The 121,896-nt window shown below is 39.7% G+C and overlaps 1 protein-coding gene across 1 annotated transcript; it reads left to right on the top strand.

Annotated features, from left to right (window-relative positions):
- The first annotated feature begins 18,626 nt into the window (after nt 1-18,626).
- LOC126297975 (uncharacterized) lies at nt 18,627-81,628 on the top strand. The gene is made up of 3 exons (XM_049989288.1): nt 18,627-18,931; nt 45,285-46,821; nt 77,098-81,628. Exons 2-3 carry the CDS (start codon nt 45,294-45,296, stop codon nt 77,142-77,144), a joined length of 1,575 nt encoding a protein of 524 aa, XP_049845245.1. The 5' UTR covers nt 18,627-18,931; nt 45,285-45,293; the 3' UTR covers nt 77,145-81,628.
- Nucleotides 81,629-121,896: the final 40,268 nt, after the last annotated feature.

Genomic DNA, 121,896 nt, shown 5'->3' with positions numbered 1-121,896 from the left:
ACACACACACACACACACACACACACACACACACACACTGCTCCGAGCCAACAACCATAACCTGACTGTGTGGCCCACGGTAGCCAGCACTATACCATTGTATGCATGGGACAGCCCGCTGATGTATCTACCAGTATCTCCTGGTCTGAGACATGAACAGATTGGTATTCAACTCTGTGATGTGGCCTACCACAGCATCAGAAGAGTCCACTGGTCATGTTGTGTCTGTAGTAAAGTCACGTCCAATGCTCAAACGTCACTGCCGATCAATCAGCACATTCCTGTTTAAACAGCTCACCTCCATATTGTGTTCAAAGTGCTACTGGCCACCTGCCTCATTATCCACACTGAGTGGAGATGTTATGAGGCAGTGACAAACTGTGCAGGAGATGAGGACACACCTAAATGATTTTTGGGCTTAATGCATTAATAACAAACTGTTTTTGTTCACTGATTGTTTGCCTGCAGTTTCCACAATGTCACTCCTGCCTCCCAAGCTATCAAGAGAACTCACCAACCAGAAGTGATAATTGCAAACACGACCTGCTACATTTTGGCACACAATATGGGGCATACACGCACACACAACTATCCATATTGCTGCACTACTACATTTGGTGACAGCAGTTGGCCAGGAAAAAGTGCTATGATCATTGGAACCACAACTAAGTAGAAGCATGTGTTTATTGTAATCACTCATGAGGTTCTTGTTTCCATTTTTTTAGTTTTGTATCCATTCCTTTTTGTTCCTTTCTGTGTATAATATGTTGTGAATTAAGGTAAGGGAATGTTGATGAAGTGTAAGTAAGTGTAAGTAAGTAAGTAAGTAAGTGTAAGTAGGAGAGTACCATGTAAATAGTTGGCGAACGGAGATGTTATTTATTGTTGTCCTGTATCAGGGCGTCATGAAAAGTAATGCCTCTAAATTTCTTATGTGAAGACTTTTAAAAGCTTCTTAAATAAAACAAATGTTATTAACATCCTATGTCTTTATTATTTACGTCTACATATTTGCAGACCTCTACTGCTAGAAGGCTCCAAATTGTACTGTGTAACATGGCGGTGTGTAACGTAACTATTTCAGTGCATGAGAAACAGCGTGCTGTAACGGAGTTTCGAACTCGAAGAGTTCATCTGTACATGGAACACCCTCATTTTCAGCATGACATTTCCAAAGCACACACAAGCGCTGCAACACCTGCAACAATCTGACAGATTGGGTTCACTGTAATTGATCATCCTACATACAGTCCCAACTTGGCTCCATCCGATTTTCATCTGTTCCCAAAACTTAATGAACACCTAGTAGGACATTACTTTGATAATGACAAAGCAGTGCAAGCAGAGGTGTCATCGTGGCTTTGTCAACAGTAAAATACTCTACAATGACAGTATCAACAAACTGGACTCTCATTGGGAGAAATGTGTTGGTCGCCAGGGTGACTATATTGAGAAATAAATTTGTTGAGATGAAGAATAAAGATGCATAATGTTAATAACATTTGTTCTATTTGAAAAGCTTTAAGAATTTTCACATAAGAAATTTGGAGGCATTACTTTTCAGCATGTCCTTGTAGGTTACACGGTAAAGGTTTGTCCAGTGGTCTACACCAGTAGATATGTGGTTCACATCGACAGAGTGCCTGAGTCACTTGCAGAATTCATTTTCCTTTTTCTTCCCGTGCCACACTCATATTGATTATTTCATTTTCTAGTTAGATAGTTGAAAACTATACAACAGCACCGACAAGCTGAAACATAGATCAGTTCACAACAATATCTTATGTTTTGGGTTTTTTGTCTTTGCATTATGTGGCACTGACTCAAAGCAGCAATATACAGAAGGTAACACATGAACGCGAGACAAGACAATGGCTCTTAGTTCATAAATAAAACCACTCTATGTTTGGCAAGAAACTGTGCATGCGATAGCAGAAAATCCGCGTAGGATAGCTGTTAGAATTAGAGTGAGAGAGATTGTATTAACTACTAAGAAGTTTCTGGACTATCGTGGGTGTATTAAGAGGAGCTCATGCATCACAATATGCTGGACTAGTCTCTCACATAAATGTGAGTTGAGACATTGAGGTTTATTGTGAAGTATTCAGGACTGACAGTGAAGGTGATTCTTTGGGAGTTATGACGAAGAAGGATTATCGAGTATTGTTGAGTAGTATTAAGGGACACAGGTTATAGCTTGGAAAGTGCCTGTAGTGAAATGTGTCACAGAGATCGCAAGGCTCATTGGACATGATACACTGGACGGGTATCCCAGGATGAGAGATACAATTTAAGGTTTAAGTGATAGTTTTCCAGTTCCAATAAACATTATAATGCAGTAGTAGTGACTCTAGCATGAATTACTTACTTCTTGTGAATAGTCTGGGTTCACCTCTTCTTTTGAACATATAATTCTGTGTTTGTGTGCGCGCACACGCGCGCGCGCGCGCGCGCGAGTGTGCGTGTATGTGTGTGTGTTTTAGCATGTTCAATTTAGTTTGATAGGGAAGCATTGATGTTGTGTATTGTAACATATTGATCATGTTAGGAGTGGTGTTGGTAGATCAGGATAAGTGGTAAATTTTTAAGGTTAAGTATAAAAGCCAAAGAGGACAGCACATGAAGAAGAGTGGGTACATAGTTCCTTAAAGCATTATGATGTCTCCCACATCCCAATACTCTTATCTGTATGAGATAGTTTAAGACTGCTGTAGAATTGACAAGTGAATGTCATGGGTCATCCGTGTTTTATGAACTAGCTTCATGTAAAGACTCAGTGGTACACCATAGAAAAGTTTGCAGTAACTAGTCAGTGGCCTCTGAAAAGGGAACTGCAGCATGAATGGTGTGGACAAGAGGAACAAGTAAAGTCAAGTGTAGTAACACATGACAGATATAGCAGTGTCATAGCCTCAGACATTTGTCTATAGTTTACAGAAGCAGCCATTGACACGAAATATAGAGAGACTTGTTACCATTAATAACTGTATTTCAGCCCAAGAAGTTGGAACCGTGCAAACAGTATAAATGTAAGTAGGCAAACAAAGAAAAAATGCATACAGGAAGCTGACAGAACTTGTACTCCAAACTATAGTGTATTAAAATATGAACTGTAGGAGCAGCTCCTTTGTTGCAGCCAAATTTTAGCAATTCAAGAATTCAGTGGGCCAAAAATACCCTTGGAGGGGAGGAATGTAGTAGCAGGGCCACAAGCTTGTCCCAGTGGCGAAATCTGAACTCTTGCTGACACTGCAAGCTTCGCACTTACACCATGTCTGCAGCTCCGTCCATTGCTGAGGCCATACTGGTATTTTACGACATTGTGATGGGACTTGGCAGGCCACATACATAATCACTGCAACGAGGTATGCTAAAGTGTGTATAAAGCTATCTGTCAGGTCTGTTGCTTGACTGTCTGGGCAATTCTGTTGCACCCACCCGGCGTCGGTTGCTGCCTTGGATAACTACGAGGCAGCCATCATCACCAAACCCTAGTTTCACCCAACGGCCACTGCCCAACTGCCCAGGCCTGTGACAGCCAACACTATACTGCTATCTCCACAAGACTGTTCAGCGATATATCTGCCGCCACTCCTTGGTCTGATGCACGAAATGACGGGCTTTCACCTCCATGCCACAACATTAGATGATGTCACTGTCACCTCATGTCCTCACGAAAGTCACACCCTGTTGCCAGGTGCCACTATTGAGTCAGCACATTCCCTTCCCATGGAACCAGATTGTCTCTCAGCTGCTTGCAAAGGACCACTGGCTGCCTGTCTCATTCACTTCAATGTGAAACAACATCAGATATGATGGAATACTCTAATGACTGTTAGCGTTGAGCTGATTAATAAAAGACTGTTTATATTCACTGCAGCTTCCCACAATGTCTCTTCTCTCTCCCAACGAATCAACACAACCCACCAACTAGTAGGAGTCATGGCATCCCCAACCAACTACACTATCCTCACAAATGACCCACTTATCGACATGAGATGACAGGCAGTTTTCAGACAGAGTATGCATCTCATGAGATTGTCTCAACATATGATAGAAAACCCAAAGATATTCCGGTCGTATGTAAAGTACACCAGTGGCAAAAAACAGTCAATACTGTCACTGAGCGATAGCGATGGAAATGTTTCCGATGATGGTGCCACTAAAGCGGAGTTACTAAATACAGCTTTCTGTAATTTCTTCACGAAGGAAGACGAAGTAAATATTCCAGAATTCGAAACCAGAACAGCGGTTAGCATGAGTGACATAAAGGAAGATATGTTAGGTGTTACAAAACAACTCATATCACTTAAGAAAGACAAGTCTTCCGGTCCAGATGGTATACCATTCAGGTTCCTTTCAGAGTATGCAGACACAATAGTGTCTTTCTTAGCAATCATATAAACCGCTCACTTGACGAAAGGTCTGTTCTTAAAGACTGGAAAGTAGCACAGATCACACCAATATTCAAGAAAGGAAATAGGAGTAACCCATTGAATTACAAACCAATGTCACTGACCTCAATTTTCAGCAGGATTTTGGAGCATATACTGTACTCGAACATTATGAATCACCTTGAAGAAACTGACTTATTGATACGTAACCTATACGGATTCAAAAAATATTGTTCTTGTGGAACGCAGATAGCTCTTTATTCCCATGAAGTAATGAATGATGTCGACAAGGGATTTCACATCGATTCCATATTCCTAGATTTCCAGAAGGCTTTTGATACAATTCCTCACAAGCGAGTATTAATCAAACTGCGTGCATATCGAGTATCGTCTCAGTAGTATGACTGGATTCGTGATTTCCTTTCACAGAGGTCACAGTTCGTAGAGATAGACGGTAAATCATCAAGTAGAACAGAAGTGATATCTGGCGTTCCTCAAGGTAGAGGCATAGGCCTTCTGCTGTTCCTGATTTATATAAATGATCTAGGTGATAATCGGAGCAGCCCCCTTAGATTGTTTTCAGATGACGCTGTAATTTACTGTCTAGTAAAATCATCAGACCATCAATTCCAATTACAAAGTGATCTAGAGAGAATTTCTGTATGGTGCGAAAACTGGCAACTGGCACTAAACAAGGATAAGTGCGAAGTCATCCACATGGGTACTGCAAGAAATCAGATAAATTTTGGATGTACTATAAATCGCAGAAATCTAAGGTCTGTCAATTCGACTAAATATCTAGGAATTACAAATACGAGCAACTAAAATTGGACATACCACATAGATAATATTGTGGGGAAGGCGAAACAAAGACTGCACTTTGTTGGCAGAACTCTTAGAAGATGCGACAAACCCACTAAAGAGACAGCTTACATTACATTAGTCCATCCTCTGCTGGAATATTGATGCGTGGTGTGGGATCCTTACAAGGTAGGATTGACAGAGGACATCGAAAAAGTGCAAAGAAGGCCAGCTCGTTTCATGTTATCGCGCAATAGGGTTGAGAGTGTCATTGATATGATATACGTGAGTTGGGGAGGCAGTCACTGAAACAAAGGTGGTTTTCTTTGTAGCAAGATCTATTTACGAAATTGCCCGCATCTCGTGGTCGTGCGGTAGCGTTCTCGCTTCCCGCGCCCGGGTTCCCGGGTTCGATTCCCGGCGGGGTCAGGGATTTTCTCTGCCTCGTGATGACTGGGTGTTGTGTGTTGTCCTTAGGTTAGTTAGGTTTAAGTAGTTCTAAGTTCTAGGGGACTGATGACCATAGATGTTAAGTCCCATAGTGCTCAGAGCCATTTGAACAATTTTTATTTACGAAATTTCAATCACCAACTTCCTCTTCCAAATGCGAAAATATTTTGTTGACACCCACCTACGTAGGGAGAAAGGATCATCATAATAAAATAAATCGGAACTTGAACTGAAAGATTTAGATGTTCCTTTTTCCCACATGCCATTCGAGAGTGGAATGGTAATGAAGTAGTATGAAAATGGTTCAATGAACCCTCTGCCAGGCACTTAAGTGTGAATTGCAGAGTAATTATGTACATGTAGAATATTCAACTTAGTGAACCATGTGTGAAAGAGGAGTTGGAGCACTGCCAACACCACTGCTCAAGTAACTGTTAATGGTGAGAGCAATTGAGCCCACATGCCACACACCTGTCACCCACCTTTGGGTGGCACCTCTCACTGTATGGTGTGCATACATTTTCGATCTAAGGCCTACCTCAATCTGCAATCCATTCACTTTTCATTACACCAATAACACTGTTGTTTGCTGGAAATATGTCATAAGGATCATCAACTATATATCCAGACATAACAAATGTATTGGAATGGCGCCTTATTATTTTTTATGAATTCCAAACTTTCACACAGTAGATGAAGCTGTTGGTATCCATCTAAAGTAATTTTTGGCCTGCAAAATATAATTTTGCAAACTCATAACGAAACTGGTACATGTGGAGCTTGGACAGGTCAAATATATACATATTGACATAAACTGATTTTGTGATCTCTACTAGAAACTTGGCTATCTCCTGAGCGAGGAATTCTTTGGTGAAGACTGCGAGCTATTTAAAATTTGCCATGCAACCCACCCAGTTAAGTGAATTTCACAGTGGTTTCTAACATTCTCCATTGCTGTCCCGAAAACTGCATTATTCATAAGTTTGTAAAAATCTTTCTCAAAATCACATGTCATGGAAGCCTTCTCAATGAACTTCATATATTTCCTCAACCATACTGACTGATCGAATTTAATTGTATGGATGTCTCTAATCTGTTTTGTTCCCAAACTGCAACATTGCTGGAGGTTTTTATAAAGCAGTATCTATCCTTTTTATCTCCCAGTGTCCTCATCAGCTGTGTGCATGCAGACTATTAGGATATGCATGTCCGCCTCCATTACATATCCTACATCAGAATCCACTGCCACATCACTGAAAACACTTAACCTGACGATTTCCTTGTTGGAAAGTCACTGGAATCCTCCAATTGGTAGGATTTTTGTATGACATGCCACTAAAATTGTGTGCATCCAAAAATAGTATGTAACTCAAATTGCTGGATGCACTGAACTGTTTGTTTATTTTTCTTAGCGTACCTACTGAAACATTGCCAAAGTTCCTGTACTCAAAAATCAGCAGCATATCGATGTCTGTTAAAAGTTCAGTTTGGCACCTGTGCTCTTCAAGATTGTGTCCCACGAAAGCCCTGGTATGGTGTAGTAGAGCACAGGATTCACCGTATATGTTTTCATGCGTACATTCCGGAAATTCTCCAAAATGTCCCAAGTAAGCATGCAGCCATTTTCATAACAGTTCTTGCATAGCCCCGTAAAATCAGAGCTGTTAAGCTTCTGCCAAACATTCACCACATGCCCATATTCCGCCTCCATTACGACATTGCCTGTAAGATTACTGTGAAGTGCAGTTATGTTGGGCAAAGTGGTTTTGTTGAGTGTCTCCACCAGATCGAATATATGTGTGGGAATACCGCTTTCTTTGTTATGAGCTGCAACCTCGCTGCTCACTGGCATTGCCTGCAGATGATAAAAGAAGCACACTAAGTATTACAGGCTGGTTTAATCTGCGCAATCACTGCTTGCCCCACTGCCAATTGTGATTCTCACTAGGTGCTGATATCAAGCTAATTCTTGTTTCATGCCACAACCATCACCACACATCCTGAAACTTCAGTCATAATTGGCTGCTTCAAGGTCAGTCCAGCCGTGCCATGTTGACTCTGCTAACATCCCACTGGCTATGCTGCAGAGTAATTACTCCTGGCCAGCGGTGAGGCTGCTGCATATATGTAAAAAGGCTCACAACTTGAACTGGAAAGAACACACAGGAAATGTTATGGGGAAGATGAACCAAAGTCTGTATTTCATTGTCAGGACACTGAGAAGATGCAACAGATGTACTAAAGAGACTTCTTACACTGCCCCTGTCTCTCCTCTTTTGGAGTTCCGCTGAACAGTGTGGGATTCTTACCAGATAAAGTTAACGGAGTACATAGAAAAAGTTCAACGAAGCGCTGCATATTCTGTATTGTCAAGAAATAGGGGGGTGAGTGTAACGGACAAGGTTCAGGATTTGGGTTAGACATCATTAAAATGAAGGTGTTTCTCGTTGCGATGGAATCTTCTTATGACATTTCAATCACCAGCTTTCTCTTCCAAATGCGAAAATACTTTGTTGATTATGACCTACATAGAGAGAAACAGTCATCATAATAAATTAATGGAAACCAGATCCTGCGTAGAATGGTACAGTTGTTCGTTTTTCCTGTGCGTTGTTCGAAAGTGGAATAATAGCGAATTATTGTGATGGTGGTTCAATGAACCCTCTCCAGATACTTAGGTGTGATTTTCAGAGTATCCTTGTATATGCAGATGTAGATACGTATGAGCAGCGATGTGGCAGTAGCGTGGCTGCAGCATAACTGTACCCTTAAGCTGCATTCACATTGCACACCACCATGGGGCGTACTGAACTGGTGCATGTGTAGCCAGCTGAAGTTGCTGTCCAGGTTGTTGATACTGTAGTTCAGGATGGGGTAGAGTGGAAACATCCATTTCTCTAATTTTCACACTGTAAAATCACTTGAGGACATATTAGGTTACGCATATCATTTTTATGAACTTACATTTTCCTTAAAATCCATACCTTCCTTGTGAAAAAACGAAGCACCTACTTACCAGTTGTCATGAGTTTTTGGTTCCATTAAGTTTCTCACTCGATTTTGAAGAAAGTATGTCTTTAAAAACTCTGATTTTGTACACATGGTACTGTAACATCTTAACTTCTTAATAAACCATGTACCTTTTCATAGTTCATAATATTGTAGACATTGTGAAATGATGTGCTTCTCAAGCATTTGCAATTAATTTACAGATCTTGTATTGAAAAGTGTGGTAGCATGTGGCTTACTATTCAATACATCTTTAGACTATATATGTATTACTGCAAGGCTACCTAGGTTATAGCACACAGGGCCAACCAGCTGATGCACTCATGGACAGAGAACAGGAGGCACCATAGCACCATATTATCCAGCTACAGGCAGCCAAGTGTGCACAACTTGCAATGCATCATCAGCCATTCTCATATTCCATCAATGTCAGAGCAGCCATCAATTCTGCTGGTACCATGCCCGCTTTAGCAATGATATGGCTAATTGCCGGCTACACTGTGCACACTCAAATGCCATCTGCGACTGCATCTAGATGCACCCAGCTGCAGTGCTGTACCATAGTGTCTCTTCATGGCAGAACAGGCTGGCAGAGCCAGTTAACTTGTTGATACACTTTCTGACCTCTCAGTATTGCCGTACACCACACTGAGGGACCACAGGACCACTGAGGCACTGTCTCTTTCAGCTGCAAACAACCCCACCATAATAACCTATGGCACACATCACTGAAATCTGGACCTCGGACTACACTGCACATACTTGTAGACATTCACGGTCGCTGACATCAATGAACCAATCCTGGGTGTGGATTTTCTCAGCTACTACAAGCTGCTAGCCGATATCACAAACATTCAGCTGATCAATTCAGTAACAACTTAGAAAATAGGGAGACATCAATGGCAAGCCACTTTCTACAGTATAACTCCTAGAGTGCCCTGCACTGTTGTGGGCAAACTTCTAGAACTCACTTGCCAACCTGGTGCATCAAGGTCCACCACATCATGACTACAACTGGCCCACCCATCTGATGCGCTCCTCGTCTACTTGCACCTGAGTGATTCTCAGTAGCAAAGACTGAGTTTGAGGCCATGCTGTGACATGCCATTATTCAATTATCAAGCAGCCCATGTTCCTCTGTCTTGCACTTATTCCCCAAGAAAGACAGTTTGTGCCACACACATGGGATCTATTGTACCTTAAATGCACAAACAGTACTGGACCAATATGAGTTGCTGATACTGCACCTGCAGCCACACTTTGGCAGACTCAGTCATATTTAACAAAATACATTGCACAAGGGTGTTCACTAAGATTCATGTGGCGTTTGATGACATACATAAAATGGCCATCATCATACCCTTTTGGGCTTTTTGGGAGCATGTACGTGACGTTCGGCATTTGGAATGCTGCCCAGACCTGGCAGCATTTCCTGTATGGCATCATGTGTAGCCTACCTTGGTGTTCTGCATACCTCAACCACATCCTGGTACAATATTACGATATTTCAACGCCTGTGTTGCTCAGAAATACGATACAAAGTTTCCATGGACATGCACGCACGTCTGAAGGCATAGACACTGTGGCGACGACATCCATTGTGAAATAAATGAAATGTATTTGCATTTGTGAATATGGACAAGCATCAGCTGTGAAATCGAATGACGACAGTGAAAACGTGTACTGGACTGATACTCGAACCCAGATTTCCTGCTTATTGTGAGCAGTCATCTTACCACTAGACTATCTGAGCATGCATCATGGCCAGATCCAAACTTTCGTATGTTGTCAACCATGTGTTTACAACTTTCACTCGTGCAATCATGTGTGCTTTCATGTATGTCCGAAACAACTTTGCATTGTACTTCTGAACAACACTGGCTCTGTAATATCATATTTATCTGTCAACACCAGGCAAGTGACTTTGGATTACATCTCCCCTGTACAAGAATATATGTAATGACTGTACAAGTGCAGAATGAAGACACATGGTTGACAAAATATGGAAGGTTGGGTCTCGCTGTGAGTTGTGCTCAGATAGCCTAGTGGTAAGGTGATCGTTTGCAATAAGTAGGAAATCCGGGTTCAACTCCTGTTCCAGCACAAATTTTCATTGCCATCTTTCCATTACACAGCTGATGGTTGTCGACATTCGCAAATCATAAAACTTTTCATGTACATCCTGGTGTGTTCAAAGTCATCCAAGCTCCATCACCACAACCTAACAACCATCTTCCACTACCTGAAAAGAGCAGGTATCATCATTAATCCCCTTGAAGAGCATGTTTTAGGTGACTGAAATTGAATTTCTTGGGCATTTAATCGCCCAAACCGGATCTGAGCCACTACTGGACAAGGTACAGGCTTACAGTGTCCACAGACACACAAAAAATTATACCTCAGCATGATAAACTTTTATCAGCGCCATCTGCCTAATGCCACTGCTATACTAGCATCTTTGATCGCAACTCTACACAGCTCCACCTCCAATGGAAGGAATCCAGTGATCTGAACAGATGCACCGGAGAAAAGACAGAGACTTGCAGAAGCAACACTGCCCACTTACCTGGTGCATGACACCAAATTAGTCAGGATTGTGGATGTCAGCCAGACCGTCATAGGTGCAGTGCTTTAACAATGCATAAGCAGTAGCTGGCTGGCATTTTGTTTCTTCCTGCAGGAGCTGTCAGAGTTGCAACGTGCTTGAAGTATTTATGGTTGTGTCTTGTGGTATTTCAATAGGTGAAATACTTCCGCCCATCTGTGGAAGCCTGTCTCTTCATTATATTCACTGATCACAAGCCTATCACCTATACGTTTTGGAACAACCACACAAAATTTTCACTACTCCAATTCTGGCAAGTCGAGTATGTGTCACAGTTTTCCATGGGCATCCACCAAATTTCGGGAAAAGACAACATCGTCATTAACTGCTTACCCCATGCTTGTGCCATTATCTCTTCTTCCGTGAACTTTCAGGACATCGACCAAGGCCAAGGGTGTGATCAATAACTGGAAACACTCCACCACAACATCTCCAGCAGTCTACAACTCGAGCTACGGCCAATTCCCAGCCCTGCCCATAAGATCTGGTAAGACAGTTCAATGGGTACACACTGTCCATTCCTTCTAAAGAATTTCTGGTCCACTGTTTCCAACCTCATCCATTGACTGACATATTCTGGGGTCAACAACACTGTGTCGCTCATGGCCACGCTTTTCTCTGGGCAGGGCTACAAAAGGGCTGCCATCAGTGAGCATGTAGTTGCACTCCCTGTCAGCAAGTCAAAGTTGGAAGATACACTCATACACCCATCAGCTCCTTTTCAGATGTGACGCACCACTTTGCACATGTCTGTGTTGAACATTGTGGACCCACTCCCCCTTTCCCATGGCAAGGGTTACATGCTCACGATTGTGAACTACTTCACTCACTGGGTGGAGGTGATTCCTATAGTGGAAATTATAGCTTTGACTGTCGCTACCACCTTCGTTGACATCCGAGTGGCGCGCATTGGCTGCCCCAGTCATGTAAAAACACTCTTTAGCTGCCATTTATATTGCGTGCTCTTTGCAGATATTGCCCAACTTTGTAGTATGCAGTTGCACAGGATTGCCAACTACCACCTGGCATCTAATGGCATGGTTGAGCAGCTCAGTCAGACAGTGAATGTCTCCCTAACTTGCCATGAAACCACCTGGGTGAAAGCACTCCTGGTGGTACTCCTTGCCCAACAACTAACACAAACAAAAGAGATCAGCACACCTACCAATCTCTCATCATCTCTGGCGATTTTGTGGAGGAAGTGCCACTGCCTCCTGATGCCTCAGCCCCACTACTGGCAGAACATCTGGCTTCTGACTGCACATGACGACATGGCATGACACTGACAAAGTGATTGCGTATGCCAGTCTACAGCAATGTACACGTCATGTCACACACAAGTAGTACAGCCACCACTTTAGCTGCTCTACTTAGTGCCACACAATGTTATCACCCATGATGAGATAATGCTCGGCATTGAGTGCAACATCATGCCAGTCTATGTCTCAATCAACCAAGTCAAGGCGTCGAATGTCCTGACTGCTCAGCAACCATTCATTAGTTCGACATGTCGAGCTGGTCAGGCAGAGCCCACACCCGTAGCTGCCGATGACATACAAGCATCATCAGCTACCATCTCACTGCCATATACACATCAGCCCCACCCCGCCTCTCCCTGACAGCCAGCACAGCAGGTGCCCAGGCCACCCCCACCACAGCTACCAGTTTAGTCATGTGCCCTGGCTGTTACATATGCTCAAATGCTCGAGCTGTATCATAACATCGTCCTGTCATGTGACACAGCCCACTCGCGACCCTCCCTAGCAAAGGACAGGAATTAGGTGCCCCAGCCACTGCCTGCTGTAGAGACACTGTCTCCAGTGAGACGCGTCATTGGGAAATCGTTTCCAGTCAAGCTCTGGACACCATCAACCACGTCACATTAACCGGTAACTGGTCTGTCACAGCTCCTGGACTTACATTCATGTCTGTGTGGGACGTTGACGCTGGACTAACTTTTGTGCTAGTTTTCATGCCTGCTTTCCTGTTGAGCTCTGGAATCGCCCTCCATGTTGCCAAGCTTGCCCACATGCCTGAACTTTCTTGCAGCTTCGAGCTCGGCTACCCAAGAGAGGATCTGTGTGGCACCTGTGCTACAAAAATGTGTGTACAGCAGAACTAGGTACAGGCAGCACAAAGCGAGCCACACCTGGAATCCAGCAGTGTGCAGATTTACCATTAGGAGAAATTCTAGCAACAGTGTTACGTGCATGGGAGCAAAGCACACAAAGCAGTGTGAGCAAGGCAATGCTGCCGTGCAGACAAGAAATTACAGTTGGTGGAATTAGACTTAACATAAACATTGGACAATCTGAAAGGAATATTCACAATTACTCAGTAATTAATAACTAACTCATTGTTTTGAAATCACATACTGGGTAATTTGAGGCAGTACTTACATTGATCATCCTGTTTGCTTGTGTCCTTTCCAAAATTGATGAAAGCTGTATCATATACATAAAGCACAGATTTGCAAGACATATTCCTGAGCAAGTCCTTTAAAAATATTATAAACAGTAGTTTACTTTCCTCCTTCAGTTTGCATGTGTTCTTTCCACAACTGATGAAAGTTGTATCATCTGTATAAACACAGATTTGCAAGACATGTTGCTGAGCATGCTATTTATAAATATTATAAACAGTAATGGTCCAAGAACGGACCCTTTGGGAACATTCAGAAGCTGTGGCTTTTGATCATTGTAGCTTATGATTTGCTGCCTACTATTGAGATAGGATTTAGTGAGGAAGAGTTCCAGGTTCTTAATGTTATATCACCATAGTTTCACCAATAATATTGTGCAAAACATTGATAGGAAGAATGAATGTAACTCCAGGTGTAGGTCCAGGGTGTCTAGCACGTAGACAGGTTGATTGCAGACCTTCAACTAGCCTCCTTCTGACCAACATATAGCCATCACTGGCACTGAGGCAGAACTAGTTTTCATCAGAAAACACAACAGACCTCCACCCTGCCCTCCAATGAACTCTCGCTTGTCATCAGTAAAGTCGCAAATGGCGGTGATTTCTGGTCAGTGGAATGTACGCTACAGGTTGTCTATCTCGGAGCTGTCCTTGAAGCAACCGATTTGTAACAGTTCGTTGCGTCACTTTTGAGATAACTGCTGCTCAAATTGCTGCTGTAGGCGCAGTACGATGCTCTCGAGCTACATAACGAGCACAATGGTCTTCCTTCTCAGTAGTGCCGTCTGGAGCCCTGCATTCTATCTATCGTACATTCTCGTGATCACTGCTACCAGCAGTCATGTTAGGTGGCTACATTCCTGCTAAGTCTTTCTGCAGCTTCGCACAAGGAGCATCTTGCTTCACAGAGTCTTCGTTCAAACTCAGTGACGCATTGATAATGGCGTCTTTGTCGCCTTAAAGGGATTCTTCACTAACGTTAACTCAACAACATCAATCTAAAAGGTAATTAACGCTCATGTGACTGTGTATTTAAACCAAACCTGATTTGTATCCTCATAGTGTCACTACTAGCGCCACTCTTATGCGAGTGTTGCGAAGTTTAAATAGACATCGTTTTTCAGATGTAGATGTTGGGATTTTTTTCCTTCTGTGTATATGCTGTTTTATCAACTCTTTCACTTTTTGCTTATCATGGCTGATCAAAGCCATCAATCCTAGCTTCTGTAAGTGTGGTGTGAACCACCTATGTAGAATGGTCTGGCCATGTTTTCTTGCTTAGTTTCTTTTCGTTTGGTAACAATTTATCAGGAGGTATCTCAGTTAGAGGAGTAATAAAGCTGCCAAAAGCTTCCTCACCGTTGCTGAAAGTATATATTATATTATTCCAGTTTAGTACCTCCTGCTTCTCCCTAATGTTATTTATACTTTTATCACTGGCCTGTACCATTTGGTTAACGATCAAACATTTTTTCATTATTTTCTAATTTTACCCATAAACATTTGTGACGTGTTAAATAGTCAAAATTAGAATAATTCTGAAACGTAACTAAGTTTTAGCTTTGACACTCATGGTATGTTTATAGTGACGAATTAAAAATATTTAGTGGAGTATAAATTTAGCTAATCATAGAACTTGTTCTTCGCTAACTGTTGTTTTTGGAGGATCTTTGTCGCTAAGATGAAGCTGTTTGCGTAAGGTCAATTCACATTGGTCGTCGCGTCACGTCACGTCATCACACGCCAAATCACGTCACGCCAAGCATTCCAAAATGCATTTCAAATGGTAGCATTTACAGAAGCCGTCAATTACCGTCACGTCACGGCACGTCAAGATTTCTAGGGAAGAAGGTTGCAAAGTTAATCCATTTTCGCCGCGTCCACGTCAGTTATACTTGTGGATTTTATGCTTTTTTGTATTCTTAATTTTTATTTTATTATTATACTTTGTTTTCGTGGCAGAATTTCGATGACGATTTGGATATTGCTTCCATTGACTGTTCTTGCACAAACGAGGTCAGATATCTGACAAAAAATATTTAGGTTTTAGTTCACATCTGCATGATGTATGGCCAGTTTGTTTGACACTGAAATACTCGTACCAATGGTACTGTGTAATACGATTGTCAGATATCTGACAAAAAATATTTAGGTTTTAGTTCACATCTGCATGATGTATGGCCAGTTTGTTTGACACTGAAATACTCGTACCAATGGTACTGTGTAATACGTAGAATCTGTTCTATATTTTATGCAAAAGAGAAATGTTTCACTCTTGTCTGAAGGGATGTTTTTCACAATAAAAAAGAAAAATGGCACAATTCTGTGTGTATATCCTTTACACTACAGAGAACTGAAAGTAAATCAGAAATATGTGCTAATTGCTATGCGAAATGAAGTGTATAAAGATACAAAATACACTCCTGGAAATGGAAAAAAGAACACATTGACACCGGTGTGTCAGACCCACCATACTTGCTCCGGACACTGCGAGAGGGCTGTACAAGCAATGATCACACGCACGGCACAGCGGACACACCAGGAACCGCGGTGTTGGCCGTCGAATGGCGCTAGCTGCGCAGCATTTGTGCACCGCCGCCGTCAGTGTAAGCCAATTTGCCGTGGCATACGGAGCTCCATCGCATTCTTTAACACTGGTAGCATGCCGCGACAGCGTGGACGTGAACCGTATATGCAGTTGACGGACTTTGAGCGAGGGCGTATAGTGGGCATTCGGGAGGCCGCGTGGCCGTACCGCCGAATTGCTCAACACGTGGGGCGTGAGGTCTCCACAGTACATCGATGTTGTCGCCAGTGGTCGGCGGAAGGTGCACGTGCCCGTCGACCTGGGACCGGACCGCGGCGACGCACGGATGCACGCCAAGATCGTAGGATCCTACGCAGTGCCGTAGGGGACCGCACCGCCACTTCCCAGCAAATTAGGGACACTGTTGCTCCTGGGGTATCGGCGAGGACCATTCGCAACCGTCTCCATGAAGCTGGGCTACGGTCCCGCACACCGTTAGGCCGTCTTCCGCTCACGCCCCAACATCGTGCAGCCCGCCTCCGGTGGTGTCGCGACAGGCATGAATGGAGGGACGAATGGAGACGTGTCGTCTTCAGCGATGAGAGTCGCTTTTGCCTTGGTGCCAATGATGGTCGTATGCGTGTTTGGCGCCGTGCAGGTGAGCGCCACAATCAGGACTGCATAAGACCGAGGCACACAGGGACAACACCCGGCATCATGGTGTGGGGAGCGATCTCCTACACTGGCCGTACACCTCTGGCGATCGTCGAGGGGACACTGAATAGTGCACGGTACATCCAAACCGTCATCGAACCCATCGTTCTACCATTCCTAGACCGGCAAGGGAACTTGCTGTTCCAACAGGACAATGCACGTCCGCATGTATCCCGTGCCACCCAACGTGCTCTAGAAGGTGTAAGTCAACTACCCTGGCCAGCAAGATCTCCGGATCTGTCCCCCATTGAGCATGTTTGGGACTGGATGAAGCGTCGTCTCACGCGGTCTGCACTTCCAGCACGAACGCTCGTCCAACTGAGGCGCCAGGTGGAAATGGCATGGCAAGCCGTTCCACAGGACTACATCCAGCATCTCTACGATCGTCTCCATGGGAGAATAGCAGCCTGCATTGCTGCGGAAGGTGGATATAGACTGTACTAGTGCCGACATTGTGCATGCTCTGTTGCCTGTGTCTATGTGCCTGTGGTTCTGTCAGTGTGATCATGTGATGTATCTGACCCCAGGAATGTGTCAATAAAGTTTCCCCTTCCTGGGACAATGAATTCACGGTGTTCTTATTTCAATTTCCAGGAGTGTATGAACTGCAGTGTTGAGTGAAATTAGAGCATGTATCTTAAATACATTTTCTGTGCGATAATGGTACAGATTACTGCATTTGTTTATTTGTGTTACAACACTAACAGCCACAGACCTAGGTTGTATATTCTGTTTTGCAGATAAGTCAGTAGGAAGTCAACAGATTAAATATGTTTCATAACAGTGGGGAACAGAAAGGAGCAAACAACACACAAACACATAGTGCACACCTTTTAGTGCTGATTTAGCTGCTTTGTTGGGTTTTGCCTTCTGTTTACTGTGGCTACCATTATTGATTAACAAACATAAAATACGAATACAATAGATGGCAGCTAACTTCTTCATGTATCATGTCATACTGCTCACTCAACATAAATTTTATAAGGGACAACTGTATTGCAAATTCATGTAAAATATTTTCTCTTTATCTCTCTAACCGCGTATGTGTGTCCTGGCTAGTCAAACATGTCATACATATTTTTAATATTCGTAGCATACTGATGTGGCTGCTTGATTTTTCTTCATTTGTTACTTATTCTACCGAGTAGTCGGACCCTGTAGACAGAGTGCGCTAAATATATACATCAGAGTGCTACCAATAGGCAAAATTATGACTTAGTCGACGAAAAAATACACAAAAAATCGAGAAAAGGTAATGAAGAAGTAGGATGTATCATCGCCACGCATTGTGGCCAAATTCGTGTTTTCGAGGCAGTTTCAAATGCAGTGTCACAAAAAATATATTCGAACAGACCAAAACTAGCTGTGGCTGACCCCGAGAAAAAAAAGAAAGGAATTAGGGACATCTGAGTTGTGATACGTCCATAAAACTGAAATGTCCGCTCATTTTGCTTTTTAAACCTAAGAGCCTAGTTTTTTCCAGGTATCAAATGCAAATTGTTTTCGTTTCTACAAGAGCCTATAGCAAAACCACAGCATCTATGAAGGGAATCTGTCTGTGCTATCGATATTATGACATTCAAAATTTATAGGACGCATTGTGGACAAATCTACGTCGTCCCGGGATCACGTGACCACGTTGGCATCGAATGTTGACAACACAAAATCAATATCTACCCGCTCCAGAGACATTGGTAGTCAATGTTGCTAACGGAAATTTCCTGAAACCAGAGGGTGTGTTTTCAGTTACAAAGTTGGTTCGGCGCCATTGGAAGCTGGGGCTGGGCTATAAGCGGTTTGGTGCTTGTTTACGTTCGCTAGTGAGTTGGGGTTTACATGGGAAATTCTTTAGGGGAGAGACGTTTATAATGAAACTGTGCGACGCTTAGCTGCAGGCTCAGCTATTTAAGCTGCTATGCATAATGTATTTTAAAGCTTGACGCTATCAGAAGAACGCCGATACCCGGAGCTTCGATCTGCCAAATCCACAATCCGGATTGTTGTGCGCAGGTAAGTTATCGCCATGGTAATTCTCTAACCATTTTACATTTCACTGTTGCTAATATATATATATATATTTACCATCTGAATCACAGATATTAGCAAGAAGTATTGTCATATCATGGTGATTTGATTCACCACTTTTTTCACTGGCTTACGTCCCGATTATGGCCAGCATCATCTGATTATTGAAATCTCTTGATGTGATAATTGAGATGCTGTTGATGGGCAGGTTCAGCACAGTACCCCACTCATTTGTATGCTATAGGTAACTAGAACCGGCGTTCCAAACTATAGGCTAATATCGCTTACATTGAGTTCAGTGGTTATAAAAAAAAATATTTGTTCTTAAATTACATGATCAGTTTACATGTATTGGACTCAATGGCTGATTTCCAACATGGCTTTCGTGTAGGTCGAAACACAATAACCGCAGCCGTGGAGTTTATGCATGTAGCACTTGGCAAACGTGGCTTCGGTTGTAAGGTAGCGGGTATGTGCATGGTCCTATGGAAGGCATGTGATTTCTTCACGGAAATAGATTTTAAAATTAACATAAGCAAAACTGAGGTGTTTAACTTGATTAATGTTCTTTGTCAGATGTAAATAATCGTGTAAGTTTTGATAGCGAAAATTTTTGTAAGTTTTTAGAATTTTTTTATATAGATTTTACTTGGAACAAATTTATTGATCATGTATGCTCAAGGATGTTAAGTGGTACGTATCTGCTAAGATTTTACCATTATTTGGACACACATACTTTAAGGGTGATATATTTTTGGGGTAATTTATCTCTACAGTATGGATGGTTTGGGTGTTGTGGGGAACCACTTTTCACAGACTCACAACTATTTTTCTTGATGCAGAAAAGAACAATATGGCTGGTTGCCAATGTGGATACAAAAAGGTCATGTAAAGAATTACTCATTGAACATAAATTGGTCTCATTGTATGCACTCAATGTTAATCAAACCCTTATGTTGATAAGAGAACCAAAAATACCTTCTTGTCATTAATCAAGTACATTAATAAAACAATTGGCATAAGAATGATTGTTTTAGAATACAAAGTAATTTTACCTGAAATGTAAACAGTCCATACGTGAAACGAGCACTCTTTCATAATAAACACCAAAAAACCTGAAAGATGTTGGTTAAAAATTTAAAGCCAAGCTCAAGAGCTGGGTTATATTAAAATGTACCTATTGCCTTGATGACTTCTATTTGTAAGTATTGTTATTAGTCTGCATTTGATACCTTTCATAATTTAATTGTGGGTACTGTATGACTCTTTAGTTGTATGTTAGTTACCTTATGTTAAGATTCATCTCATTATTGTTACTAGACTAATTTTAATGTGTGGACTTCATGTTTACTACAATAAAAAACAAATGAAATTATCCTGTACCAGCTCTCCCTCACATTTTTGATATTGCATCTGCATTTTTTATCTTCCCTGCTTTCTCCTTCATTGGTATTTTGCTGCCCAAACAGCAAAAACCATAGACTACTTTTCAGTGTCTCATTTCTTAATAGAATTTTCTTAGCATCGCCTGAGTTAACTAGAATACATGTCAACACCCTTGTTCTATTTTTGTTATTATTCATGTTATAGCCTGTTTTCAAGACACTGTCCATTCTGTTCAGCTACTGTGCCACTGGCAAACCTCATAAAGTTTTTATTTCTTTTTCCCGAACTTATATCTATTTCCCAAATTTCACCTTGGCTTTCCTTATCGAATGCTCATTGCACGAATTGAATTGTGTGAGGACTAGGGTACAACCCTGTCTCACTCCATTCTTAACTTGGCCTACCTTCTTGTCATTGAGCTTGGACAACATATTGTAGTTCTCTGTATTTTGTGCCGGCTGCCTCCAGAATTCCGAAGTGTGTGTTTCTGTCGACTCTGTCAAAAGCTCTCTCTAGCTCTACAAATGCCGTAAATGTTGGTTTGCTTCTCATAGGGTCACTGTTGGTACATCCGTTCAGAAATTTCCTCAGAACCAAAACTGATCTTCCCCGAGTTCAGCTTTGTCTTTCCAATCTTTTTGTAAATAATTCCTGTTGGTGATCTGCAGCCACGACTTATTAAAGTGTCAGTTTGGTAATATTCACACCTATCAGCACCTGCCTACTTTGGAATTGGAACTATTACATTTTTCTTGAGGTCTGAGGGTATTTTGCTTCACTTGTATACATTGCACACCTGGTGAATAGTTTTGATATTGCTGGCTCCTCCAAATATCTCAGTACTTTGGGGGAATTCTCTTCTTTTCCATGACAATTTTTGAAGTTCATTTACTTTGTATGGGCTATTTTTGTATTCCTTCCACCTTTCAGTTTAACCTCTGTTTCTTAGTACTGGCTTTCCATCAGAGCTCTTGATATTCATACAGCTAATTCTCTTTCCTCAAAAGATCTCTTAGTTTTAGAAATAGGTGGTGTGTCTTTCTCCTAGTCATTCATGCTTCTGCAACCTTGCACTTATTCTCCAGCAGTGCCGGCATAGCTGTTTTACAATTTATATGATTCTCAGTTTTTAGATGTTGGTATTCTTTTTAGCTGCTTCATTTGCTGCTCTTTTGTAATGCAAGAATTTCTTCAAGGCCTTGTGTTTTTATGTACGGGATCCCCGGCTGCCCTTAGTATTTCATCTCTCAAAGCTACCATTTGTTTTCTGTTGTTACTTTCCACTGTCTAAGTCATGCTATTTCCAATACTACTTCGAAACTCAGTTTATCCAGGTCTGTCTCCTTCATTTCCTATCTGTTAATTGTTTTAAGAGTCCACATCTGTGGAAATATCTTATATTTTAAAATCTGGTTTCAAAATCTGTCTCATCATTATGTAATCAGTCTGAAATATTCGTGTCCCCAAGTCCCTTCGACATACACAGCTTTCTTTCATGATTCTTGAACCAAGTGTTAGTGAAGATTACAAGATTTTTCTGTTAAAAATTATACCAGGCAGCTCCCTTTTTTTCATTCCTGCCCTCTGGTTAATGGTGATTTTTTTTTAACCCCTTGCTGAATTTGGGTCCCCCCCATCACAGTTAAATTTTCCTCTCCCTTAACTATATGAATAATGTTTTCTATTTCATCATAAATTCTTTCAACATCAAGTCTGATAGCTAATTGTCATATGAACTTGTACTAATACTACTTTTGTGGTATCAGAAAAGTGCATTACGAAGCAAACTGTTTAGCAATTTTTGCTGTTACTGTGACTAATTGTAGTAGTAATTTTTGATATCCTTTCACCACATTTTAAAGCCTTTTGTTCCTCTAATACAGATTTTCTGATGTGTGTGTCTACTTTGTGGTCAGTTTTCACAGTAGTGCTATATTTGTTATTACCAGTTTTGTTGGTTTCAAGTAAACAAACTTTGTGTTCCCAATAATTAAATGTGTCTGCGTATTGTGTCCGATATATTTGATTCTCAGTTGACTGTGATGACAAATTTGAAGACTTGGTCAGCTTGTGGAATGTTGCTTATAGGTTTTGAAACAGTTTTCTGGTTTTGTTCTAAGCAATCATATTTCAAAGTATGACTTTCATTTAAGGAACTTTTATTTATTTACACTGTCTTTACTTGGGGCTATCACAATGATTGTTTTTGTAAATGTTAGAAATAATATGAAAATTGCACTTACAAAGTATGTTACATATTCCAATTGTTACATATTATATATATTTTATAACATTAATTACTTTATAGCTGATATGGTTCTAATTCATATCACAAGAATTGAATTCATACATTGAATATAAATATTTTTCTATGATGAAAGATTTCAGTTTTGTGTTAGTCATTCCCCTTACATATTCTCAGAGACCTTTGTAGTTTGTTAAACCATATCAAACCATTGATGTGTAGGCTTCAGTCTCATTTAAATTTTTTTTTTTCCTTTCTGGGAGTGTAGTTAAATTTTGTCCAGGTGTTGTGATCATGTACTATATTGTACCTTTTAACTTCATTTGGGAAAAAAACATGAAAATGCAACTAGGCCTAATTTTAATATGCGTACAAATACATAAAGTACTTGTGCTGCAGGGACACTTCATGACATGTTTCTCTACTACAGCTTGTCCCATATGTGTAAGTCTCATTGCTCTCAAATTCAACACAAACATTGTTAAGTGTACATCAGCAATACATTACTATAACTCAATTTCATTGTTACAAAAGGGGTAAATAATTTGAAAGTACAGTGTTTTTAATGACGTCTAGTACCTATCTTTTCCAACTGGCTAAGGAGATATACGCTGCTACAGATTTTTCCTCTTAAAAAGTCGATATGCTTTGTGTTTCTGAGATGGTACATACATTATTTACTGTGTTGTATTGAGGGCTGCCTGTTTTAAATACCAGTAATTGTGATTTGATGACATTTACCTAGAGGCCCTGATGGATGAAGTATTTTATTAATTCTGTTACATCACTAATATCAAAAGGTTCTAGCTTCCTACATTTTCTACTACATAATAAGATTGAGGTGTCATCTGCATCGCTTATTAAATAGAAAATTATTGCTGGAATTCATCAGAGCAACGCATTTTTAATTGTTGAATTGTTTCCTCTGATTTAATTCTTGGAATACAACTTACACTATGGAAATATTTAAATTATGAAATATATCAAGTAACATGTGAACATCCTGTGTAAACATTGTATACTTTCATAGGAACTGTCGTGTGTAAGCTTGTTCATTTTTGTCTGTTTATGTGACAGTTGAAATCTTGGGTTAGTATGAAAATATGTTGTTCAAATTCCTTTTTGTCATTTGTGGTTTAGGTTTTTTGTTTTTCCACATGTAATATAAACTGATTGTCATTATGAAGTCATAGTAGATGTTTCCTTAGTCCTTATTCCATGGGACTAGTACTACCTATATGGAAATAAAATGGCGCATTAGCCGATACAAAAATAAATAAGACTTTGACAACAGATAATCGTTTTCAACAGTAGACTTATTACACTACTGGGACTACTGTATGAATAAGCTATAAAGCCTGAAATTTCCCCGACAGATTGAAACTGTGGCAAGGGGGTCATTCCGTGTAATCTCATTTTGGGGGGGGGGGGGGGTTAGTCATATTTGGTATGTGGATACCTATATGTCTTAATAGTAAAACTGTCAAATAGCACTGTGCTAACTCTAACCACTTTTGATAAATTCCGGTTTGAATACACAAGGATGTGTGCAGAGTCATTGATCAGGCAACAGTTTCACTAATCTCAGAGATTGGTACTTGGTAATGAGCTGACTTACAGGCATCAATTTTCTATACATCTAGTATGTGGACCACTATGTTGATGAATGAAAAGTAGGATACGTCATTCAGACGTTTTGTGAAAAATATTGAAACACACTTTTTCCATGCCATGCTTCAAAATCTGGATTTAAAAAAAAAAGTACTTTGCCCAGGGAAACAGCACAGACCTCTGCATATGCACTGTAAATCTTTAGTACTGGTAGTAAGTATAAGTAATAATGAAAAGCATCTGGCCTTGCAATTAAGTTACTACCTGCACTTTTAGAGGTGGCTCCTTTGGGGGGGGGGGGGGGGAGAAAGTCAAATTTGATCAACTTCAAAGTCCTGGGGGTGGGGGTGTTACATAGACAATTGGCTCTCAACTTGAATTTTTGCTGACATGTTCACATATCTGGCAGCAATTGTAAGTGTAAAGAAAAATATCCTAACTCATTTTATTCATTGGCATGCCAGTCACATTCAGTGCTACATGGAATGGGCAAATAAAGACTGAGTGTATTTGCTTGTATAATTGTCCTTAAATATTTGTGTTTCACCTGTAGATGAGAACTGTGAACAGGTGAAAACGGAAAACAGTTATCAATCATTTTTTCCTAATATATATTTTATTTCACTGCCGAATGTCTTCAGTGTAAAGAAATGCAAGACAGGTTGGGTACACAAATATGGTGATGTATTCTTATTCTGTTACTATAAATTAGAAAGACCACTTTAGTTAAATAAAAGAAAAGAGGGAAGCAATAATGAGACATCAATAATTTTTTACATGTATATCGGTATCTATTGACATAAAGATTCTGCAAAGAACAGTTTCATAAACAAATTAAAATATAAAGAAGGAAAGTGTATTTTTAAAACTCTTCCGCATTGCATGTAACATTGTTATCTTTGAAATGTTAATCTGAAAATAAAATAAATTCAGTTAAAGATGAGAGAATTATCTTACGGCACTGGTCACATTTTTTACAGCGGTGCACTGTGACGCTTTTGATGATGAAGACACCACCTTATATATGACATTGGAATAGGGGACCTAAACAGCATTTTTCCTACTGTGCCATGAAAGGAATTTTGATTCAGTTGGATATGTACAGTTAATCTCAGCATCTCTAAATTCATTTGATATCTGGGAAATTTACCGTATGTACCAGTTTTTGTCATATTTGGCAGCCACATCTTTTCCCTGGTGCAGCTGTTTCAACAAAGCATTTTCATAAGTTGCCATAGCAACAGTGGTCCTATTTGAATCTGTTGGAAGTTTCTTCATTATAAAGGTGCTAGTAACACTCACTAGAAATGTGTGGTTGGTGCGGTTGTGTTACTCGAACTGTTCTACCTGTACTGTACGAGTGTTCCAAAAAAAAACCTACATACGATTTGATCTCCTGGGAAGAAATGGAGAACTATTAATGCCCTGTACTCTGTGGAGTACCCATATGAACAGCTCGGACATTTTTCTGATGTAATGGAGCTCCTCATTCAGAAATGTAGAAGTTATACTTGCAGTGAGAAGATTGAGGTTTTTAACAAATGCTCCACCTTCATTGGAGCATTGTCAGAGTACTCTTGGTATTGCAGAGCACGTGATACTGTAGCAAGAAAAGTTAGACAATAGTGGTATAGTCGTGTCTCTTGATTGCAGGCATGGTCTAAAGATGTAACCTGAAACTGTGAAACAAGACATAGTGATGTTATGTGAAAATGACAAGATTTCATGCAGGAGAAAGTATGTCAGGGTAGGTAACAGGAAGGCTCACATGTAGAAAATGCTTTGTGTAGCATCTGACTATCGTAACACTTTAATCGCATTACCTTGACATGTGCCTTATGATATCAGATGGTAGTCAGTTACCATAATTAATGTGTGAAGGGTTAGAAGAGCACAAATAGAAATTAATTGAAGTATAAGGGATTGGTAAATGATATTTATTGGACATTCAGTTGGTTCTTGGAAGAACACAGACATACTAATAATTTGAATAAGAAGTATTAATGTTCCGCAATAATATTTATTAGTTTGTTATGGGCTGGCTTTAGATTTTTTTGGCCATTGTGAGGTAACTAATATGAAATGGATAGTCCGCACAACTTCCAAGAGAATTAATAACTGTACAAGAATTGCTGTACAAAGATGCGAGACATTTAGTGACTACATTGATATATAAAACAAGCGTAATGTAATATCTAAAGAGCCTATGAACAAATAAATTTTACTGTAAGTATATTCAGATATTAAAACTATATGAATGTATAAACGAAAAACGCTCTACAGGTGAGTAATGACACAGGCTACTATGTCATGTGGACAGAATGGCGAATGTGACGAATAGACCGAATAAAGAGATGGGGAGCAAGAAATCTGTGTAATGTGCGTATGGAACAGTTAAAACAAGCTTGTTATCTAATGATGAGAGAAATGATGACTTGCTGTTACTTTTATAGTGTTAAAATCTGGAGTATATTTCCTGGATTTTTGTGTCATGACAAAATCCTGTGAAGTCCTACCCACATATAGCATGGGAGCCCACCTGTTGTCAGTGTTTTGTGCTATCTAAGGTGGATATTCTTGCCGAGTATGTTGTCTTTTCTTTAATTATTTTGAATTCATTAAAAAAATATGATTTGGTTTGTGGTATAGATAGTAGGTGATGCACTGTGGAGTCGAAGGCTCTTTGTTTGTATGTTACGGGATGCTGGGAAGTGGTTAATATTACTGTGTCTGTTGAGGTTACATTTTAAATAAATGCTATATCTTATTGATGTCAAATGGAGAGGTCTTCTCACAACTGTGTTGTAAACTTGTGTTACTGTGTCATGAATTGAGATGAAAAAATTTGTCTGTTGGTACCTGTCCACAAGCACAGTACATGCTCCCTATACCTAGCCCAATACTGTATTTCCGAACTTAGAGGCTTTTTACCTAAAGATGTTTGCTCTAAATTATCCCTAAACATTTCAGGTAATAACAGAGTCAGTAGGGACCTCATTACTAATCCATCTGACGGACTACAGAGCTTGTCAAAATTGGAAGAAATTTTGCTCTAAGCTTGTTTCAGTTCTAATTCTTATATCTTGCATCTCCACTGGATTTGTTGTGTTTTTATGTAGCCATTCTGCTAAAATTTCCATTTCCTCTGCAACCAGAATATTAGGAAACAGACTGCTAACAACAAATGAGAAATGTATTGCACTAGATGGAATGGCTACATCTTAGTTTTTTGGTTGAAATTTAGTTTTTGTTTTAATTAGTGAATGAAAATCTTCTGCTAATTTATGGCAAGGTGCTGAAGCTAAAGAAACTGGTCTTATTGGAACAGATTCTTTGTAAAGCTTAGGTAACCCATATAACTTTGATGCTATTGGATTCATGTGTGGTTGGCATCACTATCGGTAAATATGGATTTACAGGTTTTAATAAGGTTTTTCATTTCATTGTGGAATCTTTGGGTAACTCTGGGAACTCAAAAGGTTTGAGGAATGTAAACACTTTTCAATATATTCTACTTACTGAGTAACACTAAAATGTTCCCTTTGCCACCATTGGTAGCGGTCACATCTTGAGAAGACAGTTTTTTCTTTAATGTGGGCTACACTCTTTGCTCCCTACAACTAGCATTGAACATATCTGTAGTTACAATTTTCAGTTTCATGAGCTAACAGATGTTTTGTAGATACATCGTCTGACAAAACTAACTTTGTAAGTCAGAATATTTGAAAAAGTGTTCACATTTCTCAAACTTGTAGAGTTACCTAAGTTTACAATGGAGTTGGTAAAAGGCTGTCAACATTTCAGACCTCTCTGTTTGACATCTGTAAGCAACAGTATTTATTTAAGATATACAGGAAAGTAACATCAATGGACAATAATACTACCCAGTTCACAGCATCCCATAACACACAATCGTGCAGCCTTTGACTCCATGGTGCACCACCTACTATCTGTACCACCAACCAAACCAGATTTTGAAAATGAATTCAAAATAATTAAAGAAATAACATCCAACAATGGTTATAGTTAGACACTAATTGACCACACAATCAATAAAAATGGGACAGGATAACAGGACTCCATTGTCCACCTCAGACTGCACGAAACGACACTGACAACAAGTGGGCTCCCAGCCTAGGACTTCACATGTTCTTGCCAGGAAATATACTTCAGCTTTTAACACTATAAAAGTAGCAGCCAGTCATTATTTCTTTCCTCATTAGATAGTAAACTTGCTTTAACTGTTACACACACACACACACACACACACACACACACACACACACCATAGACTTCTTGCTGACCCTCCCTTCATTCGGTCTGTTCATCACATTCACCAGTTTGTCTGCATGACATAGCAGCCTGTGCCATTACTCGGTTCTCTTGAACATTTTCGGCACACACATTCACATAGTTTTAATATAAGATTTACTTGTTCAGAATCTCTCTAGATATGCATGGGAATTGTATTGATATAGTCATAAAATGTCACAAATTTTTATACAGAATTTTTTGCACAGTTATGAATTCTCGCTAACTTGTATGGACTCTTGTTATCTGACTATGGTCTAAGAAGCCAAAAGCCAGTTCATAGCAAACTAATAAATGTTATTGTGGAACATTAATTCAAAGATGGTTTGTGATAAATTGGAATTAACAAACGATTGTAAGAGAGTTAATCAAATGAAGGACAGAATACAATAGAAAACTTACAGAGACATTTATGGTTAATCAAAGGGAAACAAGAAAGTTGATGGCTTAATATCCTGTAGATCATGTAAGAAATGGAGCGGCGTCTCCAGTGGGACAAGAATAATGTAGGAAATTGACCATGTCTTCTTTTAAGGTACTGTCCTGGAATTTACCTTACAAAGACATAACACTGAATTTACCAGCAACCACTGTCCTCCAAATTGTCCTGAAAAATGAGTGTTTCACTGCAACCTTTAAAACCATTTTCGGGTAAGGTTTTCTTCCCTCTTTCTCTGCTTCAGTATTGTGAATTGAAATCTGATTGGATAGAGCTGAGAGAAATTAGATTGCTAAAACAAATCAAGGTGCATAATTTAACTGTCTTCAGAGCTCTTGATTAGACTTGGTTTTCTTCAAAATTAAATCAGGTGTATTTGGTTGGTATACTTTCTTGCCTTATATCGATGCCAAACACAAACATACCTCAGATAAGTAAAAACAGCCCTCCCTGTTAATTCACTCTGTCGCCACTTCTAATCATGTGTACAGCTTCTCCAGATTCCTGTCTTTGTCCCTCTGAATTTTGATGCTATCTAAACCCAGATTTTTTCCTTCTTTATTAATAATTTACTAGGTGAGGTGGTGCAGTGGTAATGGCACAGGTCTATTATTTAGGAGGGATTTTCAGATCTTTATTTCACCATCTGGATGTAGATATTCTGCAGTGTTGAGGATACTTACATCAATGATGAACAGTTTGCCACATCAACTCGTCACTTGCTGTTAAAAAATTGTTACTTACCAAAACCTTTTGGGCAGTGCCCATCATCAGATCATCTACCAAAGAAAAGTAAAGAGCTATAAACACAAGCACAATTGATGAAAGTCAATCAGAATGAATTTACATAAGGCGTTGCAAAGAATTCTTAAAAAGTAGATGCACCAAAGAAAAAAAAGTCCTATAAATAATGGAGTTGTGTGTCAGCTGCTACTTGCCGTTCCATTCTGCAACACTTCGGACAGTATAACCCTCTATTGCAGTTTGATGATTCTGTAATTAAAGAAGGGGAAGGAGTTGTCATCAATCTGAAGACTGATTTGAATAGCATTGTGCTGTACTAGGCGTGCTCCTATTTGAGATGTTATGTTATTGCCTTCCATTGGCATTTGAACTGATTCATCCAGCCAGTTACAGGGGGATCTGCAGTTTAATCTGGACTGAGAACTATAGTGGAGCTTGGCAATTCCCACAGAAGCAAACATTGCCAAAGGTGAAAGAACTGGTGACACAGACAAATCCTAGGTCTGATTGGGGATCAAACCCAATTCATTGTAATTTTCCACTGGTTTCATTTCATATGCCCTCAAATTGCACAATCTAGCAGTTGAAGCACCATTGTATTCACAGTCTGTTTTAGAGCTTTCCAACAGCTCCAGAAATTAAAAAAAAAATATATCTTGTTGCCCTCATGTCACGAATATTTGTGTAAATTTGGTGTAAGGGAGTGCATAATGAAACATGTTTAAAATAATTTTTCTAGAATTTTTAACCAAAACTAAAGTTAGGAGGCCATTTTGAAATGTCATTTTCACAAACTGGGATCAACCCATACAGAGTGGTCCAGTACTGGTTGCTTGACCATCTCAGAAAAATTTTGTATTTGCTGGGTAAATTCCCCAATGTTTAGTAGTCACAACAATATTAAAAAAAAAAAATGTTTATTTTGAAGCTGCGGGCATTTTTCATATTTGCAAGCATCTACATTTTTTACAATTATTCAGTAGTGGATTGTCCTAAGCCTTTCAGATAAAATGCATTTAGTTCAACACACTGTGGGCTACAAATTAACATTATTGTCACTTAGCTAAATGCATTCTTTAATATATTTTTAATAGTTGAAAGTTATCAGCCACAAATTAAAAACTCCATTTTTGAACAGTAGTTTTCCAAAGAAAGATTAATTTCTCAGCCTTAATATTTTTTGTGCTGTTACACTGTATGGTATAGTTACTTTTTATAGAGTATCAATGGTGAACAACGTACACTTAAACAAATACACTATTTTAAAAAATGGATTTTTTAATTTTTCCATTTTGCGGCCTGCAGTATCTTTGTTGGGGGACAAGATAAAAATCTGAAAATTTCACAGGTAATAGACCTTTATGATATCAAACTTTAGTATAAGTTTCTACTTTGAGGTTCAATTGGAAGTTATGGAAAACAGATTACAAACACGAGTCAAAAATATGTTTAACATCTGCGATATCTGGTAGGCTAATCAAATAAAGTATACCAATTGCATAATGTAACACACCACATTACACTAGCTAATGATTATTTGTTGAAACAATGGTGTGGTAATTGTTTCAGCAGGCTAACAATGGCATCTGCAAACATATACAAGTCAGATTGTTGTCTTCCCCCTTACACCAACAATTGTCTACTCACAATTCCTTAGGTAGAAGTTCTTGAAGTGTGCACTTGAAAAATGGTGTCTCAGTGTTCTGTTGGTGTTATCATTAATGAGGCATGTCATAAGTGTGTATGGAGTGTATCCTAAAGACATTACTTTAATCGAAGATTACAGTGAGGAAGGAAAAGTGTTCTTTTACTTAAGAGACTGCCCAGAGGTCAAATCAACATGGAATTACCATGAAATGAAATACTCAAAAAAATTCATCACTTTCTTGGTCAGTCTTGGATGGACCCTTTTGAGAAACATTAGAAACCCATAGCAAAAGTACTAGCCTGTAGCAAAAGGACCGCGATAAATAACATTTGATCATTATTCTTAAAAAAAAAAGCGCTTTTGTCAATCTCATACCAGGAAAATCATTGTGTCCAACATGTTAGGGAATATATTTGTAATTCACAAGAGAAAAAATAGTGGAACCTCAGATACAGAATTTTGTGACGTATCAGCAACCATTAAGAAAGTAGATACAACTTGTGAAATGCTGGGTATAACGCCTGCTAGTAAAATTAGAAAACTGAGTAAAGATAAAAGACCAAGTGCCTTGAATACAAAAATTGAGAAAGTGGCAGCTACAGTCAAAAAGAATTTCGATGTTTCATTTCATAATACAATTTGTACTAAAACAGATGGAAGTTTTAAAACTTGACCAACAGAATATGACAATTTGATAGAAAAACCAAAAATTAAATGCAGTACTTCAAACAAAGAGGATAAAATTAAGATTATTAGTTTACTGCAGAATTTTTGGAGTCGAACAAAAGTTAGTGATGAATTTAATGTGTCAGAACGTCTTGTTAAGTTAACAAGGCAATTAGTAAAATAACGGAATTTTACCAGCATTACAAAAGAAAAGTGAATCTAATTTGGCAGATGAAAAGTTATTAAGTATTGTGATGATGACAATAAGAGCCATTTGATGTCTGGCAAAAAAGAGTGTTTTTCTGTGAAAGAAATTAGTTCTAAGATCCACAAGACGAAAAGGTTAATATTGGGTGATTTAAATGAATTATTCATTGAATTAAAAAATCCTGACATTAAACTTGGAAGATCAAAGTTTTGCGAGTGAGACCAAGCTGGTGTATAGTTGCAGGGGCATCTGGCACCCATAATGTTTGTGTTTGTTTGTTTGTATCATCAGAATGTAAAGTTGATGATGGATGGGGCCAAGCTTAGAATTGACCTTTTGGAAGTTATAGTATGCAATATTGACAGTTGCAATTCTATGATCAAGGTAAAATGTGAAGATTGTCCAGCCAAACAAGCCTTACTTGACATGTTTGAAGAACCTGAAGATGATTTGATGCCTGACACTATAAAATACAAACAATGGGTGACACAAGACAGAACTGAAATGGTGACAGTCATAAAATCACAAAGAGTTTTTTGAAGTGTTAGTGGCTAACCTTGAAAATCTGAAAATGCATCATTTTATTGCAAAATCTCATTTTAAATTTTTAAAGACAAAAAGCAAACCTTGGCAGCTGATGAATGCTTAGTTCTTGCTGACTGTTTGGAAAATTATTCCTTTGTTTTTAAAGATGAAGTACAAGGGCACCACTGGGTAAACAAACAGGCCATAGTTCATCCATTTGTATTCTGTTATAAAGATGAAGATAAACTACTAAGTCACAGCTTTTGTGTCATAAGTAACTACCTTGAACAGAACACTGCAGCAGTGCACATTTTTCAACTAAAGTTAACAAACTACATTAAACAGCACCACCCTTCCATAAGAAACTTTTTTTTTTTGGATGGGGCAGCAAGTCAATATAAAAACAAAAACAAAATTATTAACATCGCCTTTCATAAAAAAGATTTTGGGTTTGATGTAGAATGGCACTTTTTCGCTTTGTGCCATGGGAAGAATGCTTGTGATGGTGTCGGGGGTACAACAAAGCGAGCCGTCACAAAAGCAAGTCTTTTGCGGACTGATGACAATCATAACAGATCAAGAAATGTTTGAATTCTGAAAAAAAAAAAACATATCAAAGGAAGTACCTATGTTTTTGTACAATGTGAGGAAATACAAGAAGTCTGACAGTTTCTTGAAGGAAAGGTCCAACTCTTGTCAGAAGATTAAAGGCACTCAATCTTTTCATTGTTTAGTACCCCATTCACACAACTTACTGAAGTGTAAGATCACATCAACTTCGCCTGATAGTGAACTTCATTAGTGTGAAAAACTTGTACAACTGGTTCTTCAAAGTAAAGACATAGTGTCTTGTGTTTACTATGAACAGTGGTATATTGGCAAAGTTGATAATATCGACTGTCAAAACCAAGATGTACATGTTGTATTTTATCGCCCTCCATGACCAAGAACATCTTTAAAAAAAATTGAGAAACATCAAGTTTGAACGGCACTTAAAAATGTACTAAGGAAGCTGTCTCCCGTGTAATTTACAGCTGTGACTGGGTGAACTTACAATCTAACACCCAAACTGAGTGAAAAAATTTCTCAATGTACTAAAAACAAATAATGAGAACAATATAATGTAATTATTAGTCTTATTTTCATTAAAAAAGTAAGTAATCATAGATGTAATTAAATTATATACTGTAACTGATACATTTTATTCCATAAGCCTAGATATAGCAGATGTTAAATGTATTTTTGGTTTGTGTTTGTAATTTTTTTCCATAACTTCCAATTTAATCTCAAAGTTGAAATTTATACTGAAGTTTGATATCATAAAGGTCTATTAACTGTGAAATTTTAAGATTTTTATTTGGTCCCCCAACAAAGATATTGCAGGCCACAAAATTAAAAAAAAATTCCATTTTTAAAATAGTGTCTTTTTTTTTAAGTGTTGCTGCTCACCATTGATACTGTGTAAAAAGTAAATATACTATACAGTGTAATAGCACAAAAAAATATTAAGGCTGAGAAATTAATCTTTCTTTGGAAAACTACTGTTCAAGAATTGAGTTTTTTTAATTTGTGGCTGATAACTTTCAACTATTAAAAATATATTAAAGAATACATTCAGCTAGGTGGTGGTGGTGGTGGTGGTGGTGGTGGTGGTGGTGGTGGTGATTTGTAGCCCAGAGTGTGTTGAACTAAATGCATTTTATCTGAAAGGCTTAGGACAATCCACTACTGAATAATTGTAAAAAATGTAGATGCTTGCAAATATGAAAAATGCGAGCAACCTGGATGGCAATGGCTGCCACTTCAAAATAATAAATAATTTTTGTTTAAAAAAATATTTTTGTGACTTCTTAACATTGAGGGATTCACCCAGCAAATATAAAATTTTTCTGGGATGGTCAAGCAACCAATTATTTTTTTCTTGGACCACTTGGCATGGATTGACCCACTGGCATTGAGTGACAACTTGGAACCATATCAACCTTTTTATTAGTGAATCAGTGTTACTCAGTTAAGTGTCACTGGAAATATAAAAGGATCAACTATGATAGACAGTTATTAAAATGCAGGAATTATGCAGACAAATGTTTACAATTCTGTAATGAAAGTCATTTCTACAAATTTTTATTTGTAAATTTCAGAAATTCTTTTCACTGACATCATGAGTTTCACCATCTTAATTTTTTTCACGTAATGCCTACTATCATATTTCAGTTTAATAAGTCACAGCTGCAAAATACTAACGCGAATTCTTTGCAGACGAATGGAAAAACTGGTAGAAGCCTACCTCGGGGAAGATCAGTTTGTATTCTGTAGAAATATTGAAACACATGAGGCAATACTGATCCTACGACTTATCTTAGAAGATAGATTAAGGAAAGGCGAACCTACGTTTCTAGCATTTGTAGACTTAGAGAAAGCTTTTGACAATGTTGATTGGAATACTCTCTTTCAAATTCTAAAACTAGCAGGGGCAAAATACAGGGAGCGAAAGGCTATTTACAATTTGTACAGAAACCGGATGGCAGTTACAAGAGCCGACGGACATGAAAGGGAAGCAGTGGTTGGGAAGGGAGTTAGCCAGGGTTGTAGCCTCTCCCCGACGTTATTCAATCTGTATGTTGAGCAAGCAGTAAAGGAAACAAAAGAAAAGTTCGGAGTAGGTATTAAAATCCATGGAGAAGAAATAAAAACTTTGAGGTTTGCCGGTGACATTGTAATTCTGTCAGAAACAGCAAAGGACTTGGAAGAGCAGTTGAACCGAATGGACAGTGTCTTGAAAGGAGGGTATAAGATGAACATCAACAAAAGCAAAACAAGGATAATAGAATGTAGTCGAATTAAGTCGGGTGATGCTGAGAGAATTAGATTAGGAAATGAGACACTTAAAGTAGTAAAGGAATTTTGCTATTTGGGGAGCCAAATAACTGATGATGGTCGAAGTAGAGAAGATATAAAATGTAGACTGGCAATGGCAAGGAAAGCGTTTCTGAAGAAGAGAAATTTGTTAATATTGTGTATGGAGTTTGGTGTCAGGAAGTCGTTTCTGAATGTATTTGTATGGAGTGTAGCCATGTATGGAAGTGAAACATGGACGATAAATAGTTTAGACAAGAAGAGAATAGAAGCTTTTGAAATGTGGTGCTACAGAAGAATGCTTAAGATTAGATGGGTAGATTGCATAACTAATGAGGAGGTGTTAAATAGAACTGGAGAGTAGAGTTGTATGTGGCACAACTTGACAAAAAGAAGGGACCGGTTAGTAGGACATGTTCTGAGGCATCAAGGGATCAGAAATTTAGCATTGGAGGGTAAAAATCATAGAGGGAGGCAAAGAGATGAATACACTAAACAGATTCAGAAGGATGTGGATTACCGTAAGTACTGGGAGATAAAGAACCTTGCACAGGATAAGGTAGCACGGAGAGATGCATCAAACCAGTCTCAGGACTGAAGACGACAACAACAACAACAACATCATATTTCTAGGCAAAAAATCAGAAGGACGTACATTCTATTTAGTGATTTAAAACTGGACAATAAGTAAAAATACGCAAATGTCAGTTTGTAAAATACATCTCTAACATTCTAAAAAGTGTTTATTTCCTTAGAGAAGTTATCACTGGCAAATATTGTGTCCAGTTCAAAAGTATGTAATAAGTATGTGCTTGTGCTTACTTAATGAGGAGTTCAAGTCATATGAATATTTTTATATGGGATGCACTAAACCTCAGCATGAATTTGACCTTTTGTATATCTAAGTTCTTCACTGTTCTCTAAAACATTTTCCAAGCCACCATTTGTTATCATAGATAACTGTGGCGAATGTTCTTCTTTAATAGTGATAGGGGCTGTGCTGTGAGCTCAAAGATTAAATTGTATGAGTTAAGTAGATTATGAAACACTGTCCCAGAGATGGTAAAACCAGATTCATATTGTTTTTGTAACATATTTGTGAATTATAATATCTCATCTTTCATAAGATAGGATGTTTGTATTCCTGGAACATGAGTATAAGCAAATGTAAGCAGACCTTTTGGACCTAAAAAGGTGATTTTCATATGGACACTGTAAACGTGCTCTTGTGGCTAAATGGTAATATTACCACCAACTACCTGACATGCATTTTTGCCATGACTAGTGGCAAAAAAATTCCATTCTACAGTGACCCTGTGATCTCACTTGTAATGGCACAAAAATGGTGCATCTCCTGGATTGCAAAGAAGTTTCTGTAAAAGTTCAGTGTATGGTTCTCTTACATGTGCAGCTTGCATTATCAGTTTTACAATTTTGATAAATGTTAAACATACATTGTGCACTCCACTACTGTTTACAGTAATACATTGTTTTGGGGGAAGTTCACAAAACTATGTAAAGTCAGTTTTATCAGAAGGATATTTTTCTGTGAAAGTAAGTACACATCTTCAGATTATGCAAAATGTGTCCTTTGCTTATCTATCTTTTGTTATTTTCTGAAGGGGTAGACAGACAATCTCATTTGTTACCAGAAATTCACCTTACACCATTGAAATATTAAAAAGCCTGGACATATTTTTCCATGTTCTTACGTATTTTGTTTACCAGTTTATAGGTTCCTTTTGACAAAATACCATCTTCATTTAGTAAAACCATTATTTCTTTACCATGTATTCACTGGTGTTAAAAAAGATTCGGAATTTTTCTTAACATCTTTAATTTGGTGTTAAAGCTATTAGCATGACTTCTGCTAAATTTCTCTTGAAGTTTTTTCATTGAATTGTTACAGTTTGCATTCAACATGCCATGATCTTCATTTTCCACTGGAACTCAGTCATGACGCTGTCTGCAATTCTAATGCTAAGCGGTGAGACTTGCATCAAATGTATTTAAGCTCACTGGTCGGTGTTCTTCCATTGGCGACATTAAATGGCAAAACTTTGTGTTTTCTGCAAGGATTGTAGAGGGATCTGTTGTATACTCTGGATGTTAGACTTCAGTCATCCATCACTGAAAAGCTATAAACACTTAGGTGACAAAAGTCATGGGATAACGATATGCACATACACAGATGGTGTTAGTTTCACATACACAGGGTAAAAAAGGGGAGTGCATTGCTGCAGCTGTCATTTACACTCAGGTGATAAAACATGTTTATGACTACAGAACGAGAATTAAGAGACTCTGAATGGGTAATGATAGTTGGAGTTACATGCATGGGACATTCCATTTTGGAAATTAAGGAATTTAGTATTCCAAGATCCACAGTGTCAAGAGTGTACTGAGAATGCCAAATATCAGGCATTACATCTGACCATGGACAACACAGTGGCTGATGGCCTTAAAGTAATGACAGATAACAGTAGCAGTTGCTTAGTTATCATTGGTAACAGACAAGCAACACTACCTGAAATAACAACAGAAATCAAATGTGGAATGTACAACGAATGGCAAATTTGATGTTAATGGGGTATGGCAGCAGACGACCAACGCGGTATGACGTTGCCTGCAGTGCCTGACCTGGGCTAGTAACCATATCGGTTGGATCCTAGACAACTGAAAAGCAGTGGTCTGCTCATATGAATCCCATTTTATGTTGGTAAGAGCTGATGGTAGGGCTCAAGTATGGCGCAGACTTCACGAAGGTAACAAGGCACTGTGCAAGCTGGTGGTGGCTCCATAATGGTGTGGGCTGTGTTTACATGGAAGTGACTGAGTTCATTGGTCCAACTGAACCAATCATTGAGTGGAAATGGTTATGTTTGGCTACTTGGAGGTCACATTGAACTATTCATGGACTTCATGTTCCAAACAAGGATAGAATTTCTGAGGCTGACGGTGCACCATTTCACTGGGCTACAATTGTTCCCAAATGGTTTGAAGAACGTTTTGGACAATTTGAGTGAATGATTTACCACCCAGATCATGGAACATGAATCCTATCAAACATTTAAGGGACATAATCGAGAGACCAGTTCATCCACAAAATCCTGCACCAGCACCTTTTCAATTATAGACATCTTCGAGGGCGCTTGAAAAGTCCGCGCAAAGTCCAACAAATGGCACCACTGGCACGTATCGAGGTCATGTTTAGTTAGTAGCATCTTCGGGAAGAATGCACACCAAGTTTCAACCATATTGTTCTATTTCTTTGTGTTTGGCATTCGTGTGAATCAAGGAAGTCAAGTGAATATCAAAAAATGGATGAAAAAGAATTTCGCGCGGTGATTAAACATTACTGTATGAAAGGCAGAAGGCCTGAGGAGACTAAAGAGAAGCTTGATAAGCATTACGGTGACTCTGCATCTTCGATTAGAACAGTTTATAAGTGGTTTCAATATTTTCGGAGTGGCCATTTGGGCCCAAGTGATGCTGAACGTTCTGGACGTCCTGTGGAGGTTAAGACTCCTGTCATTCATCACCCTATCATGGATTTTATCAATGATTTCTGAAGATTTGCATAAACTGGACATAAGAAAGCTATCAGCAAGATGGGTTCCGCGATTGCTCACACTTGACCAAAACCGGAATCGTGTGAAGTGTTGCAAGGATGGTTTGCAGCTGTTCAGGAAGAATCTGCAGGATTTTAAGCATCATTTCATCACTGGATGAAACATGGATACATTACTATACTCCTGAGACCAAACAACAATCTAAACAGTGGGTTACCATGGGAGAATGGGCACAAAAAAAGGAGACCATTCCTTCGGCTGGAAAGAATATCGTGACTGTCTTTTGGGATTCCAAAGGGATAATTCTCATTGACTATCTGGAAGAGAGTAAAACTATTATAGGTGTATATTATTCATCATTATTGGACCATTCGAAAAACCAAGATGCAAGAAAAATGCCGGCGATTGGACTACAAAAAAGTCCTTTTCATCATGAAAATGCACCAGCACACACCTCAGCAAATGTGGTCGCAAAATTAATGGAAATATGATTCCAGCTCATTTCACATCCTCCCTATTCTCCAGACTTGGCTCCCTCGGGCTGCTATTTGTTCGCCAATTTGCAGAAATGGCTGGCGGAACAAAGATTTTATTCAAATGGCGGTTGTGATCGCAGCAACTAACAGCGATTTTGCAGATTTAGACAGTTCCTATTATTTGGAAGGAATCAACAAATTAGAACAGTGTTGGACAAAGTGTATAAGCCTAAAAGGACTGTCGAAAAATAAAAAAAGTTTACACCAAACATGTAAGTAGTTTTTATTTTTGCACGGACTTTTCAAACGCCCCTCGTCTAGAGGCAGCATGGCTCAGTATTTCTTTGGGGGACTTCCAACGACTAGTTGACTCCATGCCGTGTCGAGTTCGTGTGCTATGTCGGCAAAAGGAAGTTCTGCATGTTATTACAAGATATGGACTAAGAACATTGTGTTGGATTCCTCATTATGAGAGGATGAGCTAATCGAAGAATAGGTTGAACACACAAATAAGCAGAATAAGCTTGGATGAGAAAAGCTGAAGGTGGAAGAGCACTCTAGCGAGCACCGGATGATGATTTGATGATGCCGATGATGATGCTCAACAGAAACACAAGGCAGCTTAAGGTTTATAATATACTAAACTTAACATTCATCTTATGAAGGCTCCTCATTGAAGTGATTTCATTAGAAAGAATGTGTTCATAAAAAAAAAATCCGAAGTGAAAAATGTTACATACAGAGGAAACGTTCCATGATCCACTTAGAAAAGATTTGTAAATTAGGGAGTACAGTAATGAATAATGTAGGAAGATTAAGGTGAAGTATATTCATATTAGTGTAAAACACACAGTTGAGAAAACTGTGAAGTTTGGACAAACTTGACATTTACAAAAAACGAGTTTTTCGAATTGTGAACAGCTACTGCGTGTGGTAGGCATTTGTTGTTAGTTTTGGACAGAGTAGCTCAGTACTTCCCAGTCAGGGGTAACAGTTACATGCCTTGTGCTAGGCTACTTGATACCATTAAAATGGAATTGAAAAAACTTTACCATCATGCTATCATGAGTTTGAGCCCCTGTGGTATCTGAATGATTCTGGGCAAGGGTAGCATATTTACAGTTTTGAAGACCACTGCTAACAAATTAAAAAAAGAGAAGCTACCATTCAAAATGTCTGAAGCCAGCATTCTTACTTAATTCCTCGTTAGGGCTGACTCTCTCAAGGCTATCAATAGTTTTAATGGAATGTTGTCTACTCCCAGGGACTTGTTTGGACTTGGGTATTTCAGTGCTTTGTCAAACTCTTCACACAGTATCATATCTCCCATTTCATCTTCATCTACATCCTCTTCCATTTCCATAATATTGCCGTCAAGTACATTGCCCTTGTATAGACCCTCTATATACTCCTTCCACCTTCCACCTTTCTGCTTTCCCTTCTTTGCTTTGAACTGGGTTTCCATCTGAGCTCTTGATATTCATGCAAGTCGTTCTCCTTTATCCAAAGGTCTCTTTAATTTTCCTGTAGGCAGTATCTATCTTACCCCTAGTGAGATAAGCCTCTACATCCTTACATTTGTCCTCTAGCCATCCCTGCCTAGCCATTTTGCACTTCCTGTTGATCTCATCTTTCAGACGTTTGTATTCCTTTTTGCTTGCTTCATTTACTGCATTTTTATATTTTCTCCTTTCACCAATTAAATTCAGTATATCTTCTGTTACCCAAGGATTTCTTTTAGCCCTCATCTTTTTACCTACTTGATCCTTTACTACCTTCACTATTTCATTTCTCAAAGCTACCTATTCGTCCTCTACTGTATTTCTTTCTCCCCATTCTTGTTAATTGTTCCCTAATGCTCTCCCTGAATCTCTCAACAACCTCTGGTTCTTTTAGTTTATCCATGTCCCATCTCCTTCAATTCCCACCTTTTTGCAGTTTCTTCAGTTTCAATCTACAGGTCATAACCAATAGATTGTGGTCAGAGTCCACATCTGCCCCAGGAAAGGTCTTAAAATTTAAAACCTGGTTCCTAAATCTGTGTCTTACCATTATATAATCTATCTGAAACCTCTCAGTATCTCCAGGCTTCTTCCATGTATACAACTTTCTTTTATGATTCTTGAACCTAGTGTTAGCTATGTTTAAGTTATGCTTTGTGCAAAATTCTTCCAGGCATCTTCCTCTTCCATTCCTTCTCCCATTCCATATTCACCTATTAAGTTTCCTTCTCTTCCTTTTCCTACTGTCGAGTTCCAGTCACCCATGACTATTACATTTTTGTCTCCCTTCACTATCTGAATAATTTCTTTTATCTCATCATATGTTTCATCAATCTCTTCGTCATCTGCGGAGCTAGTTGGCATATAAACTTGTACTACTGTGGTAGGCTTGGGCTTCGTATCTATCTTGGCCACAATAATGCGTTCACTATGCTGTTTGTAGTAGCTTACCCACATTCTTATTTTCCTATTCATTACTAAACCTACACCTGCATTTCCCCTATTTGAAAACCTGTATTCACCTGACCAGAAGCCTTGTTGCTCCTGCCACTGAACTTCACTAATTCCCAGTATATGTAACTTTAACCTATCCATTTCCCTTTTTAAATTTTCTAACCTACTTGCCTGGTTAAGGGATCTGACATTCCACGCTCTGATCTGTAGAACGCCAGTTTTTCTCCTGATAACGTCGTCGTCCTGAGTACTCCCTGCCCGGAGATCCGAATGGGGGACTATTTTACCCAAGAGAACACCATCATTTAACCATACAGTAAAGGCTGCAGGCCCTCGGGAAAAATTACGGCTGTAGTTTCCCCCTTGCTTTCAGCTGTTCACAGTACCAGCATGGCAAAGCCATTTTGGTTAGTGTTACAAGGCCAGATCAGTCAATCATCCAGACTGTTGCCCAGCAACTACTGAAAAGACTGCTGCCCCTCTTCAGGAACCATGCATTCGTCTGGCCTCTCAACAGATACCCCTCCATTCTGGTTGCACCTACGGTATGGCTATCTGTATCGCTGAGGCATGCAAGCCCCCCATCAACGGCAAGGTCCATGGTAGATATTCTACCTAAAGTGACAAATTAAAACTTGTGCCAGACTGAGACTCTAACCTGGATTTGCAACTTACCGTAAGTGGTTGCTGCACCGCTTATGTTGTCTGAGCACACTCCTTGGACTGAACCAAACTTAGGTGGTACATTTGTATCTATTGTGGTTAGGTTGAATTTCAGGAATAAATTTAAATGTTTGAAACTGTAGTTCATCGTCAAATATAAATAAATAATGAAATATGTGACTGCTCATTCTTCGTGTGGAAAATTGTAGTGGACTACCGTCTTGTTTTAATCCTACTAACTCTGAACAGCACAACCATTTTTAATTCAGTTCCTCATTACTTTATGTGGAATAAATTAAATTTCTACTTTTCGGGAAGTGGATAAAATTGGTGCAGCCCCTATTCTATAGTACTTTGCAGTGAAAGGACTGTGTGGACGAGCAGGGTTGCCTCAAGTTCTGGAAATCAGGGAATTTCAAACGTTTCAGGGAAATTTGAACGAAAAACTGGAAAAATCTCATTTTTGTCTCAGTAGTATGAAATTGTTTGATTACTGAGGTGTCATGCTTCGTTGCTGGCTAGGCGCAGTTGAGTAAGTGCGCCACTTCCCTACTCACTTATTCGTACTACTTTTCCCCTTAATACCTCTCCCCTCAACTTGCAGTCAGTGCTGCCACCGCTACTTGCTACTATCCTAGCAGCTGCTGATGACAGGCGGGGAGGAGTGAGGGGTGTTTTGTTTGGTTCTTATTATCTGAGGTAGTTGACGCAGAAGCCAGAGACAACGGTCATGTATCCATGACTTGTGTCTGAGTGATTCTGTGAATTTGTTTGCGCGCTCATTTTCTGACAGGCTATGACCAAAAATTTAGTTGTGAGAGTGTGATTGTCTTTCTGTGTGCCTCTATGTGGCTCAGTGATCATCTTTACAGTGAGTTGCTACCTATCCTCATTGATTCACAGAGTATTTGCAGAAGTTATCTGTTACATGGGTGATCACTGTGGTCTCATTTCATCAATATGGTGTCTGTGACATGTGAATAGCTGGCCACACGAGTGGACTTCCATGACTGGCCAAAACCGCAGACCATTTGTGCGGGTACATCTAATGGATCGGGCTTGCCGATCTCAAGCCCATAGTTTCCCACTAATGTGCGGGCCCTGCCTATCAGATCTGGTCTCACCAATCAGCCTGCAGGCCGGGTCTGTCTGTGTGTGGCGTAATTGGTGGATTTTCATGGTTTATCCATGGACCCAGAATTGTGGTGCTCCTCGACACGCCAGAGGCCATGGGCAATTAGACATTTTATTTGTTCTAGCACATTTTGCCACTTCGAAAGTAGTTTATATGTTAGTAAGTATGGATGATAAGAGGAAGAAAATTATGGCAGTCGCTGGCAGTTTGTATGCTATGTACTCATGTATTTCTTGAAAGAAAAATCACACAGTACCTATAGAATAATAGACAACACAGTGGGTAATAACTGATGGTAATTGACACAGTAGAACCAACATTTTATTGGCAGTCACCTATAGTGTTGGTTTACACAATTCTTCCACACCTTATACATTTCTTTCAAGAGGTCTACTTCTTTCTGTGGCTGTTTCTGAAAGCAGTGAAGGTATTTTGTCTTGTGACAACAAAATGTGTTGAGCTTTATTTAAATAAAATAACAAAAGTGGTCTTAATGAAACACATACCATTTGGCTTGCTTTTCCCATCCAAAAACAGTTCATTAAAAAAGATGTTGATGTTAGTACTTTTAGATTTTCTCACTTGTTTAGAAATACAGAAGACTGTTCATTGTTTTGCTAACTTATGTCTTCTCTTACCCTTGAGATCTCAAAATTTGTTAAGGAAAAATGCTAAAACTTTTCTGGAAACCAAGGAATTTCACTTGGGGAAACTTGCGGCAACCCTGACGAGGTGGAAAAAAGGTTATTGATACTGAAGCCTGTGTTTTGTCTTGCTGGTTCACTCATAGTTGGTCAGTAAATGTACGTCATTGTTATCTGTCAGGAATGGTATAAGATATTTTCGGTGAAATTGAGAGTTAAACTACTACTTTTCACTCTTCTTCTTCTTCTTCTTCTTCTTCTTCCTCCTCCTCCTCCTCCTCCTCCTCCTCGTTTGTTCCTGTTTCTCTACAGAATCACATTAGTGACAAAAGATCTTTTTTGTTAAATCTTGTATTTATTCAAATGCAGTCTTCAGTGCCTAATATGACATAGCAGTGAAAGAACTTACTGAAAAAATATGCAATTATTTGACAGTCAAGAAAAATAAGCTATTATGGATTAGCTTTATACAGAGGTGCTGCACTGAAATTGTTGGGAAAATAATAAAGTTTTGCAATTCCAATTTTAGTGATGTTGCAACTTAAGTATTGTATGTACAATGTATTCATAATAACTGATTCTTCCATCACTGTTTTGTAGAACAACTTAATAATTATAGATGAAAAGCACAATATTGTATATGTTCTGCAGTACAGAACATACACAATGTTCTGCCTTTTGTATTTGTAACATTCAGTATTACCTTAATGTTTTGGCACGGGTTCTAAAACAACTTTTTCTTCTTGATTACAGGTGTTAGAAATGTTCTCAACTCAGAAGACAGTGCATCATTTACCTAATGAAATACTGGAGAAAATATTTTCCCACTTGTCAGTTTATGAGCTGGCTCGAGCTGCAAATGTATGCAGGCGCTGGGCAGAATTGCTCCAGGACACAAGACTGTGGAAAGGGAAGAGATACGATGTTGAGGAAATTGAGAAAAAGGATGACATTTTATTAGTTGCAGGGGTCTGGCCTGCATTAATTTATCTTAATCTTGTTAAAGGAGATCGTTTCAGGATGTCATTGAATGTGGCTGGGGCATCTGTTGAGCTTCCAAACTTGACAGACAAGACAATACATTCCATAGTTGGTACCCTTATGACAAAAACTTTGTCAGTTGATGTCCGCCTTCTTGATGAAGGGCTAGAGAATTGTCTTGCAGTTCAGACTCAGAATTTACTTAGGCTTTCAGTGACAATACCTCCTGGTCCATTGAACCGCGACATGATCAAGCGTACAGAGTCCAGCTTGAAAGCATTGGCTCACACATTTTCCATAGGCGCTGTTCCATCTCTTCGCTCTTTGCGAATTAGTAGTGAGAGTGCAGCAGATGCTAAGTATGACAGCTGTGCTGGTAGTGAGGTTATTCTGTCATTGAGATCATGTCCAGAACTCAAGCAGCTAAGAATCTCTGGATGTACTTGTGTGTCTTGGAAAATGGTTGGTCGCAGAGACGAGTTACGTGTTTTGTCTGTTGTTCATTCAAAAATGAAGGAATTCTTAATCCATGAGCAGTGTCAAAATTTGAGAGATATCACACTTGAGCACTGCCCCTTCTTGAAAAAAATACAGTTCTGGGCTAAGCACCATAATTTGAATTTGCAGTCGCTGCGCATCTGCAACACCAGCATAAATTCAGAGGCGCTGGAGTATGTGTGTAAAGCTGCACCTGGGCTTGATGTACTTGTTATTCAGTCTTGCCCTAAAATAACATTTACATCATTTGTTCGCCATTGCTTCAATCTGCAACATTTTGAACTGAGCAAATGGTCTCCCGACGAGAAGTATTTCTATTTTGATCTTGCTCTGCTACCCTCAGGTCTGCGACATCTGTCGATGATGAATACAACAGTGCGTGAGGAACATATGGATCATATTTTGAAGCGACTGCCAATGCTGGAAACACTCAATCTGGGTGGTTGTGTGTGTATATCATCTGTATCTTTTCTTGAGCACTGCCCAGAGTTAGTTGACTTGAATCTGTCTGGCTTGTGCCAAGTCCCAGCTACATCATTTTCTGTTCTGGCAGAGTTGAGGAAACTGAGAAACCTCAATCTTCGAAACTGTTCTCTCAGCAGTAATCTCTTGTGTGGCATACTACAGAAAATGCCAAACCTAAAGAAACTAGATCTCTCTTGCATACAAACAATTGGTGACTTGTTTTTTGTCACAAAATGCCACAGCTTGCGCTGTTTGAACATGTCTCATTGCCCTCGTCTCTCACCAGACATCACAGAGTTGCGCCAACTGACTGATGTAAGGACATTGCGCATCTATGGAGTGCCAGGTTTGTTATTTTATGTTATCTTATTTGGGCAGTGATAACTTGAACCAGTAAAAATTACCATAACTGCATGAGAATTGTAAACTTTTAGCTGCTTATTAAGTAATTTGATTTAATAAAAATATCAGATTGCTTTTTTAGGGTTGGTTTATTTAGTTGTAGTTAAAGTAATCTTTCAAGCAGTTTTAATTATGAGTAGACAACACAGAAGAGGTATATTTGATAAAGCCAAATACAGGGGAACTACATGTTATTTATCTTCAGTCTCCTTACAAATAGTGTCTTGTTAGACTGTGTTGCGCAGTAGGCCTGTTGTGCTGAAGTTCCATTTTTGTAATGTGGTTCTTGGAAAGTACGTAATATACCATATCTCTGTCAAACTTATGCTGGCATTACCTCTCATGTATATGTTACTATAAAAAACTAATATCGGCAACAATAGTATAGTATTCTGTTAAAGGTGTTATCTTCCAGTTTTGAACAACACTCTTCTGGTAGTAAAAAAATATCACAGTGGCTATCTTAACAGTTAATATTATGCAGTTCCTATACCTAAAGAATTTGAATGCCGAAGGCTCAAGAGGTCTCGTGAAATGTATGGTCACAGGTCATGGGAAGCAGGTGGAATATATCTGCTTTTTGGGCCTGGATATACAACCTCAGTTTAGGGTTTGTCTATGCAATTAAACTAAAACAATGCTCAACAGATACCAAAAAGGGCACAGAAGGTTTTAAATACACCAGCTATTTGGCATTTTTGACGAGGCTTTGATGCTGATACCCCATCACTTGGCAGCTAGTGGCAGTTTCTTTTGATGTATCATTCACGCAGTTTACTGTTGTTCTCACTGTCGTCAGCATTTTATGTCATTGATTACCTACAAGTTGAGTGAAACTTCAAAAAATGGCCACAAGCAATGCAAAATTTTAGACATAAGCAAAGCAGGACTTCGTGCATATTTCGTGCTTCACTGAAGTCATTCATTCATCTTTGTTGCTCATTAGGAACAATTTTATTTTAGTGGTTTTTTTTAAGCTTCAGAAGGAGTTGTGTTCTACGTGTAAGATAAGCTATCTTCACAGAAATGTGCATGCAAGCTGGCTCACTGTGATGCCATAGTGACAGGATGGCATTCAGCCCATGACATGCACGTGATGACAAGGAGGGCATGTTCGCAAGAAACTACTACTTCCTCTATATTTTTGACCATTCTTGAGGTATCCGTTGACTGGTTGTACAAGAGAAACAAACAACCTGAAATTCTTAGATTCCCAGGATCTAACGTCCTCACATGCAGATATTAATCATATTTTAACCACCTTTTCTTTGAATAGGTATGCAACGTTTAGCCAATATGAAAAGCAACACAGCAATTGCTCACTGTCAGTGTATCAGAGTAGTAGGAGCTAATACCTGGGCATGCTTTATAAGACTGCACTGTTCACAATTTAGTGGTACTACATATAATTTTGTACTTTCAAACATTACAGCAGGTCGGTAGTAGTGTCAGTTGGGAGGGTGAGGAAAGTGGAGGAGGAGTCTCCTAAGTCAAACTCTTTTCTACCCTCTGCAGGGAGCATTTCATACAAGCTTGGTCATATTTTGAAGAAATATGGTGTTCAATGTGTGATCAGATTTTCTCCCAAAGTAAGAACTCTTTCAAGGTATGCAAAGGATAATCTGAGTCTACAAAATGTAGAAGTCTATCAGATTCCTTGAGTTGCCACTTTGCCTATATTGGTCAGTGTGCTTTTTCTCTGGTAAAAGAGCATAGGGATAGTTTGTCTCACTCCTTCATCTTTGTGCTGTCAGTACATAATGGTGGTAGTTCTTTCTGGCTGGCAGTGGCATTAGTGTTGATTATGTATAGTATGTTTTCCTGTACCAACTCCAATACGGTCTTGGCCTGTGCAGCTACACCCTGTCCTTTGTGAGTTTATATCATGGGAGTGTCACGAGCTTTGGGCATCAAAAATTGTGGGTGAGTAGACGGTGTGTTACCTGTTGAAACATTCACAGTTTTATACGAATTTCCTCGTCCTTATTCCCATTATTTATTAGAACAGCATATACACTGGGAAATGCATAAAGAGCATACCAAATAAGACAACTTGCGTGTTTGATTTCAATAAATGTTTTATTACTGTTTATTTAATGTAGTGACATAATTGTTGCTTATAACAGTTACTCTGTCAAACAAAAATAAAATAATTGTGAAGTAGTATGTTTCATTTACAGATTTCATTCTGAAGTGTCACTTTGGTTTTCTTGAAATACAGACAAAGTGATGTAGTCCTGTTGTAAGACCAGAGACTCATTAGGGAGGATGGCAGTTCAAATCCCTTTCTGACTACCTAAATTTATGAACTGATGGTTGGCTTCTGTGTCGGGTTCTTTGGCCAATGTTCATCTGATGAGCATGAGTGGCTGGCATTGCTGGTGGTAGACTGGAGGCAAGCTTGGGGCCAGAGTATATGTACCTGGTGCATCAACATCCGAGGGCTTCTCTGCACTCATTTCTGGTGCAGGTCTTCTCTTGCTACCTGCAACGGTCATTTGCTGCAGCACAGGAAACCAGGATCCATTTACCTTGAGGATTTCTTTTTTCTTTTTGAAGCTATACCTTCGGAGGACATCATTGCTTATACGAAGCAGCTATTCAGTCCCTTCCCAATGAAAGAGCAGAGGAAATACCAAAACAACCAAGGATACTGCAATGAGCAAATCCACCATCTTGCAACCTGAAGAAGAGGTGGTACAAGATATTAATAATCTTAATCTTGACAAGAGTATATTGGTACTGCCTGCTGATAAGTGAAATGAGACTGTTGTAATGAAGACCAAACATTATGAGTAGAAGATCTGGGACCTATTACACAAAACAATTTACCAAAAACTAAGCACAGATCCAACACAGTGTATCACACAGAATACAAATCGGTGAATGAAGGTGTCTTCTCTGCCAATGGACATATAGAGGAACATGCGCAACACAGAAGCCCTACCACCTTGACTGTATGGATTACCAAAGATCCATATGAATAACATTCCACTAAAGCCAATTGTTAGTGCTCCGCGCTCACCGATGCATAAACTACCTCTCTGCTCCAGCCGCACATGGGAAAGATTGACACATACATAGAGGACTCGGGACATTTCTTTGAGAAGCTGAAGGCATAAACTTGCATCAAACGACATCTTGGCCAGCTTTGATGTCGTTTCTTTGTTTACGAAAGTTCAGTTCTATAGCTTCTCTGAACATGTGGGTGTGATAGCTCTTCCCTACAGTCAGAACTTCTGTTTCGATGAATTTCACTATGTGGTCAGCCTCTTACAGTGTGTACTCTGCCACGGCCGATTTCTGCACCTGTCCCAACTTGCAATGTTACTGATGCTCTGTGATTGTGGTGTTGATTGATCGTTGAGTCATTCCAACGTAAACTTTCGCGCATGTCCATGGTATGCAGTACATTCCAGACATTGCAAGTGGGTCCCTTTTATCCTTTACCAATCTGAGACACTTTCAATCTTCTTTGTCAGTTTGTAAATTGTGTTTATGCCATGTTTGAGCAATAGACAGCCAGTTCGGTCTGTCACTCTGGGAATGTACGGCAGAAAGGTCGTATCCAACATTTCTTTTCCTAATGTGTCACTTTGCTGAGTGACTCTTTTATACTTCTAATATAACTTGTGGAGTACCCATTGCTGCTCAAACACTTTTGAGGTGTTGCATTTTGCATCTGAGTTGCTGCGGCTCATGTGTTTGTCTTGCTTGCATTACGAGCATATTAATCGTTCCTCTTTTCTGGCTTGGGTGGTCGTTGATAGTTTGTGCAGGTATGGGTCTGTGTGTGTCAGTTTTGACACACACTGTGTCCCATGTTTTCACCACCCCTCGTGACCAACATTTCTAGAAATGGTAGTTTTTTTTTGTCCTTTCCTACTTCCATGGTAAATTTCATGTTGCCAAGGAGGCTGTTCAAGTGTATTAGGGAGTCACCGAGCTGTTCCTCATCATAACTCCACACAATGAAGGTATCATTGGTGTATCTGTACCACATCTTAGGTTTACAAGGTGCCAAGTGCAGTGCCTGTGCTTCGAAATGTTCCATGAAGAAGTTTGACCCCACTGGACTAAGTGGACTACCCATGGCAACTCCTTTCAGCTGTTCATGTGCCCAGAGAGTCACTAAGTGGCACTTTCGTAAACAAAAAACAAGATCAAAGCTGGCCTGAATGTCATTTGATGCAAGTTTGTCTCTTCAGCTTCTCAAAGAAATGTTCTGAGTCTTTTATGTATGTGTCAAGCTTTCCCATGTGGGGCTGGAGCAGAGAGGCAGTTTATACATCAGTGAGCCAGGAACACTAACAGTCAGTTTTAGTGGAATGTTATTCATATGGATCTTTGGTCATTCATACTGCCAAGGTGGTAGGGCTTCTGTGTTGTGCATTTTCCTCCGTATGTCCACCGGTGGAGAAGACACCTTGATTCGCTGATTTGTATTCTCTGTAATAAACTGTGTTGGATCTGTGCTTAGTTTTTGATAAATCGTTGGATCTAATAGATCTCAGATCATATGCTCATAATGTTTAGTCGTCATTATGACAGTCGCATTTCACTTGTCAGCAGGCAGTACCAATATACTCCTGTCGGGATTAAGATTCTTAATACCTTGTACCTCTTCTTTCTTCGGGTTGCGAGATGGTGGTTTTGCTCAGGGCAGAATGCTGGCTGTTATGGTTGAAGGAGATGCTGCAAACACTATGGGCTAATGTTTTGCATCTACATGGTGCAACATGGAGAGATGGTAGCCAACAGTACACATCTGCGTTGTGTACCAGGAAATCCCATATCAGAATTCTTATTCCAGATTTCCATTGCTCTGATAGCATGAAGTTTTTTGTGTTACACTCCAGCCTAATGATGTCACTATTTCATTTCGGTCACTTACTCTAAACAGTTCATATAGGTAACATAGTTTGTCATGCACTTCAGCATCATAATGTCTTCTTCCATTGTGGAATGTAATTTTTTATGGGACTTAACAGTTTTTTGGGGGTTGGGCTTAATGCTGTAAAAGACCCTTTCATACTCTTGGCCTTACATACCAGATGTAGTGTCAGAACACGGTAGTGTTTTGTATAGGTTCCTCCAGATTTTATGTATGTAGATTAGAGTCTTGTACATTGTCTATTTATGTATGATCTGGATATTTTCTTGCCCTGGTAAGAAGGTGAATTTTTTAAATTGAATATTAAGCTTTTTGCCTTCAGTTGCTATAGTCCTCAACTAAATAGGTGGATTAATCCATGGAATAGATCTAGTCTTCTATCAGAAAACATCACAATTTATGTGATAGCTGCAGGGAAATAAACATTAAACAACATTATGTCTCAAGTTTTTAAAATCACTGGTTAAATGTGACTGACAGTGTTGGACATACAATTTATGCAAATGAATGACATCGTTAGCTAATGTCTTGGAAACATAGTCAGAATGTCTTGGAAACATAGTCAGGAAAAATGCTTACAATAAAAGCATAATTTTGTCTCAATGGAGAGATTATTGAAATTGGGAGTTGAAGTAAAAGAAAGAAAAGTAGGGGACAATGATGGTAAAATATATAAAAGTGTGGTAGATAATTTCAAAAATAAAGTAGGTGTAACATTAAGACTCGTCAATAATAAAGATGAATGGAAGGACGTTATATCTAGGCAAAGATGAGGATTTTTTTGGGGGGGGGGGGGGGGGGGCAGAGATCAAAGATGAGCAAAGTGGGGACAATCTTAGAGACCAACTACAATCTGAAGCAGTAGGAAGGACCGGTTTGGGGGGAAATGCATATATTTGAGTATGTACAAGTTGCGATCAGAACAGGAAAGAATTTTGTGTCTTGAAGTTCCCGCACGGCATTTTTGAATGAAGAGCACAATGATAGTTAAGACTCTTGATTGTCTCTTGCAACAATTAACTTTTCTTCAGGACGTTATTAGTCTTCCCCTCGATGCTTTGTCAGGTCAGCATTGAGTTCGTGATAAGCTGGGTCAGATAGTAAACTGTGCATCTTTTGAACAAAATCCTGCTTGTACAACACAACCGTAGCATTGCTCTTGGCCACAGTTAAGATAACAATATCAGGACACACCCTGAGTGAATACAAATCAATCCCCTCAGCTGCTCTAATATTACTCTTTGGTAGGAGCCCCAGTCAGTGTAGGGCACGCTTCTCTCCTAACTTTCTCCACAGCATCAAGACTTAGTTTAAAAGCAGTATGGTCAGCAGGACTAACAAGATCGACAGGTAAATGCTAGGGCATGGGTGCAATGTTTAAATCTTTCCTCAACATGGATAAAGCTGTGTCATCCAAAGCTTTCTCTGTTAGATTGATCTCAGAACATGGAGACTCAACATTACACTTTGAGTCATGGAAATGTTCAACCTGAGACGAATACTGGACAGTTTTTGGAATGGAATTCTCAATCATACGGTGACTAAGATGCTCCGTCCAGACAAGTATAATGGAGCCTTTTAGGAACAAGATGTAAACTAGTGCATTGCTTTAAGCGAGCAGCAACAGGAGAACTATTATGATGCATAACTCTGGAAAATGTTGGAACAACATTGTGGTGTCTAGACCACAATGAAGATGAAAGTGCGTGTAGGAATCTCACTCTTCTACTTACGAAGTTTTAACTTACATAAGCAGCGGTACATTTCCACCACATAAAGACAAACTTTGTGAAACTTTTAATTTCTCTCAGCTCATAAAGTATTCAAACTACTTACAGGACTGCAGCTTTGCAACGTTTTCTACAACTGCTGATAGTTCGACAGGTATAAACTCCATCAGTTCCAAAACTCAAATGCAGTGAGACAGAGCTGTGCAAGGAAATTTAAAACCTTGTTATGTGGGGCATATGCAGAAAGACAACACACCATAAACAACATGCACAACCACACAACCAACAGTGATGACCATTGTCAGAAGTTAATGATCACCATAATCTCGGTGTTGTTATGCAGCATAGGATGATCGGTGCCAAGAAACTGTTGTGCAATAGCGGATTTTCTCAGCTATTGTCACTTTGTGGTTTTTATGTCAGTTCACCGGTCCCCAGTCTGATGGTGTGACCAGTGTCCCATGCTGCAGCTGCAAGGGATACAGTGGTCACATGCAAACCATCCATTACAGGCACTGAAAGGGCTCAATCTTAGATGGTGATCGAAAAACACATTTTGCACCATGTATCCACAGAATACAACCAATCTTTTAGGAAATACTCTGTGTAGAAGGCAATAGTGGTGTAGACTTGAGTGCCACCTTCTTTTCATCATTCACCTGATTCACAGTTGGCCAATAGTGCAACTTGCATGTGATCTGCCTGTCACTATTACCATTCTGGTGAAAGGTGACTTTTAGGTGGGCTAATTCAGCTGATAACCTTCCAGGGTATGAGAAGATGATGGCCCTGCGTACCAATGTATTAAGTACTGCATTATGTTGAACCAGGTGGTAAAAACTACCAGCTTGAAAATACACTTCAATTCAGGTGTTCTAAGAAGCTATTTAAATTCTCATTTTCTTGAGACTAAAGAACAGAAGTATTGTCTAAATGTCTAAAAAAGCACACAGGTTAAAGTGTTGCTGACTACAGGGGGTGTTCCTTGTAATGTCCCAAAAAGAGATTGGCAGTAACATGTGACAAAGTGCCCCCCATTACAGCCATCAAAGTTCGATCTGTCTGTTCAATTCACAGAAATTTTCATGTCATGATGGAAAAGGCAAGTGCCTTCACTTCCTTGATGTGTTAGTCTGGAGGAGTTGTTTTTTGCACTATTGACCAATGATGAACCAGGTGAATGATTAAAACAGTGAGGTGACACCTAAATCTATGGACTGTTTGCCTTACACAGGTAGTATTTCCAGCAGTATTGGTCATACTCTGCGAAAAATTGTTAAGTGTGTTTTTCGACCATCTGTTTAGAGCTCTTGTAGGATCCTTTAAGGATGATTGTGGGTTGCTTAAGGTGGGTGTCTACCGTATCGCTTGCAGTCGTTGTATGTCATACGCTGCTCAGCCCATCAGGACCATGGAGAACTGTTGTATTGGCTTACAACAGCCAAGCAAGTCTGTTATTGCAGAACATTGTCTTGGCACTCATCATTCTATGGAATATAACAACACAGAGATTCTGATGTTCACTTCCAGCTATTTGGACAGTGTTATTAAGGAAGCAGTTGAGGTGAAATTAATGAGTGTTCTTATAAATAGAGAGGTTTTTTTTGCTTAAATTCTACTTGGAATCCTACTCTCTCTCAATGGTCAAACGACAGAGGGACAGCGTTAATGCTACTTGATCACTGTTGATAATAAATACTTGCTGTTGATAAGTTCTAATGTTGGTCATTTTCGGTAGTTGTGTGTGTGCGCGCCCGCATCTTTATTGATTCGACATCTTCCTTGAATGCAACCTGATACGGATTCCAAACACTCAAACAGTACTCAACAATGGGTTGCTCTAGTGCCCTATATGCAGTTTCATTTACACATGAACTACTCTCTCCTAAAACTCTCCCAATAAACCGAATAGACCATTTGCCTTCCTTTACCTTCCTACAATCCTTACATGCTCTTTCCATTCCATTTACTATTGCTTTGAAACATTTTGTGTAGATCTTAAATCAAGGTGACTGTGTCAAGCTGCACACTACTAATGCTGTACTAGAACATTTACAGTTAGAGTGAGATGCCATTTATCACACCAACTATAAATTTTGTCTAAGTCATCTTGTATCCTCCTAAAGTTACTCAATGATGATGACTTTCTGTATGTCACAGCATCATCAGCAAGCAAACCAAAATGCAGTTATCCTTGCTTGTGGCTAGTAGTACTATTGTGCTGATATTGAAAAGGTCAGCTTCTGAATTGTTGTTAGTGTGGGAAGCATGCTGTTTAATATGCGCATGTGAATACCGGTGTTCACTTTCCCAATGGCCAGATGTGATGGTCTCAGCCCAAACTAGAAAAAACAAATCTGAGCCATTGCACAAACTGTACTCAAATTGACACAACACACTCGGGTAAAATACCATTTACCAGGCATCCAGTCCACAAATGTGCATGTGAACATGCACATCAGACTCATTACTCCATAAAACTCTTTTCTGGTGGTCTGTCACCCTGTGATGTCATTGTTAGTACCCCTTTGACATGTGTGACATTTGTTCTTGTGATGAGTGCCATAGCGGAATATTTGAAACCTGAAATGTAATGACCTCTTGATGGACTGTTCTGTCACTCATCTCTGTGCTTCTACTGCTGAAGTCCTCTTCAGTAGCTCTACCTGATGACTGACTGTGTTAACTACTTTCCTGAATTCCACTGATCACTTAGTGTAAGAAATCATAATATAAAGAATCTTCTTGCAAAATGGTGTGGACACAAACAGTCACAGATTCCATAATTATAGTTGGAGCATTTTATCAGTCACCTACAGAAAATCTCTACTCTAGTTTGTGTTTCTGGAACATGCTTTAGTTGCTAGGTAGAGGAAATTTTAATCTCTCCATGACTGAGTTAGAAGTACTTAAAAAGAAGATGACGAGAGAAAACTTTCTGCAAAACAGTTAGACAGTTACAAAAGTTGTATCTGTTAATTTCATGAAACAAATAGTTTGGCACTGTATTCATCTTGGAAGTACAGGCATCCTACCCATGTTGGAAATGTAGTTGACTTATTGACACAGAAAGACTGGACCTCTTTGAGGATGCTCATCTAAAGACTGAGAACAGTGAACATGTAGTTATAGCAACACTGGGTGAAGAGGTACAAGGGTGAGAAAAGTAAGCAGATAGGTGTAACATGGTCACTAAAATGAATAATACAAGGTTATCTCATGTCTTGGACAGGAGTTACTTAGTTGATTCAGGTAGTGAACAAGTAAAAGAACTAGGCTCAACATCCAATATGTAGTTGACCATGCTCTCCAAACACACATACATATCAGAAGTGGTGGTGGTGGTGGTGGTGGTGGTGGTGGTGGTGGTGGTGGTGGTGGTGGTGGTGGAGGAGGAGGAGGAGGAGGAGGAGATCGCACTTGGTGCACAGTCAATATAAGGAAGTTTTAGAAACACTAGCTACTGTATAATAGGTACTAATGATAACAATATTTTGCACTTGAGCCGTTGGTGATTAAAATGCTCTTAACTTCCAGAAGGGCACTATCTGAAGCCTTCACAGACTATCGTAGCAAAATATTATTACATGCTCAAGAAAAATAGTCAGTCCAAAAAACATTAATCGTGCGAATTCAGTTAACGCTCTTCACACACTATCTTCAGTGTCATGAGTAGAGGAAATCAGTTGATTTTTTTTCCTTTTTTAGAATTTTAAAAAGCTATTGATTCAGTACTGCATAAATCTCTCTTAAAGAGAATATATTCCTATAGGATATCCAACCAGGTTTGCAATTGGATCAAAAATTTCTTGACAGGTAGCAGGTAGCATGTTACCATACAGATGTTGATGAAATGTCAGCCTTTAACAAAGGCAACATTCTGTTAATGTAGATAAATGCTAAGTTTTGCAACATTCTGTTAATGTAGATAAATGCTAAGTTGTGCACTTAATGAAATGTAAAAATATGGTAACATTTAATTTCATGATTAATGAATCACATCTACTGTCAGCCATGTCATTAAAGCCTTGGGAGTAACAATTTTGTACAGATATGAAATGGAATAACCACCTAGGCAAGTTATAAGTAAAGCAAATGGTAAGAGACAGTTCATAGCTTGGTTATTATTGTTTATGTACCAAAGAGACTGCACATGAAACAGGTGTGCTTTAGTGCTTAAAAAGTGTGTGTCACCCACGTATGATTGAAGAAAGTGGTGGTACATCTCCTGAGAAGCTGCTTACAAAAACTTCATGAACTCACTTTGAGGGCAAGCGCTATGAATCTATAATGTACTGAGTGTATGGATAAAATTAGGTAAAAAAGCAGCTCACATAGAGGCATACAAACAGTCAATCTTTCCATTCTACATCTGTTATGCTGGCATTTAATTCATTGACTTCACTTAAATACATAACACCCAGTTACACTAGTCTTGCAGTGAGACTTTATGCCTCTAATATAATTCAGTACTTCAAGTGTCAACACATGGGTACACAACCATTTTGTGCGAGAGAGGCCACCTTTAGGAATTCCTGGCTGCAAATGATCCTTGTTGATGGGTGGTATTTTGTGTAAAGTCAAATACACCGATGAAAAAAAAAGTCTCAACACAAAGAGGGGGCTAGATACACTGGAACTATACCTGGAATTTAGATCTGGGGTGCAATTTCATATGACAGCAGGAGCACTCTCATGGTTATTTCACACACACTGAAGATTTGTACATCATTCCGGTGATTCAACCAGGTAAGCAGCTGTTCCCAAACAGCATTCCTGGGCACATTTTCCAATAGGATAATACTCACCCACATACTGCTGTTGTAACCCAATGTGCTGTACAGTGTGTCGACGTGTTGCCTTAGCCCATTTGATCACCAGATCTGTCTCCAGTCGAACACATATGGGACATCGTGGGACAACTACTCCTGTGTCATCCACAAACAGCATTAACAATCCCTGTATTGACCGACCAATTGCAACAGCCATAGAACTCCATCCCACAAACTGACATCTGGCACACCAGCTTGCTTGCATTCAGCATTCTGATGGTTACACCAGTTACTAATGTACCAGCATTTCACATTTGCAATGGGTTATTTCACACTTACATTAACCTGTGATATTGCAATGTTTATCATTTAGATATGTGACGTGGACAAATGAATTTCCGAATTTCATTATTCTGCAATAATTATATTTTTGGTGTTGTGATTCTTTTTCCTGTCACTTTATGTACAAAAATTACTACGCTGGAGAGATGAGAGATATAATTACAAAGCAAATTATATGTTAAAGACCAAGAAAATATTTCAATTCTATGGTAAAAGAAGAAACAGAATGAGAAAGAAGCCAGTGGGGAGCAGAATTTTTCATTCTAATCCCAATTAGATGAAGCTGTTATAAACATTATCTGCAAATGTTTTTGCAAAAGAGGGAACAGTGTTAAAATCTTTAGCTGCTACACACCACATCTAAAGGTTCAGTTTTGGGAGGGGGGGGGGGGGAGAGAGAGAGAGAGAGAGAGAGAGAGAGAGAGAGAGAGAGAGAGAGAGAGAGAGAGAGATTTTTCACAGCTGCCAGTACTACTACTACTACTTCTTCTTCTTCTTCTTCTTCTTCTTCCTCCTCCTCCACACTTCTCTCGTGCACTGTATGTATGTTTGCCCATTGTATGGAGGGACATACTTATGGGGGTCTTGTAAATGGCAGCTGTGTGGAGCATAAGCCATTCTTAATGGAGCACAAAAGTGCCTCTATCTTCAGTGAAGGGATAAAGATAAATTTAACTTTGAACTTGGTGAGGACCCAACCACTTTTTTATGGCAGACATCCCACATGTGGTAGGAAAGCCATATGTATCTACTTTATCTTCCTTGATATGTGAGCCTGCCTTGCCTATTTGCTGTTAAAGAGTACCCATTTGCTTCAAAAACTTTTTAAAGTGTGAAAGCTCATCCTGAGTACTGCTGTCTTAAGCAACACTACATTCCCTATGCCATCTATGGAAAGTTCCTAGAACTAGCCTCGCTTATAATTGCTAATAATGCCCACATAGTACTAGAGACAGAAAGCTGGCTGAAGCCAGTCATTAATAACAGTGAAATTCTAAATTCCATTTGGAATGCTTATCACAATGATACAGTGGTGGTGGAGACATGCTTATAGCTGTCGAAAAATAAGATTTATATCTGCTGACGTTAGTACAGATTTTCAATGCAAGGTAATTTGTGTGAAGGTAAGTGTTACAGGAGTTTTAAAAATGGCAATCTGAAGCTTTTTCTAGACACCCTGCCTAAGTAGCAGAAGTGACAGAATGCTTGACAGAAAACTTCAAGATTTAACATAAATTTCCTGTTCATGTTCCAGTATTAGGTGGAAATTTCAACTTACCAACTATAGACTGGGAGTGAATAAGGCAAGTAGGAGGGAAAGGGAACCATGTGAAGTTGTCTGAATGCGCTATCTGAAAACTCTGCTGAGCAGCTAATCATGGAACAAACTCACGAAGCAATGTATTAGATGTGGTCAGCAACAGATCTGAACTTGACAACTCGGCGTAGAACAGGGAATCACTGCTCATAATGCCATTACAGCATCATTGATTAGAGCTGTAAATTTGAATGTGAAGAATAGGAAAATAGTTTTGTTTAGCATGAGTGAGAAAAACAGATTTTAAATTATTAGAGCAATAAACATGAAAAATTCGTATCCAGGACCAAAATTGCTGAGTATTAATTGACAAATTTCAAGAGTATTTCACAATACACCGTAGATAGGTATGGATAGAGTGGAGTTGTGCGAGATTGGAAAGACATGCCATAATTTGATAGCCATGTTAGAAAGTTCCTACGAACGCAAAGATAGCTTCACTGCAAATTTAAATATAGCCAGAACCCCATAAAAAGAAAAGGAAAAGAAGTTTGGACAAGGCTGAGCGTATTGCAAGAAGAAACATGCATGAAATGTTCAAAAACTTTGAAAGTAAAATTCTATCTACCAACTGACCATCCAGAATTACATCTTCTGTGATTTTCCTAACCTGCTCCAGGCAAAAACCATGATGGTTCCTTTAAAATGGCATGCCCAATTTCCTTCCCCATCCTTAAAATTAGTCCAAGCTTGTGTTCTGTCTCCAGTGACCCCGTTGTTGATGGGTTGTTAAACCCAAATCTCCCTTCCTCCCTTGATAGAAAATTGTAAGAAATTTTGATCTTAAACCAGTAAACAAGTGGAACCCAGTTGTCCAGACAGTGTGACGATAATGGCTTTGAAATGGAGGGATGGAAAAGCAGCTGAAATTGCTCAACAGAGGAAAAGTCACCAGGCATATTGGAATTCAAAAACTGTTCTATATAGAGGATGCAAGAGAACTTGCTCCTATTCTACCAGCAGTGGAATGTAGGTCACTGAAGGAATGAAACATTTCTATGATCGGGAAAAAGTGCTGCCCATTCCTCTTTCCAAGGTTTATCATTGAACCGATCCACAAAACTATAGGCCTGTATCTTTGACGTAGGTCTGTTGTAGGCTTCTGAAACGTGTTTTGTGCATTTGTATTATGACACTGATGGAAATTGAAAACCACATGTGTACTAATCAACATGGGTTCTGATAACTATAATTCTATGAAATCCAGCTTGCTCGGTTCACCCACAAGACACAGAAAGCAGCAGATACTGGTGCCCATGTTAATGCTGTGTTCCTTGATTCCTGGAAATGCGCAGTATCGGATCAGCTTTGGGACTGGATTCAAGAGTTCCCAGTAAACTGAACACGCCATTCTCATCAGAGAGAAATCTTCAGACATAAAAGTAACTTCGGGCGTACCCAAAGGGAGTGTTGTATCATTACTTTTCAAAATATACATAAATGATATAGGGAATATCGGAAATTGCATGAGGCTAGAAAACCACAGCGACATACAGACAGAGGATTGACACTTGGTGCAGGATTGGCAACATTAAGAAATGTAACATATTGTGCATAAATAAGCAGAAAGACACATTATCGTATGATCATGTGATTGCAGAACAATCACTGAGAGCAGTCACTTATATTAAATATCTGGGAGTATGCATATGGAGTGACTAAAAGTAGAATGACCACATAAAATTAATCACAGGTAAGGCAATTGCCAGACTAAGTGAAATGTAGGTCACCCGGAAATAAAATAGATAACAAACCCTGGAGAGACCAATACTTGAATATTTTTCATCAGTCTGGGATATGTACCAGATAAGGTTTAGAGAGGGAATAGAGAAGATCAAAAGAGCAGCACATTTCAATACAGGTTCGTTTAGTAAGAGTTAAAAGTCACAGTGATGCTCAGCCAACTCCAGTGGCAGACACTGCATGAAAGGTGTTCTGCGTCACATTCTAGTTTCTTGTTAAAATTTCAAGAGTGTGTCTTCCTTGAACAGTCAGTCAATATTTTGCTTCCTCTCATGTATATTTCGAAAAAACAATGAATGTAAAATTAAAGAGTTAAAGCTTACCAACTGTCATTCTTTTTGCAGACTGTAGTGACTGGAACAGGAAAGTGGGAGTGACAGTGGTATGCGTAGTACCTTCTGCCACACACCATAAGGTGGCCTGCAAAGTATAGATGTAGATAGAGAACTGTCTGTGAAGCATGGTGGTTGCTATTTGCATGTAAAAAAGTCTGTATACCTCAGCTTGCTATTAACTGTGTGCCCCAAGGTGCAATCATCTTTTTGATGCATCAAAACATGTAAGAATGGAAGGCAGCCTTTGTTGTTAATATTTGTTGTAAATTGAATATTCCTATGTATTTAATGTGGGTGTTTTAATGAGAGTTCCTGTAATTCGTTGTCACCATGGGGCCATCACTTCAAAAGTCTCAACATATCTCCAAAATACTGTGGGTTTTAAACTAGTAGATTTCAGCTGTTTTCTCTTGGAAGCCCTGTGTAGACAAACTGAGTGAAGCATCACAGTGGTTAGTATACTGGACTTGCATTTGTGAGGATGACTGTTCAAATCTGTATCTGGCCATCCTGAGTCAGATTTGGTATGGTTTCTCTGAATCACTCCAGGCAAATGCTCGGATGGTTCTCCACACAACTGATTTCCTTTCTCATCCTTGAAACAATCAGAGCTTGTGATCCATCTAAAATGACCTCGTTGTTGATGGGGTGTTAAACCCCAATCTCCCTCCATCCAACAACAAATTGGACACCCAGGATGACATTCACCTTAAACTGTGGAAGGCATTCTCTGAGGAGAATTGGTGAACTGCAACAAGAGCGCGAGTTAACGCCGTGTATATAAGCCATCCAGAGGGCACCACTGTTAATCACGTGATGTCGGCTGTGCTATGATCTGATACTGCCAAATTTCTCAATTCAAATTGATTGTCACACTGTTGCTGCAATGTTGGCATCCATATCTTATCCAGCTTAATGCTTTCACCTTTTCTATTAAAATTATTGCAGAGTTTGGCAATCTTAAGACATAAGAGGGGCGATTAAAACATCAATAGACAGGTCGCACAAAATATGTGAACCAGCTCACTTAGATGATGAGATTGAACACCTTAGAGTGACCTTCAAGAAGAATGGGTATTCCAACAGAGAGATAGATCATGTACCACGCCCTAGACGGACAACCAGGACGTACGAGGATCGACACCAACCCAAGGGGAAAGTGTTCTTACCATTCATCAGTAAGGTCACTGATCACATTGGAACAGTTTTAAGCAAGTACGATGTGCAAACTGTTTTCAGACCCACCACGAAAATAAAAGAATGTTTAAGATCCGCAAAAAGATAAACAACATCCTCTAGCTACACCAGGTGTCTATAAAATTCCGTGCAGTTGTGGAAAGATCTATATAGGCACAACAAAAAGAAGCGTCAACACCCATGTGGGTGAACATAAAAGGAACTGCCACCTCAGACATATTGATAATTCACCTGTAGTGGAACATGTGTTTCAGGAAGGTGGTCATGAACTAAAGTTCAGTGAGATCATAGCAAAGATGTCGCATTATTATGCGTGAATGTACAGAGGCCATTGAGATTGCCAAACACTTCAATAATTTTAATAGGAAAGATGAAAGCATTAAGCTGGATAAGATATGGATGTCAACATTGCAGCAACAGCATGACAGTCGATTAATTTCAATTGAGAAAGTTGGCAATATCAGAGATCATAGCACAGCCGACATCACGCGATTAACAGCGGCGCCCTCTGGATGGCTTGTATATACGGCACTCACTTGCGCCCTCGTTGCAGTTCGCCATTTGTCCTCAGAGGATGCCTTACGCAGTCGAAGTCGAAATGTCAGGGGAGAGTATTATGTATGGACCATGGCATCTCAGGCCAGAAGTGTTCAGTCTGAATTGTGTAAGTTTGCCAGTAAAGATTGAATATTTTCGTATGTGTTGAACACATTTCCCCCACCCGAATTCTTAATAATAAGACTAAGTACTTGGCAATGTTGTAATTTTGGGAGCTAATGTTACTCACTATTGGTTGCATATCATCATTTTTCGTATGGATTTTCGGATGTAGTACAACCTCGGAGGAACAGCATATCTTGGTTTCAATCTTATCACAATCTCCAGAGAGAATCAGAAGCAAAGCAATCTTTCTTACCAACTGATTAGTGGGCTTTCTCCAGTCCTCTGATATGAGCCATCACGACCGAGCGAGGTGGCGCAGTGGTTAGCACACTGGACTCGCATTCGGGAGGACGACGGTTCAATCCCGTCTCCGGCCATCCTGATTTAGGTTTTCCGTGATTTCTCTAAATCGTTTCAGGCAAATGCCGGGATGGTTCCTTTGAAAGGGCACGGCCGATTTCCTTCCCTAACCCGAGCTTGCGCTCCGTCTCTGATGACCTCGTTGTCGATGGGACGTTAAACACTAACCACCTATTCCTATTCCTGAGCCATCACACTGTAAACTGTACATGTTATCAGTGAAAGCTATTGTGAGACATTGAATCAGCAGCATTAACTTAATCAGCTGGCAGAACCACTGTCTAACTCTCCTTCACCTAGAACCATCACTGAAGTGTCACCTAGATCACTGCCCATCATATTTATGATAGAGGATGCAGAATATTCTTTTGCCGTGAACACACAGAATAAATTTCACTGTCTGGCTGAGGCCACCTCGTGAACCTAATCAGATGTAGACCATGTCATACCATGTACTCAGTTCCACAAGTTGTCTTTCAGCTGCAGACAAAATTGATAAGTTTTCAATAGGTAATGCAAATATCCTCTAAAACAACAGCAACACCAGCATTTCCTAATATTTAATTCAACCTGGTTGATGATATAAAATGTACTAGCCTCGCAAATTTTGGAATAATGCCATAGTCCTTGCACGATAATAAAAAGCTAAATAACTCAGTAATATTATTCTCAAGTGCTCGAATGTAAACACACAGAACCATCTCCTCCCTGAAGAGGTACTTGATGTGCACCTTCATATTTTCTTGGCATGTTGATTAATCAGATGTTTTGAGCATGTGGCTGCAGAAAGCGTTGCATGAACTGAATCTCGTGTTACACACTATCCGTGCTGGGATATCAGTGCCTCAGTTGTTGCCAAACATCAACACTGGCTCTTGTGTATTCTGTGGCTGTGAATACAGTGACATGGCTCTTCTGTTTAAAATTAAAGACATGAGTACTGTGGCAAAATATCAGTTGTATATAAATGGGAGTTCTGCAGCTGTATGCCCAAATCATAAGGGATCATTCATTACTCAACATGTCGCTCTTAACAGAACTAAATCGACACATGTGAAGGTAATATCCGGAGTACCACAGGGAAGTGTGATAGGACTGTTGCTGTTTACAGTATAAATAATTGATATAGTAGAAAGTGTTGGATGCTCTTTAAGGCCATTCACACATGATGCAGTTGCCTATACCAAAGTAGCAACACCAGAAGATAGTAAGAATTTTCAGAATGACCTGTAGTGAATTGATGAATGGTGCAGGCTCTGGCACCCCGAACGTAAATAAATGTAACATATTGTGCTTACATAGGAAAAGAAACCCACTACTGTACAGCTACACTATTGATGACAAACAGCTGGCAACAGTGTCTGCGGTAAAATATTTAGGCATAACTATCCAGAGTGACCTTCAGTGGAATAACTACATGAAACAGATAGTGGGAAAAGCAGACACCAGACTCAGATTCATTGGATGAATCTTAAGAAAATGTAACTCGTCTACGAAAGAAGGCGCTTGTTCACCCGATTCCTGAGTATTGTTCATCTATCTGGGATTCACATCAGATAAGACTCATAAACAATATGAAGAAGATCCAATGAAGAGAGGCATGTTTCATCGCAGGATTGTTTAACTGGTAAGAGAGCATTACGAAGATGCTAAGAAAACTCCACTGGCCAAAATTACAAGAGAGCTTTCGTACACCAAGGAGAGATTTACTATTGAAATTTTGGGACAGCACTTTTCAGGAGGAGTCGGACAACATATTACTTCCCCCACATACATCTTGTGTATTGACCACAAGGAGAAAATTCAAGAAATTAGAGCCAATACAGGGGCTTACTGACAATCATTCTTCCCTTGTACTATTCGCGAGTGGAACAGGGTTGGAGAGATCAGATAGTGTTACTGAAAGTTCCCTCCGCCACACACTATTAAGTGGCTTGCCGAGTATGATGTAGATGCACTCCACAAAATATGAAGATGCACTATAGTAGTAGGGCATGTCAAACCATGTTGGCTGCTGAAAGACACCACTAAGTGCTAACACCATTTGCAGAGAAATTAGCACAAGCACATCATTACAAAAATGGAATTTTTTTTTTCCAAACTTACTTTTCAAGGCACCAGGAGTGTGTGTGTTCACATTCTGACTTTTGAGAGTGAGATTATATAGTTCTTCAGCTTTTTATTATGGTACAAGGACTATGGCATTATTCCAAAATTTTCTAGACTATATTTTGTACCAAGCAGTGAAATTTGGCACTTCATGTTACAGCACATATAGATTACACTTAAAGTATGCAGAAAGGACACCTTTACATATGAAATGTGCAATTATTCATGGAGTACAATAAAATTGATACCTTCCATGGATGCATAAAACATAATTTAAACCAATATTTAATTCTGAACCATGCAAAAATGTAGTTTGCTGGGTATGATGGAATGCCATGGAAACAGATATTATATGACTACAGCAATTGAAAAGTTGAGAGTTGCTTGATGTTTTTAGTGAGAACAAATAATTGGATGTAATAGATAATACCCTACTCCCTTTGACAGCTTTAAAGTAAGCTTTGAAGCAGAAGGGGATGCAAGCAACAATTGTACAGCTTTCTAGAACATGTGACGAGGTGTGTGCAGTGACAAGGCAGATAAATAAAGGAATAAATGAAACTGACATGCTGATGAATTCAGTAAATGAAAGTGTTTCGGACAATGTGAAACGTGTGGTAAACATCTGTCGGGATGTAAATAATGGTTGAGTTATTCGAACTTTACATGCAAATGGAGCATCTATATTTTTTATTTACATGTAGGACGAACACCACAGAATGGTGTGTCCATGGGCACATGTTGGTGGCCAAAGAAACTATTGCAGTGACCCTATGGTGTGCTCCATTGGGTATTGCTGGCCACAGCCACTGAATTATTTGCCTCTTTGGCTGCCAAAATGTGCCTTCAGGTGTGCATTGATTTCTAAATTATAGTACCCACACTATGAATCAGCAGTAGGGAGGAAATGAAGAATTGTACCTAATTTTGAATCACAAGCAAGAACTTAGATATTCTAATTGTCCATCAACTGAAGAAACACTAGCAATATACCTTCAAGGTATACACTTGAGAGTATTCGAGAACATGCCACAACATTTCAGAATGTCCTGTAATGTTCCACAATGATCTGAAATGTTCAGCAATAGTCTGGAACATTTAGAAAGATTCCAGAATGTTCAGGAACATTTTAGAACACACTCAAATGTTGTGGAAAGTTCTGGAACATTGTGGACCATTCAAAGCCTTTTTGGTATGTTATGGAATTCTCCATTGGTAGGGCCACCCTTTTGTGGGTGTATATGAGGCAAGACCCTTTGTGGGTTTGAATGTCAGTTTATTATCAGTGATGAAGGCAAATTTAGGTTACCAACGAATGATAATGAGCACTGTGATAAGCAGAGAAACCGAAGAATAACAAAATGAATAGATTGAAGAATCAAAAATTGTGACACAATCTTATAGTAAAAGCCTGTAAACTCAAGCCAGCCATGAAAATCACACTACAAGAAGTATGTGTGAGGACAAGTAAACAGTGGAAGCTAACAGATGAAACATTCCACTACAACCTACACAGCACATAGTAATTGGAAGAATGGATAACATCTGCCAATTTTGCAACATGAAAAAAATTCAGTAGATGTTCACCAGGATTCTGTTGCATGAATTGAAAAATTGGATTACCACCACTTGACGCACATCCGCAGGAATTTTTACATTACATGACCGGGCAAACTCCAGAATCAAAACTTTTTTTTAAAATGTAAAAGCAGTTCAGAGAAAGTTTGAGTCTCGTAACAGATAAATACCCCACTCATACGGTTATAGTTGGTGGGGACTTCAACCTACCCTCGGTATGTTGGCAAAAATACTTGTTCAAAACCGGTGGTAGGCAGAAAACATCTTCCGAGACTGTCCTAAATGCTTTCTCCGAAAATTATTTCGAGCAGTTAGTCCACGAACCCACGCGAATTGTAAATGGTTGCGAAAACACACTTGACCTCTTAGCCACAAACAATCCAGAGCTGATAGAGAGCATCATGACTAATACAGGGATTAGTGATCACAAGGTCGTTGTAGCTAGGCTCAATACCATTTCTTCCAAATCCATCAGAAACAAACGCAAAATAATTTTATTTAAAAAAGCGGATAAAGTGCCACTAGAAGCCTTCCTAAAAGACAATTTCCATTCCTTCCGAACTGACTATGCGAATGTAGACGAGATGTGGCTCAAATTCAAAGATATAGTAGCAACAGCAATTGACATATTCATACCTCATAAATTGGTAAGAGATAGAACGGATCCCCGGTGGTACACAAAAAAGGTCCGAACGCTGTTGCAGAGGCAACGGAAAAAGCATGCGAAGTTCAGAAGAATGCGAAATCCTGAAGATGGGCTAAAATTTACAGATGCACGAAATTTGGCACGTACTTCGATGCGAGATGCCTTTAATAGGTTCCACAACGAAACATTGTCCCGAAATTTGGTAGAAAATCCGAAGAAATTCTGGTCGTATGTAAAGTACACAAGCGGCAAGACGCAGTCAATACCTTCGCTGCGCAGTGCCGATGGTACTGTTACTGACGACTGTGCTGCTAAAGCGGAGTTATTGAACGCAGTTTTCCGAAATTCCTTCACCAGGGAAGACGAATGGAATATTCCAGAATTTGAAACACGAACATCTGCTAGCATGAGTTTCTTAGAAGTAGATACCTTAGGGGTTGCGAAGCAACTCAAATCTCTTGATACGGGCAAGTCTTCAGGTCCAGATTGTATACCGATTAGGTTCCTTTCAGATTACGCTGATACTATAGCTCCCTACTTAGCAATCATATACAACCTCTAGTTCACCGATAGATCTGTACCTACAGATTGGAAAATTGCGCAGGTCGCACCAGTGTTCAAGAAGGGTAGTAGGAGTAATCCATTTAAACTACAGACCTATATCATTGACGTCGGTTTGCAGTAGGGTTTTGGAGCATATACTGTATTCAAACATTATGAATCACCTCGAAGGGAACGATCTATTGACACGTAATCAGCATGGCTTCAGAAAACATCGCTCTTGTGCAACGCAGCTAGCTCTTTATTCGCACGAAGTAATGGCCGCTATCGACAGGGGATCTCAAGTTGATTCCGTATTTCTAGATTTCCGGAAAGCTTTTGACACCGTTCCTCCAAGCGACTTCTAATCAAGCTGCGGAGCTATGGGGTATCGTCTCAGTTGTGCGACTGGATTCGTGATTTCCTGTCAGGAAGGTCGCAGTTCGTAGTAATAGACGGCAAATCATCAAGTAAAACTGAAGTGATATCAGGTGTTCCCCAGGGAAGCGTCCTGGGACCTCTGCTGCTCCTGATCTATATAAATGACCTGGGTGACAATCTGAGCAGTTCTCTTAGATTGTTCGCAGATGATGCTGTAATTTACCGTCTAGTAAGGTCATCCGAAGACCAATATCAGTTGCAAAGCGATTTAGAAAAGATTGCTGTATGGTGTGTCAGGTGGCAGTTGGCGCTAAATAACGAAAAGTGTGAAATGATCCACATGAGTTCCAAAAGAAATCCATTGGAATTTGATTACTCGATAAATAGTACAATTCTCAAGGCTGTCAATTCAACTAAGTACCTGGATGTTAAAATTACGGACAACTTCAGTTGGAAGGACCACATAGATAATATTGTCGGGAAGGCGAGCCAAAGGTTGCGTTTCATTGGCAGGACACTTAGAAGATGCAACAAGTCCACTAAAGAGACAGCTTACACTAACACTCGTTCGTCCTCTGTTAGAATATTGCTGCGCGTTGTGGGATCCTTACCAGGTGGGATTGACGGAGGACATCGAAAGGGTGCAAAAAAGGGCAGCTCGTTTTGTATTATCACGTTATAGGGGAGAGAGTGTGGCAGATATGATACACGAGTTGGGATGGAAGTCATTACAGCATAGACATTTTTCGTTAATTGTACAACAAAGAAGGGAAGGACTAAAGTGCATTGCAGACACACACGGTTTGTATTGATGCCCTCTAATATCGATAAATATTTCTGCATTGAGAGGACGGATATCATTTTAGTTTGAAACAAATCCAACTTGAAACAGACCTAGAAACAAGTCATTTCCAGGGAATTCTATGCTTACCACTTAATGATCAGAAACAGTGAAACATAGTCACATTCTCAACTCTTAGTTTATTCCAACAATTTGCAGTAGATATGTATGAAAAATAGAAGCGGGACAGATGATTTACGTATGACTGAGTCAGAAGAAATACATATGAAGAATACATTCACCTTAGAGATACAATCATAAATGACAAAAACATTGATGCCATTAGAACAATGGTAATCATACCCTTGTCACATGTAGGAAGTCTGAGACACATGCACGAATATACTCAAGATGCCATGACATACATTTAAAAAAATATAAATGACCTGACCTCTTCATAACATTCACATGCTACTCGGTGTGGCCAAAATTCGAAGAACAACTAAAATACAGGCAAGCCCCCATGCATTGGCACGACATAATATTCTGAGATTTCCAATGAAAACAAGTGAGATTTATTGAAGTCATCACAAAATACATTTTTGGAACTGTTAGATGCTGGACATACATAGTCGAATGACAAAAACTAAGGCTGCCTCATTCACATAATCTCATACGGCTATATGACAGAATTCATCCCATAGATATTGACAAAATCATCCAAACTGGATTTCAAAATCCACAAGAAGAACTGGAACTGTATGACATAGTAGCGAAAAATGTGATTCATGGGCCATTAAACGCCAATTCGCCATGTATGAGTGATGTAAAATGTACAAAAAGAAAAATACCCAAAACTTTACGTGCACAGCTTACAAGCTGGAGTTGATGGCAATTCCAAAGACAGATGATGATCACTCAGTGTGTCTTCATGCCAAAAATATGAAAAGGCAGTGATGAACTGGAAATAATCAGTGGGTAGTACCATATCATACACAAATTTTCAAAATGTTCTGAACACACACAAATGTAGACTACTGAAAGTCATTGAAATCCATCAAATATGTCTAAGTATGTGAACAAAGGCAGTGATATGACGTATTTCAAGTAGCCAAAGACAGTGATACAGGGGTCCTTGTGTACCTAATGGGAAGATACATCAACAGTAACAAAGCAGTGTGGCAGATTTCCTGTTCATGAATGCAAACCAACTGCGCAACATGTAGCAATACGTTTGGAGAATGGACAGAGTTTATTCACAAGACACCGCTAGAAAAATTGCAAGTGAACCATCTCAGAACACATTAACAGCTTTTTAGCAAGTGTGCCAAACCGATTCATTCGTGAAAACATTGCTATATCTCGATATCCCTACACATTATAGGTGGTACCCAAGATAAATCTTCCATTGACGAAAACAGTGAATTCCTGTAGATGATGATAAAGGAATCTTGAAAATGGGTGTACTAGGTAGAGTATACACCGTACATTTGAGCAATGCTGAATGTTTATATCTCCGGATGTTGCTAAATTAAATATGGGCCCACCAAGTTTCACAGATCTATAGACTGTTGACGGTTACTTATGTCGGATGTACAGAGAAGCATGCAAACACTTAGTACTACCGGAAAACGACAACCACTGGTAATTAATACTGCAAGAAGCCGCAACTGCAGCCTCAGCTGAACAAATGAGACTTATTCACCATAATTCTAACACGTAACCTATCGACTCGAAAACAGCTATGGGACCCCTTCAACGAGGGTATGAGTGATGACATACTGTACCAAATATGGAAAAACTCATTCTGTAATGACCGTTAAATTCAGTGAAGACATCTTAAATGACACACTCATTCGTGTGGAAGATAATTGTTTAGAGAGAAACAACCAGACCGTGGTAAAACTTGGGATGCAAGCACCACAAAAGATGCTATCAGTGTGCTAAACTTTGAAATTATAAAGGAAAAAGCTAAATCATCATCAAACTATGTCAATACATTGTTCACAGCACACCACTCGTCATTGACAATCAAGAGGAAATTTACAATCATCATGGACCAGATTGACAACAGTCCTGGTGGAATTATTCACTTGGACGCACCAAGCGGCACTGGGAAATCATTTCTTATAAATCTATTGCTGGCGGAAACATGTGCTAAACACCACATTGCACTTCATCATCCAGCACTGTAGCCATGCGTATGGAAGGATGAAGAACTGCCCATTCCGCCCTAAAACTGTTATTGAATACAGCTGAAGAATAATTCCTGGTATGTAAAATTTCAAGTGTGTCTGGATGGAGTGAACTTCTAAAGAGAGAATATCCAAATGGATTGAAACAATGGTAATCTCTGAAGTAAGTGTGAACTTCCCTACGGAATTTCTGAGCTCTTTGCGGGTACCAGGAATGCCATTGCACTGCCTTTGTCTTAAAATTGGATCCCTGATCAAACTACTCGGAAATCTCAACTCACTAAAGCTATGTAATGGAACAAGTATGATCGTAAAACAGCTGTCGAAAATAACATCATCGAAGCAAAACTTATGAAGGAAAGTACAGAGGACACACACTGTTTTCCTCAGGATACCACTGATCTCCACTAAACTGTCATTTCCATTTAAAAGACTGCAATTTCCTATGAAATTAACCAATTATTTTAAAATTAAGGCATCAACCTTAAAGACTCCTGCTTCTCCCACTGTCAACTACATGTAGCTTGCTCTCAAGTAAGAAATTTGAAAAATTTGTACATATATGCCCCAGGCAACAAAATTAAAAATGTTGTTTATAAACAAATATTGTAAGTTGTTAGAATACGTTCTGCATAAAAGTTTTTACCTCTTATACTTTAAAAAGTTTTGTAAATAGTTAGAATATGTTTTCAATAAATTTTTTTTACTTAAGTTTTCAATAATTTTTTTACCTTGTATAATTTAAAGTTTATCCTTTTACTCAAGCTACCACTTAATCTCATATGCTATCAATGGCATGGGCAGTGCTGGGTACCTCCAACTAGTTAATTTCTGAAGGAGAATAAGAACCAGTACTTTACATTTAATTATTGTTATACTCTATTACTTTGATGAAGTATGTGCCACACCGAACTGGTGACATTGTGTGTATGCAAATGACGAAGATGCCACTTCAAGTGAGTCATATTATGTCATCACTGGATATTTAAGGTCTACACCAGGTTACTCCTGTCCTTTCCTCCTGCTGGTTGTGTAGTGGTTAGCTTCACCCCTTTACACGGGAGTTTGACAGTTTATAGCACAGTGGGGCGGCAATGCTACCTTGACACTGGGCGACTTCACAACCTCATAGTCAAATTTGGGGTTGCTTGTCTGCAGGGCCAGGTCCTTCATATAGCAAAGGGTAATAAGCACTTACTACAGGTGCAAAAGGGACTCCTACTGCAATAAAAGGGGAAAAAGCAGTTGAAGTTCACAAAATCCAGAGCAATATTCATCACCGGCTGGATGGGCAACAGCCTCCTGTGAAAAGAACCTCGTCTAGATGATGTGCCTTACTGCTGGAACTGTGAGCACTCCCATAACGAGTACAAAGAAATAGTTTGAATTTAGGCAAAGTATTAACAAGAGAATGGAGCACACCAACAGACTACTTTCTGAATTCAGACAGATTATGACTACTTAAAAAACCATGGCCAGGAGAAAAGTTCAGTTGTGAAAGTGTGATGGTGAACAGATTGTGAAGCACCTTAAAAACTACTCTGATTGTGCAGGTACAGTGAACGATTTTTACACAAGAACGCTTGTCCTAGACACGGTCAAACTTGCTCTTCTTTTCAGTTCATACAAACAATAGAAAATCCAGGATGGAATGTAACAATATTATGAACAGGAAAGTTGCCACTCACCATATGGTGGAGATGCTGTGTCGCAGATAGGCACAACAGAAAGACTGTCACGACTAAAACTTTGGGCCAGTAAGGTCTTCCTCAAATATCCCCCCCCCCCCCCCCCCCCACACACACACACACACACACACACACACACACACACACACACACACACACACAGTCGCTACAGTTGCCTGACCTTGCAAGGATCTTGTTACCACCTTTAATATAATGTAAGGATGCTTCAATCATTTGGCAGGAGCTAAAATATTGAATGATGACTATCCCAAATTTGGATGTACGCTGTCTGAAACAAGTCACATTTAGTTCAATTAGTCCTTAAAAATTCATATACTGTCTACAAAATATCAAGGAGATCTTGTTACCATCTTTAATGTAACGTAACGTAACATCACAGGACATTTTTGGATAAATGGTTTTCTCACTAATGATGAGAGGTAGAATTATGATAACGCCTTTTCCTGTCTCGCCAATCCTGATGAAAACATACAGAATAAAAGGTGGACATTGACAGTCATTAGCATTTTAATGTTGAAATAAAAATTCTGCTGCTGCACCAGTTTGGAAAGTACATCGTCCATTGTAAGTTTATTCTGGAAAAAGATTTTATCAATTTGTGACGATGACGTGCACACGTGCATAACCCTCCCCCCACATACACTCTTGCTCTCTCTCTCTCTCTCTCTCTCTCTCTCTCTCTCTCTCTCTCTCTCTCTCTCACTCTCTCTCTCACTCTCTCTCTCACTCTCTCTCTCTCTCTCTCTCTCTCTCTCTCTCTCTCTCCCCCCCCTCTCTCCCTCTCTCCCCCCCTCCCCCTCCCTCTCCCCCTCCCTCCCTCCCTCCCCCCCAAACAATAATTGCATAGTATTTCTAATAACCAATCATATTGGCCTTGGGATATCCATAAATTTTTCAAGGACAACGTAGTGGCACACAAAATATTATAAGTAATAAAAATAATAGAGTTGCAGGAAGGTTCAGTTGTACAACAGTTTTGTATGATGGTTCATTGTTCAGAAACATGCCGTTCAGAGATCATTGGCAGTAAAATGATGATAAAATTGTTACCTTATTCCTGTGCTGTTAGGAAAAAAGTCACTGGCAGCAACTTACATTAGCGTTTGGTGTAATAGTGAACACTTTCCCATGTATTTTAATGTTTTGAAACAGTTAAATTTTGGGTATAATCTCAATCTGCTGGGTTAAAATTATGGAAACTTCCTGCATTTGCATAAATGGCATTAACAGATCGCAGTAGGAAAACTGAGAATTGCAAGGCTTTCTTTCTGTATGGATATCAGGTGTGAAATAAATTGTAAAGAATCATAATCTGGTTGTATTTTATTTTTTATGCTAATGGGGAAACATTCATTCAATTCGTGAAACCTGGCTTGATGGAATGAAGCTTCTCATGTTGAGCAGTTCATGATATAGTAATAGAAGACACTTAAGGTTCCCTTGTGAAAGTATCAGTGTGCCAAATAACTGCGCAATGAAGGAAATCACCGTATCTGATATTAAACAAAAAAGTGTTGAATTTATGAATGTACCAAGAAGTAATTCTATAATGAAAAATATTTGAGGGTTGTTACAGACTGCCAGAATTTCTTCAGTGGAAGAATATTTTATTGTTAATGAGTACAGCACCTCTCCCATTATAGTAAAAAGGCAGTGCAAAATGAGATAGAAGATTGGGACCAAAGAAAATTTAATTATTTATGGGGAATGGGTTGTAGGAAGGGGAGAATATACAGGAATTTGAGAAGTAACAGGTAAAACGTGACTGTCTCAGCCAAGTCTAGTTAGTTATGGAAGTTGGTTAGTCATCACTATATCTTAAATACTGTGATTGGCTATAAGGTAGGAAAGTATGAATGTGGTTGATAAATATTTTGAGGTCCATGGCTTTCGTTATTGACAGTTTTAATGTGAACATGGCATGTGTATTCTTCTGATCACACACATTTGCTGCAGCCAAATATATGGTAAATTGGAATTGTGGTCTTACAAGGTATTTTGTGTTTTTTACAGAAAAAATCTTTTATTTCATACTAAATAATATTTCCCTGAGTCTAATTTCCTTCAGAAGATAGAAGCTTGATGTGATCTCATGTATGAATAACTTTCATAAAATTGCCTTCTTGGTCAAAAAATGAAGTTGTATTTCATCATTAAAGCTATGGTTGTTGTCTTAGTGGCCCCTTATTAGTTAGAGGTTCTGCAGAGCCGAGAGAGAAGCATTGCCAGCGGACAGAAACAATAACAGACTTTCCAAATAAATACAGAACTACTTCGCCAGACAACATGTGACAATGTTCCCCCTATCGGAACTCCTATGACTCGTGTAGCACTCCGCCGACCTGGCTCTATAAGCACGCTTAGACCGGCAGTGTTTACCAACTGCTAGGAACAGCTCCAACCAGTACTTATGCTGGCCCTAGCATAGTATTCATTCTCTGTATCATTGTAGTAGCACGTTGTATTTTGTAGAGTAGATTTTGGTCAGTATTTTTTTCCATTGTCTTGTTTCCTTAACTGGACTGCCACCACAAGAGTTGTGGGCTTGTAGTAAGTTGTGTTCAAATTGACTGTTAGTTCTTTCCTGCTGGCTGCAGGACACTACAGTTATGCTATGACTTTGCAAGCTTTACCATCATCAGTTTCATTTAGTGTTGCAAAACGTTACTAAATTGTCATCTCAGTGGGCAGCCTAATGTCATGTTTAGTTAATCCATAGCAAAGGAAGATAAAATTCAAATCATACAAGTAGTGCAAATGTACAGGATTGCATGAGAACCAGAGTATTTTAATGTATTCATAATAATATTTCACTAGCCTATGAAAGCTGGTGTGATGCTGTTACAGTTAGTGTACGGTATCATGGACTTAGTGTGCTTTGTATTTGAATAATGCAAATTTGAACAAAGTACTTGCATTTCTTTCAGGTCGCCCATTCATAACAGACCTTGAGAGAGACATCCACAACAACTAATCCAGTAATCTGGGATTGTGATGAGTTCTACATGTGAAGAAATCAGTTAACAGATGTGTGTTTCATTCTGTCTGTGTCTGTGTGTGTGTGTGTGTGTGTGTGTGTGTGTGTGTGTGTGTGTGTGTGTGTGTGTTTGGGTGTGCGCGCGTGTCGTGATGGCATCTGTGCCTAATGTGTCATATCTATGTTACTGAAATGTAGTTTCTCTGCAATATTTTGTTTCCTATTTGTGATATCATAATTTATAATCTTATTTTACCTGTTACAGTATTAAAGATGGACTATTCACTGTATGTGTTAAGTATTGTGTAAAACTGATTACAGTGAAAAGTGCAACAGCAAGGAATTTATTAGATAACACATTAGTGAAGGTATTTAGTACCTGCACTACAACATGGTACAAATTTTATTTTATGTGTTACGGTACAAATTTTGTGTTACATATTTACAAAGTTATCATTTCTTTGTGGTTGAACAATATTCACCATAATTTGAAATGTGATTTTGCATGTTGAAATTTATTAATGTTGATTTACATTCCAACTATTACAAGGTATGGGAAACATGTTGCTTCTGTTCAGTTTCCATGATTCAGCCCAGAATATGTCTAGATGTTTCTCCTGATTGTAAGTCTTTCAAGCCCACCAAGAGTTATGGGCTACTTGAGATGCACAGCCACACTGTCATATGGATGAGGGGACCCACACTGATACCAAATGGATATTTCAGACAATGTTAAACACTTTGTTCTTTTGTACTATGTAGTCCAAGAAAGAGAAATTTTCTGAGATTTGGTAAACACATGGATGCACATGAAGATTTATCAAAACCTGTAGAAGACTGGTATGTCAGATGTTTATTCTGAAGGAATTAACATGTCTAAGTTACTAGCAAATGTTATATGCTTAATTCTGATAATTTTTCCTGGTATGCCAGTAGACAAAAGTTTGAAAATGTAAGTTTAGGTAGAATACAAAAAATTGTGACACACTGAAAGTAATAACTGGTTTTAAGCTCATCAGCATCATAGAGCAAGCTCTGAATATAGAGGTCTTTAATTAAGAAAAGGTTTTTTTTTAGATGTGGGGGGGGGGGGGGTGGAATGGGTGTGGGGGGAGGGCTAGAAATATAAAAAAATAAGCTGAGGAATGTGGCAGATAAACAAACAAAATCATTTGTTTAATGGTCATGTGTTCTCCAAGAAAATTGCAAATCAACCTGTCTCTGCATAACTTGCTGCTTTCTCTTAATTTCTTAGTTATGTTCAGTTTGTATTCTGTTTTTATTTGATGCCTCTTTCCTGTTCGTAGTTAGCATTCAGTTGACACATGGGTGGACATGAAGATCGATCAAAATAATTTGATATACTTAGTACAAAGCTGCTGAAGCCTACTTTTCCAAAGATTTGTTTGGAGGAATTTGCATGTATAATTTACAGCATAATGTTCTGAGGCTAATTCTGATAATTTTTCCCGATGTACTAATAGACATAAAAATTGAAATTCCAGCTAAGAATTTATTAAAGAAATGTTATAAGACACACAGAAGGTAATTGTTCGTGCTATCTTCATCTTCGGCATCAGAAAACAAATTCTGACTATGAAGATCTGTAACTAAGAAATGTATTTCTTGTTGATTTGGATGGATAATGGAAAAAACAGTGGAGGTGGTGTGGTTGATGTGGAAAGAAGCAAGCTGAGAAATTGTGGGAAATCAAACAAAACTCTTACTTAATAGGCATGTGTTTTCTGAGTAAGCTACTGGTGTATCTGCCTAACTAGCTGCCTTTTCTTAGTTTCTTTGTGATGTTCAGTTTGTCTTCTGCTTTTACTACACGTCTCTGTCCTGTTCTTAGTTTTTCCTCACTTTAACTTTCCTGTTTGCCACCTTTTGTACCTGCCTTCACTGATATTATTTTCCCCTCTTCCAAAGAAAGTTTTTCTTGTCCTGACACTAAGTAATAGCATTGACTTTTGCTACCACATTCTTTATTGCATTTCAGGGAGTGCATTTGTATATCCTTAATTTAGATCTTCCAAAGAGCTTACAGTAAATGGTTATTTTTGCTGTTTACTACTATAAGACTGTTAACTGGCAAGTAGGGAAAATCTGTGTTTGATATGTTAGTTAACTTAATATGAAGCAAGAGTTCTGTGATTTTCTTCTATGTGCATGTGTTTGGCTTGTCACATGGGAACATACAACAGTTTCTTCTATTTTATGTGTGTTATGTAAATTTTATGTAGTCAGTTGTACCTGTTTCAGTATTAAAATGAAGATATTTCTGTGTAACACAAGAAAAAAAAAGAAAAAAAAAGAAAAAGCAAACATGGTTATGACTATAGTAAGGAAAAGTGATGTACTCATGAGAAGACTGAGTTTATGTGTAAGCTGGGCATAAATGTCTAGGGCCATAGCAAAAGTTGGAAACCGAAACAGTCCTGTTGGCGTTATGTTATCAGGAAATGTCAGATTTGTCAGAATACCAGAATAGTTATACCATCTTGTTGTAATGTCAGCAACTGAAGCTTTATTCTGTATTTAGCTGTCAGATACAAGATGTAATTGTGTATTGTGTCTAAAGTAAACCAGTTTTTTGCTCTTCATGCAAAACTTTCCTTCAGTATCATACTGTGTCCATGATGTCTGTAGTGTACATTGGTGTGTAGATACACTTATTCTTTTACTCAGTGATCCTGTCTTTAAGTGTGATGATTTGTTTTTCGACCATTTACATACTGAAATGAAAAGAAATGCTACTGTAATATGCTCTTTCTTTTTTTTCCCCTTTTTTTCCTTTTTAAGAACATACAAGGTAGTGTTAGCAACTGAATATTTACCCTGTGTTTAACTGTCAGATATGAGATATACACTTGTTGTGTGTTAAAAGTAAAACCCAGTTTCATAATGAATTGTTGCTCGTCATGCATAGCTTTTCGTCAGGATCATATTGTGTTTATGATATCTGTAGTGTACATTGGTGTGTAGATAAGCTTGCTCTTTTATTAAACCGATCCTGTCCTACATTTCATGATTTGTTTTTAAACTGTTTCATCTACAGAAATGAAAATAAATGTGACAGTAATATATTCTTTTCTTAACTGACAGTCATGCTTTGTTTAAAGATCATACAAGGTAATGTTAGCAACTGAATATTTACTTTGTGTTTAGCTGTCATATACAAGATGTAATTGTGCGTTGTGTCTAAAGTAAAAGCAGTTTTTTGCTCTTCATGCAAAACTTTCCTTCAGTATCATACTGTGCCCATGATGTCTGTAGTGTAAATTGGTGTTTAGATAAGCTTATTCTATTATTCATGTGATCCTGCCATATGTTTCATGATTTGTTTTCAGACTGTTTAACCTACTGAAATTAAGAGGAATATGACAGTAATATGCCCTTTTCTTTGCTGACAGTCATGCTTTTTTTTCTTTTTACAGAACATACAAGGTAATTCCAGCAACTGAATATTTACTCTGTGTTTAGTTGTCAGATACAAGAGATAAATGTTTTGTTATGTGTCAAAGTGAAACCAAGTTCTGTAATGAATTGTCGCTCTTCACACACAACTATTCTTCAGGATCACACTGTTTCTATGATGTCTGTAGTGTACATTGGTGTGTAGATAAGCTTGTTCTTTTATTCAAATGACCCTGTCCTAAGTTTTATGATTTGTTTTTAGACTGATTAACCTACAGAAATGAAAAGAAATGTGACAGTAATATATTCTTTTCTTAACTGACAGTCGTGCTTCGTTTAAAGAACATACAAGATAATGTTAGCAACTGAATATTTCTCTGCATTTAGCTGTCAGATACAAGATGTAATTGTGTGTTGGGTCAAAAGTAAAACCCTTTTTGAAATGAATTGTTGCTATTCATGCAGAACTTTCTGTCAGTGTCATAATGTGCCCATGATGTCTGTAGTGTACATTGGTGTATAGATAAGCTTGTCCTTTTATTCATGTGATCCTGCCATATGTTTCATGATTTGTTTTCAGACTGTTTAACCTACTGAAATTAAGAGGAATATGACAGTAATATGCCCTTTTCTTTGCTGACAGTCATGCTTTTTTTTTCTTTTTTAAGAACATACAAGGTAATTCAAGCAACTGAATATTTACTCTGTGTTTAGTTGTCAGATACAAGAGATAAATATTTTGTTATGTGTCAAAAGTGAAACCCAGTTTTGTAATGAATTGTTTCTCTTCATGCAAAACTGTTCTTCAGGATCACACTGTGTCTATGATGTCTGTAGTGTACATTGGTGTGTAGATAAGCTTGTTCTTTTATTCAAATGATCCTGTCCTAAGTTTTGTGATTTGTTTTTACACTGTTGTCTTCATTGGCTGTTGTTTTATGCTGTTTGCAATTTATGATATGATGCTTTTTGTCTGGCATAATGGCCATATACATCATTTTATTGTCTGTACGTGTTTTATTAAATGTCTATAACCTATCGAAATAAAAGGAATGTGAATGTAATATGCTTTTTCCTTAACTGACAATCCTGCTGTTTTTAAAGAACATACAAGGTACGTGATAATGAGGTAAGGGTGAAGAGTGATGGAATGACTCTCAGAGCACATTCAAAAAAGTGTTACTCTCAGATTAAATACTTGGACAATTTGATAGCAAGGTAAAACTTTCCCAACCTTGCAGCGAATGACAACCTTTTTTTTAAAGGGCAAAATTGCACTCTGTTTTAAATTTGTCCCCTCTTAAGATCACTATAAGCTATCCAAAGTTTTTCAAGTGTATAGATTGCATTAGTAAAGTGTCATCCTTGACCCTGCAAAATACCCACATGTGATGGGTAATGGTTGTATCTTTTCATTAGATTGAAAGTGTTCTTTCACACACACACACACACACACACACACACACACACACACACACACACACACACACACGATGTGGAAACAGGAAGTAGTTGGGGGGTGCCAACACAAGTGTATTTCCACTCAGTTTTCCCCATTGTGGGAGTACATTTGTGAGTAAGCACATTGTCTTGAAATATGTATCTTTTCATCTATTACAATTTAGACCTCTCATCGTGTATTTATTTTGTCCAGCTGTTACAGAACACTTGCTTACTATTGACCAGTTGTTTATCCTGTGAAAGACAATATGAAGAATCTCATATATGTACCAGGAGACATTGTCCAAAATAAACATTTAGGTCTTCAATGTTTTCCATATGTTACTGATGGCAAACATGTAGATGGTTCCCTTGAAAAGGAAAATGGTGACTTCTTGTTGCATTCAAGTTTGCACTCCACCTCTAAAGAGTCATGTGATTGGTGGGATATTAACCCCTAAATCACTTCCACCACCAACTTACGCTTACACCTCTTCAGTAACTAATTAGCAAACAAAATCAGTTGTACTCCTTCTAAAACACCCAAATATTCATTTTTGTATCTTCTATTGGACAGAATTAAACAATTGCAGGGCAGTGTCCCTCCAAAGTTTTTTCTTAGCTAGTTCTCCAAGCAAAAAGTACTACAATCTTTGTTCTGATATGCCTGTGGTATTATCTGTTCTACACACCATCAATAGCTTATTGTCCAGTATCAAATTGAACCATTTATTGATGTTTTCATCAACAATTGCAAATTTTAATTATCTTTCACATGGATCATTGTACATTGAAGTACAGTAGGCTTAAATTTGGCCACACATTTGTTAAGTGTTGAAAATGGATAAGCAGGCTATATAAAACCTCATCAATTTCAAACGGCAATAAACCATTGAAAATGAGGAAGCATTTGTGATTATGTGATATTCTAATTTTTCCTTTGGAAAAAAACAGAAAATGCAACTACTTTAAAAATAAAGTAGAAATAAAACAGTTCTACATATAGAAATGGTTCTCGACTTTCGTTATTGATCGTGTATCAACATTTTAAAAGAATCATCGATTTCAAAGGCCTCCTTTGTGTCAGCCAGAGAACTGTTCACTTGCACCTGGTAAAGTGGAAGGAGGATGTGTATGCTGGCAATTTTTAGTTGTTTCAGACGCTGTTTATTATTTTTGTTATGTGAATGCTAAGTTTCAGACACAAAATCAAACAATGGAAAATCCAGGTATTAAGAAAAAGATAGGTTGACACTCATTGTATCGAGGAAATGTTAAGTTGCAGACAGACACAACAAAAGACTGCAAGAACTCTTCAAGACCATGTGATGCAACTGGCATAATAGAAAGAAACTCCAAATCTCTGTAATTTGTAACATAAAATTCATGTTTTGTGATACAAAAAATAAAAATCCTTTGAGCATTACCAAAGGTAAGGAACAGCATCAACAAATTTGACCATTGTAACTATGGTACACAGTCTAGGAGAAATGATGGGTCGTATAAATGAGAAAAAGAGAACATTCTGTGGTGAAGAATCTCAGAGCAAAAAAACATTCTCTGAGAAAGTTCTCTTCATATAAATAAAAAATTCAAAGCATTTTCTCTGATGAGGGGGTTCCTTCTCAGTACTTCCCCTCCTTGAAAAGGTTCTCGGAGTGCGTCTTTTGCCATATCTGGCACAGAACTCGTGCATAATGTTACGTTTCATTCAGCTTGCTCAAACAGGCGAACTGTTCAGTGTACATATAGGAAACTGCTGCACATTTAGATTTTGCTTTTATCAATTTATAAGACAATTACAGACACTTTACAAAAATATATTTTCTTGCAATGTTACCGAATTTTCGATTTGTGCAAATTTTTTGTTATTAAGTTAGGTGAACACATTATGCGAATGGTAATCTTAAGATTACTTGACATTTCCATCTACTCGAAAATGGAACTGAGTCACGGTTTGCTAATGCAAGATAATTTTCATTAAATACGACTCATAATGGTCTACTCATGCATCAAGGATGTAAGCAGTCGTCCATGCAGTTCGTTATAAACCCAGAGATCTGTTTCCCATAATAAACCTTTTAGTAATTTTTCTAAACTGCCTACTTACTTCTAACATAACAAAATGTATGGCTTATGCTTTTAGAAAAAAAATGACAATGAACATCTGAAAAAGTCAGTGACACGGTTGTCTGGTGTATAACAAAATCTTGTACGTCAATCTGAAAACCTTAGTCTGCTAAATAGCAACAAAAATGTTTTAATTTTGACTCCATTTGAAAGGTTGCCCTCTCTTTGAAGACATTCGGGAAGAAAGGTCATCAGTAAAATAATTTTTTTATAGTTAAACCAGTATACATTTCTACTGGTTCTCTCTTCACCATTTCTATGGGGTACATATTTTTTTTTCCAAGCAACATAAATTCTGCCATTTTCAATAAAAAGAACTTGATACTACTTATCCTCGACACAACTTACTCAGCTTCAAGTACGCTACAGAACTCACTCCAAAAATGGAGAATGTTGTCCACTTGTGAGAAGCTCCTCTAGTTTTATTCATACGAAGTCAGAGAAGGTTCTTTATTTCGGCAAGTTCCCTCACACTAAGTACATTCTCGGGTGAAGAATATTCTCTGACTCACTTTATTCATGCAAACCTGAGAATGTTTTCAGAAATTTTGTGTACACAGTGTAGTCTCTATTTTACTTATATTACTCAATGAATGCATTACCACAGAAAGGACATGAAGATGCCCAGGAAACTATGACCGCGAGTACAGAATGGGAAGTTGTGTTTTAAGTTTATATTTATATAGTCAATGAAAGTAAGACAGCAGAGGATAGAGGCTAAGGAAGCAGGAACAGGTAATCACTAGCTGGATGAGAAACCTTGTCAGTGGCACTTGGAAACTACATCAGAACGTCGCTGATGATTAACACACACACACACACACACACACACACACACACACACACACACACACACACACCGTTGTACCCCATGCAGCCAGGCCTGAGGACACTACATTGAATGTACTGTTACAAGAACTACGTGCTCTGTTGCAGGCATAGTATCACCAATGTTATAGACATATTTTTGTCAAAATGACTCATCGGAGAGATATTAGGAATTTTGAAGTAGTTCTTTTCTGGAAGATCCTTCAACCTCAGACATTTCATCAGTGAGATATCCTAGAAATCAAATTAGCAAATCCACCTCCATAGTTGTCTTGATTAGTAGCAGTTCCACAGTCAAGGAACGCCTCAACAACAGGGTGATGGGTGTCCTGACCACCTGCACCCCTCTACCATGTCTAATGACTCCATTGGATGACACAGCAGTTGGCCGGGCCTGATTGGCCTGTATAGGGCCAGAATGCAGAGCTTTACCTACCTGTATACCATTAGCAATGTTATTGTGAAGTGTAAATATCAGCGAAGCACTAAACCCAATTGTTGGCTAAGCAGATATAAGAAATTTTCGGAAAGACACCAGTGAGCTGAAATGCCACCATATAAACCAGTTGCTTAACATACTTGACAGATATTGCAGAATAATTTCATAGCAATATCAGAGAGGTGAAATACACGGTTTTTATTATTGTGGTGCTGATCAGGATGATGAAAGGAGTGCAGAGAACTCAGAATTAGACCCTCCCATATGAGCATGATAATCCTTTGAGGCACAAAGCAAGGACCATTGAATTATTTGAAGAAAATTAGGTCAGTTTGTTGGTCATGCTTGATCAGAACCCAATCTTAATGAATTTCTTTGGAATGAGCTAGAGCTCCAGTTGTGTGCAATATCAGTTCATTCAAAAAGCTGGTGACAACTCTGTCATCCCACTTTAAAAATGCAAGGTATGCAAAACTTTAGGTCAAACTTAAAAAAATGACAGAAATCCGACAACATCTACTACTACTACTACTACTACTACTGGTCAAAGTAATGACTGCCAGTCTCAATGCATCCATTACAATGACACACAAAGTATTGTCACACTTTCTTAATTAGTAACTGAGTACACGGCACAGCCCCTGTGTGGGTTTAATTCAGTCTTCTATTAGTTCATCTAGTCCTTTCCCCTCTCTTCCCATCCCATCCTTGTCCTTTTCCCCTCTCTTCCCATCTCCTCATTGTCCTTTCCCATCTCCTCATCATCATTTGCCCTCTGTTTGTATACCACTTCTTCCACCTCCCCCTCCCCCCCCCCCCTCTCTGTCCCATCTACTCCTCCCTGAGTGGACGGGAACAAGCTCACACCTCATGTAGGATCCTGGTATGAACTATTATTGAGTACTGCTCAAGTGTTTGAAGTGTTTGGGATCCATACAAGGCATGATTGAAGGAAGACATCAAAGCAATTCAAAGGCAGGCTGTTAGATTTGTTACCAGTATGCTCAAACAACATCCAAGTGTTTCGGAGATGCTTTGGGAACTCCAATGCATATTCCTGGAGGGAAGGCGGAGTTCTTTTTGAGGAATACCTGTGAGACAATTTAGAGAACCAGAATTTGAAGCTGATTGCAGAGTGATTCTATTGCTGCCAACATACATTTAACATAAGGACCATGAAGATAAGATAAGAGAAATTAAGGCTATCTGCGAGTGGAGCAGGAAAGGAAATGATTAGAAGTGGTACAGTGTAACCTCTGTCAGGCATCAGACAGAGGCTTGTGGAGTATGTATGTAAATGTTTATCTCCTGCTCTCCATATCTATCCATCTCCTCCCTGTCTCTGTCCATCTCCTCCTCCTCTCCCCTCTGCCTGGCCATTTGCTGCTCCCACCATTTCTCTGTTTCTGGTTCTTTACCCCCACAGTATTTCCTTCCGGATAGTAACAACACTTCTGAAAAGGACAGATTTCTACTGACCCTGAAAATGACACACTGAGTAGCAGACAGACACAAAGGAATGACTATTACACACAGCTTTTGGCCAAAGCCTTCTTTAGAAAAGAGAAGAAAATGCACACACGTGTAGAAAAGCAGGCACACCTCATGCCATACATGACCACTATCTCTGGCCAGACTCCAACTGTTGCATTGAACGAAAGCAGTAATCTGGTGTGTGTCAGGGAAGGGGGAGGGATAGCAGGTGTGGATGGGGGGACAGAAGACCACCGCCTGGTGGAGCATGCAGGGACTAGAAGGTGGCAGGACAAAGTTGCGGGGCTAAGGGGGAAACAGAGCTGAAAAGGAGAGGAGCAGAGAGGGGTAAAGTTGGCAAGTGCATTAGCAGATACTGGAGAACAATGAGGCTTAGGGGATGTGAATTGTGAGGAAGTGGTAGGACAGAGGGGCAGAAGCTTTTGGCTGGAGGGTGTGGGGCGGTAAGTTATTGTAGGTCGAGACCGGGATACTTTTGGGAGCAGAGAATATGCTATGATGATAGTTACCATCTGCGGGGTTATGAAAACCTCGTGGTGGAGGGGCGGACCCAGATGGCCGGGTTGTGTGAAGCAGACATTGAAATCAAGCATGTTACGTTCAGCTGGATGTTGTGCCATAGGGTGGTCCACTTTGCTGTTGACCACAGTTTGGCAGTGGCTATTCATTCTGGTGGACAGCTGATTGGTCCAGTGGTTGCAGCAGAACTGGTATATGAGATGGCTACTTTAATTGGTGGCAAAGCCTCTGATGGTATTGGATGACAAGACTGACAGGACAGAAATAGGAAGTGCTAGGTGGGTGGATTGGACAAGTCTTGCACCCCGATCTACAGTGTCTGGGACTGGGAGTGGGATAGATATGGACTAGGGAGTGATGCTTGGGTAGGCAATGGAACACCACTTCAGGAGGGATGGGACGGATCGGGTGTAGGAAAATTCTCATTTCAGCGCAAAGACTTGTCGAAAGAAGTGGTTCAGTTCCAGTCTGAACGGTATTGGTTGCCGAAGGAGGTGCTTCAGTGTAGCTGGTTGTTGGGAGTGGTGGGAGCATTAGGGGTGTGTGGGGGTATGGCTCTGGAAATGTATTTGCAGGCTAGGTGTGGGGGATAGTGCCTGTCTATGAAAGGCCTTTGTGAGACATTCAGCACACTGGGTAAGGGAGTTTTTGTAACTGCAGATACACATGGAAGCTGTTGAAATGCAGCTACAACTGGTTCTTGGTGGGTATAATGTGGATGGACGTATGAAGGGAGCTATTGGAGAGGAGGAGGAGGAGGAGGAGGAGGAGGAAAGCAGATCAGACAGAGGTGTTGAGGTTGTGAAGGAATGTGAATAAGGTGTCTTGGCCTTGAGTTCAGATTGTGAAGATATCATCAGTGAACCTTAACCAGTCCAGGCATTTGGAGTTTTGGGAGGCTAGGAAAGTTTCCACTAGATGTTCCATAAAGAAGACGGCATAGTAGTGCCCATGGCTGAAATACAATTTGTTTGTTTACCTTCCCTTCAAAGGAGTAGTAGCTGTGTTAAGATAAAGTTAGTAAGGTGTATGAGAAATGAGGTTGTGGATTTGGAATCTGATGGACACTGGGAGATGTAGTGTTCAATAGTGGCGAGACCATGGGTATTAGGGATTTTGATATGTAGGGAATGACGAGTGGGCATCCAGGAGGTAAAGGGGTGGGAGTGGTAGAGAGTTGGAGAAGGAAGTGGTTGGTATCTTTGATGTGGAAGGCTAGTAGTGGCAGCTGATGCAATCTTTCATCTCTTCAGAATATTTCTGGAACAGGGAAAATATAGCATTTAATGTATTAGCAAGTGACATTTAAACCTTCATCTAACACAATTTTTTACTCCGAAAATATAAAAATTGACACACAAATGTAGTTCTTAATATTTTCTGCAGGCAAGACAGTAATATACAGAATAAAATTAAAACAATGTTCTTACTTTAATTAATGGATTTGTAGATGAAGTGCATTCTCCCCTCCTTCCTTTCAGCAAAGTGGTGAATTACAAGTTCATTAAAATTATGCACATTAGAAAGTGTATTTTCTATAGAGTACGAGTAGCAGCTTGTGTTATAGAAACAAACTGGACTGGAATAATAGCTAATGACAAGTGACTGCTAAATGAAAAATGCTCATCAGTGTTAGCCACAACAAGATTGCAGACTTCCTTTCCAACATTTTTACGTGAGTCTACAAAAGGGAAGTGTTTTTGGCTGACAATTTCTTCACTTCCATTCCTGTTACCCCAATGATGATTGAGATCAAGAGAATTTCGTGTCAGTTGTCTTGCTGATTTAAAATCAGAGATGTTCTTAAAAGCTTTCACATTGTCAATATCTCTACTTTGAAGCTGATTAAACAAAATGTCAGTGAGGCAGGACCTTATTGAAATACTCAAGTCGAAAGAGAAACTTTTCGTCACTGTTGAGAAGTTCCTGAAGTCCAACTGCTTTCTTGGTTGTTGAGTAATCATTGCTACAATTGTCCTCAATGATCCCAAGGCACTCAGCTATTTCTTTCTTACACTTAAATACAGTGTTTACTACCACTAGTAAAAGTACCATTTACACGATTCATTTTAAGCAGAAAACTAGCACATTAGTTACTCACTGTCACTCTTTCAAACAATCTGATTCACAATGGAACAACTAAAGTACTACCACAGGCACGGGACTACTTGTTTACTTTGCCTGCTTTGCACAGATGCTGTCCCAAGCAGACCTACATAATGCACTTCCACCACCCAGCCCTTGAGTACCTTCACTCTTCGACACAGGTCCATTGTCTGCTTTTATACTGCTGGGACAGTTCATCGAGAGTCAGTCAGTCAACCAATTTAAAAATCATTCATTATTCGCTTAGAGGGGCAGATAGTCTACCCATTCTAAAAGCATTTATCATTCGCGTGCAGGGGCTCGTGGTATACAAAAATTAAATGAGCCAGTTTGTGATACACTTTTCGAATGTACTGTGACCTTTCATGTGACGGATATTATTGGGAGGGTGTTGCCCTGGAGTGCTCTAGGAATATCTGCCACTGGAGGCTAGACTTTGGACAACTGGTTTTGTCTGTTTGCAACTCATTGTGTCATTTTTATGGTGAGTGGCAATCTGTCCTTTTCATAATTGTTGATATTCCAAGCTGGACTTCCCAAGTAGTAAGTAATATGTGTACCAAGTTTGCTTGAAATCAGTCAAGTGATGTAGGAGGAGATGTGGAACTTGCAAACATACTGCATTCATTCATACATACATATATACATATAATTTTATGATATGTATGGGTTCACATATCTGTACAGTAAAACAGCAAGTAGAATGCAACATTAACACCAAAATGGAACACAGCCAAGTTGAAATCACACCTCTCACTAATGACAAGAGGTGCAGTCTCCAGCTGTGGCAGCACATATCAAAGGAACACCAGGTATGTGCACCATCCAAACTGGGCAACAGGTAATGATGCCCTGTTGATCTTTGATCTTCTAAAATTGCATTTATAGAGAATCATTGCTGATAATCTGAGATGAGAGTGATGCATGGATTTTGATAGTTGAAAACATCATGGTTGAGAGAGAGAGGGAGAGAGAGAGAGAGAGAGAGAGAGAGAGAGAGAGAGAGAGAGATCATCTGTGCCTGACCGATACAAACTGTTGCAAGTTGGGTCCTGGGGTAATTTGTTGACAGAATCGAATTATGGGTTCAAAATCACTTGTCCTAATTGCTTTGCACACACTTAGGGAAACATTCCACGTGGGAAAAATATCTCTCTTTCCTGATGAAGCAACCGTTGGTTGCGAAAGCTTGAATTTTGTGTGTATGTATGTGTTTGTTTGTGTGTCTATCGACATGCCAGTGTTTTCGTTTGGTATATACCAGTGCCCTCTACACTATTATTCAAAGTGTGCATTTCACAGGAAAGATGAAGGCTTATTGGTCAATTGTCTCTCTCACAATCCAGTACTGGTATCCCAAATCATCCTGAGTGAAAAATTCCTTGTTGAGAATCTTGGCCAGTCCACTGTGGTTGAATGACACAGTTTCTATCCACAGCATTAATTATTTTTTTTCCAATTTTGATGATACCTATTATAAAACTTTCCTTTGTACATTTCTCCTTTTGCTCTAACATACTATAAATATGTGCCTGTCAGTTGCTGCATGCCTGTAATGAGTAATGCTGCATCTCGAGAACCAGTCATGAACTGCTACAAATAGTGGTAAACAGATCTTTCAAAGTAGTACTACCACACTGATGCAGACAGTTGTTTGTTATAAAACATAAGTAGTTACCTACATGTGCCTCACACTTGTTGCTCATTCAAGACCTCATACTTCAAGATACATATTTCTGACCATTGGTGTCTTGTCTTGGAATACTGATTTTAGGATCCACCTACATGTATATAATTTTAACTCTGAATGCTTGAGACACTATAGAAAAAATTACCCATTTCAACGTATTATAGTTAGTTAGAAGCTGCCCCTGAAAATGACATGCTGTAATAGCAACAAATGGAGGCTGTGCACTGTATTACTTATATTGCTGCCATCTTTGAATGAAGAAAAGACATATGTGTATGCATACACTGTGTAGATAATTATGGTAAGTAGACAATGCGATTCAGAATTTTGGAACAAAACTTCTTTTTACTTCTTCGAGGTCGTGGTTGTGAGAATGTATTATGTCCAGACAAGGAGAACTTTGGTTACTTACGCCCATGTAGTTCATAGACAGCTGCTTAGTCTTGTCAGTAGTTTGGAACAATGATTTTCCATTTTACATAGGTAAAGTGTGTCTCAGAGAAAACGTCACATAGTTATGGTTTGAATCAGAAACTGTTCCCTGAGGTGTTAATTTTTGAAGAAAAAAAATGTAGTTTAATGTTCAGTATTGTCATGTGGTCTTTTAATTTGTTGGCAGATGTTCTGTAACTGTGGAATGTCATTTAAATAAGCTCCACAGAATGTTCTTGCTTGTTGCTCAACTGTCTTAATGATGAATGCAGAAATATAATTAATAAGGATTTTGTAAGTTTTGAAATGAGACAAGTTTTGTATTCTGACAAGGGTGAATTATGTGGGAAAATACTCTTCCCATCCCCTTTTCCCTTTAATTTTAACTGATGCCAAGATGAGTGTTATTCAGCTTTGAGGACACTCCTCTCTAATTGTTTTAGCAGGGTGCTGAAGAGCAAGATGTCAATTACACAAAAAATCATGTAGTAATAATAATAATAAAAATCATTGACAAGTTTCACTTTAACACTTAACTTATTCAAGTGGTATTCTGATGGTGTAGACAAAGGAATAGCAGAATGAGGAAAATATGGAAGTGTGGGATTTTAATCAAAACAATGTCATTAGATATGTGTTGCAGAGTAATTAAGAAAAATAATATTTTTTTGTGATTTCTTCATTTCGCTTATAGTTAGAGAGTGAGTGTTGGAAATGCTGTGAAAATGTTGAAATGTTTAGTGTAGACCAGACCACTAAATGATTAAAACAATTTATAAACTACCAGAGGGAATATCACCTTGTCATGATTGAAGTATTAATATTTCAAGGTGCAATTTAGTCAAACCATTACATACAATTTTCAAATCATTTGTTTTGTGATTTCAAGATTTACAATGAGGCATTTTTTTTTATCAGATCGATACAAAAAAGTCTCAACATTATTTTACATACATTGGTATGATACAGTTACACAATACTCACAATGTTTACAGAAAAAATATACAGTTCAATCCTTCTACTGCAAAATTATGGTACATAAAATCTCAAAAACCATACTTTTCCACTATAGCAACAAAGAGTTGTTCTTAAATTTTAGTTCATTGTAAGTTTTTAACCTCATACACTCTGGAGTTTGGGCATAGAGTTTTAAATGCTGTGTATGAAGTTTAAAATTCTCTCTGTGATAAGTGCTGTAGTTGAGCTGAAAATAAAGACATAAGATACAGTGATGGAATGTATAGTATTTTCAAATACTTTTGGCAGTGGCTGACATGATACTTCCAGCAGTGTGAAACATATGATGTTATTTATTTTCTTTTGCCACACTAGTAGCCTGGTGACATTTGTTGAATTACCCCTTGAAGATTATGCCATGATGAGTAATTGATTCAAAGTATGTGTGTTCAGTCAATACACGTCAATCACAGCACAGCATATAGCATGCAGACGTTATATATGCCTGATGGGATAATTTAATTCATGCTGCATGAATTGTATGGTAGTTTCTCATGATGTTGCATTTCCTGGCATGGCCACATTACAAGGAAACTATCAGCCTCCAACCTAACATAGACACTACACTACATTACAAATTAATATATAAACATAAATGTAATTAAAATAAATAATAAAAAATAAGCATAGTCAGTGTTGTGTGTCATCTCCAGAAAGACATTTGTGTCACCTCACAGGTCCTTTGCTGTGTTTGACTGATAGGAGCCAACTTAGGAAATGTTATATTGGGTTAGGTGAGACTGGTTAACATAGAATAAGAGCTTGAGCTTTGCATGTTGGCCCTAAGGCTGTGGCCTACATAAGCAACAGAAGCAACTGACAGTGCTCAACATGCCCTGGTGTTCTGTATGTGTGTGACAAACTCTTGCTGAAGGTGGCTTCTAGAGCTGTCAAGCCATTTTAATGGCATTTATGTGTGCCATTTTAATGGCACACATAAAGGGCAGGAAGTTGTAGCTCGAGAGTAAGGCAACAGATATCTTTCAATGGGAATGTGGATTGGCTGTGAGGCGTGCCAAGACAGTCTATGCTGTTGCAATAATGCTGAGTCCTGGATGGTGCATTGGCTACCACACCTGCTTAGTACGCAGGAGATCCCAGGTTTGAATCCCGGCCCGGTACACCTTTCCACTCGTCACTGCCGATTCCGCGTAATGCCCGAAGCAGGTGACAATAGTGATCCCCTCTCTTCCCTTCCCTTTCCTTACCTGCCCTCTCCACCTTCAATTTACATATAAAGAATATACAAGGATGAGCACTGATATGTTTGACTATCTCATCAATGAAATGAAAACAAGTGTTTCTTATGTGACCAATAAGTACCAAAGAATGAATATGACTGGAAGAAGGTATAAAATGACTCGCTGTAGCAAAGTGGGGTCTTAGTTTTGTGCTAACATTTTTGACTATTAATCTACTTCATTGTTCATCCCAGGTTTGGATGCAGCAACTACTTAAATTTTAACTAACTGAACTACAATCCTATCACCTGTTGTGTCTACAAAGTTTTCTCTGCACTCTTTACACAGAATTACACAGAATCTCATAGTATATTATCTAATATAGGACATTATTATCAATAAGTGTATATGCACTTATCCCAATACATCACACATGTTAAATTCCTAATAAAACACTGAATAACAAGGAAATCTAACTGATCTTTGATTCATCAGCAATCATTGTTAATGTCAAGTGTTTCTGTTAATCTAAATAGTCTGCATAAATGAAGCAGAAAAATTTTTTTGAAGAAAAAGATCAAATGTTTTCTGAAATAATTTGTCTAAAAGTAGGGAATAAAATAGATTAGAGACACATTTGATACACCTAATTTACTGTACATGACTTAGAATATCATTCGAAGGGATGTAAAATGGTTGTCTAAACTGTTTTATTTCTTACTTTTAGACAAGTAATTCCACTAAACATTGGCAGATATCTTTTATTTTTATTATTTATTTATTTTTTTTTATTTTCAAGTTAAGTTTAATTCAGAAAGAATGATCTTATTGAAACATACTTTGTGTTGCAAGTGTCTTCTGTTCTCAAAATGTCCCAAATTTATTATATGATTTGAAGGAAGTTTTTTTACAGTTAAATATCACCCTAATATATTTTTTGTGCACAAAATACCTAGGCCTTGAAGAAATGAACTTTTTGACACTTCATTTAAATAGCTAGCAGTGGCTGTTCGTGAAACATTTCAGTGTTCCCTCAACTGACTAAGTTTTTTGTAATTACCCTGGTTACTTCCAAATAATTAACTTTTTTTGCAAAACTAGAACTCATGTTGGTCAATTTTATACCCTATTTGTTCATTTCCCACACTTCGGTCAGCTGTGGACTAAACCAATTGTATAATTTATTGGGAGTCCTTTCCTGCTCCGCTCAAACATTTGAACAAAACGTTTCAAGCTTTAATCATAGTTGAAATATGTTCCTCTTTGCATGTGATCATTTCTTTATCTTGAACCATTTGTGAAATATGATGATTTTCACAACCCCACGATTCCTGATGCACAGGGACAGAATAGGGAGCGCCATGCCTGACCTGTTCGCCAGATATAACAACCAAACTCTCCAGAACTGAGAGAGATATAATTCTGATCTCAACTTAAAATAAAATTTCAATAATGAGATTTTCTATCTGCAGCGGAGTGTGGGCTGATATGAAACTTCCTGGCCAATTAAAACTGTGTGCCAGACTGAGACTCGAACTCGGGGACCTTTGCCTTTCTCGGGCAAGTGCTCTACCAACTGAGTTACCCAAGCATAACTTACGCCCCGTCCTCACAGCTTTACTTCTGCCAGTAAGTTTGGAAGGTAGGAGACGAGGTACTGGCAGAAGTAAAGCTGTGAGTATGGGGCGTGAGTCGTGCTTGGGTAGCTCAGTTGGTAGAGCACTTGTCCGCGAAAGGCAAACGTCCCGAGTTTGAGTCTTGATCCGGCACACAGTTTTAATCTGCCAGGAAGTTTCAAAATTTCGATATGTTAGCTACATTTACTATGCAGAAATTTGTGACCTAAAATGAACCATATGCAAATTTCATCAATGCATTTTCCCTAAAAAGTTCTTGGAGCCATGTACATAATTTTATGCAGCTCAGGAACTAAGGTAAATAACTAAAAGAAATTCAATCCGTCATTGAGCGATGATACCAAGTTGTAAGAGGCGAAAGAAGAAAATTTTTGCACTTAATGATATTTTTAAAATCAGATGATAAGTTTTTCATAGCAGCCAGGATGCCCTCTCAAGTGCTTCACTGAGAAGACTTGTAGGTGTCACTGTCACACATGCTGTAGTGACAAGATTCAGACACATTTGAATGTTGCCAATTATAGCAGATGACAAGCAACAGCAAATGGATGTCGCCAACGTAGGATGCTTCTATAGCTACAACGGCGGTTGTGTTTTGTCGTATGGACCTGTCACGCCTGTCAGACGCTTCTGCTGCTCACTTAAGCCTGTGAGACTGTATGAGAAGGGTGTCGCCACTGATGTCACCCAAGTGACATAGTTTGCCATCTGGCAGGGCACAATCATTTTAGACCATGCTGTTCTTTGCTGATGATTCTTGATTACATTGTGCAGCATTCAACTTTGTTGTAATTTTGGACTTCTGCTGTATTTGTTTCTTCACATTGATTTACTTGGCAGGTAGTGGGACTCTGGCTTGACTATGGGCTTTATCGAGGGATCCTTAGGCAGGCTGCCTACCATGTTTATGATGTTAGGGCAGGGGCCAGTTTTGTGATACATCAAATAATTGTTCAAAGGAGTTGTGGATAATCTATTCGGTGTTATCTCATAAGGCAGTTCATCCTAATCACCATTCACATTACATGTATGTTTCCCCAGGTGATTTATCTGGGTCAAAGTCACTATTATCTGCTACCCTATTCTCAGAGTACTTCCTGCTACAAAGTTTAGGATATGTTCGAAAGACTTTAAAACGGATGTGTCAGGTGATAGATCAAAACATACTATTATTAGTCCAGCAACCACTATTAGTCTTATCACAATCATTTTTCAGTCAGATTCATTGTTTCTGCTTTTGACTATATCCAAGGTGCCCAAGAATTTGATTCATGAGCCGTGCCCTGGTGCAAGTGTCATAGTGCTCAGCCTGGCTGGCACATTTCCCCCACCACTACACCATGCTGTATGGGTGTGGGGAGGGGAAAACTGTGCACACACCGCATTTGAATGACAACACAGTCACACTACATATGATATAGTTTCACATTTCTCAATAGCATAGATCAAAAGCAAAACAAATTTGCCATATTATTTAATTGCTTTTGGCACACTGAAGACATATTATAATTTTTGTGTGGTACAAACACTCAGTATATGGACAGACAGATAATTTCATATGTTTTTGCACTCAGGTTCCTAAGTAATCGTGACTTATCTAGTTTCATAATCGAAAAAACGTTTTTCACACAAGAAGTGGACCAAAGGTCGTTCTGGCACACTTTTGATATCAAATTAACTGACTAAATTAATTAAATTGATGAATTAATTACCTCCTCCCACCATTCCTCCCCTATCTGAAAAAATAGCAGGAAATTCAGAATTGGCAGAAAATTGAAATCTTCTTGGTTAATTCAAATGACAACTGCATTACATTGTAGAAGAAAGTGCCGGCCGTGGTGGCCGAGAAGTTCTAGGCGCTTCAGTCCGGAACTGCGCTGCTGGTACGATCGCAGATTCGAATCCTGCCGCGGGCATGGATGTGTGTGATGTCCTTAGGTTAGTTAGGTTTCAGTACTTCTAAGTCTAGGGGGCTGATGGTCTCAGATGTTAAGTCCCATAGTGCTTAAAGCCATTTGAACCATTTGTAGAAGAAATAATAATAATAATAATAATAATAATAATAATGATAGTAATAATAATAATAATAATTATAATAATAATAATAATACAATTTACATTTTGCTGGTTTGGAAGGATGTAGGGTTCTCTCTTTATTTCGCCATCTGATTATGCTGTCACAATACACGATGGCCGACCCAGAATACTGGGGCAGTCTAACTCCTCTCCTCCTGCTACTGGCGGGTAATTCAAAAATCACTGGGAAAATTAAATTTTTTTACCTCTGGCTGTGAAGCATGGGAGTTGGAGAGGGGTCGCTCCCATTGATTGAGTGCTAGAGACTAGCTCTAGCCAGTTTTGTCAATAACTGCTGGATGTAGAGAGGAGATTTTCATTATTAGTATAGCACTAAAGAGTTGCTCCAGCCAGTCTAGCCTTTAGCCTGTAAGTAGGCTGTTTAGGTTTTTATGTTAGTAACTCCACGTAGCGCTCTGTGTAAAAATTACAGACTGTGCTGTGTGCAGTCTGTGGCTGGTTTGCATTGTTGGAATATTCGCTATTGTACTGTTGGGCAGTTGGATGTGAGCAGCATGTAGCGTTGTGCAGTTGGAGGTGAGCCGCCAGCAGTGGTGGATGTGGAGAGAGAGATGCCAGAGTTTTGAGAGGTTACTTTAAGCAGACGATCTTTATGTGTGTCCATCAGTTCTGATTAAAGTCTGGTCTATTGTTAAGATTATGTCGTCTGCCATCATGTCAGTAGTTTCTGTAATTTGTTTCTTGTCGGTCACGTGGTAGAGAATTTCTCCCTGATTTATAACTGCGTGGTGGACCGTTGCTTCTGAAGTTATTCTGCCTCCCTTGATAATAATTATTTTGGTTCCCATATTGTCTGTTTCTCTGATTGTCTCTGTCATAGTAATTATTGCGGAGAGATGATCTTTCCCTGTAATTATTATTATTCTGCCAACGGTTGTCATACGGGTTGAGTCTGTTTGGGTTACGATTTGCGTTGTAAGAATAGCCTTGTCGTGCCCAGTTATTATTTTTGTCGTCACGGTATTGTGACGGATGTGACCTGTGATTGTTGTTCTCCTGGTTTCGCGTCCTGCGATTGTCAGAGTCAATTTCCAATTCTTGTAAGAGTCCCTGAAAAGCTTCAATGTCGTCTTTACTACGTCCTGCCAACATAATATGTCGTAAATGTTCAGGCAATTTGATTAAGGAAATGCGGATGAGTTCTGAGGGGTGTATGGGTTTGACAGGTACTGATTCCTGTGCAACATGTCTTCAAAATATTTGACAAGATTGGAAAATTCAGATTGTTCAAAGTGTTTCATCATTATGATGCTATGTTTTACTCGGTGTTGAGTAGCTTGAGACCAATATGCTGAGAGGAAGGCAGGATAAAATTCTCCTTCAGTGCGACAATCGCAAATGACCAAACACATTCTTACAGCAGGTTCATTTTCCAAATACCCACACATAAATTCCAATCTGTGCTCTGACGACCAGTTGGGAGGAAAACAATGAGAGAATTAATGAAGCCACGCTTGTGGGTGAATGTCATTGCCAGAATTCTTTAATGTTTTGAATTTGCGTGTAGTAATGAACAGCTTATAGTCAGAATCATCATGTCGGCGAGTTGCATATCGGTCATTGTTATTTCGTGTCGGTGGTTCCATCTCAAAATTCGATGCACCTTGCCAATTTCTTTCATAATTTCCGAAATTCCCTGTGTTATTATTTTGCGGCTTTTCCATATTTTTTGTAAGTCCCTCTTCCCGTGTTGGAGGGCGAGTCTGCTCTGAAATATGTAATTCTTGTATTACCTGTGTCAACTGATCTTGTACTTCCCGGATTTCTCTTTTGTACTGTGTATTGATTTTATTCTGATTGTGTTTAAAATTCTTAATTTGTTTATACTCTTAAGGCAGGTCCACACTGAGCGCGCCGCGCCGCGCTGCTGCACCCCGCACACAGCTGTAACAGAGAGGAGTGCGCCGTTCCAGTTGGAGCGCGCGCATGGTCTGTAGATGGAGCGAGCCAAAACCCCCGCTAAACTTAGCGCACGCAAACGAGCCACTTCGTTTGATGTACCGACAACAGCCGGAAAACTGCGTGTCAGTGATGGCTACCGGTCTTGTGTCATTCAGATCATCATCTACCATTGTAGATAAATTAGTGAACTGATCCGAAAGTTCGGCTACTTTCTCCGATAATGAACTGATTTCCTCCATGTGTTTTTCTGAACCAAGTTTTAGAGTGTCTATTTGTGTTGAAATCGTATCTACTGTGTCGTTTAAGTTTTCCTGAGTTTTTGCAAGTTGCGTAACCGAATCGGTAGATGCAACTCAGTCAATTTTAGCTTGCAAGGTGTCGGTGATTTTCATGAACAATAGTTTGCAGTTCTTTTTATAGCTGCTTCGTGATTCTGTAATGCATTTTCATGACGCCAAAAAATAGGCTGAAAATGTTCACAAATTTGTGTTTTTACGTGATTACAACATTTTTGACATTTCGATTCGATTTTAAGTAACTCAGCAGCTAAACGTTCACGTGTTTCTCGTCTTCACTGTCATTTCTCAATTTATTTTGCAGCCTAGTGTTACGTTTTTCACACGCCATAATTGTCAAACTTCTGAAGCTGTTGCTGTGTTTGTATCTGATTTTGTTCCATTTGTTTCTGATTTTGTTTCATTTGTTACATTAATTGCAATAATAATGTAGTAGTGCCTGGAACCTGTTCCTCTGTGATTTTCGGCAGTACATTTCCACTGTCAGCATTCGCATTTTGAAAAGCAGAAAATGTGTCTGGACTTAATTGAGAAAAAAGTAAGGACGCTACACCTGAATCTACGGTATTTGCAAGATTATGTCCTGTCATTTCGGGTTCCTGGGGCGAGCTGTTGCCGACCGATCGATCGACAATACTACCCTGTTCACTGGCTGTTTCACTGTCTACACCATTTCGTGTTGCCTGGTCCATTTCTCTGTGCACAATTACCGAAGTACTATTCTGAATATTTGCTAATTCATTACACGGTGCTGCTAACACACTACTCTCGTCTTCACTGTCATTTCTCAATTTATTTTGCAGCCTAGTGTTACGTTTTTCACACGCCATAATTGTCAAAATATTTCACACGATAACACAGAAAAGCACAATTTGAAGAACAAAATAGGAAAACACATTAACATAGCACTGAAAATAATATCTAATTAATTGCAAGCACGGCTGCGAAATACTAGATGCAAATCTACATGCGTGCCACCTGTTTTACAGTACAATAATGAAAACCTACAACTACAAAGGAAATTCTCTCTACAATTACGCGCTAGCAATAAACAATAACTACACTAATTACGCAAACCACAAGGAAAAATCAGAAGATTCCAGTGGGGTATCCTCGGCTAAGGGTCGACATATGAAACGCCCCCTTAGAAAAAATTAAAAATGACAGTGCTGGAAAACCTCTTACGTTATTTGATTTTCTAACAGCTGAGCAAAGCTGAATGTACTCAGACATTTCTCTCTTTACTTATTCTGATTATCACTAAACTGACACACAATATTTTTATCGCAACGCTATCCGACTTTCAATAATCGCTACAAAAGAATGCCCCTGACAAACAATAACCCATACCTTTCATGAATCACTTACCTCACAAAAATCTTCGTTACTCGAACTACTGCAATACAGTGAGCGCCAATACTGACAGCTAAATAAAAGATTCTAACTACTGAAGGCACTAACTACTGATAGGCATAGTTAGCAAATGAAAGATTTTGATAAAGAACAAACAATGTATTTACCTTAATGATGTTCGACCTCCATCTTTACAAATTTCCTTTTTCTGGCGGACACACGTCCAGATCGGCCGCTTATAGTAACCTCTCAAAACTCTGGCATCTCTCTCTCTGTTCACATCCACCACTGCTGGCGACTCACCTCCAACTGTCCAACGCTACGCGCTGTTCACATCCAACTGCCCAACAGTACAATAGCGAATATTCCAACAATGCAAACCAGCCACAGACTGCACACAGCACAGTCAGTGATTTTCATACAGAGCGCTACGTGGAGTTACCAACATAAAAACTTAAACAGCCTATTTACAGGCCCTATGTGGGAATGATGAGTAACAATAGGACAGCAAACTATCACTTAAGTGCAGGGGAGTAGATTCGTGCCAGTTAACAAGTAAATAGCTGCTGGGAGGGATGTAAGGATAAATAACAATATTAGGACAGTACCCACTGTCCCAGTGCTGCTATTTTTGTTTTTTCCTTTATTGTATTTCAGTGCCCCATATGAGGCAGGCTGGCAGCAGAATATGTGCTGCTCTTCAGCCGAAAGACATTAATCATACAATAGAAGACACTTAAAATACCACAAATGAGAGAATATGGCGTACATCGATATAAAAAAGGGGGAACATCATGGAATAGAACAGACAAGAAGGGGGGCGACTGTAAAATCGAGATAAAAACCGATAAAAAATCAGTGCACACAAAAAACCACAAACTGGATCATAAAAGTATCGATGGACGGCGTAGCACATAACAATCACTGACAATAACTCTATGTATAAGTCCAGCACACAATTAAAACCACAGCTCTTGTCGCACAGGAGAACAGCACCAAACACAACACTGACGTAGTCCTCTGACGACGATCAGCAAACAGAGAAGATCTGCCAGGGGCATACAGACGAGGGAGGAGGGAAGAAGGAGGGGCGGAGAGGGGGAGGAGGGAAGAAGGGAGGGAGGAGAGGAGGATGGAGAAAGCAAGAAGGGAGGGAAAGGAGGAGATGGGGGGAGACAGGCGAGGGGCGCACTGAAGAGGGCCTGGTAGGGAAGAACGTGGGAGGGAAGCAGTCGAGGAGGCAGTGCAGGGACTCCGGGAAGTTAGGAGAAAAATCCACTCTGGGGGAAGGAGGAGAGAGGAAAAAGGGGGCCCTGGGGAGGGGGGGGGGGAGAACAAGGTCAGGTTACAGTAGTAAGGAAAGGTAGATGTCACAGCTAAGTTCAACATCTGGAAGGGGGAGGTGCTGAAAACTGCCCTGATGATGGAGATGGAGGATGTGGAGGTGGAGAGAGGGAGGGATACAGCGATAGAGGCGCGGCAGTGGGTGGGGGGTGGAGAGGAAGGAGGAAACCAGGAGATGGGGAGGATCAAGCCTGCGGACAGTGTAAAGGATGCGGAGATGTTGGAGGAAAAGGAGGAGGTGGAGGTAGGGAATGAGGTCATACAGGAGTCGTGTGGGGGAATGAAGGCGGATATGGAAGGCAAGGGGGAGCACATGGCGTTTGAGGATTTGGAGGACCTTGTAAAAGTGAGTGGGTGCAGAGATCCAGGCAACGCTGGCATAACAGAGGATAGGATGGATGAGGGATTTGTAGGTGTGGAGGATGGTAAATGGATGCAATCCCCATGTCTGGCCAGATAGGAGTTTCAGGAGGCGGAGGTGGGAATGGGGTTTCTGCTGGATGGTCAGCAGATGTGGGGTCCAGGTGAGGTGACGGTCGAAGGTGGGGCCTAAGTATCTCAGGGTGGGGATGAGCTGGATGGGACGACCATAAATGATAAGGTAGAAATCATGGAGACAGAAGGAGCAGGTGGTGCAGCCTATGATGACTGAATGGGCGTTGGAGGGGTTGAGACGAAGGAACCATTGGTTACACCAAGTGGTGAGCAGGCCAAGGTGGGTTTGGAGGGTGCATTGAGATCATTGAAGGGTGGGAGAGAGAGGCAGGAAGGCGGTGTCATCAGCATATTGGAGAAGGTGGACAGGTGGGGGTGGCACGGGAATATCACTGGTGTACAGAAGATAGAGGAGAGAAGAGAGGACGGAGCCCTGGAGGATGCCAGCAGTGGGCTAAAAGATACGGGAGTTGATGTTGTGGACTGTGACATAATAAGGTCGGCGTGAGAGGAATGAAGCGACCAGATGGACAAAACTGATAGGCAGGTCATAGGTTTGGATTTTAAAGATACCGGGATGCCATATGTGGTCACAGGCATTTTGCAGGTCGAGGGAAACAAAAATGGTGGAGCGATGGGAGTTAAGTTGGAGGGAGAGAAGGTGGACGAGGTTAAGGAGTTGGTCTTTGATGGAGAAGGAGGGTCGGAAGCAACACTGGGTAAGGGGGGAGGTGGTGTTGATTAAGATGCTGATGGATACAGAAGGAGAGGATGGATTCGAGGACCTTACTGAAGACGGAGGTGAGACAGATGGGACGATAGGAAGAGGCGACGGGAGGGGGTTTCTTGGGTTTGAGGAATAAGAGGATGCGGGAGTCTTCCACAGGTCGGGATAGAAGCTGGTAGAGAGGATGACGTTATAGAGGTTGGCAAGGACTGTCAGGAGGGAGAAGGGACTTTGTCTAAGATGGCGGCAGGTGACACAGTCATTACCAGGGGCCGTGTTGCGTTTTGACCAGAGGATAAGTTTAATGTCTTGTGCTGTGATTGGAGTGTTGATGTCAGAGGGTGGCAACTGCTCCAAGTACTGGAGACTAGGGGCAAGTGGAGTGACCGAGGTATTGGCGCATTCCATGGTGGTGGGAAAAAGAGAATAATCGAAGTGGGGATCATCAGGGATGGAGAAGAACTCGGAAAGTTGGGAAGCAAAGTGGTTGGCCTTACTGAGGTTGTTGGGAAGAGAGCGGTCGTTATGGAGAAGGGAGTGCTGCTACAAATCCATACTCCCTATATGTAGGAGTTGTGTGGCGACAGCATTGGGGAATGAAACACAGTTGTATCTATTAACAAGATGCATGTCGTATACCAGCCAACAGAAACATGAGAAATACATCATACTACATTTTTTACGAGCGTAGTGCTCATTGTCTTACTTAAACACAGCTTCTCAAGACTAAAAAACTGACCAGTCACCTCCAGTCTAGTCCAGTGCCATCTAACGTGTGTACTATGCATGTGGAGGGCTGACTGGCTGGAGCCCTTCTTTGTTCTCTTCCAGTCGCAACATGCTTAGCTGTGACTTCCAGTCAATCAAGCCCTCGTGACCATGCCTGCCAATGTCGCTAACTTCTAGTACAGTGCGAAACAGCTAGGTGCAGCTTGGCCAGAATGGAATGTGCTCCACTACTCTCTCTCTCTCTCTCTCTCTCGCTTACACGCTCTCCCTCCCCCCCCCCCCCCTCTACATACACACACACACACACACACACACACACACACACTGTAATTTAAACTCCAACATAGACTCCCTAGTTTAAAAAATCCACTTTACCCAATCCAAGACAGGGATGTTGTCCATACACCTCGAATGTCTCACACAAAATGTAGAGTCCTCCCTTTCAAGTGAGCTATTTTGGAAGACAGGAGAAATTGGAGACTACACGAATTTTCATTTTGAAAAAGTATCGTTACTTGCTGATTCTTGATGTGAAAATCCGTTACAAAAGCATGGAATAGGCTGTATTTCCCATAAGTATTCTCTCATTCGTTAAAAAAATCTGTTCTTGTCAACTTAATATCTGTTAATCTTGTATCACAGGACTAGAGCACTAAAATCATTTTTGGCTCCTGATGGTTGGTTGGTTGTTTGTTTGGGGAAGGAGACCAGACAGCGTGGTCACCGGTCTCATCGGATTAGGGAAGTATGGGGAAGGAAGTCGGCCGTGCCCTTTCATTTGCCTGGAGTGATTTAGGGAAATCACGGAAAACCTAAATCAGGATGGCCGGACGCGGGATTGAACCGTCGTCCTCCCGAATGCGAGTCCAGTGTCTAACCACTGCGCCACCTCACTCGGTGGCTCTTGATGGAGTCCTAAGAGAGTACCCTACATCTTTCTGCACCAGCGATAATCAAACTGAATTTTTATAAATAATGAATTTATAATTATTGTTATTACAATTATTAGTGTGTCCTCTGTAATGCAGTGTCATTAGCATTCAAATTTACCACAAAAAATCGAATTTACCAGGAAAATTTGAATTTCCTTCCTTTTTTCCAGGTGTGGGAGGGAGATTGAGAGAGTAATAAATTGATCAATTTAATTAATTAGTTAGTTAATTTGATATTAAAAGTGTGCCAGAATGGAACGTGCTCCACTACTCTCTCTCTCTCTCTCTCTCTCTCTCTCTCTCTCTCTCTCTCTCACACACACTCTCTCTTACACGCTCTCCCTCCCTCCCCCCCCCCCCCCCCACACACCACACACACACATACACACACGCTGAAGCGCCAAAGAAACTGGTACAGACATGCGTAATCAAATACAGAGATATGTAAACAGGCAGAATACGGCACTGCGGTCAGCCACGCCTATATAAGACAACAACTGTGTGGCACAGTTATTAGATCAGTTACTGCTGCTACAATGGCAGGTTATCAAGATTTAAGTGAATTTCAACATGGTGTTATAGTCAGCACACGATCGATGGGACACAGCATCGCCGAGGTAGCAATGAAATGGGGATTTTCCTGTATGACCATTTTACAAGTGAACTGTGAACATCAGGAGTCTTGTAAAACATCAGGTCTCTGACATCGCTGCGGCCGGAAAAAGATCCTGCAAGAACAGGACCAACAATGACTGAAGAGATCTTTCAACATGACAGAAGTGCAACCTGCCGGCCGGTGTGGCCGTGCGGTTCTAGGCGCTTCAGTTTGGAACAGCGTGACCGCTACGAATCCTGCCTCGGGCATGGATGTTCTTAGGTTAGTTAGGTTTAAGTAGTTCTAAGTTCTAGAGGACTGATGACCTCAGATGTTGAGTCCCATAGTGCTCAGAGCCATTTTTGAACAGAAGTGCAACCCTTCCACAAATTGCTACAGATTTCAATGCTGGGCCATCAACAAGTATCAGCATGCTAACCACTCAGTAAACATCATTGACATGGGCTTTCGGAGCCAAAAGCCCACTTGTGTACTCTTGATGACTGCTTGACACAAAGCTTTATGCCTCGCCTGTGTCCGTCGACAGTGACCTTGGACTGTTGATGACTGGAAACATATTGCCTGGTCAGACGTGTCACGCTTCAAATTGTATCCAGCAAATGGACGTGTACGGGTATGGAGACAACCTCATGAATTCATAGACCCTGCAGGTGAGCAGCGGACTGTTCAAGCTGGTGGAAGCTCTGTAATGGTGTGAGGCAGGTGCAGTTGGAATGATATGGGACCCCTAATACATCTAGATACGACTCGGACAGGTGACATCTACGTATCTACGTAAGCATCCTGTTTGATCATCTGCATCCATTCATGTCCATTGAGCTTTCCGTCGGACCTGGGCAATTCCAACAGGACAATGGGACACCCCACACGTTCATAATTGCTACATAGTTTCTCCAGGAACACACTTCTGAGTTTAAACACTGCCACTGGCCACCGAACTCCCCAGAGTTGAACATTATTGAGCATATCTAGGATGCCTTGCAACGTGCTGTTCAGAAGAGATCTCCACCCCCTCATACTCTTACGGATTTATGGACACCCCTGCAGAATTCATGTTGTCAGTTCCCTCCAGTAGTACTACAGACATTTAGTCGAGTCCGTGCCACGTTGTGTTGTGGCACTTGTGGGTGCTCGTGGGGACCATACACGATATTAGGTAGGTGTAGTTTCTTTGGCTCTTCGGTATACATATTGATTGATGTATTGTAGCACTTTGTAACCTGATTATGGAGTCGTGGGCACACTGCCTGAGGGAAGCAATGAAGACATCTTCTATAGTTTTAATGCTAAAGGAATTTGTCTTTAAAATGGGAATAATCTTGTAGATATGTCAGTTACATCTGCACATGCAAAGGCGTGCTTTCAACTGAAACGGGAAACAGTATTGAAAACAGCCCTAAAACAGGTGTGAAACGTTTGGGAAACTATCTGAGTAATACCTTTCAAGTCAACAATGAACTCTTTAAATCTTCCGTTTTGTTTAACACCAGTGAGCTCAGGGAACTGGATTGTCTTTATCTGAATGTGTACCTTCTATAGCGCTATTTTCTTTTTCAATGCACCCCCATCAAAGCAGATGTTGTTTCTCACCTTACAGTGTCTTACTGTGGACAGTGTGCAGTGAAGTCCACTTTAAACGCAAGGTCTGCGCGATCCAGTCCAGCTATTCTAATTTTCGTACCTAAATTCAATAATTGCGAGTTTTAAATTAAAAAATTGTTCCTGGCATGCTGTTTAATCAATGTACTTTGCAATAACATACAAAGGCTCCATATACAGGTACTTCGTTCAGTTCCATCGAAAACTGTTGCAACTGACAATGGAATAATGTGTGTGACATCAGAAATTTACCTTTCATACCATCAATTTCATCACGTGCTCCAAGCCTGAAAATTAAGCACAACGTGTTTCTTGATGTACAGAACCATGAGTCCCGCCTATCGATCGTTGTAATTTTTTGCTCTTTCATTGTCAACTAATACACTCCTGGAAATTGAAATAAGAACACCGTGAATTCATTGTCCCAGGAAGGGAAAACTTTATTGACACATTCCTGGGGTCAGATACATCACATGATCACACTGACAGAACCACGGGCACATAGACACAGGCAACAGAGCATGCACAATGTCGGCATTAGTACAGTGTATATCCACCTTTCGCAGCAATGCAGGCTGCTATTCTCCCATGGAGACGATCGTAGAGATGCTGGATGTAGTCCTGTGGAACGGCTTGCCATGCCATTTCCACCTGGCGCCTCAGTTGGACCAGCGTTCGTGCTGGACGTGCAGACCGCGTGAGACGACGCTTCATCCAGTCCCAAACATGTTCAATGGGGGACAGATCCGGAGATCTTGCTGGCCAGGGTAGTTGACTTACACCTTCTAGAGCACGTTGGGTGGCACGGGATACATGATGACGTGCATTGTCCTGTTGGAACAGCAAGTTCCCTTGCCGGTCTAGGAATGGTAGAACGATGGGTTCGATGACGGTTTGGATGTACCGTGCACTATTCAGTGTCCCCTCAACGATCACCAGAGGTGTACGGCCAGTGTAGGAGATCGCTCCCCACACCATGATGCCGGGTGTTGGCCCTGTGTGCCACGGTCGTATGCAGTCCTGATTGTGGCGCTCACCTGCACGGCGCCAAACACGCATACGACCATCATTGGCACCAAGGCAGAAGCGACTCTCATCGCTGAAGACGACACGTCTCCATTCGTCCCTCCATTCACGCCTGTCGAGACACCACTGGAGGCGGGCTGCACGATGTTGGGGCGTGAGCGGAAGACGGCCTAACGGTGTGCGGGACTGTAGCCCAGCTTCATGGAGACGGTTGCGAATGGTCCTCGCCGATACCCCAGGAGCAACAGTGTCCCTAATTTGCGTAGGATCCTACGGTCTTGGCGTGCATCCGTGCGTCGCTGCGGTCCGGTCCCATGTCGACGGGCACGTGCACCTTCCGCCGACCACTGGCGACAACATCGATGTACTGTGGAGACCTCACGCCCCACGTGTTGAGCAATTCGGCGGTACGTCCACCCGGCCTCCCGCATGCCCACTATACGCCCTCGCTCAAAGTCCGTCAACTGCACATACGGTTCACGTCCACGCTGTCGCGGCATGCTACCAGTGTTAAAGACTGCGATGGAGCTCCGTATGCCACGGCAAACTGGCTGACACTGACGGCGGCGGTGCAGAAATGCTGCGCAGCTAGCGCCATTCGACGGCCAACACCGCGGTTCCTGGTGTGTCCGCTGTGCCGTGCGTGTGATAATTGCTTGTACAGCCCTCTCGCAGTGTCCGGAGCAAGTGTGGTGGGTCTGACACACCGGTGTCAATGTGTTCTTTTTTCCATTTCCAGGAGTGTATTTAAATTCTTTTTGCATGGTACTGTAATGTTTCATAGCAAATTTACGGTACCTATCACCTATGCAACTACATAATATAGATTGAGAATTCTCATCCCTCTCTTCTGTCTCTGCCATTCGTTTTTAAATGCTTGTTGCGATGGATGACTAGATTGCCTCTTTTTGTGCAAACAGCAACTGGACCTGTGAATGTCCTCTATACCATGAACAAATAGCAAAGGGTAAAAATTGCTGACACTATGATTCTGCCGAGCTGAAGAGAGTCGTGCCGACCGAAAACGCCACACCGCAATACTCAATGAACTGTCATGCTGTTCTGTATGCTTCCGAGAAGGACCGAGCAAAGTCGAGAAAGGCCAGGTCTTGCCCTGCATGTGGCCCGACACACTGCACGTATTAAGTTTGGCACGCCTTAGGCAGCCCTGCTACTGACAGCACTACTCTTGGAGAATTTAACCCATTCATTGCCATGATTCCCATTTGGCGACTTGTCTTTGTAACAGAAATTTTGTGTTTCTAATTATTTTGTCAGCATTTGTTACTATATTGCATAGTCGTCTAGATCTTTGCAAACTTGTGCCCTGATTATTAATCAGTTGTTGTTAAACAAGTGAATTTTATGGGATTAATTGTGTGAAGAAGTGAAGTTTTGCAGAGTTACAAGAGTTGAACATTTTCAAAACAGCATAAGTTATGTTATCGTATAAATGATTTTCAATACATGTGTACTGACATGTTCTGTAATGACCTTAGAAGATGTTTATCGGTTATTTACTTCCGAGGCTAATGTTATTTCCTCAGGAGGGCTCTTTGAATTTTGATCCCCATTTTGGGCTCATGGCAGGTTCTGCCTAAAACATTTTGCTCTTCTTTTCTCCTCAGGTAGGATGAGTCACTATAAAGCACTGTCTATAAGGGAAATTGAAGAAATTGTAAATGACCCCAATATCTTGGCTCCTTGCATGAAGAGGGTGAAGTGAATGAGACCACTGACATTGTCAAGATCCCTCCAGATCGCGTAGATGGCAAGCCCTGTGTTGGCAAGAATGTATTGGTAGATACTCTTCCAGCTGATGTGCCAGGTACCTTTTAAGCTCATACTAATGAACAAAGGCAGAACGAGGAAAATGCAGACCATCACAAGAAGAAAATGAAAGCTAATTTTTTGTTGCCAAGTACTGAACTTGACGGCTAGTGAAAGTGGCCGATATGCTACACAGAAGAATAATCACAGCTTTGAGTTATCCTTTGAATGCATAAAAAAGTTCTTTGATATACTGCTCCTGACTGGAGACAAAGAAACAATTATATTTGAATGATGATGAGAACACTGATATAAGGTGTGTACAATAGTGTATGAGCTGCAATAGAGTCCTGGAAATCAAGTGTTACCTTCACTTCATTGATAACACACGTCTGAACATAGTCTCCGCTGACAAACAAGATAAAGTTTTCAAAGTTCGTACCATTATGGACTTGCTGAATAAGAATCCATGAAATTTCAGGTTCTTTCTGATAGCTGGAGGATTGACGAGCAAACGTTTCAGTATTAAAGACACCATTATCTAAAACAGTTTTCATGGGAAACCAGTGAGTTCTGGATTCAAACAGTGGATCATCTACATCTACATCTACATGACTACTCTGCAATTCACATTTAGGTGCTTGGCAGAGGGTTCATCGAACCACAATCATACTATCTCTCTACTATTCCACTCCCGAACAGCGAGCGGGAAAAACGAACACCTAAACCTTTCTGTTCGAGCTCTGATTTCTCTTATTTTATTTTGATGATCATTCCTACCTATGTAGGTTGGGCTCAACAAAATATTTTCGCATTCGGAATAGAAAGTTGGTGACTGAAATTTCGTAAAAAGGTCTCGCCGCGACGAAAAACGTCTATGCTGTAATGACTTCCATCCCAACTCGTGTATCATATCTGCCACACTCTCTCCCCTATAACGCGATAATACAAAACGAGCTGCCCTTTTTTGCACCCTTTCGATGTCCTCCGTCAATCCCACCTGGTAAGGATCCCACACCGCGGAGCAATATTCTAACAGAGGACGAACGAGTGTGGTGTAAGCTGTCTCTTTAGTGGACTTGTTGCATCTTCTAAGAGTCCTGCCAATGAAACGCAATCTTTGGCTCGCCTTCCCGACAATATTATCTATGTGGTCCTTCCAACTGAAGTTGTTCGTAATTTTAACACCCAGGTAATTAGTTGAATTGACAGCCTTGAGAATTGTACTATTTATCGAGTAATCGAATTCCAACGGATTTCTTTTGGAACTCATGTGGATCATCTCACACTTTTCGTTATTTAGCGTCAACTGCCACCTGCCACACCATACAGCAATCTTTTCTAAATCGCTTTGCAGCTGATACTGGTCTTCGGATGACCTTACTAGACGGTAAATTACAGCATCATCTGCGAACAGTCTAAGAGAACTGCTCAGATTGTCACCCAGGTCATTTATATAGATCAGGAACATTAGAGGTCCGAGGACGCTTCCCTGGGGAACACCTGATATCACTTTAGTTTTACTCGATGATTTGCCGTCTATTACTACGAACTGCGACCTTCCTGCCAGGAAATCACGAATCCAGTCGCACAACTGAGACGATACCCCATAGCTCCGCAGCTTGATTAGAAGTCGCTTGTGAGGAACGGTGTCAAAAGCTTTCCGGAAATCTAGAAATACGGAATCAACTTGAGATCCCCTGTCGATAGCGGCCATTACTTCGTGCGAATAAAGAGCTATCTGCGTTGCACAAGAGCGATGTTTTCTGAAGCCATGCTGATTACGTGTCAATAGATCGTTCCCTTCGAGGTGATTCATAATGTTTGAATACAGTATATGCTCCAAAACCCTACTGCAAACCGACGTCAATGATATAGGTCTGTAGTTAAATGGATTACTCCTACTACCCTTCTTGAACACTGGTGCGACCTGCGCAATTTTCCAATCTGTAGGTACAGATCTATCGGTGAGCGAGCGGTTGTATATGAGTGCTAAGTAGGGAGCTATAGTATCAGCGTAATCTGAAAGGAACCTAATCGGTATAAAATCTGGACCTGAAGACTTGCCCGTATCAAGCGATTTGAGTTGCCTCGCAACCCCTAAGGTATCTACTTCTAAGAAACTCATGCTAGCAGATGTTCGTGTTTCAAATTCTGGAATATTCCATTCGTCTTCCCTGGTGAAGGAATTTCGGAAAACTGCGTTCAATAACTCCGCTTTAGCGGCACAGTCGTCGATAACAGTACTATCGGCACTGCGCGTTTCCCAAATCTATTGCCTCACGAATAAAAATATTCCCCTATTCCAATTCGGAAGGATCGTGGCAAGGGCATATCTTCCTCAATCATCCGTTGCTTCTGATCCAAAATGGTCAGGGCATCCATTTACCCGAAAGCATCCACGTCATGTGTACAACTTAAACTAAGGACTTCTCTAGCTGGACACGTGAATGAACCCAAGACATTTGGGAAACAAAGAAAATGCAGAATTTTCAGGAAATGCAGGGAAGCAGTGATCTGTGTGCAATGTCGGACTCCACATGGAATGCTTTGTATGGCACAAAAATAAAAGAAAACGTAAAAAGAGAGTGACATGTGCCATGATCACCATTTGGGGATCGACTGAAATACAATGTTTATTTCATGTTTTTATTTTACATTCTTTTTCCAATCTTTATGTCAACCAGGGAACCCGAAATACACTACTGGCCATTAAAAGTGCTACACCACGAAGATGACCTGCTACAGTCGCGAAATTTAACAGACAGGAAGAAGATGCTGTGATATGCAAATGATTAGCTTTTCAGAGCATTCACACAAGGTTGTCTCCGGTGGCGATACCTACAACGTGCTGACACGAGGAAAGGTTCCAACCGATTTCTCATACACAAACAGCAGTTACCGGTGTTGCCTGGTGAAACGTTGCTGTGATGCCTCGTGTAAGGAGGAGAAATGAGTACCATCACGTTTCCGACTTTGATAAAAGTCCGATTGCAGCCTATCGCGATTGCGGTTTATTGTATCACGACAGTGCTGTTCGCGTTGGTCGAGATGCAATGACTGTTAGCAGAATATGGAATCGGTGGTTTCAGGAGGGTAATACGGAACGCCGTACTGAATCTCAACGGCCTCGTATCACTAGCAGTCGAGATGAGAGGCATCTTATCCGTATGGCTGCAACGGATCGTGCAGCGACGTCTCGATCCCTGAGTCAACAGATGGGGACGTTTACAAGACAACAACAATCTGCACGAGAAGCTCGACGACGTTTGCAGCAGCATGGACTATCAGCTCAGAGACCATGGCTGCGGTTACCCTTGACGCTGCATCACAGACAGGAGCGCCTGCGATGGTGTACTCAACGACGAACCTGGGTGCACGAATGGCAAAACGTCATTTTTTCGAATGAATCCAGGTTCTGTTAACAGCATCATGATGGTCGCATCCGTGCTTGGCGACATCTTGGTGAAAGCACATTGGAAGCGTGTATTCGTCATCGCCATACTGGCGTATCACCCGGCGTGATGGTAAAGGTTGCCATTGGTTACACGTCTCGGTCATATCGCATTGACGGCACTCTGAGCAGCGGACGTTACATTTCAGATGTATTACGACCCGTGGCTCTACCCTTCATTCTATCCCTGCGAAACCCTACATTTCAGCAGGATAATGCACGACCGTATGTTGTAGGTCCTGTACGAGCTTTTCTGGATACAGAAAATGTTCGACTGCTACCCTGGCCAGCACATTCTCCAGATCTCTCACCAATTGAAAACGTCTGGTCAATGGTGGCCGAGCAACTGGCTCGTCACAATACACCAGTCACTACTCTTGATGAACTGTGGTATCGTGTTGAAGTTGCATGGGCAGCTGTACCTGTACACGCCATCCAAGCTCTGTTTGACTCAATGCCCAGGAGTATTAAGGCCGTTATTACGGCCAGAGGTGGTTGTTCTGGGTACTGATTTCTCAGGATCTATGCACCAAAATTGCGTGAAAATGTAATCACATGTCAGTTCTAGTATTATATACTTGTCCAATGAATACCCGTTTATCATCTGCATTTCTTCTTCGTGTAGCAATTTTAATGGCCAGTAGTGTAAGTGTAGATAAAAAAAAAAAAAAAGAAAATTTGCAGTCAGTGACTTAGTCTATCTGCTACACATTCCATAAGTTGACAACAACTTCTTTTGTCTCTAACTTGGGTTTCTAGGAGAAATTTGAGTTCTGAGACTTTGCTGTGAATATTGCGGCAGTTTATAGCCAATATTTGACGAATCTATCTTCATATATTTGCTATCTAGTCGGTTGTAGTAATTGCCGTACATGATGACAGTTATTCCAGTGGGAGTCTCGGAGATTAGCCTAATTAAGAAAAGCTCCTATGTATGTTGCACATCTACTCTTTAAGTAGTGTGGCTGTTTCCAATGATATGACTTATCCAAAGCTACTTCACAAGTCTCTACAGTGCAGCATATGTCGACAAATTTATAGATGAGCTCTTCACAGAACTGACAGATGATCCGATGTAGATCGTTCACTCGGGCGCAGGCGAGAGACCCGATCAATCCCCAGAATGTTATTGCAAATAGAGATCAAGACAGAATCCTCACAATGGAGCTTCTCTGTCTTCATCACATCCGATATCCGCCAATCTCCGGAAAGAACTGAGAATGGTCTCAGGACTCAGGTGACAGACGTCGTTGGTGCCAATGTGAGCAACAGTGATGGCAACAAAGGCTCTCAGTCGTTTCTCGGATGACCTCTTCCACCTGGTAGACGATTCATCTCAGGGTACACACCGAGTGAAAATTTGGTTCGTTTTCCTCTGGTGACACTTTCACATGTGTAACATGGGAACAGTCCCCTCTTTCCCGTCTGTGGCTGCCCTGCCTTTGATAGAGTAGACACTACTGCACGACTAGGATACGCAAGGCCCTTTAGCTCTGTCTCATGATGACAGTTATTCCAGTGGGAGTCTCGGAGATTAGCCTAATTAAGAAAAGCTCCTATGTATGTTGCACATCTACTCTTTAAGTAGTGTGGCTGTTTCCAATGATATGACTTATCCAAAGCTACTTCACAAGTCTCTACAGTGCAGCATATGTCGACAAATTTATAGATGAGCTCTTCACAGAACTGACAGATGATCCGATGTAGATCGTTCAGTCGGGTGCAGACGAGAGACCCGATCAGTCCCCAGAATGCCTCAAACCTATTTGCTATGGTGTGTTTTTGTGCTCCATATTTCCATGCTGTCAACAGTATTGCCCAGCAACAATGCCCACCACACGATTTGTAACAATGTGGTCGACAACATTGTCATTAGTGTTTGAGGCAAGACATTTCTGGGCCATAAGTGCTTATATGGATAATAGTACTTCCGTGAAATGAGCGACAGCGAACTATTAGAGGTGAGTGCAGCTCTCCTGCCTTTGTATTGCACAAATAAACAGCTAGCAAGAAAAAGAGAAATAGAGCTGCGCTCATGTGTTCTTTTCCTATACAAGCGAACTGATTTTGTGACCCGTGGCTGGATATACATCTTTTCTAGAATTTCACAAAAATACGATTTTGAATACACTGTAAAACCATTTGCCCTATATACTGGTAAGATCGATGGCAATGTCAGAGGCAGTATACCAGTTAAAACTAGATTAGCTAAAATCCTCCGATTTTTGGCAGCTAATAATTTTTAAAGGCATCTGAATAACGCTATAAATTGTAATTTTCATCGATATGCTTCTTGGTACCAGAATTTATAGCACTTTGGTAGGAGGACTTAACACATTCATTATAATTAGTTTGAAATAATGAAATGTACTATGTTGATATTTTTTTGTGGTTCACAAGCGAAGTGAAAACAAAGAGACTACTACAATGCCTGTTGGTTTTATTACTTTTTTGTGTCAAGCCATTAATGGATATATCATTTTTACTTTAATATTTTGGTTGCTACAAAACGCCAGTCTGTGCGTTGTAGACTGTAAGGATGGCGCTCGTAATTGCTGGTATGTCAGTACATAGGTGTAAGTGGTTACAGCACCTGTATCAGTTTGAAAATTTACGTTCTTGTTCTGAGTGAGAAAGGAAAGGTACAGTTTTTATGGCAACAATGTGACTGCAAGAAGTTACAGCCATCACTTCCTTAACCAGACGTCAGTTACCAGGTGTTGCTTACCATAATAAACACACCATGTCAAGTAGTGCCGACACAAAAGCGTAAAATGTAACTCAAACTACTTTTCACATGAATGAGGTCCCAGCAAGAGAGAGAGATGCACTGAAGCTGAAAAGAGACGTTATCATGCATTTTTGACTAATAGAGAAAGCCTTAGGACTAGTATAACGTGCCATTTCTTTCTTGCACTACGCAAAACAGACTCTTGTTGGTACCAGATTTTTTCCTTTATTGTTATTTGTAGCTATAAACTGTTGCTACTTACGAAGGACGAAGTGTGACGAGTGTAGCCAAGGAGTTTGGTGTTGCTACAGCATTGGTTCGCGTGCATGAGGGAGAGTTCCGAACTACAGACAGATTAGATTAGATTAGATTAGATTAATACCCGTTCCATGGATCATGAATACGATATTTCGTAATGATGTGGAACGAGTCAAATTTTCCAATACATGACATAATTAAGTTAATTTAACAACATAATCAAGTTAACATAACAACTTTTAATTTTTTGTTTTTTTATATATTTTTTCTTTTTTTCTTAATTTATTTCTAAAAATTCCTCTATGGAGCAGAAGGAGTTGGCATTCAGAAATTCTTTTAATTTCTTCTTAAATACTTGTTGGTTATCTGTCAGATTTTTGATACTATTTGGTAAGTGACCAAAGACTTTAGTGGCAGTATAATTCACCCCTTTCTGTGCCAAAGTTAGATTTAATCTTGAATAGTGAAGATCATCCTTTCTCCTAGTATTGTAGTTATGCACACTGCTATTACTTTTGAATTGAGTTTGGTTGTTAATAACAAATATCATAAGAGAGTATATATACTGAGAAGCTACTGCGAATATCCCTAGATCCTTAAATAAATGTCTGCAGGATGATCTTGGGTGGACTCCAGCGATTATTCTGATTACACACTTTTGTGCAATAAATACTTTATTCTTCAGTGATGAATTACCCCAAAGTATGATGCCATATGCAAGCAATGAGTGAAAATAGGCGTAGTAAGCTAATTTACTAAGATGTTTATCACCAAAATTTGCAATGACCCTTATTGCATAAGTAGCTGAACTCAAACGTCTCAGCCAATCATCAATGTGATTCTTCCAATTTAATCTCTCATCAATGGACACAAATTTTGAGTATTCTACTTTTGCTATATGCTTCTGATTAAGGTCTATATTTATTAATGCCATCATACCATTTATTGTACAGAACTGTATGTGCTGTGCCTTATCAAAATTCAGTGAGAGTCTGTTTACAAGGTACCACTTAGTAATTTTCTGAAAGACATTATTGACAATTTCATCAGTTAATTCTTGTTTGTCAGGTGCGATTACTATACTTGTATCATCAGCAAAGAGAACTAACTTTGCCTCTTCATGAATATAGAATGACAAGTCATTAATATATATTAAGAACAGCAAAGGACCCAAGACTGACCCTTGTGGAACCCCATTCTTGATAGTTCCCCAGTTTGAGGAATTTGCTGATCTTTGCATATTATGAGAACTGCTAATTTCAACTTTCTGCACTCGTCCAGTTAGGTACGAATTGAACCATTTGTGCACTGTTCCACTCATGCCACAATATTTGAGCTTGTCTAGCAGAATTTAATGATTTACACAATCAAAAGCATTTGAGAGATCACAAAAAATCCCAATGGGTGGTGTTCTGTTACTCAGATCATTCAAAATTTGATTGGTGAAAGCATATTTGGCATTTTCTGTTGAAAAACCTTTCTGGAAACCAAATTGACATTTTGTTAGTACTTCATTTTTACAGATATGTGAAGCCACTCTTGAATACATTACTTTCTCAAAATTTTTGGATAAAGCTGTTAGAAGGGAGATTGGATGGTAATTGTTGACATCAGATCTATCCCCCTTTTTATGCAAAGGTATAACAATAGCATATTTCAGTCTATCAGGGAAAATGCCCTGCTCCAGAGAGCTATTACACAGGTGGCTGAGAATCTTACTTATCTGTTGAGAACAAGCTTTTAGTATTTTGCTGGAAATGCCATCAATTCCATGTGAGTTTTTGCTTTTAAGCAAGTTTTTTATTTTCCTAATTTCAGAGGGAGAAGTGGGTGAGATTTCAATTATATCAAATTCCATATGTATGGCCTCTTCCATTAACAGCCTAGCATCTTCTAATGAACACCTGGATCCTGCTATATCCACAACATTTAGAAAATGATTATTAAAAATATTTTCAACTTCTAACTTTTTGTTCGTAAAGTTTTCGTTCAATTTGATGGTAATACTGTCTTCCTGTGCTCTTGGTTGACCTGTTTCTCTTTTAATAATATTCCAAATTGTTTTAATTTTATTATCAGAGTTTTTGATTTCAGACATGATACACATACTTCTGGATTTTTTAATAACTTTTCTTAATATAGCACAACAGTTTTTATAATGTTTGATAGTTTCTGGGTCACTACTCTTCCTTGCTGTCAGATATATTTCCCTTTTCCGGTTACAAAATATTTTTATACTCTTAGTAAGTCATGGTTTGTTACATGGTTTCTTACGAGTATATTTAACCATTTTATTGGGGAAGCAGTTTTCAAATGCATTTACAAAAGTGACATGAAATAAATTATATTTCAAATTGGCATAAGGTTCATGGTACACCTCATCCCAGTCGAACTGCTGTAGGCTTTCCCTGAAATTTGCAATTTTGGAATTGTTGACTGAACGTACTACTTTGGAGGACTCTTTAGTACTGCTGATCGGAGCTATGTCATATATTGTAACTAGCTGTGCACCATGATCAGAAAGACCATTCTCAACAGGCTGAGCATTTATCTGGTTAAACCTATCTTGGTCTATAAAGAAGTTATCTATCAGTGAGCTGCTATCCTTTACAACCCGAGTAGGAAAATCAGTAGCGGATGTCAAATTGAAAGAACCTATTAATACTTCAAGGTCATTTTTCATATTACCCTGTTTCAGAGAATATACATTGAAGTCCCCACAAATAATAATTTGCTTCCCCTGTCTGACAGATAGTCCAAGGAGTCCAAATTTTTCAGAAATAGATGAAAATTTCCCGATGGGTACCTATATACAGTTACAATTATAAATGTGCCTTTATGTAATTTATGCTCACAGGCACATGCTTCTATATGTTTCTCTACACAAAACTTTTTTGTTTCTATAGTTTTTGCACAATGATAACTTTTGACATATATGGCAACTCCTCCTTTCTCCATATTTTCTCTAATTACGTTTGCAGAGAGCTTATATCCACTTACATTTACCTTATCCATATCGGTAACAATGTGATGCTCAGATAGGCATAGTATATCTATTCCATACTCAGCTTCTAAATCTTCTAAACAAACCAAAAGCTCATCTATTTTATTCTTTTAACTCCCAATATTTTGGTGAAATGTACTTACATCATTTTTAATTATACTTTTATGAGAACCTTTCCTAACATTTTCAGTACTCTCCTGTCTTAGTTTCACATTGTGCTTAGGCCTAGTTCCTATACCAGTGGTCACATGGTGTTCATAGAGACAGATTATGTCAGCTGGGTTGGGTGACTTTAATTCATCAATGCATTTACCTAGGACTGAGATACAACTTGGTGGAGACAAAATTTCTGGTGATTGGTGAAAATTTATAATTGACAGCTGTGATTGGTGATCCGATGTGCTAAAATTGTGCTGTTTAATTTCTTTCCTAAACTTAAGATTTGTTTTAATCCTGACCTCTCGTAGAACTTGACATCTTTCTGTCTTACCTATCCTAAAAAAGGTCCTGCTCCAACACCTGTAACCACTGGTATTTTACCATTCATGGCAGTGCCTCCCCCCTTTAAATTTCCTGCTATAACCCCAGCCAGTTTACCCTTCCCTTTCCTGTTGAGATGTAGGCCGTGCCTGGTATAGTCCCACATACTGAGTGAATCAACATGAACCACACCAATATGAGCCCCCGCACCAGACCCAAGCAGCCGTTCCAACTCCAAATTAACTCTCCCAACAGAAGAGTTCAAATAAGGCCGGTCATGGCGTCTCAGGATAGATACAAATTCAACATTGGGGTGTCTCGATGCCGACGCTATCTTTACCAGGTCCCTCTCTATAATGTACCCAGGATTTCTGTCGATACTGTTCCCTGGCCCTCCCACGATAACCACGGTGTCTTCCCTGGTAAATCCTTTACAGAGTGAACCTAAATCCTCTGTCACCTGATCCAGACTAGCACTTAGTTTGAAAAAAATTGTGACCTGGTATTATGGTCCTAATTACTCCTGCAGAAGTTGGCCTACAACAAAACTTTCTTCCTTTTCAATGACTTTCCTACATTCTTTTTCAATTTCCTATTGAAAGTTTGTTGTGTCCTGTCTACACCTACCTCTGCTTGAGGCTCATCAGTTTCTAACTGATGCAACAGGTCAAACTTATTTTTGATATTCACCACAAATCTGTCAGACTTAGTTCTAGGCCTGTTCCTTCTGTTACCTGTTGCCACTCCCCACCTCTCTTTGCCCTTCTCCCTCCGTAACCTGCCCAGATCTTCCCTAGCCTGATCTAGCTCAGCCTGAAGGGCAGCAATTTCCCCCCTCCTGTTCCACTATCTTCCTATCTCTACTGCAAGTTCTACATAACCACTGATGAGCCTGATCCACTTTCCCAACACCCACGGCACTGCAGTCCCCCCAATGAAAAAAACTACTGCATCCATCACACCAAACCCCGGAACTAACAATTCTACGGCAAGTCAGGCACTTCTCACTCATGGCAAAAATAATACTTTAGCTACAATAAATCAATTAAATTCAGAAAATCAAAAAAGACGTTACAATAATTAAGCCTATTCACAAATGTATATAAGCAAGTTTCTGATTTAAAATTTTTCTGTTTTTCTGAGATCTGTATTAAAACAATGAATGTATACGCTATTTATTATATATTTCACTCGATGGAATGAAAAAAAGGACAATTAAACGAGATACTTTAAGTTTGATTCTCCAAAAACGTTATGAGAATTAGGCCTATAAACAAATGTATATAAGCAAGTTTCTGATATAAAGTTAAGCTGTTTTTCTGAAATCTGCATTAAAACAATGAAGTTATACGCTATTTACGGTAGTTTACTTATTTGTTATCGAGAAACTAGTCAAATTACCGTGAAACAAGAAACAAACACGTTTACAAAATTTAAGCCTAAACGCGACTTCGCGAAGTTACGATCTTCTCGTGTTTTCTGAAAAAAAATACGCAAAGATAAATGAAACCTTTAACGGCAAGACTAAACGATACTCTAATGCACGTTTTTAATTTGTTGTCGGTGTTAAACTAAATTATATTCCTGTCTAAATCACTTAACTTTCTGGGAATAGTTTCTGGCGTCACTTACTCGGAGGCCATCTTGTAAACTCACTGCTGCCAGA

Source organism: Schistocerca gregaria, chromosome X (genome assembly GCF_023897955.1).
Source record: "Schistocerca gregaria isolate iqSchGreg1 chromosome X, iqSchGreg1.2, whole genome shotgun sequence".
NCBI lineage: Eukaryota > Metazoa > Arthropoda > Insecta > Orthoptera > Acrididae > Schistocerca > Schistocerca gregaria.
Note: the sequence above shows the minus strand (reverse complement) of the source record. Positions and strands in the feature narration are given on the sequence as shown.

Bases quoted from the DNA above. Each gene is read 5' to 3' on its own strand.
- LOC126297975 (XM_049989288.1), top strand. From the start codon at position 45,294: ATGTTCTCAACTCAGAAGACAGTGCATCATTTACCTAATGAAATACTG. The intron at 46,822-77,097 runs GTTTGTTATTTT...CATTTCTTTCAG, and splicing joins GCGCATCTATGGAGTGCCAG to GTCGCCCATTCATAACAGAC.